This window comes from Melopsittacus undulatus, chromosome 1, assembly GCF_012275295.1.
Source record: "Melopsittacus undulatus isolate bMelUnd1 chromosome 1, bMelUnd1.mat.Z, whole genome shotgun sequence".
Classification (NCBI taxonomy): domain Eukaryota; kingdom Metazoa; phylum Chordata; class Aves; order Psittaciformes; family Psittaculidae; genus Melopsittacus; species Melopsittacus undulatus.
Genome location: NC_047527.1, coordinates 102,258,850 through 102,379,513, shown reverse-complemented (window position 1 = coordinate 102,379,513; position 120,664 = coordinate 102,258,850). Strand labels below are relative to the sequence as shown.

The 120,664-nt window shown below is 43.6% G+C and overlaps 3 protein-coding genes across 3 annotated transcripts; 1 reads left to right on the top strand and 2 right to left on the bottom strand.

Annotated features, from left to right (window-relative positions):
- Positions 1-9,942: 9,942 nt before the first annotated feature.
- LOC101878748 (solute carrier family 22 member 13-like) lies at positions 9,943-15,364 on the top strand. The gene is made up of 8 exons (XM_034066013.1): positions 9,943-10,314; positions 11,473-11,576; positions 12,321-12,475; positions 12,590-12,758; positions 13,116-13,236; positions 13,711-13,805; positions 14,292-14,506; positions 15,252-15,364. The coding sequence occupies exons 1-8, from the start codon at positions 9,943-9,945 to the stop codon at positions 15,362-15,364; spliced, it is 1,344 nt and encodes a 447-aa protein (XP_033921904.1).
- Positions 15,365-21,856: 6,492 nt separating this feature from the next.
- On the bottom strand, positions 21,857-27,608 carry LOC101878578 (solute carrier family 22 member 13). Its single transcript, XM_005150136.2, has 10 exons — positions 27,237-27,608; positions 26,075-26,178; positions 25,578-25,732; positions 24,872-25,040; positions 24,421-24,541; positions 23,852-23,946; positions 23,322-23,536; positions 22,752-22,860; positions 22,455-22,665; positions 21,857-21,952 (listed from the first exon to the last, which is right to left on the bottom strand). The coding sequence occupies exons 1-10, from the start codon at positions 27,606-27,608 to the stop codon at positions 21,857-21,859; spliced, it is 1,647 nt and encodes a 548-aa protein (XP_005150193.2).
- Positions 27,609-29,599: 1,991 nt separating this feature from the next.
- On the bottom strand, positions 29,600-119,887 carry OXSR1 (oxidative stress responsive kinase 1). The gene is made up of 18 exons (XM_034064300.1): positions 119,713-119,887; positions 100,173-100,285; positions 89,787-89,895; positions 78,405-78,546; positions 63,659-63,714; positions 53,931-54,040; positions 50,775-50,876; positions 48,329-48,462; positions 46,221-46,269; positions 43,884-43,949; positions 43,518-43,640; positions 39,443-39,478; positions 37,307-37,465; positions 35,187-35,260; positions 34,398-34,450; positions 33,931-33,999; positions 32,990-33,054; positions 29,600-32,244 (listed from the first exon to the last, which is right to left on the bottom strand). The coding sequence occupies exons 1-18, from the start codon at positions 119,780-119,782 to the stop codon at positions 32,170-32,172; spliced, it is 1,605 nt and encodes a 534-aa protein (XP_033920191.1). The 5' UTR covers positions 119,783-119,887; the 3' UTR covers positions 29,600-32,169.
- Positions 119,888-120,664: the final 777 nt, after the last annotated feature.

Sequence of the window (120,664 nt, the reverse complement as noted above, 5' to 3'; positions counted from 1 at the left end):
GGATCCCAGAGAAGTTCTTAGTGGAAACATTCACATTTCTGAGCAACCAGACAAGACTTCAGACTCTTACAAACTGAATATAACCTTGGACAAATCCAAAGGTCATTCAGTGGGTGAAGAGAAAGTGGATCTGAAATTCCTAGGGGAAAGAGCTGTGGATGTGTCAAGGCCTGGTACTCAAAGCAAAGAGTCTAGAAACAGTCAAGCCTTTAGAGAGGTGCTGGGTAAAGGTTTCAAGCTTCAGAAAACCCCCTTCACTATGCTTTTCGGTCCTGAAAACAAAGGCAGCACTCCCCAGAAACAAACAACAACCCAAAGGAAACACACTAAGCCGCAGTCAGCCCTTGTCACTCTGTTTGGTTACTCCTCAGATAAGAAGCAAACCCAACAAGAAAAACCTGCAAGATCCTCAGAACAAACAGGTACTGATGAGAGGCCAGAAAAGCCCCAGAGCCTCCACAGCCCCTCCAGCCAAGCAAAACAAAAGGCCTCCAAGAATGGTCAGCTGCCACAGCCAGGAAAGATGGAGTTCTTCCATAAACATATCCAGGAGAGCTGTGGAGGCTTCTCAGACTCTACTGAGAGCAAGGAGAGTGACGTTCTACTTTCAGCTCCTGGCACAAGCATTTCATGTAATGGTAAAGGTGAGAGAACTGAACTTGACATTCATGACCAACTGTCTTTAAACAGTCAAGCTCAGCAGGAATGGGACAGCTGTTGGCCTTCTCTCATGCCAGCACAGGAGAATCAGAACGAAGCTGCAGTAACCTCAGAAGGTGGAACAAACCCCCTGCATCCTCCTGCAGAGCTTATGGCTACAGCTGGTAACAACAAAAATCTCATCAGGGAAGAGAATTATCATGATGCTGATGTACTAGAAATTGAGCACCCTTTGACTTTGGATGTCCAGGACACAGTGATAGAGGATGGGATCTTTTTTCCACCAGCCAATTCAGAAAAGTTACACAAGGAAGCTGAGTTTCAATTGCACAGTGATGTTTTCCTGGAGGACAAGAATTTATTCTTTCCTAAAAGACAAGATTTTCCCTGCATAGCAAGTGAAATCCAAAATTCAGCCTTGCAAAATTCAGGGGCAGAAACTCCACCTTGCTTTGATCCAAATCCTTCAGAATTATGCCAGGAAATCTCAGCAGAAACAAATGCCCCACTGATGCTGTGGGACACCTCCAGTCCCCTGCTTCTGGCTGGGCAGAGTGAGATTAATATTAGAGACCCGGAAGGGATCCAGAGCTGCTCACTACTGCAGCAGCTGGATCCACAGTGCCAGGCTTCAAAGGCTGCAGAAGATACATTTGGATGGGGTCTCAGTGCTGAAGGCTCAACAAATAAGCATCTGTCTACGCAGGAAGATAATTTCCCCCTAACGCTCATGTTGACCAATCATTCTGAAACCTGTACTCAGGGTATCCTTGACCCTTTTGGTGCTGATTTAACCAAAAGGGTCCAGGAGGCTCCTAAAAACACAAACAGGAGCAAAAAAACATCAGGATTTGAAGAAGATTATGAAAGTCTCCCTTCTGAAGACCTGAATGTGTTAAATGATGGCCTTTTAGACCAGGAGTTCTTTATATAGTTGGAAAAAAAGACTAAAAGAAACACCCACCCTATGCAACACAAGTTAGCTGATATAGGACAAAAATTGGTTCATGAAACCAGTTTAGAAATCCCCCACTCCTCTGGCACAACACAAATTCAGTTGGGCACAGGCTGATCTATTAATGACTTAAGGAGCTAAACTTAAGATCTCCCTCTTGGTCATACTGGGTCAGTGCTCATTTCCCAAAACAGAACATTACAAGAAATGGCTTTACTGTGAGGAACCTCCAAGGAGAAACTAATCGGCACTCCATTCCCTGCACCCAGAGATCTTCTGCAGAAGGGATCTTCCATACAGTCTACTGCCAAGGTGCCTCAGAGGATGTCTGCATGGCCACAGTCTACATGGCAGAGGGGAGGCAGACCCCTGAAGAGGTCCAACCAGCAAGCCATGAGCCTTGAGCAACAAGCTAATCAAGAATTAGAAACTCAAACGAGAAGAGAATGTTATTATCAGGAGGGAACCAAATCCTTGGCCACAAGTGCATAAGTAAAATGCAACCTCAAAAAGGCTGAGGCTGTAGGATGAAGATTTGTCTCCAAATCAGGTTTAGGTGTCTACAGTATTAGAGTTTAGGTGTTTGCTATAGAGATATCAGATGCTTAAGCCCACATTAGAGTCAACAGAGAATTAATAAGTACAGTCTGGGGAACAATTCAGCCCACCCTAGAACAGACAACTATATTCAAATAGCTAGCAGCTCTCTAGACTGTGTCAATCCATCTCCACTAACTACAGTGCAACCTTAGGTATCTATTTCACATATAGACAACTACATTTGTACATCCAGAGATAAATCCAATCCACGATGAATCAGGCACTTTTTTAGTGGGTGGTTTGCCTACCCTTAATAATAGTGACAGCTCACTCCCTTCATTATATTTTGACTTCAATAGACTACAAAACTGCTTCACATAGAAGGGTGCCATCATTAGCCTCATTTTACAATGATGAGCAAAGATAAGTGAAATTACTCTGCCAAAGTCACACAGTCAGAAAGGCAGAGGAGGAAAGGGATCCCAGGTTTCCCAAAGTCTTGGGGTGTGGAGACATTTCTACATACTCTCCCTGTATGGTTGCACTCTGAGCATTCCTGATTGTCCTTTGCTGCCAAAACGAAATTGTTATAGGAGTCAACTGTTATACTAATGATAAATAATAAAGAAGCTCACCAGAAGCCTCAGAGGGTCAAAGCAGGAACACATGTACTATGAAAAGGATCATGGAGCATATAATTTCCTCTGTTTTAATCAGCTGTCTGTTAAAAAAAAAAGATGAAAAAGTTACTATAATTATTTTTTTTAATGAAAAACAAATTAAAAACAACCTTCCTGCATCACCAGTTCCAAAACAAACCTGGCTCTGTCTGATCTGCTGGAGGAAGTAAGCTGCTTAATGACTGCATCTGTGCAGGAAGACTGCTCAGTCAACACAAATCAGGGAAAAGAGAAGTGTCATGAAACTTCTAAGTTTCATGATTCCTTAGGTGCTGAAGTTGGTCTCACCTTGGAATGGGGCATGAGACTTGTGACAAAGGTGCTGCCAACTCACAGCCCTGCCTGAAACATGGTCAAGCTGAACTTTCAGACGGAGAATGAGACCTTGTCATGGTTTAAGCCCAGCCGGCTACACAGTACCACGCATCCGCTCATTCACTCCCTCCCAGGTTCCTCTCCCTGCTTCCTCCCCCCACTCCCAGAAGGGTGGGGAGGAGACTCAAAAGAATGTGACTCCCACGGGATGAGATAAGAAAGTCCAGTAACTAAGGTACAATACAAACCACTGCTGCTACCACCAATAATAATAATAATGATAAGGGAAATGACAAGGGAAAATAATACAACCACTCACCACTCACCAACCAATACCTAAACCGACTTGAGCAGTGATCTAACCCTTCTGTGTAACTGCCCCCAGTTTATATAGTGGGCATGATGTGCTGTGGTATGGAATACCTCTTTGGTTAGTTTGGGTCAGGTGTCTTGTTTCTGCTTCCTCCCAGCTTCCCCTCCTCCCTGGCAGAGCATGAGACTCAGAAAGTCCTTGGTCAGAGTGAATATGATTGAGCAACAACTGAAAACATTGGTGTTATCAGCTCTGTTCACAGGCTGAAATTCAAAAACACAGCACTGCACCAGCTACTAAGGAGAAAAATGACTGCTACTGCTGAACCCAGGACAGCATCCACCCATCGTGCTCAGATACCACAGTTTTCAATACACTATCACTCTTGTCTCATATATATATATATATATATACACATCCACACACACACAAGAGAGATATCATTCCTTAGTGCATGAACCAATCCCTATAAAGCTGCTGAGTTCATCCAGTCCATGATGTTGAGCTCCATCTCTTGTAAGAGTCTTTTAGAGCGGGAGAGAGAGTGTGATATAATCAACCTCCCAGGCCTCCCCATATTTGTACTTCAGCCATCGTCCTCCATACCAAAGAGGCTTTAACTGCTTGGCTTGCTTAATTGCAGCACATTTCACACTCATGAATAACCTGGGCAACAGTGTCCATTGCTAAGTCCACCCCTCAATCATGAGTCCATCTCTAGGTTGCATCTCTGCTCTGATGGCCTGAAGTGTCATAGGCCCACCAGGCTCAAAATAATTCACCCTCTCCTTCAGCAGTTTATTCAGCTTGTTGTTGGGGACTCCATACAGTTGCCTTCCATCTCTGATGCTTCCATAGCAGTGGAGGGGCCCAAGGGACTAGATACTTGCCCATACTGTTCCACACACCCTGCCACTCATGACTGTCCAGCCTTGGGGAAAATCTCTTTGTGGCCCTCCTATATTGTCGTTTAACCCTAGACAAGACCCAAACACGACCCCACTTAACTTTTGAGATCAGGTGAAATGATCATGGGTAAAACACTCTGTATGTGTGCAACATGCTGATCCCCATCACAATCAGCAAGCAGATCTCAAGGGTACCCAAACGCCATTCAAAACCTTCAAAACTCTCAAATGATGCTGCTGTACTTGTCACTGGGGCTGGTGTAGCTGCTGTGCTTGGAGCTGGAGTAGCTGCACTGTCTGCTGCAGTCTGAGTTTAAGTAGCTGCTGTAATCACTAGGGTGTGTGGGAATGTCTCCCTCATAGGCCGACCACCTGAGGAGGGGAAAAAAAGATGTGTAATTGCTAAACACTTCTATTACATACCTCCCAAAGTATAGAGGTGGTGACCACACTGGGAACGCAAGCCAGATCAGTTTCATGATCAATGAGTCTATTGTATTACAAGTCATTACCATTAACATACAGTGAAACAAGAACCTTAGCCCAAGCCCCCCAGCTGATGAACACTAAGACAGCAAATACCGGCTGTGAGGTATGACATACTGAAACACTGAGATCAAGAGCAACAACTTTGAGAGCCAATAAATCAGCTTTGAGATGAGTAACTATTAATCCAAAACAATGGATGCTTATCAGAAATACAATTAGACACACTCTGGTCAGATCTGCCTTTATCTCAACCCTTCGTACCCCACGTTGGGCGCCACAAAGAACTGTCATGGTTTAAGCCCAGCTGGCAGCACAGTACCATGCAGCTGCTTGTTCACTTCCCCCCAGCCTCCTACCCCCGCTTCCTCCCCCCACTCCCAGAGGGATGGGAAGGAGAATGGAAAGAATGTAACTCCCACAGGTTGAGATCAGAACAGTCCAGTAGCTAAGGTATAACACAAACCGCTACTGCTACCACCAATAATAATAATGAGAAGGGAAATAACAAGGGGAGAGAATACAACCACTCACCACCTGCCAACCAATATCCAGCCTGACTGAGCAGTGATCTAGCGCTTCTGGGTAACTGCCCCCAGTTTTACACCCTGGGCATGATGTGCTGTGGTATGGAATACCTCTTTGGTTAGTTTGGGTCAGGTGTCTTGTTTCTGCTTCCTCCTAGCTTCCCCTCCTCCCTGGCAGAGCATGAGACTCAGAAAGTCCTTGGTCAGAGCAAACTTTATTAAGCAACAATTAAAACCATTGATGTTATCAGTGTTGTTCCCAGGCTGAAAGTCAAAACCACAGCACTGCACCAGCTACTAAGGAGAAAAATTACTGATAATGCTGAACTCAGGACAGACCTCAAGACTTTCAGGGATCAAGCACCTTTCATTGAAGTGGTGGGAAAGGTTGGCAGATACTCTGAGTATCTGCCAGCACTCAGAAGAAGGAAGAAAATGCACGAGCACCACAGCTGGTGGATACAAATCTGTTCTACCTGCAATTACCCCAGCATACGGGTGTCCAAATGGGTCTCCAACCACAGTCACTCCTGATGTCCAGAACTACGTAAGATAAAAGCCAAGTCATTAATTAGGCATTGGTGCCTCCCTCCACAGGCAATGGTTTCTCTTTCTGAACTCTCTCTTGGATGGTCCCTCTCCTTTCCTCTTAGTCCTTGACATTTGTACATTGACGTACAGGCTTTCCAGCTGTCCATCCAGGTCTTTCCTGAGACCTGATGATTTCTCATGCCCTCTGATAGAGGCTTTTCAATTTTCAAGAGGTTTTTTAAGTGTTAATAATCCATCAGGGCAATACTGTTGAAAAAAGGGGAATACAAACAGAAACTCTAGCAGTGGGGCTCCGGGAAGCAGAATTTTGCAGGGCTGACCCAGCCTTTGTCCCTGAGATAAAATCATAGAATCATAGAATAGTTAGGGTTGGAAAGGACCTTAAGATCATCTAGTTCCAACCCCCCTGCAATGGACAGGGACACCTCACACTAAAGCATATCACCCAAGGCTTCATGCAACCTGGCCTTCAACACTGCCAGGGATAGAGCCTTCACAACCTCCCTGGGTAACCCATTCCAGTGCCTCACCACCCTAACAGTTAAGAATTTCTTCCCTAATGAAGAGTCTCTCCCCAGCATCCTTGTAGGCCCCCTTCAAATACTGGAAGGCTGCTATGAGGTCTCCATGCAGTCTTCTCCAGGCTGAACAGCCCCAACTTTCTCAGCCTGTCTTCATACAGGAGGTGCTCCAGTCCCCTGATCATCCTCGTGGCCCTCCTCTGGACTTGTTCCTGCAGTTCCATGTCCTTTTTATGTTGAGGACACCAGAACTGCACACAATACTCCAGGTGAGGTCTCACGAGAGCAGAGTAGAGGAGCAGGATCACCTCCTTTGACCTGCTGGTCACGCTCCTTTTGATGCAGCCCAGGATACGGTTGGCTTTCTGGGCTGCAAGCACACACTGAAGCTGGTTCATGTTCATTTTCTCATTGACCAACACCTGTGGGAATTCTTAAAGAGTCAAGGCCACGTAGTGAGCGATTCCAATACCCTGAGCCTTGTTACTGTAAAGTAAGAAGATTCTTGGCAGGCATAAGCAAGGTCAATTGTCTTGTTAGGCCTCTGTAATTTTCCACTGAAAACGTGCAGAGAATGATCTCTGCCAAGGTTGTAGTTTCCCACTGTATTTTTAGAGTAAGGTATTTAATCGCAATCATAACACGTCATAAACATTAGTTTTGTAAACGGTAGTAACCTCTAGACTAACCAATTAGAGCTCAGTGTCCAAGGCTGTTACATAAGAAACCTAAGGGTGTAAGGGTATAAAAGGAACACTGTATCTAAATAAACTTTGGCAATCGCTTGATCACATTGATCGTCTCCATGTTGTCTGTGACTCCTGCGTCAACAAACGCCCCCAAGTCCTTCTCCACAGGGCTGCTCTGAATCTCTTCTCTGCCCAACCTGTAGCTGTGCCTGGGATTGCTCCGACCCAGGTGTAGGACCTTGCACTTGTCATGGTTAAACTTCATGAGGTTGGCATCAGCCCACCTCACAAGTGTGTCTAGGTCCCTCTGAATGGCATTCCTTCCCTCCAGCATATCAACCGAACCACACAGCTTGGTGTCATCAGCAAACTTGCTGAGGGCACACTCAATCCCATTGTCCATGTCAGCAACAAAGATATTAAACAAGACCGGTCCCAACACCAATCCCTGAGGGACACCACTTGTTACTGATCTCCAGCCAGACATTGAGCCGTTGTGTGTGGGCATCCAGCCAGTTCTTTATCCACTGACTGGTCCACCTATCAAACTGATGTCACTCCAATTTAGAGACAAGGATGTTGTGCAGGACAGAATCAAACACTTTGCACAAATCCAGGTAGATGACTTCAACTGCTCCACTCCTGTCCATCAGTTCCATAGCCCCATCATAGAAGGCCACCAAATTAGTCAGGCAGGATTTCCCCCTAGTAAAGCCATGCTGGCTGTCACCAAGCACCTTGTTGTATTTCATGTGCCCTAGCATGCCTTCCAGGAGAATCTGCTCCCAGATTTTGCCAGGCACAGAGGTGAGACTGACTGGTCTGTAATTCCCCGGGTCATCCATTTTCCCCTTCTTGAAAATGGGGGTTATATTTCCCTTTTTCCAGTCATCGGGAACTTTACCTGACTGCCGTGATTTCTCAAATATGATGGAGAGTGGCTTAGCAACTTCAAAGTCTGCTCTCTAAATAGATAGCTCCACCATGCAGGATTGACCCACTCAGCCCCAGACGATGAAGACAGTGCTAAGAACAATGTCTTTCTAGGAGAAATGTCATCTTAGGGTGACAGAGTTTACAAACAACTGAAGCTTTCCCAAGGCTTCAGAAGAGTCTGTCTGGTAGCATTAGGAAGAACACCATCAAGAAGTCACATCTGCATTATCACATGAGGCTGCAGTCATGTCTGGGTCACCACCAAGGAGTTTTTATAGTCAGAATCTGACCTCTTTTCCACAGGACATGATGGTGACTGAGGAGTGGGAGGGGAAAACCATGAGCCACACACAATGGGGTAAGCTGGAAGACTTCAGCTTTGTTGTATACTGATGGAAAAGGCACATACTCCCTGTTCATCAGGACAGGGCCAAAATGTTTCTGCCACAGTGGATCTCCTTGTCCAAGTCATCCCACAGCATGGCCAGAGGTGGTTTTAGGGTAAAAGGAACCTCTAGAGGTTGTTTAGTTCAACTTGTTATTCAAGGCATGCCTCTGAATAATAGCAAGTTCTCTCATCCAAGGATGTGGATTCAGAGCCCAGTGATATGTTTGGTAATGTGATGCAAGCACACAATATGTGCACATCACTGGTGTGAATTCTGCACAACTGCAAGTAAACTTTACTCCTTTCTTCCTTTACTCCCAATGGCATTAATCAGTATGACCTCTCTCTCCCACCCCAGATTAGAGAGTAATGTTTTAAGATCCTATCTTCTACCGCTCTCCCCACTTTGATGAGCACACCATTACCATACCCACTCATGAAACACCAACCCAGACTTGTGTGATCCTTCAGTAACCTTGCTGCAGGCTCAGACATCCTATTTGTGCTGAAACTGAAGGGCAAAATATTTAAGAGAGACATGAAGTGAGCAGGACAGTGTCCTTATAGCTCTGGTGAAAGCAGCCAGGACACCTTTGACAAATTACACACCAAATTTCATACAGTGAGAACAATCTGGCTTTCCAGTTTCCATGAATAAAGATACAAACCACTCTGGGAGGCTGTCCAGGCAGCAGCTCAGATGTGCAGCAGAAATCAGGTCAATCTGCTTTTCGAGTGACATCAGAACCTCAAGTAAATCCAAGCTGGTGTCATTTCCTATCCCCAAATCCTATGTGCTCTGTATGTGCATAACGTGCTCTGCTTTTCTTAAGGGTACTCTCTAAGCCAAATCTATTTTAGGATTCTCCTCAAAACACTGTAGTTTAGGTCCAGTTTTAAGACTAACCAATGTTTCTATATAGGGCAAATTAAAACTGACAGCCTGGGACACAGCTGTCAAAAGGAAGTCTGCTTGAATACCAGTGGTATTTCCTGCCCCAGAGAACTGCTTTTCTGCTTCATATTCCTACATTCTCCAGAATAGGCTATGTATCCATTAAGCCATTAATGAGAGCAGTAAATTTACTCTGTTTGCTTTACCACACTTAGGAAAATCAACCCTCGCTTGCAGAGTCACAACTCCACATCTCAGGAAAAAGCCTTGCACTGAATCACAGATGCCTTTAGGAGGCCTGGGAAGACAGTCTGGGCTGGGGTAAAACAAGCTGTCCCCATGCTGCCCACAAGAATGGCAATGCTCTGGCACCTTTGTTCTGAATAGGGAGGGAACGGCTGGTGACAAAGTACACCCAAGAAGACTGCAATGTACCATCTTAGCAGATAAATGTGCTGATAAAAGTGCTAAAATTATCACACCTGATTAGGGGTTTAGTGCTTACATAGTTTAAACATTAATATTTGCCTATTTAAGCAATGTGCCCTAGTGCATGCTGTCCACAGATGCAGTCACCATGACTGAGTTTGGAGAATTCATAAGTGCTCTGGGGGCATTTGGGCTGTACCAGAAATTGCTGGTAGTGTTAATTTCCATCTCCCTATTTCTTAGCCCTTTCCAAACGATTGGCCAAGTGTTCATGGTTCTGGATGAGCCTCATCACTGCAACACCAGCTGGATCTGTGCCATTGCCCCCAACCTGACGGAGGAAGAGCAGCTGAACCTCACCCTGCCCCGGGATGCGGATGGGGGGTACGAGCAGTGCTCCATGTACTCACCGGTGGACTGGGACCTCGACTCCATTGTGGCTTATGGCCTGAACACCACGGAGAAGTGCAGCAATGGCTGGGTGTACCCCTCAGCACAAGCACCATCCCTGCTGACCGAGGTCTGTAATCACCTTTTGATGTGCCGGGGATATGGAAGGGAAAGGATGGGCATATCGTCTCCTGTAGCTTGGTAAGCCAATGCCAGCTATGGTGCAGTCAGACTGAGATTTACACCAGGCACTGGGGGACCTTGGCTCCATCACACAGGCTGCAGCTCTAATAATTGGGAGGCCGTTGCAGGAGGACCATGAGGTAGATGCACAGGGTGGCCTTAGGCAGAGGTTGTGGGGGTGTGAGTTCAGCATATGCTCTGCCCACCATCTCTCCCCTTTCCAGTAACCAGGCCCTTGAACCAACAATGTATCTTGTCTGGAGTGACACTCTGAGTCTCCCTGCCACAATTTCCCTTATTTCGTAGCCTGGTTCTCCTTACATCACCTTTTCCATGAAAGATATTTACCTTCCAAGGGCTTGCCATTGATATTTCTGGGGCTTTCAGAGACACTCAGGGCTGTAACATGACATTCCATGGACCAGACAGTTGACCAAAGGCTCTGTCTGTCAGCATCCCCAGTGCCATCCTCTCTGGGCCTCTGTTCCCATCTCACCTTCCCCCAGTTCTCCCTCCTTCCCTCTTTTCCTCACACCCAGCTCCAGGACTTCCTCACGAGTTTCTTCCTCTGAGCTGAAACCAGAGGAGAGAGGACAGCCTCTGGCATTTACAAAGTCTCCTTGGGTCCCTGGAGCACTGTGGCCATTTCACATCCAGCTTCTCTAGAGGCTTCTCAGCAGCTGTTGCATCCCTTCCCACTCCTGCACCAGTCCTCCTGTATGAGAGAAAACAACACCCTTCCCTCCTCCTCCTTCCACCCTGCCCTGCCCTGCCTTTGCAGCCAGACAGAAAGCTACAAGGTCATACTTTAAGCAAAACTTGCCAACCAGGAGGATCCCTGGAGGATTCCCAGGCTGGAGGGAGGCACACAAGAGATGTGCACCATGATGAAGAGGCAGTTTAAGCACCTCATACGCCTGTCCCACCGCTGGTCTGTGTTCTATGTAAACACCATAAAGGTTTATGTTTTTGCCTGTGTGTTCTCTGCTCCCAAGGGCTGGAGCAAGAGCTCAGGCACCCACCTCCTGGACCAGAAGGACTGCCAACACTCAGAAAGCAGCTGGAGTTTGTTAAGAGCAAAAGCATCTGTGTTTCCTTCCTACAGTTTGACCTGGTGTGTGACAGGAAGGACCTGAATGACATCTCCCAGTCCATCTACATGCTGGGGATGTTCCTAGGATCCATCATCTTTGGGCCACTGAGTGACAGGTGAGGAAACACAGACACCTTCCCAGAGTTATTGCCGAGCACCCAGGGACAGGCCAGTTCAGGATGTCCATGCACTTGAACATGACCTACTCCCGCCTTGCCTGAGCAAGGGCATCTGGGGCCACCTGATATGTCTGTAGATGTCTCATGGCTTACAAGAGGAGGAAGCAGATACAGCTTTATGAAGGAATCCCTCAGGAATCACAGTTCTAGCCCCAGCAGGTGCCTTACCTACCCAAGAGTGTCTCCAGGAACCCCAGAAACCTGAATTTGGGCACAGAGTTGTACCCACTTTCAGCTATGTTAACCAGACTGTTTCTCTCTTTCCTGTTGCTATGCTCAGCTTATGGTGACCTGCACCAAAGTCCTCAGCTCCTTAGAGGGAATGGCCACACAGGGAACATGGAAGGGAGAAAGGTGCAGCATATGTGCAGGGTGCCTCACAGGGGAACCAACAACACAGTCTGTTTCAGTTCTCAAGAGAGAGGACTTGGGCATCCTTCAAGGTTCCTTTCACAGCATCTCCTTTGCCTTTGCTAGCACTACAGTGGTTCTGAAGTAGAGATGTCCCTTTTTTTTTTTTGCCAGTTATGTCTAGGAGCATATAAAGGAATTTCGCTCACATGGATGTCAAATGTCCTCTGGTGCGAATGGTTCTTAAATAACTTTGCATTCCACCTAGGCTCTTCCCAACCTCATGGGATCTCTCCAGATGCCAACTCTGTCTTCCCTCTTCTTCCACAGAATAGGCCGTCGGCCTGTATTTCTGATCTGCCTGCTCATCCATGGCTTGATTGGCGTAGGAATCGCCTTTGTGCCCCATTTCTATGTGTACATGGCCTTCAGATGTGTCGTGGGGGCTGCAGAGGCAGGAATTCTGATTATTGCCTTGGCGCTGGGTGAGTAGGATGCTCTTGCCCTGAGGCAGAAAGACGTGGCCTCGCAAGATGCAGTAACAACAGATAGCACTTCATGTTTTCAAAAGGGTGAACCTGAACTTTTGTTCTTCTCAGTTACAGAATGGGTCGGTGTCTCCTATCGGTCAAAGGCAGTGCTTATTACTCACTGCTGCTTCGCCATCGGTCAGATGATTCTGGCTGGCCTGGCTTATGGTATTCGCAACTGGAGGCTGCTGCAGATTGCAGGAACTGCTCCTGTGTTTGCTCTTTTCTTCTACATCTGGTAAGCAAGAGCAGGGCAGAGCTTCCTGAAGACATGAGAGCAATGGGTGTGAGGGGTGGCAGTGAGGAGGTATCAGCTCAGGAGCAGGCTGGGTCTTCACCATTAGAGTATAGGTGATGAAGGGACTTCTGCAGACCTCAGCACATCTGCTTGGAACATCTGCTTTGCTTTAGGTCTTTAAATATGGCATTTGCGGCCTAAATGTAAGTAGGCCTGGAAAACCTGAAACAAGAAGGTGTTTAGACCCTACACATCACATGTGATGCCCATTACTTGCTGGATGTGGTAGCAGGGAGATGGGCTGTGGGGAAACCCAGCAGGTCGCGGCAGCATCTCTGCATTTCATCCCCTTGGCAGGGTGCTCCCAGAGTCCGCTCGGTGGCTGGTGATAAAAGGCAGGATAGAAGAAGCTAAGAAGCTCCTTCAGAAGGCAGCAGCCATCAACAAGCGCACCCTCCCACCGGAGCTCCTGGAGCAGGTACCTGCAGGGGCTGTGTTTGTAGCAGCCCTGGAGCTGAGCTTTATCCCATGGATGCCCTTCCATGGCCACTGGGGATGATTTGAGGATGGATGTGGGTGACACCAGCTTCAGCTGCGCTGCACCAAGACAAGGTCAGGGCAGAGGCTCAGCTGCTGCTGGTGACGAGCACCAGGTCTCTGTTCAGTCTGTGGTTTCCCATGCACAAATGCCCAAAGGGGTCACCTCCTTGCTCACCCCAAAGCCCTGCACTTCAGAGATGTTCATGCCCAGGAGCCTCTTGCTCACCAAAGCAGTGCCCTGGGCACCCAGAGCACAGGCACGAGAGCCCAGCCCCAGTGAGCCTCCTGCCCTCCCAGAGCAGCTCAGGCTCACAGGCCTGTCCTGCTGGGGCTTTCCTTTGGCTGCAGATGGGAAGGAGCCCTCCAGGGGTTTCCTTTGCCTGCTCTGACTCTGCCTTTCTGCATCTGGCAGCTGAAGCCCGAGACTCAGCCCAAGCCTGGAAGCACCCTGGATCTCTTTCGGAAGAAGCACCTGCGGAAGGTGACTTTAATCATGACCTGCACCTGGTAAGACATGTCCTGGTCCCCTCTTCCGAAGCTTCTAGGGGAAGAAGAGATTAGGGGTTGACAAGAACTGTAAATTCACTTCATTTGATTTTTGGGGTCACATTTATGGCTTTGTGGTCATCTGCCATCTTTCTGTCTCCCCATACTGAACCAGATCTACCTCATCTGGGCATGGGGAGGAGCTGATTGTTCACAATTCTGTGGGTTTTGTGAGAAAGGCTGGAAGTTTTGGCTACCCCTAGGACTTGGGGTATTTTTCTGTCCCCATAGAAGTTGTGGGTGCAGTGTAAAAGTTACTGACCATGGGGGGTCTGTATTGTTTTATCTCATGCAATTATGTCTCACAGAATTGTCACAGATGGTGACTAGAAGGCAAGGATTTCTGGGAGTTTGAACACATTATGTATGGTCTGACCACCCTTTGTTTTGGGGATAAACCCCTAGGAAATACAGCTGGCTACATGTTCTATTCCACTTCAATTTCAGGTTTGCAGACAGCCTTGTCTACTATGGGCTGAGCCTTAACGTGTCAGGTTTTGGTCTGAACGTCTACCTGACCCAGCTTGCCTTTGGAGGGGTAGAGTTACCAGCTCGAATTTCCTGCATTTTCCTGCTGCAGTGGTTTGGGAGGAAGAAAACCCAGGCTGCTGTCCTGCTGCTGTCTGGCCTGATGTGTCTTGTCATCACTGGCATCCCTGAAGGTGAACAACTTCTTCACAATCCAAGAGCACAGCTGGACAGAGCCCCAGCCAGCTCTGTCCTGGTTCAGATCCATCTTCCCAGCCCGGCTGGCCACAGACACACACTCACTAACATGGGCTGAGCCCAAGGGGCTGCGCTCTCAATGTGCTGGCTTCCTCTCTGCATGGCTTTCTCTTCCTTCAGAGCTATGCCTAGTCCTTCCACAGCTCCCGGCCCTTGGCAGGAGTCCATTATACACCACCACCTCCTCTCAGGAGGGTGTAGCCGAGCAGGAGTTTCAAAAGCCACCATCTCTCCATTCTTTAGACAAAGAGGAAAAGCAAATGCACCCCTCACCCTTACCTGTTTCTGCCTACACACTGCAACAGTCTATACCCTCACCCCTGTTGCTGTGCTAGTGCTGTGAATAATGCTGAAGGAAAGTAAGGGGCTGTACTATGCTTTAAAGCCCATGAACGTGATATTTGCAGCTGAGCGCTCCCTGAAGACCTGTAGTCTCTCAGTGCCTTAATCCAGTTGCAGATTTAGGAAATTCCCATTGTCAGGCTTCTCTTTGCCAATTGCGCAGGTGGTATTTTCCAGATAAGGGTGTGCTAGGAATGATTTCCGATGGGTTAGGTGGTAGATATGCTTGGTAAGCCCGTTAGAAATGACTGCCCTAATAAATCCCACTGCAGAGAATTTTCTTCCCAACTGAACCTTATCCATGGAAATCACTATGTAGGTCTCTCCTCCTCCCTTCAGACCAGCCCGTGGTGACCACCGTCCTGGCCATCATCGGCAAGTTTACATCCACAGCCTCCTTCTCCACCTCTTATGTCTACTCTGCAGAGCTCTTCCCCACGGTCGTCAGGTGAGGTCTCCCCATGCACCAGAGCTCCCCCCTGCCATGGCTGGTGGCAGTGCCCACTTGTCCCCATGGCTGCCCCTCGCTCCCCAGGCAGACCGGCTTGGGGCTGTGCTCGATGTTGGCGCGGCTGGCGGGGATCATGGCACCCCTGCTGCTGCTGCTGGAGCAGTACCACCGGGCCATCCCCATGGCCGTCTTCGGCAGCGTCACCGTGGTGGTGGGGCTGCTCTGCTTCCTGCTGCCCGAGACCCGTGGCACTGACCTGGCGGATGACACGAAGCTGGGGGACATCAAAGGGGCAACCCCCCGGAGGAGGTGGGTACTTGGAGCTCGGACTAAAAATAGTCCAGAGGTACACATTTAAGGCAAAGGAAATAGGTCAGAAACCAGGATGGAAACCATATCATCTCTTCCTCTCTTCTTCTTGTCTTCAGCAACAGGAGTCCGGAAACTTTGTTCAAGACAGGCACCACCGAGACTGGAGCAGACTTGGAGAAGGACAACTACAAATTCTCGGAGAGCAAGTGATGAATAGACAGGCACATACTAAAGGTCTTGTCTAATCCAATCTTTCTTGAAGCAGACCCATGAGGCATTGCTGTCCAGAAACTGGTCTTTCAGATGATCAACAAAATGTTTGTGATCAGAGGGAGAGGAGGTGTGTTGTTACTCTGCGTTTGGAAACAATGCACTTCAACCTGTTCCTGAAGCCCAGTCTCTTATGCCTGGCTGCATGAGTCCTCCCGATGTGTCTCCCAGTCCTTAGCAAACTGGTACCCATGGAACCATCCCTGTCGTGTTTTACAGCAATAAAGAATTGCCAGTAGAGTGGTAGTACTGGGCAAGCGAGCGCCGGGCTGTGTCCCTCCTGCACTAGCGGCTCGGGTCGTCGGCCCGAGCCTCCACATTTGATCAGGATGTCACTGCAACCCTGTCACACTCGTATTTAGCTTTTCTTTCTATGTGGTGTTGAAGTTGAATTTCTACATGAATAGTATAAATTATACTCCGAGTTTGATAAGAGACACTTGTAATGCAATATGTGAATAATAAATGGTGTTGACTTCTTTTTTTCCTACTGTTTCACAGTTGGCCTTTGTAACTGCTATTGGCTCTGGAGTGTTTTCTACACAGAAACTGCAAGTCTGTAATTTAGCACGCAGATGGAAACGTGTTTTGTTTCCATCAGCCACAAACAATGCAGAAACAGAGCAGAATGACTGAGTTCAATTAGGACTTTTTTATTTCCAAGTCTTCAGATGGATGATTTATATTTCTTTTCTCTATCAGCAGCTGTGGAAGCTTCCTAAATTGTGTGGTGTATGCTGCAATTCTTAGTTGCCAGCTGGGTTTAAACCACGACACAGTTAAACTGGGTGGACATCTGGACTTCTCTCCCCAGTCATGGTCAGCCTTTAACAGTGACCCTGGTTGGCTGCTGCCCGTTCACCCACAGTAGTTTACACCACAGTGTCATCCAGTGTCACACAAAAGAAAGAGAAGGGTGGATCCCTCTCCTTCCCTGCTTGTCTGCAAGCAGAGAATTATCTCTTCAAACCACAGCACTACCCTTGGTCAAAGAAGAAGGCTGGTCACTCAGGTTTGTAGCACCTTTTTGTTTCTGACTGCTTTGTGCTGAAATAAATGGTGGTTTGAAGGCTGGAGAGTCCCAAGTGTGGGACTAGCATGCTTGGAGGTGATACTCATTTTGTGTTTTGTCTTTGGTGCACAACATCTCCCCAGTGTTACATAGGACCTGGCCATGGCTGTAGGTAGGGCAGGGCATCTGCAGGATCTGGGCTTTGGCACTGAAGGGCAAAGAAGCTGGTGAAAGGTCTGGAGCACAAGTCTTAAGAGGGGAGCTAGGGAACTGGGGTTGTTTAGCCAGGAGAAAAGGAGTCTCAGGGGAGACTTTATCACTCTCTACAACTGCCTGAAAGGAGGTCCTAGCAAGGTGGGTGTCAGTAACAAGTGATAGGATAAGAGCAAACAGCCCCTGCTTGCCCCAGGGAAAGTTTAGATTGGATGTAAGGAAAAATTCCTTTCACCAGAAGTGTTGTCAAGCACTGCAACAGGCAGTCACCATCCATGAAGGTATTTAAAAGTCGTGTAGCTAGGGCACTTAGGGACAGGGTTTAATGCTGGACTTGGCCGTGTTAGATTAATGGTTGGACTCAATGATCTTAAAGGTCTTTTCCAACCTGAATGATTCCATGGCTCTACAGTTCCATGTTTCATCGCAGAGTCAAGAAATAAGCACTAATGCTGTTTCCCCTCACCTCCCCAGCCATTCGCTGCTGGATCCCTTCCTGCAAGCTTTGCTCTTGTCATGGACCTGGGGACTTTCCAGCATGAGGAAGAAGAGGACAATGTCCTCCAGTCAAAATGCAAGGTCCACAACATCATCTGACATCCAAGAAGTCAGGGTTGCAGTATGGTTTTTTGATGTCACTGTCACCAAGGATGCGCTGATTGTCTCAGGAGTCTCTATGGGGTTCCTCTGGCAACAGGAAGAGCTGTTTCACTCCATAGGTCCTCACCTCAGGGAACAGGGCCAGGCCAGGCTCTGCTGCCCCTCCATGTCTTAAATACCTCTGGCCCCGCCTGACCAGCTTCTTCAGCAGTGGGGGATGTTGTGATACATAGAATCATAGAACCTGGGTCTCCCCCAAGGAGATTGAGAAGTTATGACCTGAACACAGACAAATATAAGTGAGGGTGTAAGTGCAGGAGCAGGGCCTCACTCCTATGTATGATATAGGAGGGCCTGAAGAAGACTTGGATATTTACTGATATGCCTTAGCAAACCCTTCACAGTGCCCCTGGCATTTGCTCACCACTTCAGCACCTTCCCACAACTGGCCCTCTAGTCATGGCTTGGTAAGCCACTGTAGTAAGGTCTTGCGTCTGCATTTCCCAGTTAAATCTACATTCTTCTGGCTTCTCCTCCTCCCTGGCAGAGCATGAGACTCAGAAAGTCCTTGGTCAGACTACACATTACTAAGCAGCAACTAAAACCATCGGTGTTATCAGTGCTGTTCCCAGGCTGAAAGTCAGAAACACAGCACTGCAGCAGCTAATGAGAAGGAGAAAAAGGACTCCTACAGCTGATCCCATGACATCTTCCCTCAGACTTTACCCTGAATGTCTTATTTTCTATAAAAGCCAGAAGCAAGCAGCCCACAGCCTTCTCCAAGGAAAGAGTGCCCTTGGGCAAAGGATCGAGCTCCTTTATGCTCATGGCCAATGAACAGGAGAACCTCAGCAAATCCTTTGGAAAGCAGGAAGCCTTCTCCTGGTGGGGTATTGTGATGTGCCACTAATTTTATCCAAAACTGTCTTCAGCAAAGTGCATATCTGTGGGATACTCTGATCCATGGAAAGCATGCAGGCATGATAGCAAGGGTAAGAATTTAAAAGCTGTTTTACACTCCCTTTGAGCTGTATACAGGCAATGCTGGAACATCACCACTGTGTAACTTCTGGGCTTCATCTGTACCAAGCCAGTGGTAAAAGAAAGTCATCTCAAGGGACAGGAGATAAGAAGGAGCACAGGAACAGCACACGCTGTTTCTTTATAGTACAAGGCAAAAGTGGTCCTAAATCATTCAAAGACAGAAATAGATATAGCAAGAAAAAATGGACTAGAACAGGGTGGAATAGAGTTGATAGTTCCCAGAAAGATTTGCTCATCATTCTAAGAGACCAGCTGCTACAATTTGTCTCAGTTTCCTGGAATCAACGTAGTCCTACACCACAGCCCGACAGTACCATTTTCCATGCACAAAGCATCATGACACTCTAATTCAAAGCCACCAGCACTAAGAGCAGAAATCCTGCTGCCTGTTAGGCATCCTTGCTCACTGCTTGCTGTTTCTCCTGTTGCATCTTCTTTTCTCAGCTGTGTGTCTCCAATGTAAAAGATAGATAAATAAATATAAATGAGTGTTTTTAAGAGAGGGTGAGGAAATCATGCCAGACACTGAAAAGAAATCACTCCCTCTTGCAAGTGTGAGATTGTTTTAGTGTTGCATCTGCTCTGGTTTTCTCCTTAGTGAGCACAGTACCCTGCTGCAAGTCTTTTCAGTCCCCTAGCAGGTGTCTCACTTGGACAAGGTTCAGAGCCTCACATTCCTGGAGACAGGAAAAACAAAGAGACAATGATGCTTCCACCCCATTTGCTTTCTTTTTCCCCTTTGTCACGGTTTGACCCCAGCTGGCAGCTCAGCCCCACACAGCTGCTTGCTCACTCTCCTCTGGTGGGATGGGGGAAAGAATCAGAATAATGGAAGTGAGAAACTCATGGGTTAAAACAAAGATGGTTTAATAGTAAAGCAAAAGCTGTGCAGACAAGAAAAGGAAAACAGGGAATTCATTCACCATTTCCCATCATCAGGTGGGTGTTCAGCCATTCCCAGGACACCAGGGCTCCATCACACCTAATGGTTACTTGGGAAGACACATGCCTGATGGTGACCACTCCTGTAAAATGTCCAGAAATGTCCACAAAACGTCCATTGAGTTCATGCAGCCCATGACTTTGGGCTCCATCTGTTATGGTGGTCACTCATAAGGACAGGAGAGGTGGTGTGTTGAATGGAGTTATTAGGCACCGAAGCCAGCTCAGGTCAGGTCACTGCCACACTTGCACTGCTTCATGGAAGGCTTGTCCTCTATGGGTTCAGGTGGCTTCTGCTACAGTAATTCCTATAACACACATCTCAAATATGGGGCTACAACAGTTTAGAGGTAATCACATTACAAACTCCATCCCTGGACCCTTTGCACCACACCATAATATTGCAATGAATACCTTTCCTCACCCCTGATGCAGCTCTGACTTATCCATAGACTGCAGTCCCTTAGGGGTGTACCTGCTCCAAGTGAAGATTTATCAATGAGGCACAGTCTCTCCAGGGGTATTCATGCTGTGGCATAGCCTTATCCACAGCTACAGTCATTTTGAGGTTCACCTGCTCCAGCATGGCTTTATCCATGAGCTACAGTGCTTTCAGGAATACACTTGCTACAGCATGGCCTTACCCATGGCTACAGTCCCTCTCTGCCATTGGCTTATCCATGGCCCATACTTTGATGTGCTCCAACATGACCTCATGCACAGCCATGGATGCTTAAAGGTGTGCCTGCTGCAGCACAGACTTATCCACAGCCACAGATGCTTCAAGGTGTACCTTCTCCAGCATGGACCTATCCTTGGGCGACATTCCCTTCAGACATGTACCTGCTGTGGCATTGACATAACCATGGCCACAGATGCTTTGAGATGTACTTTCTCTGGTGTGGACTTGTCCATAGCCAGACTTCAGGGTGCCCTGCTCTCACATGGACTCATCCACAGGTCACAGTCTCTTTGACTCCAGTTCCACCCTCTCCAGTACAGCAGCACAGAAACAGCAGTGATGCCCCAGCCACCTGCCGGCTCAGGCACATCGCCATTGCTGTTATCAGAATGTTCCCAAGCACAGCAGAGTCAGATAATAATCAGTACAACACTGCAGCAAGCACCAAAAGCAAAATTCAGTCACTAATGAGCACTAGACTCTAATGTACAGTAAGGCAAGAACAGAAGCCTGTCAATTAATAGCTAAGCAGTAATAACAGCTGTAAATTTGATCTGACACACTCTATCTCAAATCCTTCGAGCCCTACAATGGGCACCAAAAAGACTGTAGTGGTTTAACCCCAGCTGGCAGCTCAGCCCCACAGTGCTGCTCACTTCACTCCCCCTAGTGGGATCAGGGGGAGGATCAGAAGGGTAGCATTGAGAAAACTCATGGCTTGGGATAAAAACAGTTGAATAAGTAGAGCAAAAGCTGCAGGCACGGGCACAGAAAACCAAGGAATTCATTCACCACTTCCAATTGTCAGGAGGTGTTCAGCCATCTCCAGGAGAGCAGGGCTCCATCACAACTAATGATGACTTGGGAACACCATCACTCCAGATGTCTCCCTTCTTTCCCAGCTTTATATGCTGAACATGACGCCATATAACATGGAATATCCCTTGGGTCAGCTGGGGTCAACTGTCCTGGCTGTGTCCCCTCCCAACCCCTTGTGCACCCCCAGCCTGCTCACTGGTCGGGTAAGGAGCAGAAAAGGCCTTGACTCTGCGTAAGCACTGCTCAGCAGTAACTAAAACATCCCTGTGTTATCAACTCTGTTTCCAGCACAGATCCAAATCACAGCCCCATACAGGCTACTATGAAGAAAATAAACTCTATCCCAGGAAAAAAACCCACACTCCCTTACATGAAAAGCATCAGATTTTCTCCAGCAACAGCACGGTTGAACACCAGGGAGCACTCAGTGCCTGAGATCAAGCCATAGGGGGAGAGGCAAGAAAGCAAAAAGGAAAGGAAAGACAAGAATTGGCAGTGATCACTTGAGAGGTGGTGGTCTCCTGCAAATGGAGATCCTGCTTGTCCCCGGTGCTGGCACAGCACTTGTTGCCTTTAGCCAGGGCCACTTGCAGGCCCAGCTAGAACTGAGTGCTCTTTGTGTACTCATTGTCTTGGCCACCACCTTTTCCTTTCACATGTCCATTTTCAGAGCTGCTGTTGGCATTTTCACAGACCTAATGAAAGGGGAGAGAGTTTAAAAGCAAAGAAAGACCCATTCTGAGCTGATGGCAGCCTTCTCTGAGACATGCAGCCCTTAGCAACCTGGCTTCCCACTGACCACAGGCTCTGTGCCCCTGTTGGCACCCTTCTCACAGCAGGACAACAAAAGTATCAGGATGCAATTCCACTCAGTCCCATGGGGAAGGGAGGCTGGGAGATATGGGAGTACAAAAGCCAGAGAACATGGCTATAAGGCACCAACCCTTCCCTGGAGAGGGCAGAGGGAGGCAAGCAAAGAACCAGCCATTCCTGGAGTCCTTCCACCCCATTGACAGGGATGACCATCATGGACAGGGTTATGGGGCCCCCATCCCTCTCTCCACAGTGGGGCAGCCCCACTCCCTGCCCTCCCACCACTGTAAGCACCCAAGAAGCCCCCAGCCCATGCAATGTTGACAGCCTCCCACAGCACTGGTGCCCCACATCCTTGCCCAAGAGACAGCACCGGCTCCTCACCTGGGCTGGGGAGCAGCCATCCCTCGTGTCATCCGCCAGGTCAGTGCCACGGGTCTCAGGCAGCAGGAAGCAGAGCAGCCCCACCACCACGGTGACGCTGCCGAAGACTGCCATGGGGATGGCCCGGTGGTACTGCTCCAGCAGCAGCAGCAGGGGTGCCATGATCCCCGCCAGCCGCGCCAACATCGAGCACAGCCCCAAGCCGGTCTGCCTGGGGAGTGAGGGGCGGCCATGGGGACAAGTGGGCACTGCCACCAGCCATGGCAGGGGGAGCTCTGGTGCATGGGGAGACCTCACCTGATGACCGTGGGGAAGAGCTCTGCGGAGTAGACATAAGAGGTGGAGAAGGAGGCTGTGGCTGTAAACTTGCCGATGGTGGCCAGGATGGTGGTCACCACTGGCTGGTCTGAAGGGAGGAGGAGAGAACACTGCTGTGGGATGATGGAGGGCCCAGCACCACTCAGGGATGCAGATTTGGGGATGTATGGCAGCAACTGCATCACTTGTAGAGAGCCATCACCTCTGACAAAACCTGAGCATGGTCTGAGGACCAGCTCTGGCCTGGCTGCCACCTTCAGCTCACTTTGCATCCATCAGCTCACCTCCCCACATACTCATTTTCCCAGAGGACAACTGTACTAATAAAGGGCCCCCTGGCCCCAGCTCTGCCTTCTGTCACAATTGTCAGTAAAAGTTTGCTGACCACAATGGGCTCTGGGGAGTGAACCAAGTCACTTGTGGCATGGCACCAGAGACAGCTCAAGCCCCAAGAGAGGTGAGTCAGTCTGGTTGGGAGGACAGGACCTGCACCAGCAAGGGAAGGACTCTGTCCCACCCTGTCCTCTCAGGTGGAAAGAGGTCATTCACCTTCAGGGATGCCAATGATGATCAGACAGATGAGGCCACTCAGTATCAGGAGAACAGCCTGGGTGTTCTTCCTCCCGAACCACTGCAGCATGAAGATACAACCGATACGGGCAGGGATTTCCACTGCTCCAAAGGCAAGTTGTGTCAGGTAGATGTCCAGACCAAAGTTTGACACGTTCAGACTCAGCCCGTAGTAGACAAGGCTGTTCACAAACCTGAAAGCCAGGCAGGGTAGCACTGAGCGTATCTATTAGCCATGAGGAGATACAATAGTGATCTCCAGTGATGACATTTTGATTAAACCATGGCATTTGCAAGGGGATATAAAACTAAAATACCACAGGATTGCCAAAGCTAGAATAGCTCTAACCTGTCACACAAATCACACAGCACTTTGAATAGCCAGAAACAGAAACAACCATGAACAACACCTCAAAATACACAAGGTGAAACTGCAATTGTGAGTAACCTTCAATCACTGCTCTCCTTCCCCTAGAAGCTTGGGAAGAGGGGACCAGGACACATCTTACCAGGTGCAGGTCATGATTAAAGTCACCTTCCGCAGGTGCTTCTTCCGAAAGAGATCCAGGGTGCTTCCAGGCTTGGGCTGAGTCTCAGGCTTCAGCTGCCAGATGCAGAAAGGCAGAGTCAGAGCAGGCAAAGGAAACCCCTGGAGGGCTCCTTCCCATCTGCAGCCAAAGGAAAGTCCCAGCAGGACAGGCCTGTGAGCCTGAAGTGCTCTGGGAGGGCAGGAGGCTCACTGGGGCTGGAGTCCCGTGCCTGTGCTCTGGGTGCCCAGGGCACTGCTTTGGTGAGCAAGAGGCTCCTGGGCACGAACATCTCCAAAGTGCAGGGCTTTGGGGTGAGCAAGGAGGTGACCCCTTTGGGCATTTGTGCATGGGAAACCACAGACTGAACAGAGACCTGGTGCTCGTCACCAGCAGCAGCTGAGCCTCTGCCCTGACCTTGTCTTGGTGCAGCGCAGCTGAAGCTGGTGTCACCCACATCCATCCTCCAATCATCCCCAGTGGCCATGGAAGGGCATCCATGGGATAAAGCTCAGCTCCAGGGCTGCTACAAACACAGCCCCTGCAGGTACCTGCTCCAGGAGCTCCGGTGGGAGGGTGCGCTTGTTGATGGCTGCTGCCTTCTGAAGGAGCTTCTTAGCTTCTTCTATCCTGCCTTTTATCACCAGCCACCGAGCGGACTCTGGGAGCACCCTGCCAAGGGGATGAAATGCAGAGATGCTGCCGCGACCGGCTGGGTTTCCCCACAGCCCATCTCCCTGTTACCACGTCCAGCAAGCAATGAGCATTACATACTCTACCTTTACGCTTCAAAGGCTGTATTTGAGGGCCTGCAGCAAAGCAGCTGCTGCTCTCAGAGGTCCAGTGTTCCAAGGAGATGTGCTGAGGTCTGCAGAAGTCCCTTCATCACCTATACTCTAATGGGGAAGACCCAGCCTGCTCCTGAGCTGATACCTCCTCACTGCCCCCCCTCAAACCCGTTGCCCTCATGTCTTCAGGAAGCTCTGCCCTGCTCTTGCTTACCAGATGTAGAAGAAAAGAGCAAACACAGGAGCAGATCCTGCAATTTGCAGCAGCCTCCAGTTGTGAATACCATAAGCCAGGCCAGCCAAAATCATCTGACCGATGGCGAAGCAGCAGTGAGAAGTAACCACTGCCTTTGGCCGGTGGGAGACACCGATCCATTCTGTAGCTGAGAAGAAGAACAAAAGTTCAGGGTCATCCATGCAAATTACTTCCTTCGTGTAAACTCCTCCCTTGGAGAACAGCTCCCATGAAGGTGAGGACAGGAGACCAGCAGTCAGAGCTCTGGCATCAGTCACACATGCAAGTCATCAGTGCTTCACCACCTCTCCTTATCATGAGGGTGTTCTGGTCCTCTGCAGGAGAACATGAAGTGCAGGTGTGTCCCCTCTTTGCTCTTAGTATCCACAGAGCTGGGGCCCAAACCCATCCTGTCCCATAGCCACTGTGCTCTCTTGCTGCACTGATCTCCTGAACTGGGAGGCTGTCCCCTTGCCCCCTTCTGAGCATTGGCATGGGAGAGATGCTCCCTGTGGCTCTCAGGGTTAAGGAGATGCCAAAGTGCCAAAGGATAGTGCAGAGAAAGAGCTGCCCTCACAGCAGTGTTTTTCGAGTCATACATGATGGTATTTATTTATTTACAGAGCTTTCCTATCATGTCTTGAGGACACATCTGTCCGCCTCAGCCCATGAGCATCCTACTCACCCAAGGACAGTATCGCCATGGTGATCCCTGCCACTGAAGCCCCCACAACACATCTGAAGGCCATGTACACATCAAAATTTGGTACAAAGGCGATTGCTACCCCAAACAAGCCCTGGAGGAAGATGGAGACCAGAATGACTGGCCGGCGGCCCATCCTGGAGAGGAAGAGGGAAGACACAGTTGGTATCTGGAGAGGCCCCATGGAGATGAAGAGCCCAATGGGTTATGCAGTGACTGTATCACCCTCTCTTAAGGGTGATAGGGCTCACTTAGACTAGACTCTGGGTTGGCATGTGAAGCACCCTGCACACACACTGTGCCTTTCTCCCTTCTACCCCTGTGCAGCCATGCCCTCACAGGACCTCAGGACTTTGGTCAGGGTCCCTGTGAGTGAGGAGCAGTGACAAAACACACAGGGTGCAGTGCCCAGAAAGGCTCAGAGCAGCATGCTGGCTCTACACAGGCCCTGGACCTTTGCTGTGGCTGTGTTTCCTCACCTGTCACTCAGTGGCCCAAAGATCATGGATCCTAGGAACATCCCCAGCATATAGATGGACTGGGAGATGTCATTCAAGTCCTTCCTGTCACACACCAGGTCAAACTGTAGGAAGGAAACACAGATGCTTTGTTCTCAACAGGCTCCAAGTGCTTTCTGATCCTCCCTCCAAGGATGTGAGTGCTCACTGTATGTGCATAGCCACAGGTCAGTGGTTGGACAAGCCCATGGGGCTCTCAGTGGTGCCCCTCTCCCAAGAACCAGGACTTGCAGGACTCCTCTCCAGCCTAGGCACCCCCAGGGGAGCCAACTAGTTGGCAAATATTGCTTAAGTGGGACCTGGGACAGAAGTCCCGGCAGCTTCCTTTTCTCCTGGAGTGCCTGCTCTCCCAGAGGAGAAGGGATGAGTACAGTGCTGACTCCTGGGCCAGTTTCTGTCAGGGATGCTCTGCAACCACCAGAGGGCATCTATAGAGTCACATAGGAGAGATCATGTATAGGAAGTACAAGAGAGGTCAGACAGCACAGGAAGAAGCTCAGCTCTGCTCACTGGAGCACTGTTGGTGTTACTGAAGCTCCTATTGCATATTAGATGTGTGGCTTCACAAGCTTTCCTGTCCTTGTCGAACCTGGTATCTCCACACTAGGAGTGGTGAGGAACTCGTGCTGTTTGCAACAGCCTGAGCTGGAATCATGATGCAGAGGTCCTGAGGCAGACACCCCAGCACTGCTCACCATCACAGCTCCCCAGCCTGTGCATGAGCAGAAACTAAGTGCTGAGCCCTGCCTCCTTCCCCCAGCCAGTGTCTGAAGCACAAAGCTGTGCACAGGGACAAGTTGGCAGGTTACCCCCTTTCTGCAGAGTGGCATGTGGGGCAAGGAGACACAGAAGTTCCACCCAGAATGACTATTCTCTCCACCCTGTGATGAGCTACAGGTACAGAATGATTACTCTCTGCCTGTGGTTCTGCTGATACCTATATTGCAGCCTGCATGCATGCAGCTACTCCAGGACCACAACAGGGGGCTGGGTGGTGGAGCCAAGGTCCCCAAAATACACCCAATGTTCATCTCAGCCCAGCACCAGCTTTGACTGAACTGCAGGACAGGGCAACTGTCCCATCCCTTCCATATCCCTGGCAGATCAAAAGGTGATTACAGACCTCAGTCAGCAGGGATGGTGCTTGTGCTGAGGGGTACACCCAGCCATTGCTGCACTTCTCCGTGGTGTTCAGGCCATAAGCCACAATGGAGTCGAGGTCCCAGTCCACCGGTGAGTACATGGAGCACTGCTCGTACCCCCCATCCGCATCCCGGGGCAGGGTGAGGTTCAGCTGCTCTTCCTCCGTCAGGTTGGGGGCAATGGCACAGATCCAGCTGGTGTTGCAGTGATGAGGCTCATCCAGAACCATAAAAAGCTGGCAAAACTGGTGGAAAGACAGAGTAAAGCATGGAAGTAACGTGAGCAGCACCAGCCATTTCTGAAATGGCCCAAAATCCCCAACTGCTTTCAAAATCTCCCCGACGCCCGACATTGGAAGCTTTATCTGGAACAGGACAGTGCTGAGACAGACTTTCCAGAGGGCTGGAATTAATGTTTAAACCTAAGATAAGCCCTGCAGTCATAGGCAGCCACCACAAATATGTGAAGTTAGGATAGAGTTAATGCCTGATGTTTTACCTGTCCTAAGTACACCATGTAATACATTAATCATCTCTGTGCCATCCACAAGCATAGGGTGCTGGCTGGAGCAGAAGGACCCTTGTTTCATGGAACCTGGCCACCTTCCAGGGCCAGGTGTCATTGACAAGGGAAAAAGCCTGTTCGCCAAAGCAGCTGTGAGTACTGCATTTGCTGAATCACTGAGACAGTCCCCAGCAGTTCCACTTGGGAAAGGTTCATAGAGACTGAAACAGCCCAGCATGATGAAAAGCTGGGAAACTTCCAAGGGAATAAAGGGAGTGATACTAACGGATGAGCAGAGCTTGAGATGAGGAAAAGCAACCAGTTGGCTGTGGTTCCAGGTGACAGGAGTCTCCATCTCCTGCAGCTTCTGCAGGTTCCCTGTACAACCACAGGCAAGCCATGCATGGGATGCCACCAACTCAGTATCTCCCCGGTGCCCAACCCTGGCAGCCATATCTGCAGACAAGCTACCCTGGGGCTGAATCCAGTACTTAAACCCAAGGTAAGTCGTGCAGCAATAGGCATTCATGGATATGCAAATATGAAGAGAAAGCAATGCTCTGGGTTGGGATTTATACTCACACTCCATTCCCATAAATTGAAACAGAAATTTCGAGAGGCACACACCATCCAGGGGAGGTTCCTCTCCAGCTGGGAACTCAGCAGCTGGGAGGAGATACAATCATAGAATGGTTTGGGTTGGAAGGGATCTCAAGGCTCACCTCGTTCCATGGGCAGGGACACCTTCCACTAGACCAGGTTGCTTCAAGTCTCATCAGCCCTGGCCTTGAACACTGCCAGGGATGGGGCAGCCACAGCTTCTCTGGGCAACCTGTGCCAGGGCCTCATCACCATCACAGGGAAGAACTTCTTCCTTATGTCTAACCTAAATCTTCCCTCTGTCAGTTTAAAGCCATTCCCACTTGTCCTATCACTACCTGCCCTTGTCAAAATTCCCTCTCCAGCTTTCCTGTTAGCCCCTTCAGGCACTGGAAGATGCTCTAAGGTCTCACCAGAGCCTTCTCTTCTCCAGGCTGAACAAGCACAGCTCTCTCAGCTTGTCTCCAGAGCAGAGGCGCTCCAGCCCTCAGGGCATCTTTGTGGTCTCCATCTTCTAGTAGAAGGCAGTGCCAAGTCACAGAAGTATTTCCAATCTCATGGCAAGAGGTTTGCTGACAGCTTGCCACCAGTCTCACCACACTTGGGCAAGACCTTTCACTTCAGGCACCTCTTCACTGTCACAACCCAAGGCACAACCACTGGCACACAAGTAAGCTGCAGCAGGGTATGCTGGTGCTTAGAAAGGAATGGCTGAGCTACAGCTAAAGAGCTGTTAGGATGCCAAGAGCTGGGGACATGCCTGGGCTCTACCTCTCACATCAGTGAGTCTTCTGGAAGTCCATTACAAATGTAATGAGAGACCTCAGGGGGGTCTCTGGATCAGATCTGCTCCAAAACCTCAAATTCAGGAAGAACAAGCATTGTGGAGGTGGAAAGGAGGAAGTGCAGTTCACACTCCAAATGCTTCCTAGAGTATAAATCATCCCACTTTAATACCAGGCATTCCTGGACAGGGAAAGCTCATTTCCAGCTGCACAGGGCACAAAGAACTTCCAGCAAATGAAGACAAGTCCTCAGGGTACAACCTCAGGTGCCATCCTGGCTCCATTTTTGCACACAGCTCCTATCGAACATGCCCACCCTGTCTTTCCATGGGCTCTCAAACCCTCCACCAGCCAAAACAGAAATGATCCAGGGTGAGCAGACACCACTGAGACAAACCCCTTTCTCAACATGCACCATCTGACCCAATGACACATAAGCCACACACCAAACACATGGCAATGGACAATTTGTTCTTTATTGATTAAAAATTAGAGACATGCAGTAAAATACAAAGTCCAAAAAAAGGAAAAAAGCCTGAATATTTTACATCTTCCATTATAATCTACAATACACCAAAGTTGTGAAGAGGATCCATTTTCATTAACAGAGCATTGTCCTTAAAAGTAGGAACTAACTTAAAATTACCACCTGATTTCAGGTTCAGATCAGAAATTTGCACAAAAACCAAATTCTTAATGACACTGGAAAACAATTATGAACAGCATTGGCACTTACTGGAACAACATCAGAAAAGACAGTTGTCTAGCACTGTAATAGTCCAAGTAAATATTTGGGATCCCTACCCCAAAACATCTGGACATCTATATAGCAAAAACCATGTTTCTTCCTTATCTTCTCCATTGAAGAATCAAGGAGCCTTAGGTTAGGGTGACCTCAAGCTCTTAAAAGTCCTGGCTTTGGGAAGGTGGGGAATAACTTAATAAATAGACACTGCATTGTTCCATTTGACCAGTTTGAACTCTACCTTTCTCAGCACCAGTACACGAATGAAGGAGGTCCCCATGGCATGCAGAGAGAAGGGAAAATAATACTGTACCAAGACTACCTCATCCCCGTATCCTAAGGGTTTCCAATACACCTGTATTGAGCACAGGGTGACAAGAGGCCAGCCGGCTCTTCCCCAGCCAAGAAGTTTCATGGGGGACACCATAGGGAGTGTTTTGTGTCAGACACCAGGAGGAAGCACCAGAGGTGACACATGCATGTGCAAGCACACACTTGGACAAACTCAGCTACCACCAACTCCCTGGTATGAGGCACCCACTTCCTGTGCTCTGGAGAACATCTGCTCAGCAACCTGACATGCTCTCAGCTCCTAAACCCTCTTTCTCCTCTCCCTCCCCTTCACACTCACAAGCCACAGGGCTGCAAATAGTCCATGGGGACATACCCAATATTCACCTAGAGGCTAAAAGCATCAAGGGCAGTATAAAAAGAACATGCATAATTCAGGAAGCTTCCACAGCTGCTCATAAAGAACAATATATAAATACAGATTGTTCATCTGAAGACTTGGAAATAAAAAAGTCCTAATTGAACTCAGTCATTCTGCTCTGTTTCTGCATTGTTTGTGGCTGACGGAAACAAAACACGTTTCCATCTGCGTGCTAAATTACAGACTTGCAGTTTCTGTGTAGAAAACACTCCAGAGCCAATAGCAGTTACAAAGGCCAACTGTGAAACAGTAGGAAAAAAAGAAGTCAACACCATTTATTATTCACATATTGCATTACAAGTGTCTCTTATCAAACTCGGAGTATAATTTATACTATTCATGTAGAAACTCAACTTCAACACCACATAGAAAGAAAAGCTAAATACGAGTGTGACAGGGTTGCAGTGACATCCTGATCAAATGTGGAGGCTCGGGCCGACGACCCGAGCCGCTAGTGCAGGAGGGACACAGCCCGGCGCTCGCTTGCCCAGTACTACCACTCTACTGGCGATTCTTTATTGCTGTAAAACATGACAGGGATGGTTCCACGGGTACCAGTTTGCAAAGGACTGGGAGACACATCGGGAGGACTCACGCAGCCAGGCATAAGAGACTGGGCTTCAGGAACAGGTTGAAGTGCATTGTTTCCAAACGCAGAGTGACAACACACCTCCTCTCCCTCTGATCACAAACATTTTGTTGATCATCTGAAAGACCAGTTTCCGGACAGCAATGCCTCATGGGTCTGCTTCAAGAACAGACTACATCTAAGATGCAGAATGAAAGATATTTTGTTGAAAGACTGCTTTAACACAAATTGAAAGGTTCAGCCCTCATGCCATGCCTGGCACTCATGTGGGGAGAACCAAAATGGTACAAAATAAAATGAAATAAAATTAAGGCAGTTTACAAAGGGAAGCTGACTTCTAACACCTCAAAATCAAGGAACTTCTCAAAAACACAAACACAAGGGAAGGCAGCTCTCCCTCCCGTGGGTTAAGACTTGGCTGGCTTTCTCAGATGCAAGCATTCAAACCAGCAGTTTTAAAAACACACAGCCAAAGAGAAGCAGATTTCTCAGCACTCCAGGTGACCCAAACAACATGTACATTGGTGTTTCAGATAGTAGGAGCAGGTAAAGGACAAAAAAAATATCCATTCAGTATTAAAACTTGTGCAAAAATAGCAAGTGAAAAAAATGAAACCACATGTAAGCAAACATTTAGGCAAGATCATCAGAGCAGTGGAACCCCCTGCTTCGTACTCAGTAGTATTTTTCTTTAAAGTAAGGCAATAATAAAATGAACATGCAGGCAAGGATGTGTTGGATCTGCATGTTTGAGATGACAGATACAAAAACATGAGAGTTGTTTACAAAAGGTGTAAACGCCATCGGTAATTTCAGGAAGGTTTGTGATCCTATTAAGGAAAATGTTAAAGCTTCTAGGAAGGGGGCTGTAGTTCAATTCTTTGGCAGTAGTGGTTTTTTTTTCTTTTAGGCTAACAGAAGCATTACGAATATGCACATGTGGGTTCTCGGTTGGGAAACATCTCCTGGGACCATTGTTTAGCTGATGCTGAGCTGTGCAAATCCTATGAGTTTGCCATCATCAGGAATATCTGAGCCTTCAACACCAGATGCCTGAAACACAAGGAACAGAGATACAAATAGCGACACACGTTCTACCTGACGATCTTTACCACCCTACGTAACACAACGTATCAGGTATCTCCTCCCTGGGGAGGAAGCAGCCACAGCAATGTCTTTTTTATTTGAAGACAGGAAGGGCTGGGACTGAAGTTTTGCCAGTATCTGCTCTGACCAGTGCTACATGCACTAACTGGGGCAAAACAAGTGAAAACTTACAAAAAGAGTACAAAATAATGGCACTTACTGCTTCACTACCAATAAACTGGTTACACCATTTTTCCTGCCCATTCCACACTCCCCTGTCCCCTTCCTGCTTTATTTCTTCATTTCCTTCTCAGAGGCAATGTGTCTGGGCCATCTTCATTCTCCTCCTCCAAAAAAGGAGTTTGTGGCATTTCTCAGCCCACTTGCCTGCCCAGAAGTATTTCTGCCCTTTCTGGGCAACTGTAGGCTCAGAAATACTCGTTTGTAACATTCTGATATGCTTATCAGCCAGGATAAGGGAATGCTTGTATTAGCACATCATCTCACAGTTACTTAGCCCAGGTGCTGCCAAGAGGACACAAGTGGGAACCTGCATTGCCTACTGTCAGACAACCAGTAGGAAGCTTTGGGAAAGAAGGGAGGATTTAGGGTGCATACATTAGATGTCTACAGTAGACATCACAGACACTTAAACGCAATGCCTTCTTTTTGCAAGTGACAGCTTGTTCAATTAGGGAACAGGAATAAATACCAGTTTGAAAGTGACGGATCTGTTGGCTTGGGGCTCTTCCACAATTTTCTGCAAATTAGCTGCAACTGAAATCACACACAGAGAAAATGGGCAAATATTAGGACAGGCTAGAGAAATACATCCCACTCACTAGGTCTTTTTCTATTACTCAAACTTAGACCTTTCTAAAATTAAAAAAAAAAATGTTTAGGTCTCAATTAGACTCTCTCTACTTATATCTATTGCTTTAAACTGAAAATGCTGTCATTGCTTACTATGCTTCTTTTTCAAATGTATTTTTTCCTGGATGTGGTGGGATTAGTAGTAATAAACTGCCCAGCTGCACCTGGAAATCAAGTTAATTTCACACTAGCAGCCCTTCCAAATGTTGTAGCCCATGTATCAGGATCAGTTTTGCTTGCTGTAGGTGAAATATATAGGCAGTGGTGACAATTTAAAAGTCCCACCTGCTGCACATAAGGACATATTTACTTAGCAAACTGTTACTTAGAAGTAGCTGCTCATACCCACACAGGTGCTGCTGCCCTAGTGCATGTGCATGTCATGCTTCCTTCCCCAGCCCTACTTAAAAAAGCCTGGCTGATTCCAGTCCCAGACCTCTCTTGTGCAGGACTTGTGAGAAGTACAGGCTTGTGGGGACATTTGGCAATGCATGTATGCCAGGTGACAATGATTCAGCTAATGCATTGATTAGCCTTTATTCTGCATTACAAGGAACATTTGCTTCACAATGTTTCCAACTACGTCTTTTTCTTGTGGACTGGGGAATGCCTACATGTACTGGCACAGAACTGTCACCACAATTAAGAGCAGTTTTGTAGAGCCACTGGGGTAGAGAACCAAGGCCTCAGCAAACTCCCAAAGTACCCATTAATCAGGTCATTTTAAACATGCAGAAAATTGCCAAAATGGTTCGAGTGGAAAAAACAATACATAATTACCTATTACAAGATCTCTGCCATCAACAAGACCTGCTGAAATGAGTTCTTGAGACACACCATCAGCAGTATCTGTTGGGCAGAAACCCAAGAGTCAGTCACCACATAACAGAAACTGTCCAGCTGATAAAGGCATCACACAGAAACCTAATCGAGCTTACACAAACCAAACAGCAAAAGTGCTGCTGACACAAGACAGACAATAGGGTGTACACCAGGTGCAGTCAAACCATTCTGAAATATACTGTCAAACTCTGAAATGGAATTCTCTGAAGGGCTTATGGTGATATTCATGAACAGTTTTACTAGAAGGATCTTCTCAACAGCAGTGCTCCAAGTCCAACTATAGGGTAAGACCTTTAAGAAGGCACAGGCACTCATACAGGGTTTCCGTACACACAACTGCACACTGAACATAGGACCATGCCTTTCCCAAGCCACTTTCACACACTGATTTCCCACCAGCTCACCTCTCCCTGGGGTAAATTCAAAACGAATATCGTTGAGCTCTTTTTTTGAATTCCTGTGGGAAGAAGAGAATTTTATACAGAAGAGACCATCTAATTGCTCTTATAGGTGCCCAAAACAAAGTGCTGTCATTGAACAATCAGTCTGTGAAAAGCGAGTTCATTGCCGCATTCCCCCTTCAAGGCACAACTAATCATTTGGGTGTGCATCTGGAAGCAGGGTTCCTGGCATAGTCTGCCTCAGCCTGATTGAGCCCAACTGTGTTGATGCCCAGGATGTGTGCCAGCTCTCTGGTACAAAGCCACGTTGTTCCAGTGTCTCAGCAACTCATACCTGTCAGCAGATATATCCTTAAAGAACATCCTTCAGAGGAAGGAAGCACTTGGGGACTGCAGATGCACACACATCATGCAACTGTCCAAGAATGACTGGGAGGTGATGCTCAGAAGTCCCAGTCCAATGCCTATCAATAACTAAGATGTCTACAGAAACAAGAGGCAGGCTTCTTAAATGAGAAACATCAATATGTGTAATAATAGAATGCACTTACAATCCTTTTGCTGCCTGTTTCAAGGGACACAGACCAGAATCCATGCCTTGAATCAGGTAAAAGCTCTTCACTCTCAGAACTGGCTGAAGTTGTGCCTGAACAGTAAAGTGGTCCAGCCAAGGGTGAAGATCCCTGATCCCCATTAGGGAACCCAGCTAATTCCTCCTTTCTAACCCTGTTAAGTCTTCTACCATGTGTCTCTACAAAGGCTCACTTTGACAGGTCAGTTTTGTGTCCTTACCTTAACCTTAATACAAGGCTGATGGGGACTTTCGTATCTTCCTGTACCGGAGGTGCAGCAGGGGGAGGTGGGGCCTGCAACAGGATTACATCGTTTTAAAGTAGATTAACACTTCCTTTTTCTGGTTTTAAAACTAAAGGTAACCTTGATTGACTAGAAACACAAATAAAAGTTAAACTCATCACTGGAATCATGACCCTGCAGTGAAAACAACAGACTAATGAAACAGGAGAACTTCACACTTAAATAGTAGCCCAGGAGGTGCTCTCTGCAGTTGTCTCGAAACTACACTGCTCTGAGATATGCCAAAATGGCAGGAGACTTCAGGATAAGTGCTAAATGTAAAAAGATTTATTGCTCTGCATCAAAATTTAAGATTATGGGGCACTGATGACAGCTTCAATATCTCCTTTATTCTAATCCCTGCCCCAAACATCTGATTTAAAAACCCGGTACAGCTGTGAAGAGTACCTAGGAAATAATTTAACTGGCAGATCAGCATACACTTTTAGTTACTTTTACTCCAGCTGTTGGTGCTTTTGTGCCAGCAGCAGAGCTCAGGGCTTCTGATAGCAATCTTGGTTCTGTTGAAGCTGAAAGCTTTATCAGGTCAGTGAAAACAAACAAGGGTTCATAGACAAGCCCAGAGGTCTGCAAAACAGTAACCAACCCGCTACAAGAACCAGGAGAGCTACAGAGAGTAACACACTGATACAAAGAGCTGTAAAGAAGAACATATTAACAAAAAAGAGCTACAAAGAACACAGTTTCAAAGAGCTACAAAGAACACACACTACCATAAAGGCATGAAGTTTACCTTAGGACAAGGTACCAACAAGTAAGCTATTGCCACTAGTGGCAGGGAGCAAGATGCTCTACTAGTGCAAATCAAAACACTTTCACTGAGACCAACACTGCTACTTCCTTTTACTGGACTGAAAGTCCTGGCCTTCACCGCTGCATGAAATTCAGGGATTAAACACTGGCGCTTTTCCAGGAGATTTGGAGAAGTTTGATTTAAGTATTAAAGTATTAGTGTAGCCAAGAATATGTCAGACCCAACTCCACTATTTTTGTTTAATGACTAAGGCACTACCTTTAACAGTTTCATAAACAGGAACATGAGCTGCCTGTAGTGAAGAGATGCACCTTTCATGTTCTTAAAAATAAAGAAACACTTCTAGGAAGGCGTAAGAGCTCTTTTTCTAGCCAATACTGTCAAGTCTCTTCCTCTTGGATCTGCCAAAGGGTGATGGTAGCTTGGCCCCCCCTCCAACTGTGACAGCCTCTCCCCATCAATAAATATGAACACTAATGTCTTCTCTTATGAAAGAAAGGAGCCAGGAGTCTGGCAAACTCTGCACTGCTTCAAATCAACAAACAAGAAGACATGTTCCAAGTGTCTCAGTAATGATGTGGGTTGGCCCTTTTTCTCTTTTTAACACAAGTCAGAGCTCTTTTCTGACTGTGCAATGCCTATCTGACCTACATTCTACACATTAGGGCAATGTAGCTAAGGATTAAACGCAAACTTGTCAAGCTTTCATATTGCTGTAGCTCCCCATAAAGGTCCATTTTCCCCTCTCTGCTTGAAATTGAAGTGTTTGAAAGCACCATGAGGTTCAAAGCTTCCAAAGATGGAGCTTCTCCACAATTTTTGTCTGCTACAATGGCAATTTTAACTTAGGCCTTCTGCCTTTCTTCTGAAGTCTGGAGAACTCATATGTTCTGGTTTTTTCCCCTCTCACTTTTCTCTCCACTCTTACTTTATAGATGTCACTGATGCTGAGACACACCTTAAATACCAGGAAGAAGCAGCTACCACTTAAATGAGACTCTCCTTTTTTCCTTACCTTTAACCTTGCCTCAAGCCAGAGTCCACTCCCTAAACAGCATAAAAAGTCACTGCTCACCCACAGAATAAGCATGAAAAACTGCCACACCCATGTTGGCTATATTCCTTTTGCAAGCCACCAGGCCAGCTGTCATTTCTGCATAAGCAGCAGCATTAAATCAACTTCAGACAAGCACCCTCCACACCTTTTGATCATTTTAGCTGTTCTGCTCCAGATGTGACAAGCGCGAAGCTGAAAGCTGGTACAAAGGGATTCTGATGTTACCTGGGCTGCTGCTGGGGCTGCTGGAGGAGCCTGTCTAGGTGGAGGAGGTACAGCAGTTTGAGGTTGTGCAGGTACTTGTCCTGCAGCCTGAGGTAGTTGAGTAGGTGCCTGTGCTGGAGCATTGAGTGAAGGACCTGGAGGCTCAGCTGATGGGAATAGCTGCAAGCAAAAAGGCGTTTTAATGAGAAAAGGAACTTTGAGAGTTCTGACTCAAGCACCACCTTTCCAAGAAGTGCTTGTTTGCCGCATATATCACTCAGAGATGCAAGGGCATTCCCAGGCCTTTAGGACACTAACACTGATCCCAAGTTAGTGTTCCAGGGGTTTAATGCGTCCTTATGCCCAGGGACCTCAACCCCCCTCCCCGGCCCTGACATTTGCAAGCTTTATTCCCCAGTACAGAAGGATAAGAAATCAAGGTATCAGCATGACCATGAATCTTGGACAAAAATTACACTCTGCAGCTAGCAAGGCTGGATGGACACAAATCATATCTTAGCTTGGATGAGTAAACCCTATCCTTTAGTTTACCCCCTTCTCAGTTTCCAAGTCCTACTTTTATTTTTGAGTAGCCATGCAGTCACAGCAGAGCAACTCTGCTTTGATATGCAGTTCCTGTCAGAGAACACAGCCTAGCAAAGCATGAAGATAACTATCAACATCTCCGTTCAAATGTCAGAGGCAGAGTAATACAGATATTCTACTGAAAACTGAATTCAGAGTTCTTTGAAACACACAGACAAAACTCTTAGATTTGGACTTATTAAAGATAAAAAGATTTATATGCAATTAATTTTGGGGGGAAGAGCTAAATGACAGCTTGAACTTTTTTACCTCTTATTCAGAACAGCGAACCTGATTTTGGCATGGTAACCAGAGGACTAAGTTGGACAGTATTTCTTGATTGTGTCCTCCAACTTACAGTAAGTTGTAGAAAATAAAAATCACCCTGAATACTGAAAACCTGGACAGCAGACCTCCACATCACTGTATGTATGTTAAGTCATGTATCACAATCAGGAAATTAGTCCCAAAGGGATTCTGGCTTACAGCTTTTTCTTTGAATTTAGAGTTTATGTCAAATTATGGTGCCAGAACTGTGGACTTTCGTAAGATCTCCCTTATAATCAATCCCTGTAAACAGATGAAGGAAGAACAGGACTAACTCAAGACTAATTTCTAAGAGACAGCTCTGTTTATCTTTTCACACGGGTAGAGAAAAGACAGACATTGCATAGCCTCTAGATGATAAGCACTCTCTATCACTGAAAGATAAGATATACTAATATACCTAATATAAGAAACACCAGACAGAACTGAAGGCAGGTTATAAATTGCAACTTAAGTTTTCTGTCATCAAACACTACCACAGATTTATTTCACAGCTCTGAGTAGATTCCAAAGCAGTGAACTAAGACTATGCAAAACAGACATTTTAAAGATGTGTTTTGTTGGTCATTTGTTGGAGTTTTTTAAAAGATGAAACAATAGAATCACAAAATTGTTTGGGTTGGAAGGGACCTTAAAGATCATCTATTTCCAAGCCCCCAGGGATACCTACCACTAGACCAGGTTGCTCAAAGCCCCATCCAACCTGGCCTTGAACACTGCCAAGGATTGGGCAGCCACAGCCTCTCTGGGCAACCTGTGCCAGGGCCTCACCACCCTCACAGGGGAGAACTTCTTCCCAATATGTAACTTAAATCTCCCCTCTGTCAATTTAAAGTCATTACCTCTTGTCCTATCGCTACCCGCCCCTGTCAAAAGTCCCTCTCCAGCTTTCTTGTTGGCTGCTTTAGGCACTGGAAGCTGCTCTAAGGTCTCCCCGAAGCCTTCTCTTCTCCAGGCTGAACAAGCCCAGGTCTCTCAGCTGTCTCCACTGTTTCGAGATCTTACAACATACAGGCTTTTGCAATAGCAAGTAAAGTTGAACAGATCTACACCAAACTTATCTCTGGAAGACCTCTCAGCATTATATAGCCAATGATTCCTTTTAAAAGGTTTTCAAGCAGAGCTCAGCTAGATACTAGCTTTTACTTCAGACAATACTGTTTTAAGAGGCTAATAAAAAACATGCCTTCAAACAAAATAACTAGGTATCATAATTTCAGAAAGCCATCTGCAATTTTAGCTTACCTCAGAATTCTGTACAGGTTCTTTCACTCTGGGAGACTGAAAAACAGAGAAAAAGCTATCATTGCCTAGAAAAAAGTGAAACTTATTGATTAGAAGAACTTGTCAGAACCATACTGAACATATGAAATCTACACAATTGCTTTCAAGTTACATATATGTATTAAGATGAATAATAAAAGGGACACCACAATTTGTTGGCAACCTAATCATATCACGCCACCCAGAAACAGCCATGTTTCAAAAGCTGCAGTTGATATCTACACAGTGGCATACAATATCCTAAGCTGCTACAGCTGTTCACTGTAGCAAAATCCAGTACTTCTGAAGATCACTCAGATTGGATCAAATTACTTGTGCACCAAGATGGCAAAATCCATTTTAAGCTACCCAAGTCTTGCAGAAAAAGATAAGCCACACAAATCTGCCTCACAGAACTCTGCTGGGAAGCAAATTCGTTTTGTATACTTAGGGAACTAGTTTGCAAACCTATTTATTTAAACCTGAGGAGGGGGAAATCAACCTTACTTGTGCTGCTTTATAGAACGAACACTCTTGCCTGCTCTTCTTGCCCTTGGACTCTGCATTACACCATGCACTCCATGAGAAAAAGCAGTGAAACAAAGAGATCAGTGGATTGGAAAGTGCAGCCAAAGCAATGTGAACAACCTCTGCTTATCAGTAAAGCGAAGATAACATTCATTAGCTATTCCGCATGAGCAGAAGAAACAGCCAAGTACTCCTGCAGTTAAGAGAGCCTACAGCTTTGACTTCTAACTAGTCCAATTACCATGTGGAGATAGGTGGGACGACTTGATCCATGCTGATATTAATAAAACAGATGTTCCTTCTCCACATAATGGTCTAAAAGACAGGTTCAGATTAGGACAGTACAAGTCTGACAGAAGAATGTAAGTCTCATGCCACTCTTCTGAGCCAGTTTATGCAGTAACCGATTTCACTACCATAACAAATACAGTTCTGAGCAACTTGTAACATGTCATAGAATAGCAGGTTGGAAAGGACCTCAAGGATCATCTGGTCCAGCCAATCATATGACCCAGAGGCTTCTCATGAGAGAAAAAGTGTCTTATTCTCAGAATTGCAAGTTGCAAAAAGCCCTCTGGACATGAGAAGGAACTGTTCATTCATGATGACTATGTGCAGGCAGTGTCAGGAAAAAAGTGAGGCAGCTGGAAAGATAAAGCCTGAAATCCATCTAAATATTCTGAGCCTTCACTTGACAGTTTCCAGGCAAGGTGAAAAACATGGCATTGCTTCCAGAGATAAACAGCCATGATCCACCTCTGCAGGGCTGCTCTTTCCGGCACAAAGCTCATATCCAAGAGTACCCTCTTACAAATACCCTCAAGGAATGACTCAAAAGGAGCTTGTCTGAAAGATCACAGTGTGTTAGACACTGTACATACAAGTATGGAAACACTGGCCCTGCCTCAGAGCTAACAACTAACCCAGATAAACGGCAAACAGAAGTAAACTAAGGGAAAGCATGGACAGAAAAGAAACAGGATAAACATTAGAAGATGTTTACCTAATTAAGGCACAAATAGGATGACTTAAGGGGTGTGCCAAAAAAACATTAACTCTAACTTATTTTTTCTTGGGCAACCAGAGATGATGTGAGTAACCAGTGAAATGTGACCACACAGCATCCACTACACAGATTTACTCAGTAATGAAAGGCGAATGACTTAGGGGATAACATAGCACAATTGGTTTACTTTGAATTCAAGGTTTTAAATGCAGAGAGGAAAGAAGTTCACCAAGTCTTTATGTCCAAAAGGTTAACAGTGAGCCAGCAAGTCACCGTATGGAATGAGCTGAATAGATATTTCTGGCTCTGTTTATAATAAACGTTTCTCTGCTTTCAGCTGCATCCCAGTAAGACTTTTAAGATACACATTATAGAAAAAAAATGGTGAATTTAAAAGTGAAGACAAGCAAAAAATACAAATCCTTTTCATGTATGTAGATGCTTATATGCAGGTTAATTATTAACTATTTTAGCACATTAAGTCAATCTGCAAAGCATGACTTTACTTTAAGGCTGACAGCAATAAAACACAGGTACAGATGGTATCACATAATGGTTTGGTTTGGAAATGACCTTTAAAGATCATCTACTCCAGCCCACTGCAATGGGCAGGAATAGAAGGTGACACCTAGTTAATGCAAGTTATTCTATTCTACAACGGAGGGATTACAGACAGGTGGAATTTACGCCCTGTGTTGGAAATATGGCCAGAAACCACAGGATAAACACCAATCCTCAATATACCATCATATTTGCGGCAAATGCTGGCAGTTTGCATACAAGTCTTATCACTTGAAAAAGGATCAAATGCATGAGGTGTACAGGCATTCCTGTCCTTTCACATTCAGGTATAAGAAAATTACTCAAAAGCTGTGAGAAAGACACCCATGGCAGGATTCAAGTACCTAGGCAGACATGTAGTGAGGTCTAAGATGCCATAGTGACCTTCCTAACCTTCAGAAAGATGCAGGTCTCCCACAGTTCTGTTATATCTACATCGGGTGCCTCCAAAAGGGCAATATACTACTAGATTTACGTAACTGAATTGAGACCTACTGCTCCAACACCTATTCTCCTAAAGGTTCCTTGAACAGGAGACCTAGAAGTAAAAGCTAAATTAGACAAGTATGCCCAAATTAGAGCAATCAGAACAGACGGCAGTACAAGGAAATATGCCAAAGCTTCAAGGAAAACAAATGGCTTGAAAAGGAGCCTGTAAACATGCATGTCAATCTGCTTTTTAATGTGTAAGAGGAATGAAACAAGTAAGTACTGTTCAAAACACAGTAAACAGCATTAAGTCATAGTACCCTGAACTTAGAGACAAGATAGAACAAGTTCTACGTAATCTCTGAAATAGTTAGGATCTTTCACAACACTGTCTCCTAATTTGATCATATTTTAACCTACTAAAGGAATTTTGAAGATTTCAGCTCATAAAGCATCAAGAATTTCAGTAGCCACCTTGTGCCAAGATACCTTTCTTGACCACGTAATATGAAGCTGGATATAGTAAGCCTTTCAAAAAGTCACAATAGGTGTTGTAGCAAAATATGGAATTACTCTATCAATAGTGGCCTTTTATAATCCAAACATTTCAAGTGATGCTAAAAAGATGCAAAAATCCTGCATTTAATATTTAAAGGTCTATACAGAACACCAGTAGAAGGAAGACGAATTAAAGAGAAATGAGAAAAGTTACAAGCTGTGAAGGGATAAATTCTCCAAGCCAATACTGCCTTTCTTTCCCCTTTCCTCAAACTCCTTCACTGCCTAATTCAATTACAGAATGATTTAAAGGCCCAATCCACTTCAAGCTACCTGCTGTAGTGAAAAGAGAACATGCAAAATCAACACTGCTGACTGCTAGGGGAAGACCATCTGGAAACTTAGTCTTTTCATTGATCATTATGCATTACTCTTCTGTGTTTCTGTGAGTTAGTCTGGGTTTGGGTGGCTTTGTGTATGTGTTGGGAGAGGTGGTACTTTTTAGAGGATTTTCAAGTGCTAGACTGATCACTCCTTATGACTTTAGGGATGCCATAACATTGTCTATCAGGACTAATCGATTTCACTGTATAACTGAAGGGACAGAACCAGGCCCTTTGTATTTTCGAGTATCAGCCATAAGCACAGGTCCTATTGATTTCATCTCCATCCTAGAGAGGGCAGTAGAACAAAAGCTCTCCAGACACTTCCAGTAGGAAGCATTTCAAAGAGTCAACAGACTTAAAAACAAAGAGAATATCCTAGTTCAAGTCAATGAGTATGCTGAGCTGACAGTAGACTGAATTCATGTTCCCAATTACACTCAACATTCCTGAATGAGACCAGCTGTGCCCTAGAATGATGACAGGGGAGAGATCAATACAAGTTTTTTCTTTAGCCTTCAGTCTGTTTCCTCTCATTTGGTTACATACTCAAAGAGAGGGATCATAACTTATTGTGTATTATACTTAAAACAAGGCCACATGCTTCCCAGGAAAGTTAAAACAGTGGAGCTATTGGAGTTTGAGGACCCACCCTGAGCTGTGAAATTGCTGCTCTGCCTTCCTCACTTTCTTCATCTAGTTCATCATCACTCCATTCCCAGCCACCATCTTCAGTCTTATGAAGACGTCCACTGGAACCTGGGACTCTCCGGACCTGCTCAGCACAAAGACAGAGAACTGATATGTCAAGCAGACAGTTTCTACAGTTAATCTTTTTCAGGAGACATAGAACAAAAGCATCTCGAGGTTGCATCATCTGCCAGGGCGCTTCAGTATTTTATTGAAATATCTAGTTCTCTATGCAGAAAATGCCCTACTACAGTAATTGCCATTAAAATGTGAACACAAGATAAAACACTAGTAGAACTAAAGCAAAACCCCAAGAGGTTTTCAGTACCTTTTTGGATCTTTCAGTGATTGTTGGTGCTCTCTGCAACATCTTCTCTTGTAAAAATTCTTTATTCTGCAAAACAAAAAATATAAACAACTTGTATTGAAGGAATCAAAGGGTGTTTTCAGCAACGTCTCTGACAAAGAAACCATTATTTCCCGCAGAAAGTGTTTTACATGTCTCATCCCAATTCACCCAAAGTTAAACATCTCCTTCCTTTGGACAACACTGTATGATGTCTCATCCCAAATGCCTTTTCAGTTACACGTGGCCCTTTCCCTATGCAAACTAACACAGAATTATCAATCGAAATAAATACTATTCTGTCTGATTTACTGGCATATGTATTCATTATATTGCAGCATCTGACACCCTGCTAAGAGTTTTGGCATTCTTCCATTTGCAAATACTATTCCACCTGGACCCGGTGTCTTTGCTTTATCTTATCCCTAAATTTATGCCTGTCCAACTTTCAAAGGCAAGCCTCAGATGTCAGGCAGGCCAGGATGCAGGAAGCCTCTACACTGGAGTAGTAAAACTGAGGAACTGAGGCAGCAGGATTTAAAGTGGCTGAAAAAACGTACAGCACATATGAAGTTTAGAGAGAAAGTAAATGCAATGATCTCAACAGATTAAATATTAATAAACTGCTGTGATGTTTTACTGTATTAAATTTCCTCTTCAGCAAGCTACTCCAGACTGGCTAATGTGGGCTCCTGAGTGTATAGTTTTCCAACTGCTTGACTGCTGAGCCAAACTGCCTACAGGAGAAACAAGCCAGGCAAACACCCTGGCACCAGCACTGGATTTGGCTGGGTATTTCACTCCACATGAGTGAGGCTGGATAGCCCTGCAATCTCTGCCATGAGGTGCTCCCAGAACCTCTTCATGATGGTTTGTTGCACGCAGGATGGAGAGTTTCAAGATACACACTGTCACTTCCTGAGAAGTGGCTCTCAGCTTTATCAAAACATATTGCCACATAACATAGACTGTACTTAAATATATGATTCAATATAGTCAGAGAAGTTGGACTCTTCTGTCCTCACGTTACAGCTGTCAGCTTGGCGGTGACTGATGCATGAATATAATTTAACACTGAGTGTTAACTGGCATGCGTTTTCCCTTCAAGTGCTGGTTTAAGTATTGCCTCATTTACAATAATGTTAATTTTCTATCACCACATATGCTAATATGCTACTCTGCAGCAGCTTAATGAAAGCATGAAGGAAGTTTTACACATAGTGAAATATAACATGAACCAGAATTCACATCACCAATTGGAGAACGGTCAGCAATGTGTAAACCATCATATCACTTTGGACACGAAGCATGTGGCCAGTATACAGATGCAGACTACTCAGTTGCCTAAAATCCCATCACAAACAACGAAAAAAACCTAGCGAGTACTGAAAAGAGCTCAGACATCAATTAAACTTGCCCTAGAGCAAGCAACCTCTTACATTTCATAAACTGGATCACTCTCCAGACTTCCTTGGTTGCACTTGTTATTCATGTCAACTTTAGCAGGACACCTGTACAAGTACCTAGATGTGCCCCCTTCCATTTAAGCATCTTAATCTGGGAACTAAAACCTACTTTGATTAATTGGTAATACTGCTGTGCAATCCCAGGTATCAGATACTTTTTTCGGCAGCTCAATCTGCGTTCTGCTATAAAACCCATGTATTTTGATCACAAACATGCCACAGAAAAAATAAGCAAACAGCAAACATTTTCTCATTCCCATGGAAATACAAATTGTCCCTTGTACTATTTCTGTTTCCCTCAATTAGACCTTGCATGCTACATATGCACGAATCTCCAGGCAGTAATTCCATGAATGCTCACTGACAGTTCAAGGCTAAAAAAATGGGAGTTTCCTGTTATTTTGTATCACAGGAGCTTCACTTTCCATAGGGCAACAAAGGGTGAAGTTTTATATATCCTCTGCACAGTGGGCCTCATTCACCACTTTGCATACAGACTAATTACAGAGTTTACTAAAATGTTACATTTACTGCCACAGAGACCTTTATGGCTGGAGAGGCAGCCAGAATGGCACCACTAAAAGAGAAGAAAAAACCCCAAAAGCCACTGAAACACATTTAAATGTTTGAGAATTTCTAGATAATTTCTCTTAATAGCAGCATACACAAGGAGGTACAGAAGAGGGGTTTCATTCTGTTTGTTCACAATGAACCATTCAATACACTCAGCTATGCTGGCCCTAAGTGAAACAGCCCACACTCATGCCAATAAAGCTGTCACCATATCTATCATACTTCTGAAAAGTCCTCTCCACAGCCTCTGCACAGATCAATTTAGGAAGTGTTTTCTTACCTTTGCTTTCGTGAAAAATTTGTGTCTTAAGAGTTCTGCTGCTGTCGGTCTGTCAATAAAAACAGATGTACAAAAGACAATTATAAATGCTCCCTTTCAACACAACAGTCTTCCAGGTTGCTGCAGCTTGTTGTAACATGGCATCCTTGTAACAGCATCAGCTTCTCCTGCAAAATTGCCCTAAAAATCAGTCACTCTATTCCAAATAAATTTTACACCAGCAGCCTTAAATACTCACTGCATATTTTGTTAAAATCAGTAAATAACTTCTGGCCAGGGGGGGAAAGTTGCTCCCATTTTGATGCTGAACTTGAGTCTCAGAGCCAGTTTGATGAGATCAGAGAAACAACTTGTTAAAAATTGAAAGATCATCACCTACAGCAGAAGGGCAGCAGTACTCACCATGTAACAGTTATCTCAGTGATACTTGATTACCTGTGTAATTAGGCCTATCAAACACAGGCAGGACAATCAACTTTTGTCTAATAAAAAAGGAACTATTTCCCCCTTTAAGGTAGATTTTAAGACTAATACTGGAAAGTAAAAGACATCACTCAGTCAGTTTAGAGCTTAGAAGGAGCTTTCTAAAGACACAGACCTACGTGAGAAAGTACCAGGTTACAACATTTCCCATGCTGCAAACTGTGCTTAAACACTAAAAGAGTTTAATTAGTGACTTACAAAGGCCATTTGTTACAGGGTTTATTTCACCTCAGACTAACAAAAATCATCCGCTTTATAGCAAGGGAGCCCCAAAAAGAATTAAAAACTGCACTAAGTTCTCCTCTTTGAGAATCCATACAATGCGCATATTTGATTCTGCTCTTTATGGGCCAACCTCCTGCTCCCAAAGTCAGGATGATGACAGCAGCTGTTACTGGGGCTTGAAAAGGGAGGCATGCCATGATGCAAACTGATTATGGTTAATTCCGATCAGCATATATTCTAACCTGCAGGGATAGGATATGCTTTAAAAAGCAGAGAAAAAAACATCATTCTGGGGGAAAAAAAAAAACAAAACCCTGCTATCAGTCTGTATAAAGTACTCTACTGATTCATTAAACATTTCAAGTGTAAAGCTTGTTAAAAGAGAGATCCCATCTCACAATGCGTGAGAAGCCTTTGTTCCTGAATCTTTCATAAGAGGGAACCAAAAAATGTCTTTATTATTATTTTACAAAGGGCTTTTTTCCTTTCCAGAATTAGTTTGCTTACTGAGGGGAAGAAAACCAAACCAAAACAAAACCAAGAGATATAAAAAGTGATCTGTGAGAATGATTGTTTCTTTACTTTTGCATTTTAATTCATATTTTTAAATGCAGAGCAAACACACTTTTAAACAGCTTCACAGGCTGGCAAATGCTATGAACTGTCCTTCACAGAAATAGCTCTGAGCTATCCTATGTGACAGGCTGTGGGTTTTAAACAGTGCTGTAGACAGCAGATCCGTGTGCAGCTTTGAACAAGGCCATAACAGCATGATACAATGCTATCCTGTGGTAGTATTTCTAACATCACAAAGTAGCCAAACTACTGTTACGTGGAAGACGAAAAGTGTGTTCAGGTCACTTAAGCAACCTGTATTAATGAAAACATGTTGGCAATATTTGCCAATGTTTTCCCTGATTTCCACCCCCAAACCAAATATTACTTATAATTAAGCAAGCCAAAACTACACTGAAAGCCTTCTTTGCACTGACAAATTTTAAAAAGCTTGTTTCTGAAGCTTCACAAATAAAACATATTGCCCAATGGGTAAAACACAGAGCAGTTCTGCCTAGGAACAAAACATGAAGTGCAGTCACCCGCTGGAGGCAGCAAGGGGGAAAAATGGCACTACACACGCAGTGGACTGGGATGCACTCTCATTAACCCAAATGGAAGATGTGGACCAAGGACAGGCATGATGCCAGACATTTATCCATAAAAATAAGGACAGCCAAAGAAGTTGCAGCCACACAGCAAGATTGCTGTGTTCATTGCAGCTGAAAGGCTAGAGAGGCAGAGAGCGTACTGGCTTAAAAAAAATAAGGAATTACAATGAGTTTTGTGGGCTTGTTTTAGGATGTTTTGGGGTGGCTTTGATTTTGGTGTTACCTGTTTCTTACCTTTTTTCAGGGTCTTTTTGTAGGCACGATGAAATCATCTTCCTAAATGATTTCCCATACTTCTTCAGCATCTCCTTATCTTGCACACCAGTTTCCAAGGATGGAGGATCATTCTGTAGCGTCAGCATTAAAACCTGAAAGAATTATGTCTATTGGCAATGAGATTTTTCTTGGCATTCATGAGACACAGATTTGGGAAACACTATATGGTAGACAAGCATTTCTGTCAAGCATATAAGTCAACAAGTACTGTTTCATTACAATGGCTCTCAAGGGCAGCCTGAGCTCAAAGTGAAGGTTCTTACAACTTAGACTGTGTCTCACATTCATTAGACAGTAGAAACTCACCTACACTTCCCTCAAGGCAATTACAGAGTCTCTCCTTTTCCCTCCACTTCCCACATTCACTAGCTTTGTAGAAACCGTTGTTTTCAAAACCTCTACACCTCTGCAAATTCCGACTGTCAGCTGAGAGGTTCAAGACTTGTACACCAGGATCTAGAGAGAGTTACCTCCACCCCCGCCCCTTTGGAAGCTTGGCTAATTTATACTCAACAATTTATGCTATTGTTTTCCATCACATCTCCTCGCCCACAGTGTAATCTGCAAGCCAAACACAAGGCTGGGATGTGCTTTCAGAACTGCTTGGTGTGATTAAAGAGTAAGCATAGCAGAACTCCTACCAGCTTTTTTACTTGAGATAAGCACTTCTGTGTAAGGGATTTGATTCAAAGGCTCTCTTTAGATCTCCCTGCAGGTATTTCTTAGCTAGAAGGCAAATTAATGAAAAAGCAGAAAGGCAACATAAAAAAAAACAAAACAGAGGGTTCACTTCCATGTACCAATGCAACATCAGGTGAAGACATTTCTCACACAAGCACCCATCAAGCCAAACTGATTATTTCCTTCAAATCACTCATATATTCTGAAGGAAAGGAAGAAAATTACTCATTTACATTTTCACTTGTCACCTACACACAGATGAATACCTATTTTTAGAAAAGGAAGCAGCACACAGCACATTGAAATAGCTTTCAACAGCTACATTGCTTAGGGCAGTAAAAGCCCATCAATCTAGCTGAAATTATACAGTCTGTGACAGAATTCCCTGCTTTCCCCCCTCCCCTCCATTCCCCCTTGGAGGGTCATTTAATGCACAGGTCATTTTGCTGCATAACAAAATTAGTCTACAGCGAAATACAATTACATTCAATAAATAAAACACAGAAGTCCTCTTGCAGGCTGTATGACTGGAACCCGTAGCTAACAGAGCTGGAGATTAATAATTCTAGCTACTATGTGACAACACACAATACCAAATAGACGATCTTTGTATTTAGAACTACAACCCATGCATTCAAAACACAATAAACAGAAGTAGAGCTTGCAGAAGCTACTGCAAAAGGCTAACAACAATCACAGCACAGAAGGATGTATCAATGCAAACAGCAACAGCTAAATTGGCAACACATTTCCATGAACTCCTCACCACTACGCCACAATCGCTGATGTTACAAACTTCAATGGCATTTCTAAACCACCCAGTTACTCAACAGTCCCTGCACAGAGATGACATAAATCTTAAAATTAACTGTGTTCTACAAGAGTTAAGCCAGTGCAAAACCCTGTCATTTAAAGCAACATATGGATATATATGTCCTAATGAGTTAGGAGCTCCTGGATTCCCAAATGCTACTGTAATTACAGGGTGCAGGGGATGCACCCAGGTCCTAGCAAGGTAATACCCAACTTGCATAGCACCCCTGCAGTCAAAAGACTCAGGAAAGAAAAGCTTGCCCATGATATACCTAAAGTTGAAGGACTTAGCACTCATAGGCTTCATATCCCAGGTAACTAGCCTAACCATAAGCAATGAGTTTACTGTATGGGCTCTCCACACCCTCCTGTTTGATCCTCCACCTCAAGTTCAATAAATTGTTAATGTTGCCAATACTACACCATTTTATATTGATGTGGTACTTTCCACTGGTTCAGTGACTGACAGGACTGTGTGGGCATAAAACAAACAACATTCTTTGGGATAACTGGTGACAAGACTTCTGAGAGATACCAGGAAAGATTATCAGCACAGACGACGGAATAGTTCACCATACCAGTGTCACTGGATGCCAGGTAACATGCTCTGAACCATTATTTATAGTCCTAAAAACATCTGCTACCTTCAGAGGCTCCAGGATTAAAACACACCTCAAGAATGGTGTCCCTGGCAAGACTCGGGATCTAAACAAGAATTCTGCAGTTTCAGACAATGCTGATTAAGTGACATTTTTAAAAGGTGACTTCAGATAAATCCAAGAACATCGTGATCCACAAGTGCAAGTTAAGAGGACAAACCCTTCAACAGAGCATGCTGGTCACATTCTTGGGAACACCCACAGAACACACTAATCCTTTATCTTGCACAATTATCTGGAGACCTGCTCACCTTCATCGGTGGATATTTATGGTAAGGAGCTGCCCCTGTAGCCAGTTCAATAGCAGTGATCCCAAAGCTCCAGATGTCTGCCTTGAAATCGTATCCTCTGACCTGAAAAATATTAGAGGATGTTAGCATGTGTCTCTCTTGCTATCCTACACTGTAATCCTTTTCCTTAGCGTATTACACATCCTTCCACCCTTTCCAGGAAAGGAAGCACCAGTGTTAAAGAGATGGAAATGTTTTCTCTCTCCTCTCTCCCCAGATCCTTATACCTTAAAGGAGGTGGTTTAGGAGTCATAGTTTGATAAAAATTATGGGTATAGACTGTACAATTATAAGTGCTTTGCCATAAACCTCTCCATGTGTAGAACACAAAGGGACACTGGTTTAACTCAGGCTCTGACTTCCACACAAAGGACAAAGAGAGTCATTAAACAGCATAATGAAACTCCCATGGTTAATAGATGGACTGTTATCCCCTTGGGACATACGCCTCACTACACTTTTAGTCAACTGCTTAATCAATCTGACTGCAAACATGCTCAATCCTGAAACTTCAGTACACACCAGCTCAGTAAAAAGCCCCTTATTCCTGTCTGTGGACTAATATTTCCCTCCACTAATTAATAGTAGCTTCTGCACTTGACATTAAACATGGACTTGTTCAGGAAAATTTATAGTGTTTACTTCCCCTCACGCACAGGAAAAAATATTTCATATGCCAAAGCGGTTACTTCCTCATTATCATTAGGTAATATTTTGGCACTTGCTTTGTCCACTGCAGGGGAGAGACATTATGTACTAACTTCAAGAGCAGCTATAAAAATCAAAGTGTTTTGGCTGCTTAGAATGGTTTATATTTCTTCTCACTAGACTATGGAAAAATATTGAATCAGAGCAAAGCTAATAGGGATATTGTGTTCAGCTAACCTAACAAGCCTTAGAAAAATGCTCATTGTGAGGAAGTCAAAAGTATTCCTGAAACTACCCTTAGTGTGATCTTGAATTTCTGAAAACAAACAAAAACCCCTCTTGCATTATTTTTCATATAATACTATAGTTGAACTGAAATTTGTTATAGCAATGGGAGTTTGTATCTTATATCATTTTCATGAGCCTTAAAAGTCTAAAAAGTTTCCTGAAGTCAGTTTATGGATGCCATGATTTACGGATGCCATGCCATGAGACTTCAAGTCACTTAACTAAACAATACAGTATAGTAAAATAGTACAGTTTAAAGGAACACAGTGCAGGAAGAAATATGCTGTAAGGGTGGGGATTTTCCCTACCCTCACACTACTTTTTATGTTCTGAAAATAACTTTGGGATATTTCTTAGCTTTATCTCTCAGTGTTGAAGCTCATCTATATGCTCTTCAACTCCTCATTCCCTATCAGGATTTTAAGCGTTTGATGGGGGGGGGGGTATTATACCGTATAATCCTGTTTGTAAGTGAAAGCTATTAAGTTCAAAGCTGTCTACAGCAGTTCTCCTTGACATCTGTCCAATTCATATTAGTCACCACCTTGCAGTTAGTTTTTATCAACAACATTTCTTTTTCTCATCAACTTTTTTTTGCCATAAATCTGCCAAGTGAACGTACACTAAAAGACAATGCCAGGCTATCATGTATTGAGATAGTAAAGGAACTTAATGATGCTGAAGTAAACCAGATGGAATTGAGTCGATAGTATCTACATATTGAAGGCTAACCTACAGCAACCCCTTTGTCCTTTATCCCGGGTTGGATATAGTGGTTCAGAGTGACACCTGCTGGAAAACAGCAAAATGATATAAACGGACAGTGAAAGATTTCACATCAGCATCCAAAAATACCACCTTATCACCATAATACTTGCAACGAGTTAGATGTGCATGGCCTGCATAGTAGTACTGGACTCCCTAGAAAATCTGCCTCCTTTAGAAACATACCTGCTGCATCAAGAACCCCCACTTTGCCACTGAAACCTTTATCTCCCCTCTTTAGTACGCTCCTTAAGAACTGTTTTTTCCCCTGTTTTGAAGATTGCAGCCACCCTAACTTTAATGAGCCTGGAGAAGCACAGTTAGGTTCTGGCCAGTCTGCCGTGCCCTCTGCACTAGGACAGGACGCAAAGGACAGATTAGCAAGGGACAACCATGATCTGATTTCAGGTACACTGAGTACTATATTTTCATTTATTTTTAAATCAACGTAAATCCAGAAGAATATGACAGCAAGGCAGTTCAGAAGCAAGTCTGCAAACACAGCTCTTGACTTGAGGAGCATGTCTTGTACTCTACAGGGTTAGACGTGTACTCTGAGGAGGTTGTAGGAATGCTGTAATGCACCAACCCCTCAATGCCACCATGGAGAGCTACTCAAGACACCAAATACTGAGAATGCCTTTCATCAACAGTATATTTAAGCTACCCCAAAATTATCTCAATCCCTCAAGAAGTTTTGGACATACAGAAAATGCACTGAAGTCCAGCCACTGTTTTAGCTGTATTTCATTTTAGATATATATGCATAGGAGGGGTCTTATCCAAGTTACTTCTAAGTTTCAAAATATTTTGTTGTGAACAGCAGGGTGAGAAGCAATAAGGCAGGTTTGATTTAATAGAAATGTGTTCCCTGAGTACTTTTGTAAGGAATTAGAGTGAACAAAAAGAGCCAAAAGCTAGGAGGAAGGGGAAAAGCATCCCTCAGCATTTACTGTATGGATACTCAGAAGCCAAGAGAAACTAAAAACCTGAATAAAGTCAAGTTGTTATTTTACAGTAATAACTCCCCACTCTGACACGTTGCAATTGGCAACCCAAATTCTAAAATGCAGAAGAGCACATTACCAAGCTGTATACATGCAGATTTACCACATGTGAAACTATTTATATTCTACTTCACGTTTATGGAGAGGGAGAGGCACATTAGTCTTCTTTATGCAACAGCAGAGTAGCCTCAATCTCAGCTTAGGTAAGAGCCTGAAGAGAAGCAACAGTTGGTAAAAATCTACTGAACACTTCATATTTCTGGCTGCAACAGGCAAATCAAAAATCCTGTGTTTTTAATAAAGCCTTACAGAATGCCAAATAACCATTTTAGTTTGAAGTAAATATGGCCATCGCTGACAACAGGGAGTTCCAGGATCAGGTAAGAGGATACTAGGAAAAACAATTCACCTGTTCCATAACTTCTGGTGCCATCCAGCAAGGTGTGCCCACAAAAGTTTTCCTGACTTTATTCCTGGTAATGTCACCACCAGTGGCCAGAAATGCGCTAACGCCGAAGTCTGAAAAGAAAACAACAGATTTTATTAGGAACACATCCCAAGAAAATTGAAGAGTTGTCCCCTCTTTCCCTCCATGTTCCCAGCCACCTATTAAGTACTAGACCATACAGTTATGCATGAGGAGCTTCCCAATAAACAAACAATGATCAAGAGTGGTACATGAATACTCTGTAGTTCCCCATTTTAATTACTGGGGACAGCAGAGCTCTTAGTGCTGACTGACAGAGAGGAAAATTCCACTTTCCATTACGGCCCACTGGTCGCATTATAGCACGCCCGAACTCCCCCAGCAGATCTGTTAATTGTACAAGCCTGCCCCTGACAGTTAGTGCTTCATTCACATTTGTATAAATACAGAACAGGTAATAACTGAACTTCAATTAGCATCCTGTTAGGAACTCACAGAATCCTCAAATGGATCGGGTTGGAATGGACTTTGCAGATTCCAACCCACTGCCATGGGCAGGGACACCTTCCACCAGACCAGGTTGCTCAAAGCCCCATCCAACCTGGCCTTGAACACTGCCAGGGATGGGGCAGCCGCAACTTCTCTGGGCAATGTGTACCACGGCCTCATCACCCTCACAGGGAAGAATTTCTTCCTAACATCTGATTTTAATCTTCCCTCTGTCAGTTTAAAGTCATTCCCCTCCCATGTCTTGTAGACAGAATCACAGAATCCCAAGGTTTGGAAGGGACCTCGAAATATCAGTACATGCACTTGTAAAAAGTCCCTCTCCTCATTGCAGCAATAAAATCGGGTACATAAAAAGTTACTAGACTTTATAACATTAACTGTCCTAACTTCATCTTGCAGACTGCAACCCCTTATTCTGGATGCTTTATCAGGAGAATATACTTTGTTTGGTGATCTTCAATTGCTGAAATGCTCAGTGCTGTACTAGAAACTTGGACTGGCTCCCAGTAATACAGCAGTTACTGAACCAAGCACCACATGCCACTAACCAGACTGACCATCCTAGGGGAAGCCTTGCAGACAGGTATTCACACCCTGTACAGTGTTACCCCATGTGAAGCATCTTTCACAAGCTGAAGGATGCCCCACACACTCCCTGATAATTCTATTGAAATGAATCATTCTTTCACATGAAAACTATGCTTTCAAAGATGACAGTGATGTTTCATACAATTAAGAATGTTATGGATAACAGGATCTGTGAACAACAGCAGTAGTGAGCAGTTATAGCAATGGCATACAGTATGTTTGTTCAGAGACAGTATTACAGAAGATTTGGCAACCAAGTCATTCAAGAGAGGATGACAGATTTTCCTTAGAGAAAAAGGAATAAATAATTCAGGTGAAAAGGAAACTGTAAACACAGTATTTCTTCCCAGTTTTCTCCAAACTACACTGCTTATGTATCGCCCACTTACAGACCTGCAACAGGCTGTTCTCCATTACTCAATTTTATTCACACACACATACTCTCTTTTTTAAACACAGCACAAGCAAAGCCCTGAATGCCATTTTTGAGATTTATGACAGGCTTGGAGGGTAAGTCTCTGAAATTCAAGGGCTATTTTACATAAAACCAGAACACCTGACTGCAACAGTTTGGAATTCTTGTTTGAAAATATTTGAAACTCAGCTGGCATTAGTTAACTGCAAATGCAAAAGTCTTACTCCAAAAAGCCATGGAATTACTCCATAGCTTAAGGATGTTATCCTAACTGTGGAATCAGCTGTAAAGTTGCTTGGGGCTTTGAACAACCTGGTCTAGTGGAAGGTGTCCCTGCCTGTGACAAGAAGGCTGGAACTAGATGATCTGTAAGGTCCCCTTTCAGTCCAAACTATTCTATGATTCTATGATCCCTCTTTACAATTTGCAAGCAATGGCATCCACGTGAGAACACTCCAAGCTCTCCTCTGCATCATGGCAGCAGTGCAATGAGCTTCCTTCTCACAGTCTTCCAATACCTGAGAAACTCCACTGAAATTATCACTCAGAAGAAGATGCTGAAAGCTTCCAGCTCACTTAGCTTAGAGGCTTCCAAGGACAGGAATTTTAATGCTCGCTAACATACTAGACATGGATAACTGAAAGTTGACATTAAAGAAAGCTGCACAGAAATCCCTGGGCTAAAACAAGCACTAGCAAATGTTTATCACTAGGATTTCAGCTTCTTCCAGATGTGCTGTCCTGGAGGCATCCTGTCTTCCTGTTAACCCTGAAGTTTTAGCACATCTAGATGGATCACTATCCCCATCAGCACTGCAACTGTATTCTTGTGGAAACCCACATTTTGCAACAGCGAGTTTGTTTTCCAAGAGATCTTCCAAGTGCATATCCACCATCTTTGCTTTTCCCAGAAAACTGAATGAGCTTCCTAAAAAGTTCAGAGTAAATTTACGTGCATTGTACTGCTCATTAGAGGGAGTCTCACAAGATCTATTGTTCTAAACACAAGAGCAATTAGAAGTTCTTTTATAAAAGACAATACTAACAGAAACTTGTCCAAATGCCATCAGCATATTATTGTGATGTGCTGTATTTGAACTTGTGTATATTATCTTACCTCAAGTTTCCATGTAGTCATTTTGAGGGTAAAGGAAATGCTATTCAAAGCAAAAGCATTCCAGCAGTAAAAACACAAGACCGTTACATGGAATGCAGATCATTCACCACATTTCACATCAAATGTGGGTTTATAATTCCAGTTGGAAATTGTGCCCCTAACATCTGCCATCTGAGGTTATATAAGCTTTATAAGAAAGCTTAAATGGAATTAAATGTTATTCTTTTACATGGTTAATTTATTCAATGTTTTCCCAAACAATTTCCGTCATTTCCAGTGGCCTAAAACAGGCACAACCAGCCTGCAACACTCTGCTGTGAGGAATGACTAAAACCATCTTCTCAAATGTCATCTTACTAACTTTATCCAAGTCCCACCTATTAAGAATATGCCTGCTCTCAATAAATATCTGTAAAGCAATAAAGTAAAATCCAAACCACAAGTTACGGTTCAATTGTTATTGCTAAGCAGTTTCTAAGATCTGCATCTCATTCTCTCTGCCACTGTTAACTACCATCAGAAAGGCTAGAACATAACTAAGTTACTACAAATGAATTTAACTCTAGAAGATGGCAAAAGTAATGAAATTCAAGAGGTCAGATAGTTCAGAAGTGTTTACTCTTCTTAGGCAGTTTGCATTTTATATTGGCTCACTACAGTGATAACTGTAAAGGATTGTATCACCAGAAACTGAGAGGAACTGGAAATGCTTGGACCTGGCTTGTAATACCAGAAACCACCACTGCCGGGAATCCAACAACTGTCAGATAGATCCCCAGCAGTCTGCTTGCAAATAAGTCTCCAGGATGTCTTGATGAAAGGCTCATTTCTTTTATCATTTTCTGAAGAAATGTAGAGAAGATTCATCTACTGGACTTGTTTCAGTGATATCTACCAAAGACTTCTTTAAAAAAAAATATATATATATTTCTCCAGACTCTCACATCACAGCACAACCCAGAATGGAAATGAAAGTTCTGCTGATGCAGGGTCTGCAAAAAATACGTCCAGTTTTCAGCAGAAAGATCATGTGTTGCAAACCACATATCCTACAGAGACAATGAAGTTGGAGGCTAGTGTCTGAAAAAGCATGGTATTAGGCAACAATTTTTGCTACTAACATATCCAAGCTGTCAAACTTGAAAACTGTTCTGGCCACTCAGGAAATGCAAAAGCTGAAAAGAAAATCTCCTATTATTCTGCATTACAGAAATAAAGAGCCAGCCTAAACTTGCCAATGCAAGAATGCTGTGGCAGGACGACATCACTACAGGCACCATTGCTGCATTCCTCAGGAAGATACATTTCTACAGTACCATATGCTAGATTGTTTTATGCAGATCTAGAAGTCAGCCCTTAAAAAACACTCCTCCTTGGCCATCTTGTATAACATTACCATAACCCTAAAAAGCCTAAGTACCTGTTATAAGGTAGGCACAAGGGAAAGAACGTGCGCTAACTAGAAGCCAGGACCAAAGCCTGCTGACATCAGAAAGGATGCTACAGAATTTGGTGGGTTTGGATCAGACCCCAAAGCAGTTCCCAACTTCAATGGGGGCAGAACTTCAAAGTGATTCAATCTTGACTTTGAACCACTTGGAGTTGATTTTGAACTTGGTATTCCCCCTCAAGCGAAAATAAGTCTATTTCGACAGCACTAAGTGTAATTTTCACTGGTCACCTTCCTTTTTGTTCAGTTGTACATCATCAGAAAATATCTGCAGTTCTACTTAGGGTTTTTCTGCAAACCTTGGAGCTTTTAGAGCACTGAAGATGAATAAACCCTGACAGGAAGAACATGGTGGCAGTGGTAAATAGTAATTTTGTGCTGAGAAGGCAGCAGGTGGTAAGACACCAGAGAAAAGGAAGATTAGTGAAGAACAAGTATCAGAAACCTCTTTCATTTTAAAGACTACAGTGGTACTGGATCTATAAATACATATTTGTTATCCTAAATTCGCATTTGGAAAAGTAGGTCTCTACAGTCATATGCATTTCTCATTAATTCACATGCAGAATGGCAGCTTTATTACAACTTTAGCCTTTCTGCAATAATGTCAATGTACATAATTTAGGAAATCCCTCTGGTGAATAAACACAATGATTACATCTGAAACTGAGCCCAACAGCATGTTAATAAAGATACACTAAGGCACAAAGTAACTTGAAGATGACAAAGCCCAGGCTGGGTGAAGTCACCTTCCTTGGAGAAGTTCACAAGTGATTTCAACAAACAAATAGTGCAACATCTCTTCAGGAAATGGAGATGTTTCAAGTGGCACAAAGAAAAAGTTACTTCACATCACATTGCTGCAAAGGAGACACCAAAACCTTCTAAAACCACAAAGGGAAAACAGTTTTGTCCCTTTTTCGAAAGAGAGAAGCAGCTCAGATGTGTTCATGACACTGGCTGTTCAAGTCAGCTCTGCAATCAGCTCTCCCCTCCCCAAGTTACATTTGTGCCTTGCCCCTTGTTAAAGCAATTTAATCTGCCAAATCTAGTGTTTCCTGAGGGAAACTGGGGGAATAACACTGCTGCATCATAGCTCGATGTTTATGTGGCACACTATTTTAGTACAAGGAATTAAGAGCAGTCAGGAACACAGCGAACCAGTGACAAGCTGGCATGGATTTGTGGAAAGTTACACAAATTCAGTTACACAAGTTTTGCCTGGCCTTAACTATCCCCATTTTATAAATAGATAAAGTGAGAGGGGTTAGGCAATTTGCCCAGTATCAATTAGCAAGTCCTGAGTGACTTTGTCAAGTCTCAATCTACTTCAACTGCTTGGCAGCACAGCCTGCCCAGGGCATGGCAGGCACACCAAGCACCTCAGAGTACACGTTCATCATCCTGACCAGTTTGAAACCTGAAGGTACCATGCTATTGTCCCTACAACAGCAAAATCCCACACACAGAGGGACATGCACCTTTCAGCCTTCAGTAGGCACTTGTGCTTCTTCATGTTTAACCACAAAGAGCTGAGTGACAGCATTAATTTCAGTGGACAGAAACAGGGAAAATAAACAAAACACATTTAGTTTGTCTCATTAGGATGCTAATACCAGAGCATGATTTGTATCAAGCCATTCTTGTGCACCCTGATAGTTTCCCCCCAACCTCTCCCATCTCTTCCCAGTTTGTCAAGACTCTGACTTCATTTCACAGTATTTTATATGGCCATCAGTCAGTTGAATAAACCAAATAATACTAAGCCTCGCTTACTGCGAGACATCTAGTTTATGCAGCAACACTGCTGCTGATGCAGTTTATGTTGACAAAGAGTGCTTTTACCTGTGCAGCTCTTAGACTCCAGGGAACTTATAAATGCCAGGGCAAAGAGGTTTTATGCTCTGATTAAAACAAAAAAAAGCCCAAAACAAACCAAAATAAAATAATAAAATAATAATTGCCACGGAAAGGCTGGAACACTAAAGCACATTGCTATCTCAATTTACATTGTTACCACCGTCAGCAGGCCCTGAACAATGGTATCTGGGAAAGAGCCCTGCTCTCTCCAAAAGATAGATTAATTCAATGTGCAGGAAAAGACTTCAAGCTGAGAAAGCGATACTCTCCGAATTTTAACAGGCTCCAACAACTCGATGCCAAGCCACAGGCTCAATCCAGTGCCCTTGGAGGGGGGGGGTAAGAAAAAATGTCAAGCTAAAAGCAAACAGCCTGAGTTTAGGTCTTGTTGGTCAGCTGGATCTGCTAAAAGCAATTTTATGCCTTGGTTCAGTGGATGCACATTTTGAAAACAAAAGGAGCTACACAGTTAAAAATAAACAGAGCCATAAGTAAAAATAGCAAGTCCTAAGACTTCAGGAGGAGTTTAAAGCTAGGCTTTGTGCAGGCCATTAGAGGAATTTCTAGAATTCCTACTTCTAGCAAATGCCTCCAAAACTCACAGATTTCTCCTCCACTGCTTCACCTGCATCCACCTCTGCTAACAGTGCTCCCACAGCAGCTTTGACATCTGACACACAGCAACCAACTCAGAGTCAACAGACACAACCTCAGAAACACCAGACACAGCTCCATTAGGTTGCTTTTTTCTGTTCAGCCTTACCTTAAGTGCACAGCCCAAATTAACAAACGAGACTTTAGTTTTCTTTGATTAGAATGGTATAATCCTGCAGCAAAATTGCTGCCATGAATACTACACACAGTTTCCCAAGTACTTAAATTCGCTGATACATCATGGATTCACAGAATAGCTTGGGTTGGAAAGGAGTTTCAAAGCTCATGTAGTCCAGCCCCCCTGCAATGACCAGAGACATTTCCAACTAGATCAGGTTGCCCAGAACCACATCCAGCCTGGCCCTGAATGCCTTCAGGGATGGTGCATCCACCACCTCTCTGGACAACCCCTGCCAGTTAATACCCTCATTGTAAAGAATTTCTTCCTCACATCCAGCCTGAATCTCCCCTCTTCTAGCTTAAAACCATCACCCCTCATCCTATCACAACAGTCCCTGCTATAAAGTTTCTCTCCATCATTCTATAAGCCACTTTTAAGGACTGAAAGGGTACTGTGGAGGTACAGGTACAGGCCAGCAGCGGGGTTTCCTCCAGCACAGGGTTGAGTATTTTTTTCTAAATCTTTTAAGAAGCTTTGGAGGTTTTCTTCTCCTTCAAAGGTCTTTCAGTTTGAGATTTACATTCCTTACATTTGCATTCAAGATTTACATTTCTTCTGAGACAAGAAGCATTGTGCCCAGCAATGTTCCACATAGGAACACAAGGTTGCAAAGGCCAAACACTGAATAAGACCTTCCTAACAACTGTTCACAAGCAGTTTTTGATAGAGGGATGGCAAAAGGGAAAAGAGTCATTATAGAAGCATTGAAGTCATTCTTTCCTGCTACATTACCTGCATATTTTTAAGTACACCAAACCAGCTATTTCAAAGGAGATAGCCTTATCCACTCTAAACCTGGGCTTTATTACACAACTGGTCAATCTTTTTTCTCCCCGTGGTGCAACATTCCAACTGAACTTAAACACAATTGTTCCATGGGAATGCAGTAATATCAACCAGCTGGTAATTGAAGCACTCAACAATCAACAGAATTATTCATAATATGCATTAATGTTATCGTCAAAGGCAAGTGCTTTGATCTCACTGAAACAAAAAACTTGCTTTATTGGGACTGGCTTGCTTGCAGCATTTTTTTCTTCTCAAGAAATTCACAGGAAATTTTGTTATCCTGGGTCAGGAAAAAAGGAAGCTTAAGTGTCAGAAATTCCCACAGAAACAAAATCTCATGGTATGACCAGGTCAGGTTCTTCTCTAGTATTCAGTCATCCATTTATTTTTGTTTCTTCCAAGTCACCAGCTGCCTTCGCAGAAATTAAAGCACTTCCTGCCACTGTGGTAAGCTTGCTGACCTTGGTTGAGTTGAGCTGCTCTGCTATGTGTCACGGACAGTGTTAGGCCTTCTGCATGCTCAAAGAAAGTATTTGTACAGAAGAGGGAACTCTGCACATCTCACGATGTTGCTTTTGCAGGATATACAGAGAGATGATTTCATTATTTAAACATTGCATATATAAACCACTACCAGGCAGTTCAGTTCAGGGGAACATGTACAAATCCCAGACAACATAAATCCTCTGAAATTTGTACAAGTTAAGACAAGTCAACCTTAAAACTACTTATCAACCAAGAATTCAGCAGAAATACATGAACAGGTACCTAATACCAGTGAGCCTTAATAAGAAAAAACCAAAGCCCTGGCATCTTTGTGGAACAGGAACACAGGCAGCTTTCTGCTAGGCTGGCAGAAACACATGGAATGACAGTGCATCGCTCTAATGCAACAGCTTTTTGCAGCCTATTCCAGAACATCAGCTAAACCTCCGTACAATTACAAATCCAAACCGTAACTTAGCCCCATTTTGGAAAAAAAAAAAGAAGTAGGATTTCACTGTATAAAGTTTGCTCCTTGGAGCATCTTAGAAGCCATTCCCTACCTTCCATCAGCTGCAAGATGAACTATTTACACCTCATCAAAAATGTAACAGTAGGCATTAAGAGCACTGGGAGACTTAAAAGGGAAAACAAAGCAACTTTCGGTTTTAAACAGAAATCCTGTATGTTAGGTGTTATGTCCTGTAAAAAGGCTTACTGCCTTCTTCAGAGGGAGAAAAGCTACCTATAAAAAACTGTGCACTGCAATGTGTTCTGCCTCCTGGTAGAAAATCTACACCTTTGATTCCAAAATGCAAATCCAGGCATAGATACACCAAAGGAGTCTGTACCTCACAGCACTACACAGTGCAACATGCACTTCTGCCAGACAGTACAGTCACTGCCACACACCTGCGAAGCCCAGTCCACCAGCCTGACCCACAGCTTGTGACAGCAGTGACTTACAGCTGACATCTCCAGGCATAACTGTATCAGCTAAAGCAACTGTCTTTTAACAGTCTTTCCTACCCTGTCCTTCAATTAGCACAACTGTTTTCCCCAGACCTTCAGTTCACCCCAGTTTGGGCTGGGTTAGTGCAGATAATTAAACACATACTGTGTCACTTGCTTCAACTGCAGAGGACCAGGAAGCATTCACATAAGCAGTTTGACCAGCAAACCTTTTGTTAAGGCAAAGTTGCAAGTGACTTTTACCATAAGACATGCCAATTTTCTTCTGATTAATCTATCCACTGCTTAGCACAGTGCCTTTGAAAACCATGTTAAAAATCAGTCTAATCCCTGCAGTCCATTTCCCAGCCTATGAACTTGCCATTTTAAAAATCTGACCAGCTTATGCCAAAAATTTTATCTAATCTATTGATTCTGAGGACTTAACAGTCAAAGGATTTATTCATGCTGATTATTTCAAAGAACAGTGTTTTAAGATAAGAAAATATAATAAACTCTGGGTTGTTTTCTGTCTGGTTGGTTTGTGGTTTATTGTTGGGAGTTTTTGGTGGTGTCAGTTTTGTTTTGGGTCTAAGAACCATGGAGCTTACTGAAGCTAACATTTTTATGTAGGTATCTTCTTGATCATTAAACCATCTATTTGGACACACATTTATGCCTAAAATTTATCCAAAGCTACGAGGAAAATTACCTGCAATTTGCACCGAGCCATCTTCTCCAAGAAGAATATTTCCTGCTTTCACATCCCTGCAGAAAGATAAAGCAACAATAAGGGGAAGTCATTAAATCTTTCCTTCAACAAACAAAAATACTTTAAAAGGTTATTATTTCTTATACTTTGTTTCTTGTATTAGCACCTCCTGCTTCCAAGCATGAAGAAACAGCAGTGACTTCATACCAACAGTAACTTCAGTAGACATCAACTGGCATTGAATGATTTATAGCTAGTGACATTTTAAGAAATATGCCCAGGAAAAATACATTTAAAAAAATTATCAGAATGTACACTCAAAAAAAACCCAAGGAAAAGTGGTTTGCCCCTGGTTCTTAAGTTAGCTAATTACATGAAAAGAGAACCTAACACTGGTCTGATACACACGTTCCTATGATTCTGCCCTTGAAATTTTGACATATTTCAAGAGACAGTGAGTTGATCTAATCTCACCTACCTCTGAACTCATCCTATCCTTCTCCAAGTTTTGTTGCTCTCCAGCTGTGGAGAAGCTCACACACTTCCTCAACTAATCCGTTCAGTTCAATACACCAGTGGAAAAAAAAAAAACAAACCAAAACCACTGGTTGTTCACGGCTTAATGAACTGAACCACACTACCAAGGGTCAAGCAAGCAGAGCTGGTACAACAGAGATGAGAATGGGAAAGTGAGGCCATTCCTGTGAAGTCTGAACTTTAGTGAAAAGGTCTCTTTTACTTTTTTATTTTGACCAAAGACAATGAACACACATGAACATTCAGCAAATGCTATGAATGTTGCTGTATTATCCTCTTTCTACTGAAAAAAACCGTCTGGTTTGTTAGGTTAACAGTAGCACTTCTCCATCCTTGAAGAGAATGTTACTTTCACTCCAAATACTCTTTGAAGTTTTACAGCTTATTTTCATAGGCTGCTTCCCCCAGCAAAGCCAAGAGAAATACCTTTATAGCTGACACCCACATTCATCAAAACAGCTGCTAAGATCGCACTGGCTAGGAAACCATGCAGGGCCATAGCAGATGTAGGAGGCATCTTGAGAAAGGCTGCAAGCAAAGCAGCTGCCTGGGGAACAGATGCCTGTACATAGATAGCAGTTCACAACACACCTCACCTTAATGGCAACCACCTGCATGGAAGAGGGGGAGGAACCAAATCAAACAGATTCTCCCTCCACTACCTTTGGCAGATATTCCAAATCCTTTCACACAAAGTCAAAAAAGCTGTTTGGGAGTTTCCTCCCTTGTGCATCATGAGAACAGAACTGGCATCATGGCCTGGCCAAAGAGCCCCAGTCAGGCCCTGGAAATCTTCTTCCTGGCTTTGCTGTTCTGAAGAAGAGCCTGGGCCACTGCCAGTTCCAGGCCAGGGTAATTTTAAACACATCCTCTCCAGCATTGGCATTTGCTAGATTCTTCCCAACACCCAGCGTAGGACACTGGCATGGCAAGGCTTTCTCCAGCATAAAACAGAACAAAAAGTGAACAAAGACTGTAAGACAGTCCTACTAAAGATCATTTTAACAGCAAACTACAGCTCACGGCTGCCTGCAGACTCCAAACAAGTGGCCATCTTGGCACCTAATCCCTATTTGAAGCCCAAGTTTCAGAGTACACAAAAATATTACTTTGCTTTAATGATCAAGAACACTTAGATCTATACGGAAACACTAAAGCATAAAGATTCTATATGGAAGCATACAATAGCCTTGAGAAGCTGACTGAACAGCAGAATGGGATTCAGAGCAGTAAGAAAGAAGCTGACAGTGATGCAGCAGTAAAGACAAACTTAAACCAACTACCACCAGTCTTTTCCTATCCTGTTCATTCTACATAGCCATATACATTAAAGCGTGTTTAGAAGTGAGTGAGCTTTCCCTCTGAGCTCCATTATTTTGTCTTCCTGCAATTAACAACTGCAGTCTCTGAACAGGAAAGCATCAGCACTGCAGTAGATGGTGATTCTTAAGTAAATGGAGGGACCTAAACAGATTCAATACAGCATTTAAGCATATAGTTACACTGCTCCTCCCCATTAGCATCCATTGGCTAAATGCAACACAGCTGAAGATGTAGAGAGTTAAACATCATTAGAAATAAACCTGACTAACCCCTGCACTCCCACAAAGCATTCATGATCCCTAGCAGTAAGGAAATGGAAAAGCTTCCTACCAGTATTTTTAGGCAAAAGACGCCTTTGGGATTCAGCCCCATGGGCACTGTGTTCTCAGGGCTTCATGTGCTTAAGCCTGCTGCTGCTTAGGTAAGGAGCTGGCTCACATGGTGTGAAATGTGCTTGGCACAGATGCAGCCACCTCCAGGAATCCCCCCTTACATCAGTACTACTTCAGAGGGAACAGAGGGTGGTCAGGAAACTCCCCAGTCCTCCTGGAAATCTTTATCCAGGGAGTCAGTCCTCCTGTCACAGCCAGGACACACAAGGCCCTTTCAAAGCTGCTTGCCAGTTCCAGGTTACAGGAAAGGAATAGCATGCACCGAGGTTATTGTTCCTTTTACTGAAGATGAACGCAAGTAGCAGTAATTTCCTCTTCCATCTTTACTCCAAGGAGCCCAGGATGCTGGAGTGTTTCCCCATTAAGCTGGGCCACGCAATATGGTACATAGCCTTTCCAAACTTTCTCTGCCAGCATGAGAATGTGTGCAGCTCATCAACCCCTCCTCACAAAGCAAACCACAATCAGCAATGAAGGAAGTGCCAAGGAGGTTTTTAAGCAGAACTAAGGATAAGGTCTCAATCACCCTGTGCTTCAGAGTTCACAAAAACTCAGGCAGGTTTCACTGATGTAGCACGAGAAAGCCAAATAGCAGCACACATTCAGTACCACAACAGAGCAAGCTGTGACAGCTTGGAGAGCAAGAAGTAGTGAAACAAGCACTCAGATTGAGTCCCATAGGAAAAAAGAGTCAGAGGACTGCAAGCCCTTAACCTCCTTTAATGCAGAGCCTTTTCTTTTTAACTTCAGCTTGGATTAATTACAATTTACATATATTTACATTGGAAACAAAAGCCAGTAAATATGGTGCTTCAAGCTGGTTCAAAACATGGAAACAAGTTTTTGCTGCAATAAGAAGTTCAGGAGGCCAACACCACCCACTGCCAAATATCCAAGTCAAGTTACAAAATTAAATCACCGCTTGATGTGGTGTTTCCTCCTGGTGACCAACCCTCTGTAAGGGCCATTACTCACCCCAGTGTGGTATACTCCACCCCAGAGCAGCCAAAATGATAGGCAGCAAACTGCTTGGGTACACCGACTCTGTTCTGGAGTCACTGTACTACAGAGACAACTTCCAGCTTTCCCATTCTTCATCCCAGTGTATTTGCATTGTGTCACCCACTGCAATAACACCAGGCAAATAACAAACAGCAGGAACACTGGGTGAACACAGATCATAGAACTGTTAGAATAGTTTGGAGGGGACCTTAAAACTCGTCTAGTTCCAAACCCCCGCCACAAGCAGGGACACTTTTCCACTAGACCAGGTGTTCAAAGCCCTATCCAACCTAGCCTTGAACAGAGATCCCCTTCTTTAGCACATATTGGTGTCATCAGCAGTAACTTCAAACTAGATCCTCCTTTAAAATCATCTTTCAGATTAATTAATTGCATTTAAAGCAATGATTTGGGGGGAGCAAGGAATGGTGCTTTCCTGTTTATTCACATCAGGAGATGCTTATAAACTCACAAGCTGAATGGGGAGAAATTTGTTACTCCAGGATACAAGTATTGCCAAGTATAACAATTTGAAGGTGCTTCCTATTAATGTGGTAATGGTCATATCCTGAGCTGATACACTGAATAAATGGTGTGCCTCTGGCATAATTACTATACTGGAAACAGGAAGCAGCTTTAGGCTGTAGCATAAACAGTAATTATATAACATTTTAAATGAAGTTACAGAAGGCTGGAATAAACTTTTTCTTGCCAGTAGCTTAACAAATGCCATTGTCGTTCCGGATATTCCTACTCCATAGCTGTCATCTTCCTCTCTTCTAAAAGCTCCAAGAGCTCTTCTGAAAAATAACAATTATGTTTTTATTTACCTTGTACTTCATAACGAGAGTGGAAGAGAGGGGTTTGGACTCACTCCAGTGCAAAGCTGGATTCTCCACATCAGGCTTGAGAGGTTTCACAGCAGGGCAGAAACCCCACTTCATCTGCATTCCAAACTGGTTTAGCTTCCCCGTGAGACCAAATGCTAACTTACTAGTTACATCACACTAATGCCTCCAGGTCAGGGATGGGCCATAGGCATTAGATGATATATAACCAAAACTGACATCTGATCCAACAAATTGCAACAAAGCATCCAGCTACAGGAGATTTAGGAGCACAGGAAGTCAATGAGATGGTGCTCCCCAGTTCTGAGTGCAGCATTCCCACCTCCCCCAATTATTTTCTCGGTAGAGTGGGAACTACAGGAACTGGAATCTAGTGGCTTGTTCCCCCATACAAAGCTTACACAAGTCCTTCAAATCCTGCTAAATTATCAGATCCGCCCTCACCCATAGCCCTCGATCCTTGGCACTGCCATATAGTGACTGCCATTGCACTGCAGGAAAGAGCAAGACTTGCTGATCTATAATGGAGAGCAGTACTATCAATAGCCAGCTGCAATCCTGGCATACACCATGAAGCTTATTACAGACTTAAAAGAACTGATGTTTGCAAGAAAAGCAATGAAGCATGTTAAGTTATTGCTTAAGTAAACCTCTTAATATCGTTTGGAAATCAAAAAGGATTCACTTTGCTTGTGTTCAAAAGCCTTTGGGAATAATAGCTGGGACAATTTAAGGCCACTATAAGCACAATACAAGTGACCTGAGCAAACAATGGCATCCCAGGACTTGTGTAACCTAGCAGTGAGAAGAAAACTCACATGAAAGGGAAATTGGAGATAAGCCTTGTTTATTATGCTTTTGCTTCCAACCTGCTCTTATGTGCCTTTAGGATGTGATGCTGGCTGTCAGCACAAGCATGAGTCATCTGCCCATTAGATGCAATTTACATCAAGTGCAACAATAAATTTTCATGGACTGAACTACGTAGTGCATAATTTGGCAGGAAGAAGGAATGATTGGTCCTTCCAAGTTTCATTTAAAAACAGAGAAGGTGTAAGATACAAGAATTACTGGTTTATTCTAGTGGTAATAAATAACTCAAAATATTTACACTGAATGCCACCAATTACTGGAGTTGACATTGTTCCGAGTAATTTACAAAATACTTCTAGAACAATATCTATACACACAGTTAAATATCAAGCAATTTGTGACATCATACACCAAATGAGCATTATTCTCTCTCTACTACTAAAGGTTACTCTCCCTTCAATAGCATGTTGTTACCTATGTCACCTCTTCCCTCTCCCTTCTAAGCCAAGTTATAAAAAAAATGACCATACCACGAGCTTTACCATTTGAGACAGAGCGGCAAAGAAGAAACAAGGTTTGGAGCACACAAGCATAGTATTTTTATGCCGTCAAATTCAGCAAACTCAATACAACATAAAGAGAAGCCATTCAGAACAACTGTATTAGAAGTGCTACATTATTACCCTCCCTGTTCCTACTCAGAAAAACTTGTGTGTACCAATGTTTTATGCCACAGGGTTGAGCCTTAAGTCTCAAATTCTTGGGTGAGATGCAACTGCTGTCTGTTACAGTGCTGTATTTAAAAGCCGGAGCTAGGAACATCTCCCAAAGCTTGAAGGTCTTCCAACAGCAAAGAGCTGGCAAAGCCGTTTCCACACTCCTCTCTCCAGCCTCCCTGCTGAGGCAGGCATACGCAGGGAAAAAGAGGGCCAAGTCCACAGCTTGCTTTATCCTTGCTCATCCACAGCCATCTCAGCAGGTCCTTGCGGCCACTGGCTGCCAGGACCAGTGGCAACAGCCAGGCTGCTATAAATTACAGCTGGGGACCAGCCCAGTGACATGCTTTATTGCTCAGGATCAGGGAAGCACAGCAACTGCTGCTACCCTCTTCTCTGAGCTGCTCTGCCGGCTGCTGGGCCATGGTGAAAGCTCAGTGCAGGAGCCAAATGCCAGCAGTGCAAGGCAACTCCTGACTTACTCAGAGTCTCATAAACAGCAAAGGCATTTTTAAAGCCCCAGCCTTATGAGGGCTAGATAGGTAGGTAGTCTAGGGCTTTGTAACTGTCATTTTAATGCCTGGAGAAAGTTAGCTGAGCAATCCAGTGTTATTAGAAATTTTAAAAAGTTCCTTTTTGTTCTTTTAAGGAGCATAAAGCAGGGCTTTGAAAGGCAGAAGGACTGCCAGACTATGGCTTTGCAGAGGGGTAAACAGACTAAGCCTACTGGAAATGATTGTCAGCTTCCACCAAGATAAGCTATACATGTATATTGAGTACTTGTTTTCCTCATGCCCTACCCTTAACATTCAGGCAGATTACACTCAGCACAGTGAAGAGACCTCTTAGGACAGATAACCACATCCAGTCTTCTGTCATAAGCAAACAGAAACATCAGTAAGGGCTCATGAGAAATTAATCTCCCATTGTAATTTATTTTACCTAAACATAAACTATCTTTAAGAGAACCCTCAACGCACTTACTAGGTACAGCTCCTCCTGGTTGTATGCTGTTTCTCCAATGCTGCATAAGCAGACTGCTTTTTTAAGTAGAGGACTTGAGGTCCAGGAAACTCTGACTCAAATTTGTTTCAGTTTAAGTTAAGTCACTCTGTCAGCTCAGACAAGGGACAGGTCACCAAACCAACCTGCAGAACATCCTCCTGAAATTCAGCCTGTCATCTTAGTTACCTGAGTAGCTCCAGGGGCTAATAAGATGCTGAGGCAGTAAAAGAGTTGGAGACCTTGGGCTAACTCAGTGTGAGTCTTTGACAAGAAGCAATACAGCAAGCCCTGTGTCACATCACTTAGTGCATTTCTGTCTGTCACACAGTCACTTATCGCAGCACCTGCAACTTTCCTTTATCTCAGCAAATTATGTCCAGCTTACGCTTTTTGCTCCTGTGCCAACTTTGCCTTTGATGGTTTTGCACTCATTAATTCCTTCTCTTCCCATGAGTTTACGAGCCTAGCGATGCTTAAAAGGAAGTGTGGTTCAGTGACAGATCCTGTCTGCTGTGAATTTCACCTCCCATCCACCACCATGCCACTAGCCCAGCATCAGTGCTCAACTAACCTCAACTGCACACAAGCATAAGGAAAGTTGCTCCAGCTAAAAACAAAACCTTAAAAAACTGGTCTCAGACAGATCAGCTCCTTCAGACAGATAACAAAATGCTACAAACACTAGCTCTGTCTCCCATCATGGAGACAATCTAATCATACCAACACTCACAGCCCTACTTCTTCCTATGAAAGAAGCTGTTGCTTCACATATTCACCCCAATGCACACCACTGCTATAATACTAGGTTACAGCAAGGAGGGTTTGTCAGGCTCTGGCTTCTCACAGGATTCAGACCTTCGGCCCTTAATACAAGAGAATCTGCATCTCTAACCTCATACACCACTTGTTTTAATGTTTCCCCTGTTCAGTCAGAACTTCATTTTTTTCTTGTCTCCTCCTCAAGGAAAGGACCCTGCCCAGCAGGCTTTAAAATCAAGCTTTTGTATCACTGTACAGCCGCTAAATATGTACCACAATTTCTTCCACAAATTCATCTATCCAGCCCTTCCATTTCCTGAGCCTACTTCCTAAGAACTGCAGGGGGACAAGGCACAAAGCTTCTTTAACAGCTGCTGCATAAAGAGCAACATGTACAGCAAGCTGTGGAGTCAAAAGGTCTGCCTCCTACCCCCAGAGGCCAAGATATTTTTGGGAGGCCCTGCTTTAGTCACCGGTAACGGAGAGAAATAGTCAAGTTATAATGTGGCCTTACTTCACTGTTTCATGTCAAGTTATTTAACGTGCAAAGAGGTGGGCATGCTTCATGTGGCAACACCAGTAATGCATACCACCATGCTGTGGTATCTCCTGCATGCTAAACCACATTCCTAGCATGCACACAAATAGGAATTTTCCCAGAACTACCATGAGCACATCTGCCCAGTTTGAGTACAAGATGGACCAGGTAGCAGAAGAAACAGGAAAGCCAAGGATTCATGCATCTCCATGCCTTGCCCATGCCATGATGGACAGATGAAAATTCATTCCAGTAAACACACAATCAACTTGAATCAAACAGGGCCCAAAAATTTTTATATAGGGCAATTGAAAAGGTCTAAATTTCCAAAAGGGAGCAAGCACCACTGTTCTGGAGAACTGGTATGTGTATCTATGCACACACAAGGTCCAAGGCATTGCCCTACACAGCCAAAACCCGCCCCTATCTACAAAGCCACACACAGCTCTTGCCCAGCAATGTTTGCAGCATGACACAGAAGGAGAAATTCAAGACAACCAGAACCTTGACACTTGAATCTTGAGACAACCAGTGTCTTGAGCCTTGCCAGCTCAGCTTCCTTCTCCAAAATCTAGGAAATGACAGTTTTAAGCATGGCCAGCATATGAAGAGGAAAGACCTCCTTATTTCATTCAGCTATTCTTATAAAATGGAGAAAATGGTTATAAGATCAGGTATTTGTGCTATGGAAACAGTACTCTTGGCACTCCTAGGCTAACTTGGTGGTGCTTTCCAGGCTGCCATGAAATGATAGATTTCTCTGTGGCATTTCCCTGTGTGTTGTCCTGAATGCATGCAAGTTTTGCCTCACTTTCATTTTTGAAAGTATTAAGTTTTGCTTTTTAATGTTCAAATTTTATAAGAACTCTGCAAGACAGGATATTTGATTTAGAAAACATGCAAAAAGTAAATTCCTGATGCAGGCTTGCAACATTTTCAAGTGTGCTTAATACGTTACCACACAAACTTAGCAAGTGACCTTTTCTCATGCTTTAGGGTTAGACATGATTAAAAAGACTGCAGTGGTCTGAATAAGTGCTTAAGACATCTCCACACATGCAGCTTTTAGGATATATCAAGGCCAGAAAAGTCTGCAACAGGAAATAAAATTCAAAGCCATCTTTTTGAAGTTAATAATTCACTTGATGCACCACAGTAGAAAGGATGAACACCAATGTTTTAAACTACTGCTGGAGAGATGCTACGAAGAGAAAAAAACCTAAAAACTCATCTCCCTTTTAATGCCACTGCATAATACTTGTACAAGAAAGCTGGTTTTCCCTTTGACTAATTCAAAGTTTGAGTAACAGCAGACACTCAGTAACAAAGTTGAGACAGCACCTGGATCTGAGGAGAATGACATGGGGACAGACACCATTTAGGCTCCCAGCATCCCTGTGCTTTCTTCAGCAGTAATATTTACCATCAGTTCTAGCTGCCAGGCTTCTGGGCTTCAGAGCAGAGGCTGTCTTTAGCCACTTCAAGGAAAGCTATCTCCGCAGGAGCTATTGTTTCTGGCTATCTGCAGATCTGGGATTTACATCTGGTTCACATTTTCTATCTGCAACCACAGGGAAACTTGGCTTTTTTAAACAATGAATTTCTGGATGATGCAGTAGAAGAAGCAGCCACCAGGAAAATACACTGGTTCACTAAAACAGCACAATACACTCAGGTCCCACTGCTGTGGATGGAGAGTGGAGATTCAGTGGTTCTTGGGCCCTTGATACTGCGCAGCAAGGTGCTTATTTGCAGGAACAAATCTCCCAGTACAGTGCAGGGCAGCATCTTTTCTTCCTTCCCACGGAGATACCCAATAGTAACATTTCTATTGTTGTGACTACTGAATTGTTTCCAAATTAAAGCTTTAAAATTTATATTAATAACTACCTCAAAAGGTTGCTTCTGCCCATCCTGTACTATAAAGGAGACCAAAGTCCACTTCTCTGAATATAAAATTCTGCTTCCCACCGCTGAGCAACAGTTAGTTTTCAAATTACTAGTGTCCTTTACTGAGCTAAAAATCAAACTGGCAATTAGAGGTGAAAAGCTCCACCATCCCGTAATCCATTCCTCAATCCTCCTCTGCCAGACTTCAGTTCCAAAACACACTTCCCAAAACAAGATTATAGCACTGTGGAGAGGAGGGCTGCAAAGTTCTCCTACAGTATTGCTACAGAAACAAAATCCTACAGTTTTTCAGACATCTAACTGATCGGAGGCACACTGGAATCCAGTTTAACTGCAATACCTGCCAGCACGGCTATCAATGCATTACTCAGCTACATGAAAATTAAGCTTGAATCCTGCAGAAAGAGCCGAGTTCTGCCAAAATACATCCATCAGCTCCTTCATCTTAAATCTGAAACTTGCTACTGGAGGAGGGCTCCTGCAAAACCCCACAGGCAAGCCTTGGTGATGTGGATGTGCTCACATACAGACACCCTTTTTTCAGAAGTTACTTTCTCCTAATGTAGGTATAGAAGAGGCACGCAATTAAACTTTGATCCTATGTCAAAACCATCCTAAGATCAAAAAAAAAAAAAAAAAAAAAAGCTAATATACTTGGCATAAAACCACAGCAAGAATATTGTTTCCAGGGTTTCTCCTAAGCACATTCAAACAGCTGCCATGGCACCCTGCTGCCCCACATGCAGAAAACTGATTTTGAAAAGACACCATAAAAAACCCCAAAGCATTCTGTATGGGGGCACAAACTGACCTAACTCAGCATATCAAATGTGTTGTTGCACCTCTCACTCCCTTAGAAGTAGAGCAGCAAACAAATTAATAGCTGGCTCACTGGCATGCTAATACTTCAAGGCATGCAACTCTAAACCACTTTTCTAACCTTTTTTTGTTTTTACAAAAAAGCATGCAAGTATCACATTTATTATGCTGCAATAGGAGAATTTGATTATATTTGAACAGTGTATCATTTCACCTGGGCTGACTAAAATATTCAGTTACACAACAGCTAATCATGAACAGAAGATAAGCCCAGAGATAAAAATAGGAGAAAGACAGAGAGACCTTGTAACAGTTAATCAGCATGATTCATTTGTCAGACTGCCATAAGGAGCAGCACCTGAGAGCCCTGAACTTCCGTTCAACAAGTCTTTTTAAGCAATAAAACCTCTTGGTTGGCTTAGCTTTAGTCTTATTTCCAAGTCATTTATCTAACTCCTGCTAATCCCCAAATACACAGAGGAATCCAGAGCCTAAATGGGGAAAAGGTGCAACAAACACCCTGTGTGTCACCCAGACAAGATTAGCCCAGGAGTGACCCCTCACAGCACGTCAGTCTTGCTTGACATGCATTTAAAAGTGTGTCTGAGCAGATTCCTGCAGGACAGTTCATCCAAAGGTTCCTGAGCCTGTCCCCCCGTCCTCAGCACACTGGCTGACACCCAGGTACTCAACTCACCCTCAGCCAGATCACTGGGATTTCAAATTGTCACTGGGCTCACTGTGTTACACAGAAACCCACAACAGGGACAGTGGCAGATGGCACAGGAGAGGCAGCCATGGACAGGCACATGGCACTGAAGGCAGAGAGCTGCCAACTCCAAGCTACGTGAGACAGTGATGACTGTGAAGGGAGATGGGGATCATTTGTAATTGTTACCTTGGTATAGAGTGTTCCATGAAAACAAAAATGAACCTGCCTCCTCCTTTGTCTTTCCTGTAAGGTCTCAAGACACTGTTCCCAACGGCTTTTGCAAAATGAAAGCAAAAAAAACATCACTTTGAACAATGTGAGAGACTCAACCATTTGTTGCTGAATAAGAGCATCTATTCAAGTTTCAGCCTCACTCTGGGTGTTAATTAGAAAGAAAACAGAAAAATATAATGTAAGCCTTTACTAGATATTTGGCTTTCTACTCTGCTCTACAGAATACTGGCAAACTACTCTCCTGTCCAAAGTGTGGATTTACACTTCCATATGAAGCCAGCTCCCCAGACCTTAATTGGAAGTGGCATTAAGTTCAAGGCAGGCTTATGGAGAGTAGGATCCAGCAGCAGCAGAATTTCATTAAGTCAGTTTTCTACATGTTAATTTCATTCACCCATTTAAAATTATGAATAATTTAAAAGCATCGAGCAGCAACACTGTCAGACATTTGTCCTCTGATCTTACTGGCGATTTACACCAGTTAGAAGCTGTCCCCACTTCAGATTAACAGCACCCACAAAGTTAAATTGGGGTCCAGATATTCATCTTCTGGGCTTTGCCACCAGCCTCATTGTCTAACTTCAGATGTGCTGATTACATTCAGTCGCCCATACTGTGTGCTTAACTCTATGAAGTCATTTTCTCCTAACTGTAATACAGACTAGGGATAGTTAGTGTAAACACCTGAACACTGCTCTGCTGGATCACTGCTGCTTGTTCCACGTCTAACCAAAGCCCTTCAATTTTGACCCTTCACAGCTGACCTTGCTCTGGCCTGAAGCTCACCCCAACCCCAGCTGCCCCACATCACAGACATTATATTCAGCCTTTCAACCATCATCTGATGTATTTCTTTTCGAGCCAGATACTTTAAGCTGACCCAGAGGACCAAAGTTTAGTTATTTTAAACGCTTCCTCTTAGAGCATCTCTGGCACAACTGCAAGATTTCCAACTGCCTTTTCCATCAGGCACGAAGAATATTATGACCCCTAGCATTAAGCAAAATGGGAAAACCATACAGATCTTCCCATGTATGAGGAAAGGTCCCATCTGCACTACAACTTTAAAATTCTGTGTTTTTCTCAGCAGTGTACACACATCTGAGTAAATGTAAGACAGTACTATTAATTCTATTAAGGAAACGTGTTTCATCCCTCAAAGGCTTACATGTTGCCCGCTTTCTGCCAGCAGTTAAAAACTCTTCCTTGCATTACACATAGGAAACCACAACTTCTGTATCATGACTATTACCACTTCTCCAAATTTCCCAGACCACTATGCCCCAACATGGTGAGGAAATCCAAATGCTTTTTTTCTGATAAAACTTTACACAATTGTCAAAGCACCCCAAAATACAAGGATGGAACACATGCAAAATAGCTGACACACAACTGCAACCATAAGCTGCAGCAATGACACAGCTTTGATTTCTCTACTGAAGTTCCCTAAATATGGGCAAAATGCTTCAATGAGGAGGACAAGAACGGTCACAGCAGGTTTGGTTCAGCCTGCTTTGGACTGATTCAGTATGAATCACAGTTTCTTCAGACCAAGCGGTTTGAACTTGTGAACACTGGATTTTTGCTGAGTGCCATGTAAAAACAAAAAATAAACTCACAAAAGCCCACACATGAATATAGCCTCTATAATCATTACCACTACTTTTGCTGCCTCCTTACAGCAAGTCAGTGAAGAATCAACTCTTTCAATACATAAATCATAATATGACATCTTCAGAAAAAATAGATTTAACAGGTTACTGCTGCTTTAAAATATATATTTCTATTTGGTTAGACCATAAGATGATTTGCTTGGATGATTCAGTTCAACTGCAAGTCACAGATGAACATGATTTTATCAACTGGTTATGGCAAGGGTGAAAAATTGCCATGTACTCAGCAAGTAAGTTGGTCTATTACTTTAAATTCTCAGAGCTGCCTGAAGCCTTATCTCTAAAAACCAAAGTCAAGCAACCAGCTAAGAAATCAAAACTGTTTTCAATGAAGACAACTGTTCTTGTTAAGCCAGAATTTTAAGGGAGACTGGAAACCGAAATTTGAGATTCCTTTCAGGGAAAGAATTTCCACTAAGATTGTTTCTAACCATTCTTTTTTTTTTTTTTAACCCCAAACAACCCACAGAAGCCAGTCAGTTTGAATAAAAATACGAAATAAATACTTATTGCATTTTCAAATTATAATAAGATTTTGGCAAGAAAAGTCACCTCTCCTAGTGCAGCTATCGTAAGAGAACAGAAACATACTCCAACAGCAGCAATGCTTATTATGGCATTGTACCAGAAGATGGCCAAGCTCACAAAATTCCCAAGAAAGAAAAGACCGTTGTTCCCAGCAGCAGGCTGTGGCTGGGATGATGTATATTACCCGCAAGTGGTATATTCTATTTTCAGCACATACTTAGGATTGCAAGTCTCATTCTTTTTAACAGCAGAAAACACTGACTTAGTATCCTCTTTTCCTGAGCTACACCACACCTTGACAGCAGAGGAGAGGAAAACATGGCTTAAAAAAAAAATCTCACAAACAACACAGCAGCACAGAAACCCAAACATTTCAGTGATCCATCAAATCACAGGCTATTAGTTAACTGGGTTTTGCCTACAAAAGTTTTTTCCACTAATTCTGTTTCCTTTTTTTTTTAAATGAAATTACTCAAATTTAAATTTCATGATGCTGACCTTGCAGCTAGCCTTGAAATAGAGAAAATAAAGAACAGGGCTTGAAGGGTTCTGTATTAAATTGCTCAACACTTCTTATACAGAGCTCTTGCCAGTTTGCAGCTCTGCAAGAAACAAACCCAGCTGAAGTTATCCAGCTCCAACAACCATACTTTGCAGTGGGATGCTGACATTTGGAAAGAGCTTCTCTAGATCAGAACTATCAATACCTGAAAGTTTACCCAAACTTGGCCTAGCCATAGTATATCCTAAAGCAGTAGCAACTATATAGACATGTGAATTCTGAGTTTTGATTAAGCTCCCCACCTTTAGTTTCCTCATTCCATGTCCTCACAGTTGGTTATGGGATGAAACTGCATGTGCTCAACTACTAAGTGACACACATTTCAGGAAAAATATGAAGAAAAAGTAATAAAAATGAAATAAAAAGGAAAATACCTGTGGATTTGTCCATTTTTATGCAAGTAGTCCAGCCCCTCCAGCACCTCCTTAAGGATTGTGGCTATACAGGGTTCATCCAGGACACCAGTCTTATGCTCTCCTTTGGCCACAATGTGCTTTATAATATCCAAAACAGAGCCTAGAGGACAAGGGAAAGGGGGAGAAAAAAGGTTAAATACCTTAAAACTTCAAGAACCGATACACAGCTCTAAGTGTACATCATAATCACTTTATATACAAGTCAAATTCACTCAGAGGGGACACGATGATGGTCAGGATTAGGTCAGTAGCTGCAGGAAAGCAGAGGCAACAACGCATGCCTCATACTTGCAGGGTTGCACATCCTCAAGGTGGGCTGAAAAATCCTTGTGATCACAAGTAACTGAAGTTATTTCCACATGCCAAAATGTAAACTGTACATACACAGGACACTTGGAAGGTTTTTTTGACTGGATCCCAAAGCTATGGCTGTTTTAGTACTGAGTACTGAGAAGCAGGAGGAGAAAAATGGAAAAAGCAGGGGGCTGCCAGGACTCAAAAGCTGAAGGCAACAAGCTTGATAAAATTAGACTCTTTTTCAGCTCTTAAACTACATGCAGAGAAATACCAGGAAAAACATGGTAAGAGACGACACCGCCCTAAGAGAAAAAAGTGGAAATAATTAAATAGAGAACAAATGAGGCTGAATTTCAACAATAAATCACTTCTTCACTGACTACAAGACTGGAATAGCTTAGATCCTTCCCTAGAAACATCATGCTTAGTCTCTCTCCCAACCATGGTGTGAATTACACCATCTTGCATGACAAACCATGCTCTATAGAACAAGCCACCTCTTTGAACTGCACCCAGGAATAAACGGAATCAATGACTAGTAACATGCCTCTTGTGCAAGGTCCTGTTTTCATGATATATTGGGTACTGTATTCTTTGCATTTGCATCTGGGTTTAAGACAGTCTTCCCAGAACTGTAATTTTATTGCTCCAATACAGGACGCCTAAGACTGTTTTCCAGACCTGTGCTATTCACCCCTTTCTAACTTGTGTTTCTATGGTTTATGATGACTGGATAGTCAGCTAATTTTCACAGCTATAATTTTCACAGCTATGGGCACAAAGCAAGGTCAGTGGTACTGGGATGGTGTTACACAATGAGAAAAGCAGGCACAAATTCCAGCTTTGCCTTTGAACAGTAGGCTTAGAGAAAAAGAACTGCACTGATAACAGTACTAACTCAGCTAGTTTAGGAAAGCTGAGTTAAAAATTTTAGAAAGGTTTAGCAAAATTCATTCTTCTTAATTCGCAACTGAGAAGAAGCCAAAATTTATGTCTCTGAAGACAGTAAAAGCTGAGAAACTTACTCCCATGAATTTATCAATGGGAAAGTTACAAGTTCCACATCATAAAGTCTTGAAACAAGCAGAAAAAAAAAATACAATGAAGGATCTGGGGTTTGGAGCTTTTGTTGGTTTTGGTTTGCTGGGTTTGGTTTCTTTGTTGCCCCTTTTCATTCATCAGGTTGAGGTAAGCAAAAATCCTTCCCCTTTATTAGCTGTCATGTTTGAAATTCTAGGCCAAAACAATAGTGCAGATAGGTTTTCATTTCACAAATTATTCTCCTTTTAGACTCTCGCATGAAAGCAAAAAGGTGGCAAGGTTTGAATATGAACACCATATGGCAAGGCTTGTTTTGCACAATTCAAACCTCAAAGGAAACAATTACATGGGTGCATGGTTCTCTTAATCTGTGGGGAACTGTATGTGCTGAGTTCACCTAGCAGCTTGCTGCAATCAGGAGAGCCACTACATCCTGTTCCGCAGAGCCACACACTTTAGATCTTCTTTGGCCTACTGGAACCAGTCCTCACACTGTACACTGAGCTACCCACTAAAGCCACCAAAAATAAACTGAGAGGAAGAAAAGAAATCCAAACTATGTTTGGTTGGTAGAGAACATAACCTGTGAGCAGATAAGTTTCAGATCCAATGAAGAAGAAAAAGGAGGATAAGGAGGGAGAATACAGTTGTGAATGGGGGAAGAAACCCGTTTTGTCAGCACAGCAAGCAACTAGACCAGCTCCTTGGCTGCTCTGGATGGCACCTCCAGTTTCCTCTTCCCAAAAAGCCTTTTCTCAATTCCAAGTATTTGCAAAAGACACAATCTTCACACAGCTGGTGCTAACAAAATAGAAAAAAAAAAGGAAAAAAAAAGAATATAGAAAATAAGTTGCCCACCTTCTCAACATTTTATATCATTTTTTGCAGTATTCAGCCTTCCTTTACCCTGTCTGAGCACAGAAGCACTAATCTTTAGTGAGTTCTGATATGGGTCTTCATTAATTCAAAGGTTTCACCTAACTGTAACTCAGGTTGTTTTGACATACATTGGACTTCCCGTATGGCAATGAAATTAGCTGTACCAAAGGAAATTGTAAAACCCCAGATGGCAGAGTATGCTCCCCTTCACTGAAATCTCACCTTTAGGTTCCTGAAAAAAGGATCCTCTGTTGTATGTCATGATGGTTCACCTGGGATTCAGCCTGTTACATATTCATATTTTAAAAGTACGTGCTTACAAGCCTCAATGCTTCTTATTTTGGACAAGAATTTTTGTGACACCTAAGAAAAATCACCAAAAAACTCTCAACTTTGACTGTTCAGGTTTTTCCTTACAAATGTGCATTTATCTGGAAAACAAACTGTCACTTGTTTTGTAAGTCCAGTGAAAATATGTGGTTCTTCACATACGTTTTGTCCTCCTCCCACCCACAACTTTGTTAACAGACTTTGTTCACAAACATTTCTCTTCTCCTGCAAAGGGCTTAGGGAACATGAGGAGACAGATCATATGGTACTCAAATTTGGTAAAAAAACCCCTATATTTAGCCAAGTTTGAGGTTGTATTTAACCCAGAAAAGGGGGTGGGGGTTACAAAGACAAGAAGCCAGCCTTTGTTGCGAAAGGCCTGATTCACACCCATATTATATCTGCTCCCAGTCCAGCCTTCCATTTCTTGAGCATGCTTTTTTAAAAACTTTCACATTGAGATGTTCGAAAAAGGGAAGGTATTTGCCAGTTTTCTACAGAAAGGAGAACAGCAAAAAGCCTATCAGCAGAATGCTTAGTTCAGAAAACAGCAGAACCAAGAGCCACCTTCCTGTCAAAAAAAGTCTTATTTGGGTCATCCCCATCACCATTTTATTAGCACAAGGAAGGGAAAGTTTTGCTATTGGCACCACAACATAATTAAGTAGTGAATTTTCCACCCCACAGAGCAGAAAATTTGGGAGTTAGTACTGACTCAATTGCAACTTCATAAAGCGCAAGACAATGGAATACGAAGGACGCCAACCTGCATTCCTATGCACTGCTTTGTACCATAAGGGGTAATGATTTTAAAGTGTAAAGAAGGTAGATTTATAATCAGATGTTAGGAAGAAATTCTTCCTAACAAGGGCAGTGAGACACTGGCACAGGGTGCCCAGAGAAGCTGCGGCTGTCCCATCCCTGGCAGTGTTCAAGGCCAGGTTGGAATGGGCCTTGTCTAGTGGCAGGGGGCTAGAACCAGGTGATCTCCAAGGTCCCTTCCAACCTAAACCATTCTGTGATTCTATGATTTTATGATCTGAAATCTGCTGGGATTCTGGCTCAGGAAGCCAGACACGGAGCAACTGAACCCAGATCCCCAAACAGAAACCTACAGCTAAACATGAAGTTACTTTGAAAGCAGAAATCATGGGAATTTTGCTATTGAGGGAAGTGCTTTCTGCTAAAAGACAGACTGGATTTCAGCATCATCCTGATAAATTCAATGCAAAGCTGTTTGCAAGAATTTGTGTTAAGCATGTAACACACATACTAGGGGTAAGACCTCCACTGCCTTAGGAGGCAGACAAATTTTGTCACTTCTACCAACTATGTTATACCTGAACAGTTATATAGATCAGAGCCCAGTCCTTAGTTTAAGGGGGAAAACAACTGTTTTGCATAAAGTGGCCTGTTCACCTTCCAGCAATACATTAACTGCTAGAAATCAACCGGAAACTAATTCAACTGAGCTGGAACCAAGATCCAATCTACAGAAGAGTATGTGCTTTACAAACTGATTATACTGTTTCGAAACACCAACATAATCCCACATACTGTCAGCTTCTGAGCCAGCTTCCAAACTAGTTTAAAAATAACTGGGGAAAAAAGAGTACATCTGAACAGAGTTGGATCTCTGTTTAGATGCAGTTTTGGTATGGATTTGTGCTCCATGTGCAAACTTCAATCTCACTGGGTAAGACAGATGCCTCCCATTATCTAATGGCCAGAAGACAAGGTTCACGCTGGAAACAAGGCACCCAAGCACATGTTAGAGAACAATTACAAGTTTTTTCAAGAGAAAAAAAAATACTACAATCTCATTTTAAATACACTACAATGTCATTTTAGAAATAAATAATTTAAAAAAAGAAATATTTATTTCTGATTCCTCCTCAGAATAAAACTTCTATTTTAGATAACTCTGGTATGTATCATACATGGCACCAGGTTTGATTACAACAGTTCCCTCCTGACTTTTCTCATAAGAAACACACAAGTAGAAGCTACGGATTCACATAACAGGAGGGTCACCCTGAACTGCGAGAGAAAAAGAATTTAAGTTTGGCTAAGGCTGACTGAAAAGCTCTCCCAAGCCCAGAAGGGGAAGTATATCAGGAAAAAGACAAAACAAGACAGAAGAGCCAGAACTGGAGCTTAAATGTAAATATAAATAATGTTGTCATTAATAAGGATGTTTAAAGAAGACTGGTGATGAGCAACTGCTCACAACGCCAAACAGAAGACAAAGGAAAGGAGAGGACATTTAGAGATTGATGTGGAAAAAAATGCAGCTATAAACAAACTCTTGCCCATCAAACATACACTGTGCACACCAACAGGAAGCCTGCAAGATACTGTGCAATCTGATAGATTATTTAGCATTATTTATCATTCAGCATTAAAGTGTCCCAGTATATTCTGACACCAGTTGCAAACCGCACTACATCTACTAGGTAAAGCACAATCTCCCAGTGCTAATTGCACAGCAATTGAAAGTTGAGTGTTTTTTCTGCTTAAACTCCCAGACTTCCTAGTCTGCTCTGAAAGCTGCTAAAGCAATAGCTCCTAAGGGTAGCGGAAGTCACTGGGAACTAGCTGTACATAAACTTAACCTTACCTGATAAAACCTAACCTATAGCTGCTGCAGGACAAAAACGCAGTGAACAACTTTTTCTGAAGTCGTTTGTTCATACCAGTTCTGCAGCAGACAGACTAATGTTTGTCCAGATGCATAAGCAAAACAGACATCCTACTGCCCCCCAGAAGAGAAGAACAGGAAGTTCAGTTCACCTTCTCCATTTTATCATGGCTAGAGAATATCCAATTAAGCCTGACTTGATCTACAGAAGTCAGCTTCCAAAAAACAAGTGGTAGACTTGGCAGATCCTGGGGTAATGGTTGGACCTTATGATCTTAAAGGCCTTTTCCAACCCAGTTGATTCTATGATTCCCCCTACAACAGCAGTATCTGAGCAATGAAGACACAAGAAACCCCCAAGCAGACCAATATCCTGAATTTGTAAGAGAGGGATATTCAGTTTTTGTATACTGTCATTAGGCAGACCATTTCTAATGGTCTGTCCTGAAACCTAGTAAATGCAGTCCTGTCTTGCATCTCACACATGTACCCAGTAAAACTGTTTCCAACACTCTGTACCATATACTACTCTGGCATTTTCTTCCCCAGCAAAATGAGAGCGAAGACTTCCATGGTTCACCACCTCCGGGCTGCACCAAAGGATCTGCTTATGAAGCCATACTGTGAGATCACTGCAGTAATTGGTAATCCAGTTTTCCAGGCAGGGTGGAGACTGAGAAGCCAGGAACTTCTTAAACCTGCTTTGCTGCTGGAGAAAACTTTTGTGTAATCGCACCCTTGGGGCAAGAAGTCCTAATTGTTCCACTGATTCACTTTCAACAGCAAGCCACCACAAACATCAACACTTTCTGTTCCAAATCCAAAGCAGTTCTTTGATCTCACCCACACTAGCAGGCACACCTAATGGCATTTAGGAAACCCACTTCTGATGCTCCTCCTCAGGAGAAGAAGGAAGTATCCAGACAGCCACCAGTGACACTGTTAATGCTTCAGGGCAAGGGACTGCAGAGAAGACTATGAAAACCTGAGCAGAAAAAAAAAGCCTGTTTAGACAAGATTACAGATAAATGCAGGAGTACTACAGGTGGAATTTCACACGACCCCAGAGGCAAACCAAATGTACAGCAGGGCTAGTTGCTGTGGGAACCACATCTTGCACATTATCCTATAACCTAAGTGACAGGACAAAGATACAGGCCAAGTTATACATGAAGAAAACTTCTTTAAATTTGTCTGGCAAGCAGAATAAGAAAATTTAATACTCTAACTTCATTTGAAAAAAAAAATAGAAGCAGGTAACAGTACTTGCATTGATTTGTCATTTAGAGGCCTGGCACAAATAGCCTGGAAAACAGTGCTGGGGATCACTACACCATTTTGTGAGAATCAAGATCTGCCCCAAATCTTACGGACACTGATGCTTGACATGCTGCATGAGAACTGGGAGTTAACAGGATTCACTGCTCCTTCTTTTAAGACATCCCAGAAGCCAGCAGTTTCAGTGAGCCTGACTGTCAGCAGAGCCAAGAATTGAATCTGCATCTTGTCAGCCTCTGACAACCAGAGGAAGAAAATGTGAAAGAAGGAACAGCTGCTTGGCTTTCGTACTTCTGGGGCTGAAGAACACAGATACAGCAAAAGAGTACTCAAGTAAAGGAAAGAACAAGTTATACAAAACAAAGGAAAATATGTTTAAGCAGATTGCTGGGGTTCTAGTTCTTAAGTTTCTTCTTTACCCTAGTTAAACCACCTTGGCACAGAGGGAGACTTGAGGAAGCTTCCACTTCTTGCCTCCTTCCCTCCAGAGCACTTGCATGGATGAGTAAGAAATACAAGAAGATTAAGGCAGGAAGCAAGATAATACAATAAAGAGGGCAAAACAGCCTATTGCAGTTGAGGCTGCAACATTTATAGGAGAAAATCTGAAGACAAACTTTTTTTCATGCTTTTCCTATTATAGCTAGGAGTGGCAGCATATCAACACACTCTGCATTCTGCCATCATGTACAGTCCGTAACATCTGCTTCTGACTTACTCCATCCGTAATTGTTTGAAAACGTGCCTCTACAAATAAAATTTAATAACCCCTCCAGATGTACTCAAAATAGCATAGTTCTCTCCTAACAAAATAATTCAACATGAACATGAGGATTCCTAAGAACCTGTGGCTTTGGCTCTGCTCATAAATCACTGCTGGAATTGGGCATGGGGAGATGAGAGATCAACAGAGCAGAAGTAGAAAAAGATGCCCTATCTCCCTGGTGAAAGCCTACAACTTACCATGCCTTCCCTTTGGTCTGGTTTGCTCAGCTGCTGGCCAAGCACTTCAGCAGATAATCAAGATCAAGGCTGAAGGGAAAGTGATTAGATAATCTTAGAAACTTTTGGGAAATTAAAACATTTAACTATTTCAATGCAGCAATGTTCTTTGTAGATTTAATGAGAAGCCTTCAAGAAGGCAGAAGATCAGAGAGCCCTATCTGGAAATATTTCAATATTTAAAGGATCTTCACAGTTTAAAAATATTTTGGAGGACTCGTCTGCTGTAGGCTAAGACAGAATTGTTTTAGCATACAGCAAGCCACCATGGACAGCTGTTTCATATGAGCAACCATTCTGTAGAGATAGCCACAGCCTTGGGTCACCTGTGAAATAAGATCTCTTACTAAAAGCAGCAAGAATTTAGAGAAGCAAACAGAAAAGGCACAAGAACAGAAGGACAGCTGCTCTTCTTCCTACTAAAAAGCTACAGGACTTAGACAGCAGGACTGGGCTTCAGATGACTTTAAAAAGGCATGAGTAAAATTAATTACAGGGGAATGCCAACAAGGCAAAGAGCAGGTCAGCAGCTGTCTAGAAATAGCCATTGGAGTTTAATTTAGAGCAACACTGGACCAAAAAGGCTGGGACACTAAGCTGACATTGCTAAGCTTAGATCCCTATAAACAGTGCTGTCACTGGAGGAAAGGGTCTGAAATTTCTACTTAAGAGGAACAGCAGATACTTCACAAACCTGACTCAGGCACACATCACCAGATCTGAAAGAGGGTGTCACAGTAACTGGACACACCAGCACCCCTGTCACTACCAGCTGGGTATCATCACAGCCACATTTCTGCCATCAGCAACAGCTATGCTCTGCATCTGCTTCGTTATCAAATCTGCCAGTTCAAACTTTCAGCAGTAACTACAACCAGCTTGTTTGACTTGGCTCTGATGCACATCAGCAATTTTACATGTTGCTCCCCACCAGCTCACCAGCACCTTACCTCCTCACTGCTGATGACTTTCAAAGATGGAAAATGGTATCTTCCACCAATAATACTTGCAAAGCATAGACAAATAGTTCCATTTCAGTAGCAATGCCAGTCAGGCAATTAAGCTACCTTTGAGTGCACCACCTGCCTGCTCAAAGGAGCAAGGCACTGTTACCAGACAATAATGCCTCATGATCTTAGAGTATTTTCCCCCAGAGACATTTCTAAAATACTTGCATATATGACTAGATTAAGATTTCAACAGAATGACTGCAACCAGAAAATAAATTCTACTCACTACAACAACAAAACAAAAATCAAGGCTTGCATTAATTACAGACTGCTCTGTCTTGCAGACAGTTTACCTAAGTAATAAGATCAGTGTAAGAAGTGTGAAAATACATGTCAGCTTACACTGACACTGATGGAAGAAAAGCAAGAGGATTCTGAACTTCTACTCAGAAAGAAGTCTTAAGTACAAAAGCCACAGTCAAGATACAGGACACCAAAACATTTCATATCTGCTTACTGGGATGTACAAATCTCAGCCCATGCTCTCTGAATACTCAGATGGAATGAAAGAGTTCAGCTGCACCCTGGGTTACTTCCCCCTCCCCCCCCCCCCCCATCGTTTCTGGTTCATAAAAAAAGCTCAAAGGTTTTTCCTGTTGAGAAACTCAGGTCATTATTTTTCCCACTGGATGACAGATCACCACAAAACTAGCCACTTTATTACTGATAAGAAGTAAGCTGAAAGGAATGAGAGGCAGTTTTTAAAGTGTTTTATTACATAAATCACTCAGCCTAAAAACAACTGGAAATAGTCTCAGTAAAAGTGAATGAAAAAGCTTTTCTGTCAGAAAGTTCCAACACACAAGTTTCTCTCCTCCATCCTCAACACTATCCTGTAGAATTTGCTTGAGAGCTAAAATGAGACTTCTGAAGTACTGCCATGAGAAAAGTATAACATGAAGACAGCTGGAAAATACCTCTCAAGGTACCCTCCTGCATTAAGAGTAGCAACAGATCATTCCCAAAGATTTTCTGCCAGTTTAAGCCATTTCCCCAAGTCTCCAAATGATTCAAGTGAGAAAATAATGGTTCATGGAAATGTTAGAGGAGGGCTGATAACACTGCTACTAGTCTTTTATTGTATGACCATGGTCTTCAACATATGCAAGAGAGTAAGAAGCAGTGAGCTTTCATAGCCTTGCTCAAAGTGCCACATTTAATGCCAGAGTTACACAAGGGTCAGTTATCAGTGAGTACAACAAGGAAGCACATTTAAAGTGAGTATTACATGACACACAGGTCATCGTTCACACCACCAAGAGGCTGATTCTGAAGCAACGGTTATTTTTCTAGAGATTTTCCAGTGTGGCCTTTATAGAAACAACATTTGGAGGTTCAAGGCTGAGGCTAATCCTGACTTCGTTCTGACAGAACCCCACTGTGAAAATGCTAATGGAGACAGCTGTACATTTTCTTCAAAGAGGTTGTGAACTCTCCTGAAAAGGGCCAAGAACACTGCTGCAGCCTCTCCTGCACCCCTGAAATGCCATTTCCTCCCATGCTGAAAACCTTCCCACAGATACACTTCATACACACAGCTAAACTACTTATACTAAACTGGCAGGGGATTCTTTTCTACACACAAACAGCCATCATATCTTTAATGACCTGTTATGTATCCTTCCCAGAAAAAAGAGGGTATTACTTAATGACACATGAGCACATGAGACATTAAAGCCCTTTAAGACAGACATAAGTTGGCATGAAATTTGATTGCCCCCAAGAGAACTGCTAAAATTCTCTAAAGATGATCTTCAAAGACACATGTTTTATGGTCATTGTTGAGCTCTTGTGGAAAAAGCCAACAGGTTTAGCCAGATTTTTCCACATCATCTTCTGGCATTTCACAGTCCCTTCAGTATTAAGCCAAGAACAGAGAAGCCAAGAAGTCTTCTTTTGAAAAGCAAGAAAACAGGGTTTTTCTTTTCAGTTTTCAATTCCTTTTCACTAGGGTGCCAGGAAAATCAAGTCTTCCTAAAGACAGGCCTAAGGTCTAGCAACAATCCTCTGTGTGAGCACCCAGAACTTGATTCCATTTCTTGTCCTCACTAACTTAAACAGAGATCCTGGAAAATATTAGGACATCAAATAAAGCACTACTGACAATAAGTTTTCAAACCCTCTCCCTCAAACAAAAAAGGCTATTTCTCCCGTGTCTTGGAGAATAAATCCAGAAAGGGGAATTTTCCCTGGCTCTGTGTTAACTAGGCAGTCATTTGAAATTAATACAGGTATTTCCAGTTATTTTATCAACTAGAACAAGCAGGCAAAGTAATCCAGCTCTGAGGATTGATACTATACAAACCAAGCTACATCCAACAATGATGTTCTGCTCCCTTTTTAAGGCCATACACTGATACTACAAGAACAACTCTCCCCAAAACAGAGGTGATTTAAAGTTCCTCACAAGGGCAGCCAACACATAAATAAGTTAACATCAATGGAATGGCTGGTTACCAACAAGCTATCAGCACCATCGAGACCTCTAAACTGCAAGTGCAAAAAAGGTCAAGGAACCAGCCTTGCAAGAGGAGTTGCAATTCTCATAGTAAAGCAAGCAGAAACAGTTGGGCTCACTGTGATTAGTTGCACAGTTCTCCAGCTCAAAAGCTTGTCCTACACTTACAGGGCAAGATGAAGAAACTTTGTGGCAGTTAGGAACACGGTTTAGCGGTGGGCTTGTCAGTGCTAGGTTCACAGTTGGACTTAATGATTTTAAAGGTCTCTTCCAACATAAATTACTATGATTCTACGAAATGTCTTAATTCACAAAGAAGCTTAGGAGGCAAACAAGGGAAAGCGTGCTACAGGAAGACAGCTTTTCAACGTTGCCTTTTAGGGTAAAGAAATTAGACCACTCACCTCCACTAAGTAACTTCATCACCAGCCAAAGCTCATCTTTCACCACAAACGATGTGTAGTAAGATACAATGTTGGGGTGATGGCACTGACTCATGGCTTGAATTTCTTTCTGCAGAGAAAAATAAATCATTAGCACTTGGATCCTGTGATTATTCTTCTTAGGGCACAGAAGTTATCCTCCTCAAGACACAGTGTTCAAAGAGGGTGCAAAGAAAAAGGATACCTAGAAGATAAACATGGTAAATCCAGAAATACTCTTAACACTCAGCCTGCATCATGCTAGGGCCCAAAGGTATTTTAGGGCACTCTTCCTTGCCCGTTCAGGAGAAAGAAAAAGTTGACCAAAAACCCTTTGGCAAGGGCAACATAATGGTCAGAACTAGAACACCTGCATGCAGCTACAGCAGAGTATCCCCCAAAATTCACAGTTTGTTACACAGGAAGTTCATGCTGACTCCTCCTTTCAGTGAGACATGATACAACAGATGCTTAATCTGTTGAAGACTATCATTTGGATGAGAAAGGGAAATATTTGCCTCTGGGAAAAAAAAAGGCCTCTTAATGTTTCTTCCCAGCAGGAAAGCAGATGGCTGAACTCAATCAGGTTGAAGGCACAAAGGACAGCTATATCTTTTGTCATACTGGAAGAAGAGAAAATCAGTTTGATATTAGAAAGTCATTAGCCACTACAAATTGAGTACAATAGGAAATATGCTCAGATATTAAATTGTCTGAGTTTTGACCGTGTTTATTTTTCAATATGGTTATGGGTTAAGGGTTGAGGTTTTCCAGGTTATGGGGGAACACCACCACAGACAACACCCTTTTCTCATTATGCAAGCAGAGATCACTGGTTTAGACTGAAAACCTCATGGTTTCTTGACTGTCCATAGAAAAAAGCCACCCATTACTCCAAGCCTGGCACCCAGCACTTCACACAGCTGGGCCTTTGTGCTTCAGCCAAGCTAGTAGCTCCAGCCAAGCCCCCAACCTGTCAAGTTGTACCTTCCAGCATCACCCACGCTAGACACTGGTTCCCTGATATCCCAAACTTTCACTCTCAACTAAGACATTCCTGCACTGAACACATGGATACCACTTACTTTACAAAAGTTTAATCAATCTTACCATCAGCTCCCTCCTCATGACACAGATACAGCCAAGCACCATAATCTCAAACAAACAGACGGGGGGAACAGGACCCCTTCACATCCTGATCCTTTCCTCCCTCTGAGCACAAGATCTCCCTAGCACTAAAGTACAGAAGAAAGCTCTGAGAAGAATTCCCCCATGTCTAGGACACCCCACAGATGCAGCAAATTCTGCTGCTCATGTACAAAGCTCTACTTGTGCTTGAGTATAGGGTAAAGGCACATTGCTTCCCCCTTGGCAAGACTTGGGCTGACAATCACAGCTAAAAAGAAACATGCTAATGTTGATTTATCCACTTTAATACTGCTTTTCAGGGAGTAGGTGCATTTGAGGAATCAAACGCAATTAGTTCCTCTTTCTGCTTCCCCACAGAGGCACCAACTTTCCAGGAAACTCCAACAAAAAGATTAAAGAAGAATCCTTCAAAACAGGAAAGGATATTTGAAGAGTGGGGAGCAGACTATTCATCTTCATGTAGCATACTTGTTCGCTAAAAACCACTCTGTGAAAATAAATACAGCCTGAAACAATATCCTCTGCTTACTCTGACAACTCCAGCTTTCTTGCAAACACTCACTTGCATCAAGCTATTTTTCAAAAAGGAAATCAATCAGCACTTTTTGAGTCTCTTAATGTCTTCTAGTCTGATCCTTCACAACACAGAAGTTAAACTCCTAACAAAACTGGCAATAAATGTGTTCTTTTTACTTCCCCACTTCGAATTTCTACCAGACGATGGATGGAAATTGAGGCCCCAGATAACACAGGTCAGACTCAGTGACTGGTTTGCGCCCTGTTATATTCCTCGCACAAAACCCAGCTGGTTGGGAAGCTCTGGGCTGCTGTGTAGAAACACAAGTGTAACACCTTTGATTCACACAACCTTTCCAAATCTCATTGAGCTAAGAGTTCTGAACTCATTTACTTACCCTAGCATCATCTACAGGCTAAGAAAGTTGGACTTATTCAGCCTGGAGAAGAGAAGGCTCCTTAGGGCAGCTTCCAGTACCTAAAGAAGCTGACAGTAAAGCTGGAGAGGGGCTTTTGACAAAAACACACAAGGAAAGGAAAGGGGGAATGGCTTTAAACTGACAGAGGGTGGATTTAGATTAGATATAAGAAAAAAGTTCTTTCCTGTGAGGGTGATGAGGCCCTGGCACAGGCTGCTCAGACAGGCTGTGGCTGCCCCATCCCTGGCAGTGTTCAAGGCCAGGTTGGATGGGGCTTGGAACAACCTGGTCTAGTGGAAGGTGTCTCTGCCTTGTGGCAAGGACTTGGGACTGAATGCTCTTTAAAGTCCCTTCCAACCCAAACCGTTCTGTGATTTTACGACTCTGTGATTTTGGTCTTGCTCAGAGCATTGACTGACCACCTAGATAAGGGATCCACAAACCTGACATAATCTCAGTCCCAGACCCTGAAGTCAGCATTCAGACTAAAGTTTTTAATTTAAACATTATTCGCTCTACTCCCCTTTTTAAACATGAAAGCAAATCCAGGTCCTTAATTTCTCTCTCTGGCCATTAAAGACACATGCACAAGTACAGCACAGGTGGAAAGCAGCAAGCAAGACACTGACTGGTTAATTGTCCCATAGGCCAGACTTGCCATAAAGCCACCACAGTCAGAAATGATCCAGGGAAGCTGTTTTCGTATTTTCTTATCTAAACCACTCGAAATATTTTAAACCAGATCCTTGGGAGATTAAATGAGTAGCAAAAAAAACATACACAAATACTGTGTATTTTATATATATTAGTGTATCCCACTGGAATTCAGGAAACAGTGAGACAAAGTCTGGACCAAATTTAAGAACCTAGACCTGGATCACATCTTTGCCATTGGAGCAGCACTGAACTACAACATTTTTCTGGCATTCCGTGATGCTTAGTTACTATAATTTTCCAAGAGCTTCCTCTCTTGTTCATTACCTCAGGCTGCTCCCCAGGCTGGGAAGCATAGTTTATAAAGGGAAAAAAAAAAAAAAAGTTCAAATCTGTCATATGCTTTGGTGCACAAAGAGAGAATAAATAATCACAAACCTGACGTATGCAATTAAACACCTCTGTCAGCTAGTGGATGTGTAACATGGGCAGATTAAACCCTTTCTCACAGTGCAGCACAGCTCTGAATAATTAACTGCATCACAGCCCATGATTTCCAGTGGTTTTACATAAGTATCACTAAGAAAGAGCAGCAGTCAGACAGACTTTCCCTCTCACTGCGAGACCCCCACAGCATTTTCAGTAGCATTCTAGGCTAATCTCACACTGGCTGCAGCAAAGCTTTATTCCTCTTCAGCCCCACAGAGGGTACCAACATCCTGAAGGCTCAACACATACAACTGATTTTAAGTGATCATGGCAAATCACAGCGGGCTTTGCGGTTAAAACTCTTCCTCGCGTAGTTGAAACTGAGCCAATTCTGTTGTATGTAAAACAGCCTGTGCTACAGCAGTAAAAACACGGGGCTGAAGAGCTGTAGTTAAAACAGGAATACAAGCAAAGGATCACCATGGAGCTCTTCTCAAAAGCATACTTACAGAGGTAGCAGGAGGGGATAAAATGCAGCAACAGCCCTTCTGTGTAGTAAATGCAATTTCCTCCCCCTACCTCCTCCCTAACAGGACTACAAATTACACAAAGGATAAATAACTGAGTTACAACTGTGTTCCCCTAATTTTCACTAATATCAAAACTACATTGGAAGACTCCCAATAAGCATCTCAGAGATTCCAACACCTCTGTAATAGTGTCAGTGCTAAACATCAGAATTTATTTGGGCTGCTACATACAAGTCTTCAGCTGGAAATGTTACTATATTCCCACTCCACCAACAGCACTGGATCACTTGACATAGACCTCGGAGCTCACCTGCAGATCCAGGGGACAGCTCTTCTATCCACTGCTTACACACCAACATCCCCTCACACTAGATAGCTTCAGTGATGAGACACAGCCTTACTGACAATTCCCCTTTTTGAGATCCATAAATTACACTGCCTTCTGCTCAGCTCTAGAGAAATGAATTACCAATAAAAACATGTTTAGACCCAGGCAGTGTTTTGGAGATGGTTACATACTCACCCTGGGCTAGATATTAAAAATATCTGCACTGTCAAATACCAAAAGCAAATAGACTGACATTAGCTATAAAGGCCTCCATGTCTTCTATTAAGGCTTCTGACAAATGTTTTCAGTACTTCTGTCAGCAATAAAAGAAGCATTTCAAGACTTGCAAAACACTAATAAAGCTGCTGTGAAGTATAATTTAGAATTCTAAGAAACCTATTAGTCTGCTGTAAGTCAAACATGTTCCTGAGGACCTGCTATTTTGGAAGTGGGTTTATTTGCCCACTGACATACAACTGAAGTCTGAGTTAACAGGAGCAGAGATAAAAAGCAAGCAGGGCTGTGTTTAAGCTACTAGCTGAACCTTCTTCCTGGTATTTTCAGCTTATATCATCACCTCCTATTCTTTGTTTATCTGCCCTTGAGGCATGCTTCAAAGATGCTTGCTCTCAAATATAAAGATGAAAATCATGCTTTATTTAGTTTCACTTCCTACACATTGACACAAACTCAAGAAATACAATACAGCAGTAGTATGCTTTTATGTGATTACCTGCAATTTCAGAGGACTTCAGGAAGCTGTCAACCTGGCTGCCCTATTTGAAGGCAACCATGACCTTAAGAGATTTGGGAAAGGGAAGCATACCAGGGATGAAATCAAACAGGCCAGATGTGATCTCCCCCTTGAATACACCCTTCAACTATGGCTGGCAAGGAACTTATCTCTCAGCTGAAATCTCAAGGTATAAGGCATTAAAGCTCCTCTTCATCATTTTAAAGCAGAATTTAGAGCTCCATTCCTACAGGCAGCTGTAACTGTTCAAATTTTGCTTCAAGTGAAATTCTAATGATTTAGCTAAAAGACAGTAAAACTGAGGATATGAATTCATTCTCCTTTTCAAACATCAGCATAAAACCCTTAAGTTCTTCTATCACAATCAACTTAATAGACATTTTTTAATGAGATGAGGAAAGAGCACAAAGCTCAAAACCAGAGATGCTGATCCTATGCCCACCTCTGGATTATCCAGTTCAACTGCTTCCTTAAAATGTGGCTACAGGACGTAGACTGGCACAATTAAAGAGGGGTTAGATGAGCCCACCCAGAGCAACAGTGGAAAAGAAATAGTTCTCAAAAGCATAAAAAGTCTTCATTCATTAATTACTTTTAAGTGATGGAAACAAACAACTCCCCACAGTGAGGGATTCAGCAGTTGCCCATTTCAGGGGCTATTCTTTAGCATCATTCAGTTGTCCTTCCCTCTTTAAGGTCTGAAGTATTAGTGACAAAGTACTGAAAGAAGGAGATGTTTTAAACTGTTTTCGTGCAGCAACTTACAAGCACACAGTTTTTATTGGTTTCAGCCACATAGTGAATGGGCAGGCAACTGACTTCTGACAGATACAAGCAACACCAGCTTAACTAACACATTACTGACCCTCATAGTTGTTCAGATCAATACACAGTGTTTAAAACTCAACAATGCATTTATGATTAGTCCATGCAGTCAATTGTTCCTAAAGTTATTTACATGCACCACCTCATGCTCATCCAGTCCAAGTGAAAGAAGATAATCTGCATTCTGGATTTCACCCACCACTAATCCTGATGTTCATACTGAACTTTACCAAACAAACAAAAAAAAATACTTCAACCCACACAGTAATTAAGACTTCTGTTGCTGCTTTTGAGAAACACCACAACCAAGCTGTATTCAGCTTACGTTTAAGTCTCCTGTAAAGCTGCAATCCCATCATGCAAGGAACACATAACAGCATATTAAATATCCACAATGAAGCCACATATTATACGTTATACTCTCTGGCACTGACACTTGGGAACTTTTTCCCCTGGAGCAAGTGTAAAGGTCCTCAGGCCTGGAAATGGAATGAAAATGGCAATTCCCATAAGATGACAGGCATGGATGAAACATCTGTACTACTTCCACAGCAGTTTGCTGCTTTGTTCCCAACAACCTTATAGTCTAGTTAATCCACTTGTAGGAACTGGTCTGTCAGATCAAAGCCAGCTCAATATGCTGTCCAAGTCTTCAAAAGAAGGTGTGAAACCCTATAACAAGCAGTTACACAATTATCTGCCTAGAGGGAAGACTTCTGACTAAGCCTGGGCAGTTAACAGTTGGCTTATGCTTTAAACCATGGGAGTTCATAATCCTTTTTCTAAATCCTATCTAATTTAACCTTCTCAACCATAGGTTGATTTATTTAATCTCACGCAATGTTTGATCTCTGTATTATTGCAGCAAGCTCCCCCAGGTTAATTCTGTGAATTTCAAAAGGGAGTTTCTTTTTATTGAAGTTAAACTTGTTCCCTTGGCTTCCTTAACTACCCTCTGACCATAGCCGTGGACAAGTAGCACCTTCACTTCACTCCTCTTGTGTGTAGACCTGTGAGACCCCGTCCTATTAGTCTCTGGACTAGGAAGAGTTTGGAGTCTTTTTGTGTGAGCAGAAACACCACATCTCACACAGTCTTTCCTGAACCTGTCTTCTGTTGAGTCACTCTAGGCACTAAACAGGCAGCAGTCCCCCCATCTGGGAAAGACCAATGTGAATACCCAATAGCTTATGTTTCTCTTTGCCCATTCAACATTCCCACTAACAGATAAGCTGACAACCCACATCATCTGCTACTCAAAGCAGGGAGGAAAAAAATCCATCTGGATGAAAGAAAGCTATTTCAGCTTTAAGTGCATGAAAATGAAGCAGAGTTTTTTGGACAGAGGGAAGACACACAGCCCTTTAGATCAATAGTTCTTCAAAGCAAGAAAGCATTTAGACAAGTAAAAAGCTTGAGACAGATATTGTACCACTTTATTTCAAGGATCAGCAACAGCAGCAATGCAACCAGCATCAAGCCAAGGAAAGGAGATGAAAGAGCAAAACACAGCAGTGAAGTGTCCAGCTGTGACAGCACGCCATGAGCAGACTGTTTTCAAACACACACCAAATGCTGCCTAATCTAATTAATAACTGTGGGTTGCAAAACAAGAAGTGGAACTTCAATAACAAATCAGGAAGTCCAAGACCAATTGTAGACAACACTGTATTTGACCAACTCTCGTTACACTCCACTACCAGTGACACCAGTGAGCAAGAGTTGTTATTGTTACAAGCTATGTCATACCTCCCTTCCAGCTGAACCCCACCGTCAGTGTAGAAAAGATCTGGAAGCATTCACAAGCTGACAGCAAAAAGACTGAAATCAAGCACTGAAATAAACTCCTGACTAGCATCACCTAATTCAGTAGCTGAGCTACAAAGAGCCACATGTCTTTACTGCGCTTCTCCTACCTCTCTACATTCTTTACAGCAATTCTCTACTTTTGAAGAGCTAAACAGCCTTGACTTCATTTGCTCATGATACAACAAAATTGGTCCCTCCTACATTTCCAGCCCCTATAACAGCGATAAATTAATCCACTGCATTAAGCCAGAATGTCACACAGTGTTTGCGAAGTGTGAAGGTTATCCCTGACCACCCACATGGCTCAAGTGTATGTCGAGATAAAAGGATCAAGATCAATAACTTTAACAAGCCAAGTTGTACCACTTAATCACCTTCAACATAGCATCTCCATGAGCTGGGAGGTGGGCCCACATTCCCTGGCGTCTAGGCACCTGCTGCTACAGAAACTTAAAGGAAGCTCAAGGCCACTCATCTATTTAACTAGCCATAGACACTTACTGTGCATTTCCTAACCCCACTACAAACTAACCTTCCTCCTCTTCTTCATCTCAAGAAATAGTTTCACCAGCTACTGAGTAGCACAGATACTGAAGGAGTTACAGAAACAAGTCATCCTTATCAATGACAGAACTGTTTGTTGCTCTCCCTTTACCTTCTGCCAGGGAACACAACACTGGTTTACCCTCTTTGCTAAGCAGATTGCGGGAATAAACAAACTTGCACCAATAAAGAAGTCTATAGATCCAACGCACTATAAAGAAAAAAAATACACAAGAATTTAGGCACAGTTTTCCCTTTTCTATCACACTGCCTGAGGACTGGGCGAAGCTGTAACATAAGAGCACTGTCCTGACCCCAGGCATTGCATCAAAGTTTACCATAAACTGACTTGTGCTCAGTCAGACACCTTCAGCACAATAGAAGGATAACTGATCTAATAGAAGCTCAGGGTTGTGTTTAACAGCACTGGGTGAGGAAATAGGAAGGAGGAGGCATAACCTCAGTATGAGTTCATACCCCAGTGTGAACTCATCATAGCTCTCTTTGCACTTGCTTCTTAAAACCACCGTAATCTGCAAGGATTTACATTTACAGTTCTTGGAAGAAAAAAAGTCTTCCTCAAAAACAAGTATTTAAACTGATCAGGGAAGCTGCCACTTGAGACTATGAGAGTGAAAAGCTTGAGAATATTTACTTTGGGGAAGAAGCAAATATGGAGATAAAAAGCAGGGAAGGTAAGCACACAGAGCAGGGAAATGGGTTCTCACACTGAGAAAGGACATACACCAACAAATTCAGAATAAACCCAGGGAAAACACTTCTTCACACAACATGCCCGCCTTGGCAACTACTGCCCCAGGAAGCTGCTACAGCTCAGAACCATTCTTCCCCCTCCACCTCTCGATTAATTTAAGTTCAGGAGTATCCCTACTTGCATACAGAAGCCTATAGAAGGACCCACAGTAAATCTGGTCTCAAAATTGGAAGCTTAAGAGAGCTGACAACAGCAATTTGTTGCAGACCTATCCGTAACAAGAAACATCATTGTGAGGAACAGGTCAGCCAGAGATTTAAAATATGCAATTAGAAGTACTTATCTAAAATTACATGCCAAGTCTCCACAGTATCTCTTTCTGAACCTAACCCTTTTAGCTGGAATTGGCAATTTCTCAAAGACTAACAATCTCAATTACTACATTATAAAAATACAGCTTGGAATACAACTGAGGCAGGGTAGTACAGACAAGCTACATAAAAGACTTGAAAAGAGCACCAACAGTTGGTATCAGGACAAAAAGACCAACTGTGAAAAGAGAAGAGATCTCTAACTCCTACACTAGCATGAGCTGTAAGAGGATTTGAATGAAGATCATCTTAAGAGTCCTACATGCAGCCCTTCACTGGCACACTAAAACGTAATAGCTTGGATGGACCCTTTTCTCTTTACACGAGCAGATTTACAGATACCTGTAATTGTTAAAACAGAATTAGTCACTAAATGGCAACTGCAACCATGGTTCAAGTGACTTACAGAAGATCATACAAATGTAGAGCTAGCCAGGACTCCTGACTTCTATCTCTGTTCTACTTCCAAATTGCAATCACCAAACCAAGCACCTGAGGTAGTGCTACAGAAGCTGTCAAGATGCAAGTAGAAAGATGGACAGGTAGGATAAAAAAAAAGAAAATCCTAGGGAGTTGCTTTAAAAGGAAAGGTGGGACAAAGCCTCACTTCCTCACCTGTCCTCACTCCCTGCCTGCCAGTATCTACTATGGAACGTTTAATCCAAGAGGACTTTCTCATCCTCAGTGGAGACACCTCAATGCCAGAAACAGTTTTCCACTGTGAAAATTCTGATGAGGCATGCAGCAGAAGAAATTTATTCAGCTACAGCTCCAAAGGACTCTACCTTCTATCCACAACTCAGAATTAGTTTTGAGTTACATATGGCAGCCTGCAATATGTCAGTGATCCTTTAGCTGGCATCAGTACCAGAAAGAGACTAGGAAAAACAGCTAAATCGTTTAGGTTTTCTTGCTACAGGTAAAGAGGGGAAAAAAAAAACAAACTATGAAGAACTGTAGGAAATTAAAAGAAAGCAACATGATTTCCTTAAATTTTAAAAATTCTAGAAACTTACAGCTCCAGATCGTCCTCAAACTGCAGGGCTCTTGTGGGTAACAGATGAGCTTCGCACTTACACATTAGCTCTGTACAATCCCTTTGTTTTGAACAAAGGACTTAGCTCTAAACAGTCTCAAGTTCTCCAGGAGTAGATCTTTGTAACATTTTAAGTATGTGTCCACAATCAGACAACTGAACTGTCTCTAGTGAAATCAGCCAAGTCCCCTCACTCTTCACACCATCATATGAAAGGTTGTTCAGAGCATTTAGCAAACAGACATTATGCTAACCAAAATACAACTCCCCAGACAATTTTGATTGCATACCAGGAGTTCATCCATGCTCGTCTGACACTTCTCAAGATTGATCCGTTTAATTGCCACCTTCTCCTTCTTTGGAGCACAGAAGGCTGCCTGCACCACTGCAGTCGCTCCACTCCCTGTGGGTGAAAAAGAGAGTTAGGAACATCTTATGGGACTTCAGCAGAAGGGAAGGTAGATCAGGCACCAAAATCACAAGTGCCAGTCACTAAAGACAGCAGAGCCAAATGAAAACCCAGTGAAGGCAACCCAAGAAGCACTCCTTCCTCCAGGTCTGTGCAACTTGGAGGGTCAGCTCAGCTGCAACATCGAAGCATTGGGCTAAGCAAATGGAAACAAGTGGATCTTTATGATCCCTTGGTGGGATCATTATAGCTCTGCAAGTAAAAAACCAACCCTCCAGACTCCAGCTTACTTATAACAGAGGACTGATTCTTCTTGTGTGCTTTTAAAAGAAAGGCCACCAAGGTCACACAGATTTTTAACCTGATGCTTTCACCCAGAGCACTGAAACAAGCCCCCGTCTCTGCTACCAACACTAATGAGATTTTTCAGATGTTTCTATGTCCTAATAGCTGTTCTACTCTCTCCTCATTTTATGCAAAGACACGAGGCAGGCTCCATTCAAGCCTGTTCAGCTCCAGTTCTCACATAGGAGCACACCTCCTTGGTGTCTGGGTTGAAAACCACAGCCAGAGAATGTTTAAATTCCAGTAGGGAAAAAAATATTGCATTTGAATATACAGTTGTTCAAATTAGGGAAAAAAATATTGCATTTGAATACACAGTTGTTCAAATTGCTCAGAGATAAGAGCTATGTATTTAAAATTGCTAGTCAATATCGCACCCTTTGATATTAAAAGGAATTTGCAACAGTGAGACTTAAATTCTAGTTGGTGTAAAGCATCTGTTTGCTGGCCTTCATGAATAGTTGCAACATTAACCTCATCAACAGGACACCTTGTTGCTTTACTTTCCCCATCACCTTGGTTCTCTGCATTTACACACTTCACTAGAAGGGAATAAATTCAAATTAATTAAAAAAAAAAAGGTAGGATAGGTAGAAAATAGTTCAAGTGCTGCCTATTGCCAATACTTAAAAAAATACTATTAAAAATAAATCCACAGGTATTTTGCTCATTACACCAGGCATAACTCCTGAGCCCATTTGGGCTGATGAGGCAGATAAGAACAGCATTCTGCATTTTGCAGTAACTTGCCTATTTTACCAGAATCTCCTATTCTTAACACAGATTTCTGCAATCCCGGTCAGGGGCATTTCTGCAAACTGGGTTTTTTTCCCAGTAGAAAAAGGTTTAGAGAACTGAGGACAAAAAGCTTTCAATCTCATCTTCAAACAAAGGCTACTGAAGGTCCCTACAACCATTAATAGTCTTCTAGCAGCAAGTTGCATCAAGTCATGGTCAAACACAAAGTGCCAGGCGAGGGAAACAGCTTGAAATCCAGCCCTGAAACAGAAAGGAAAAACCCTGCCATCCAAAGTTACACTGAAATTAATTACACAGCCCTGAACTGTGGGGTTTTGCTCCTCTAGTCTTCAAGCAGTACCTGCAACAGTAGAACTACAGGAGTCTTATTTCACTTAATACAGCACTGCAAGTGCACCCTGGGCAATAGCATCAGCTTGACAGTTCATTCCCTGCACTTAAAGAATTTACATTTTGAAGGCAGCAATGTGCAGAACATTCATATGTTCCCTTCAGCAAGGTTGCTGAAGCTGTACTATTTCATGAAGCAAATGGGCTTTTAAGAAGTTCAAGACTGAGGCCATTTATTGCTAGCACGCATATTATTGTTCACAGACTACTCATAGTGCAGAGCAAAACAAAGCTACCAGGAGGAACTTTGGTGGAAAAAAGGGATAGCTATAGGAGCAAGAATATTTACAAGGGACTTTGAAAACCAAGTCTGAGTGCCATAAGCAGGGTCTTGAGCACTGGATGGAGACAATGTAAGCATTAGGCACACATTCAGAAAGCACTCAAAAAAGCAAGGGGAGAAGGTCTGACAGCTGAGTTTGACTAGACTGCCAGGAGCAGGACTGAAATACCCAGCATTAATCATGGTACGAACATCCCAAAAGCAAACCTTCACATACACTCCCTGTGGTTGCTTTGCCCTGCAGGTAGTACGTGCAGGACTCTCAACATGAAAGCAGCAGCCCTAGCACAGATATATTCCCACTTACAGTGGGAATACTGGGTGGTACTGACCCATTCCTCCCCACTCAGTACCTGCTTCTTTGGGAGAGAGGAGTGAAAATATACAAAGTAACTCAAAATAAAGACAGCAGAACATACAGGAGCAGTGACAAAAGGCAGGAGAAGTAGGTTTGCATTTTCTAGCACTAGCCTTTTGGAAGTCAGAACAAAGAAAACCAAAACACTTGTGCCTGTATCATTCCTTTGGAAATAATTAGATTCCAGAAGAAACGTTGCTGCCGACACATTCAAAGCACCCATATTATGATTTCTTTGGATGTCTTTGTGCATAGTAATAGACAGAGGCTGAAAACACAAGCCAGATGCTGTAAGAACATGCAACTATGCACCCCAGAGAACTGTCATGTCACACAGGCCTTTTCAACTCTTCTCTTAGTTTTACAATGCATATTTTCATCTCTAAAGCTACTTGCATGGTTCTTATCCACATAAGAGCCTCTGTACCCAAAGCCTCTTCCTGGATCTCTCACTCAGTATACATCTCCCCACAACATGACGTATCAGGATTTGTCCCAGTTAAATCCAGCTGCGTAAGCATGGCTGGCAGAAATGCTTTTTACAATGCAGACATGATACCACTACTATAGATCATAAGATGACAGTGAAGTCCAGGGTTTTTACAGAAGTGACTACACAAAAAATGGCTTTGTGTTTTAGTTTAGGGTTGCTGTGTTTTGTTTGTTTTTTTTAAGATGCTACTACCAGAAACAATAGATTCAGACTAATTAAAAGCAGGACCATGCATGCTACAGCTCCTTCCTACTCCTCAAGCCCGCCTGATCGATGTTGACTAGGACTTCAGGGCAAAAACTGCTCTTCACTAAGTGTTTGGACAATGCTCCAGTCTACAGGGACCTGATCTGTTATTAGTGTATGGCATTATTTGAACAGCAATGAAATCCCAAACTAAATCCTTCTGGGCACATAGCACAGAACCATCTGAACTCCAGACTCCTCCCATTTAATTCCCTGCTGCTCCTACTTTTCTGGCAGCTCTCTTCAGTTCGATTACCACCTGCTCTCCCCACTCCCCCCCTCTCCCACTAATTCGTCATTTCTTTCAGCTCCTCTGTAGCACTAATGATAGAGAAACAATGAAATCTCAAAAGCATATCAAGCAAGGATTAAGCCAAGCTGCAGCATGATGTGCCACAAGCAAGCTGCTCTTTGGTAGCAGCAGCAGCGTACCATGCTTCTGGGACCAAACAAAGGCAGGTTTCCATGCTTCTTTGAAGAGCACAGGAAACATAGCAACATGGCCACTTGAGGCTTTGCAGCCTGCAATCTATTTATGAAATTCCAGAGTGGCAAGAGAAGAAAAAGGGAGAAGCTGCAGCAAGGATGCTGACCACATTGGCAACTGAAAGCAAGCATAGATAGATAGAGGTGACACCAACAGGGAGTAGAAAATGCCTGGCAAGCAAGTTTTTTAAACTTTAAGAGCAGGTAACAAATATATGGGGAAAGGAAGAATCACAGAACGGTTTAGGTTGGAAGGGAACTTAAAGAGCATATTTCCAAACCCCCTGCTACGGACACCTTTTCCTTAAGACCAGGTTGCTCAAAGCCCTGTCCAGCCTGGCCTTGAACACTGCCAGTGATAAGGCAGCCACAACTAAGGGAAGGGGAAAGCAGAGATTTCCCTGCCTGATATAAGCCACCTTTAATTAGAAAAAACAGCAGAAGGGCTTTTTGTTCACAACTTACACAAACCAATCCTCCCAGCAGATGCAGATTTGCTGCAATCAGAGCCAACCTCAGCCCCATGTGCTGCTCAGCTGCAGCAATATGGGCAGCACTGAGTTAACATTCCTGTGCTCAGTCCATGCTTGCTCCCCACCTCAAGACACTCTGATCAAGGTCAGTGCTGCAGCTCTTTGCCTCCCTCAAGATCAGCTTTCGGAGAAAATTCATTCCCTGGTTAATCTTTCCCAGCATAACAGCTTAGCAAAACAAAGAAAAGTGGGCATGGCCAGATGCTTGCTGTTTTATTCCTGAAAAGCAGGACATAATTTTATTGAGGGATAGGGGCTTGGGGGTGGGGACTAGGGAATAGACCCCAGGTGGGTATTAGGATCTGTTTAACACCCCCTGCTTTCACCTCTGGAGGCCCTGAGATACAGTTCCAACCCTTAGGATAGCAGCTGCAAAATTCCTGCATAAGAGGGTCACGACCTACTTTAGGAAACACTGCCTAAGGAGGAAAACATAACCTTTCTAACCCTGTCTTCTTTCATGTTGCTATGATTAAATGGTTCTTTCTGAAATAAAAGCAACCTCAAAAGGGATGAAAACAACCCAAACAGAAAACTCCCCAAGCACTCAGTTACTGAAACCTCATTTTCCAGGTTATCTCCCCTGGTCCCCTGGATCTATGCTGGGCTTTCAGCATCCAAAGCTCCATCCTGAACTTCTCCTTGAGAAGCTGAGACAAACTCCCCACCAAACATCCACTGCCAGACTTCAAGGGAAGCTGGACACCATCTCTTCTGCAGTCACTGTCATGTAACTTACACAAAGCTTGCTTTTTGGGTTTTGGGGGTGCTTGTTGGGGAGCTGTTTGTTTTCGGGGTTGGGTTTTTTTTTAAAAGCAAACCCTCTGATATTTATGTTAAAGTTAATAGAAACCAGTAATTTCAAAGCTATTTGGAGGAGTGGAAAGACAGGGGACTGACCTGAGGACACAGCATGTTCATATACACTCTGGCTCCAAAGGTAACTGGATCTTTGCTGCCACATAAGGACACTGCAGTTCTCGCAGTAAGACTGGGATGAATTGCACTGATGCCTCCTCCCAGGCAAATGCAATCGAAGCCAGAGGTCCTCTTGGCAGAAATATCTGCTTCAGCAACAGGAAGAGTTGTGCCAAATGGTCACAAGACAAACATCAAATTCTGGCTCTAGAACAGTATTCCTGATCAAGTGCAAGGGTGAACTAGCTGTATAGAAAGAGTGCTCATAAAACAGTGCTCCCTGAGCTTTAAATCCATCCCACTACTGGAACTGAGTTTCAAGTACCCTGGGAGATGTGAAAATTTACTTTTAAAGGTAAGTCAGCTGCTCACAAAGCTGTCATAACCACCGGGGACATCTTCCATAGGAGTCCTAGAGCATTAGTGTATCAATGTGGTATTAAATTCCCTCTGTAGAGAAAATATAATCTTCCAGGGTCAAATGAATGTTACAAGCAATTTTAGTTGGAAGAAACCCTGAAGGCCTTTAGCCCACTCCGCTGCTGAAAGGTAGATCCCCAGTTAGATCAGGTTTTTCAGCATCAAATTCAGTCTAATTTTGAATATCTTTAACAATACATATTTCTACAACCTTTTTGGCTATTCCTGTGTTTGATCACCCATACAGGTTTTTTTCACCTCCCCATCTTATCAGATTTCCCAACACTATTCACAACTGTGGCCTTTCACTGTGCATCTCTAGAGTCCGGCTTCATCTCTTCTATAAATTCACACCAGATAAACAGAGACAGCAACAACATCCCCCCCTTAGCTAGCTCTTCTAGGGCTGAAGAAATACAGCTCTCCCAGCCTAGCCCTGTAAGTCATATTCCCAAGTCTTCTTCAGCATGAGACCATGCTCAGCTGAACACCCCTGCACAACCCTGCCCTCTGCTTTCACCATTCCCCAGCACACACACAAGCTCTCTATTTTTAAATGAGATCTGGAATCTATCCGCCACTATCTGGAGTGCGGTGCCAGAAAGCCGCTCATGACGCAGGCTCTGTTTATAATTGTGCCCCCGGGTTTTCCTCTTATGAACAATGCACACAAAACACTTCCCTGCAAGGCTGCTCTGCACCAAGCAATGGATTTTAGGTTCCAGGTATCCAGTTTTGGGTACAAAAAGATTAAAATTCAGAACCATGTTCTGTGGGCTCTGGCATGATGTCTCAAAGGGTTTGGCTTACACCCTGTTAGCTATACCAGCCACCCTGGTTAGTTAAACCACCCTGTTGCAATTAGCTGCAGAAGCATCAAGAATTAGACGGTCTGCTTCACTCCAGATCTTTTCATGGGATTACACATCTATAAAAACAATGAACAGAAGGTCCAGCCATGGAATCACATGCACACACAAACTAAGTCTCTTGGTCAAGTATGTGACATTAATGGTCCTCGCTCCAGATCACAGAGACAGAACACCCAAAGCCCAGGAAACCTTTAATGCTTTTTAATACAGACTCAGTATTTATGCCTGACACTGGAGGCACAGGAACAGCAACCTCTATCTATGGGTACTTCAGCTCTTTGACAGCCTCATGCCAAGTTGCTGTGGGAGCCCTGCTCTGTGGTTACTTGTTCCAAGGACAATACAGTAATAAAACAAGAAGCTACAAGACTGTGAATAGAATTTAAGTGCTGTTACAGAACACAGTGCAGATACAGATCTAATTAAATCAGAAATTAAACTCCAGATCGCAAACTCAGACTGATCTGGCATTGTTTGGTCCATTTGCTTAGAAAGCAAAGTTTTGCCTCTACTTTCTCCACCTTGCTTAAGGTTTATAGTGAGAAAAGAGTCCTTTTGCAAAGAATAAGCTTCCTCTAAAAGCAAGCTAGCAAAAAGCCTCTCTTCAGTTCATAGTCAGCTCAGTACAGGGTAGAAATACTAAGTCCTGCTTGTGGAAAGAAGTAAGAGGAGACCACTGGATGTCAAAAGTCTTCCTGGCACGAGCCCCATGATTCAGGAAGAGTGAAGTAATGCAATGTTAACAGTCCTTGAATAAAAATACGGTCATAGTTCTTCAAGAAATCTCCCCAATATGTGTCAAATTCCTACTACAAAATAGAAGCTGCAATCCACATTCACAGTTACAGATAGCATCAATAAAACCAAAGAGAATTTGTAATGGTGCTCAGATGTATTCCTACTACTGCCACAGACAGGACAAAAAAAGTCTACTGACAGTAAGGAGAAAGTCTTCACAGGAAAGTGTCATCTACTCAGCCCAGTACCGCAGGAAGTGTGTTGCAGACTTTAATGATGCAAGAATTGAAGTTATGGTCCTGAATCAGCAGAAGGATCGCTTGGGTGCTTCTAGCACTACTCAGAGTGAACCCAAGCAACAAGCCAACTCTTAAGCACTGCTGTTAGAAACACTGCAAGCAACAGCAAACTAATAGGGGGAACTCAGCCAATTTTATTCTGTCCCTGGTGGGAAAACCTGGGGAAAACTAAAGCAGCAGCAGAGCAACACAAGGCCAAGATGACAAAAGAGCTACAAAATGACAAGAGCAAATGGAGCTCCCCTCCCGTACTGACACAGGGAGTGCAGATATGCACCTACCCCCAGAAGCTCCCAGAGCTGCACCTATGCAGCCACATTCACTCCCAGACACCTTTCCACCCCTCATTCTTGATACAGATTTACTATGAATAGCATTTCCTGTAGAGAGAAGAACCAGGGCTTTATGTTTATTTCTCCACAAGCTGAAGGATGACACAAGCACAGTGCAAGAGGGCAACACCCTATTTAAAATGCTTGTTGGGGTAGTAAGAGGCCAGGTTTAACCTGATGCACCCTCTCTCAACTCCAGTCATGCAGTATTTGATCTACAATGGAGGTGAAAAAATATTGAGTAGAGAAGAGGGAAATACTTGCTAATATAGCACAGGGAAGACATAAATCTTCTATTATAACAAAGAAGCCTGCACAAAGCCAGAAAGCAAAAGCAGATTTAAATGAACAGTTGTGAGGAAGCCAATTTGAAAGCCTATGGGGAGGAGGGAGGGGTTAGAAGAAAACAAACCATCCCCACTCACTGCATGTCACAGTGTAAGTACACACATGAGGACACTGCACTATGTGTGAGCAGCAGTCCTACAGGCAGGCACAATAGCTAAACTCCACATTTACATGAGTAGCTCTTCTCGTATTTCTGAGAAAAAAGGCTTTAACAGGAATAGCTCAACCCCATTTTAAAGAAATTATACTAAAACTTTGCATTTCCATGTGGTCAATGTCAAAATGGCCCCCTGCCCTTCAACGTGGCATAAATCACATCACTAAAGTAGCATGTTCATTCCTCTTTCAGGCTCACCTTGAGCACAGCCAAGTGCTGCGAACATTAAGTTGGGTTCTAGCCAAAGGTGACTGCAAGTACATTAAGACATGGAGCATGTGCTGGACAACACACTGAGAAAAGGCAATAACTGGGAGGTAGTATGTCCAGGCACAAAATTAAGAATTCAGTGCAAATGACTTCTATTTCACACCAGCATGTCTGATGACTACAGTCTAGACCTTTTAATGGGAGAGTTGGAAGAACAGAAAAAGCACTTGTGAAATTCTGTTTGTTTCATTTAAATTGCAGGTGTATCTCTTTGTAATGACCTCTGATCATTTATTTCAGTACAGCAAGAGCTTGAGTAGTTTACAATGCTAGGCAAGTTAAGGCCATTTATTTCAAACAGTACTCACACACAAGGATTTTTTGTTGCTAAGACTTGATTAAATGTCTTTCCCAAAGCCTGAGAATCTTTGCTCCGTCATTTCATGTCAGAACCTGCAATGTCCCACAGACAACTAATATTCCAGCATTAATCCTGCATGTTCTAAGAATTTCAGAAAATAAGCAGCACATTTCTGAAACTCAGCTATCCAATTAGAAATACAGCCAAACTTTGAGCTGCACACAAACTGGCTGACAGTGAATTATTTACCATCTTGATGAGAGCTCTCCCTGTTGAAAATATCACTGAAAGCCACGCATTGTGTTCGGAGCTCAGAGGTTCCTGCCCATGTAAGACAATGTCCCACACAGCGCTGCCGTGACTTATTTAAATATATTTCCCCTACAGTGGTCCAGCAACACAGAAAACACTTGATGCTGAAGACAACTGCCCACATCTTCAGTTGTCAGACTCATATCCAGTTCAGTTATAAGAAGTCCAGTACTTTCAGAGGCATCAGAACTGACATGCAGTAGCTGCTGCAGGGCACATCTCTCCATGGCCCCATGAAACCCAGCATCATAAATAAATGATGCTCTATAGAGAGATCTACAGCTACCATAAACTGAACAACTCAATGCCAAGGTTTCTGCAGAAAGGAAGGGAAGTCTTACGGAAATTTTCACCCCACCCCACACCGCATTGTTCTCCCAAAACCCTTTCACTATTTTTTAGGCTCTGAACACAGAAAAACGTCATCTCTTTTCCCACCTTCAGCAAGCATTCAGGTTGTGAATCATTACAGGCTAAGCATAGAAGTGACACTTCTGGAGACAAAATGGTCATACTGTCAATATAAGGACTGGAACAGAGAGTGAGGAATAGGATTGGCCATGTAAAGGCTGTCAGTGAGGTATCTGACAAAATTATCACCAGGTCACTTTGCTGTTTGATTTCACCAATGAGCTGCTTCACCTGAAGTCACCAGTTTATAGTATATGCCACACAGCCGAGCTTTCAGCTGCCTCCCTACTGCTAAGTGGTGCTAAACACAGCCAAGAGCTACAGCCACTGGACTCTACACTAGAACAAGAGATGCAAGGCGAAAAAATAAATGCAAGTGAAAGCCACTGGCCACAGATGGTAGCATCAGAGAGAAGGATTAACAGGGACTAGCATCAGCCTATCTGATATCCTCCCCAACCTTTCCACTGCAAACACCAAAGCATAGAAGAGACGGTGCTGTTGTTGACTGTATGCCTGACCTCTTACAACCCCTAGAATAGAATCACAGAATAAATACCCCAAATTAGCTCAAACTAGCACAGATGCCCATCATACCATCATAAATCAAACAGGTATGATTTAACCTGAAGCCCACCTCAATAAAAGGACAGAAACACTACTTACACACTGGTGGTCCACAGGAAAGACACGAGAACCTCACCAGAAAATACAACCAACCTCCAGTTGCACAAGGCCCCCAGGTGATTTGGGGAACACCTCTGAAACCATTTTCCCCACAGCACTAACTACACTAAACTCCAGAGGGCCAGTTACACAAGTCCTGTGCGACCCACCACATTTACTTAAGATGCTATTAGCATGCCTAAATTAGATTTTCAGTTTGAAACCAATTATAATTTATTTGATTTCATGCCAACATCTGTGGCTAATTTAAAGGGCACTGCAGCTATGCAGTGTTAATGCTGCATGATGGAAAGCAGGCTCAAACATCTCATTTCCTAACACAGTAATATTACTGGAGAAGGGTTATCCTTCCCTTTTAATCACTGTCAGTTGTCTTTATGGTATATACAGCAATGTAAATGTCATGCTAGCTGTCATCAGGTATTACCAGGGCTCAAAATGCAGCCCTGGTACAACAGTCTCCTTTTCCTCCCAACCTTTATCTATGAACTCTGCCTCAAATATAATTGTCAACTGTAGAGGATATTTTATTTGGCCAGGTTTCCACTAAACAGAACAATCTGTCTGCATACAGTGCAGATGTTTGATAGTACAGTGGCTATTTTAGGTAAATAAGCTTTTAAGTACCCATTATGTCCTCTCTTGAAGGCTATTATTATCCTTTCTTTTCAGGGAATAGCTTGATCTAATAAGTCTTTTCTGTGTCTGCTAATGTGTTCAGCACACAAGATCAGCTTACTGGTTAAAAATTTCATTTTTCAATCACAAGTAGTAAGAACCATCCCAAGCCTTAGAATCTGGACAAATAACCGTGCTTAGGCTGCTAACTCACCAGCCTCTCAGCTGTTCAAATACAGATTTGCACCAGCAAGTTGTTCAACAGGAAGAGAGTTCATGCTCAGGACGCTTTTTCCAGTGAAGTACAGTTTGCTGGAAGTCAATACCAAGGTATTTCTTAACTGTTAATAGCAAGTTATTTAATAGACAGCACTTGGCATCTTCAGCTACCATTTTTACTTTAGTGAAGGGATGGAAGTTACAACCTCAGCTTTCAATGTGCTTGGTGCACTACCTCACAAGGTCAGAGATAGAAAGAGATTCACAAAGAACTGGCATAAGGGGTAAAATTCTTACAGGTGAGGACATAACATGTCAAGCTTCCAAAGGACTCAATTTTCACTGGCAGATGCTATGGAATCATAAATCAGAGATGTTTGTAGTCAACACATTTAAGGTTTAGAGACAGCATAAATTTCAAGCTGCAGCTCTCCCAAGCCTTCACTGAAAGTGTCTCCTTGCAGATACCACCTGAATGTAAAGCAGGCAGTGTAAAGAAAACACCTATAGAGCTACAGAGACATACTATAAAAGAGAAGTCATTGTTACTTCCCACTGTCATAGGAAATCCATTAAGCAGCTGTTTCATACAGCTATGACAGGGTCACGTGGAGCTTTGAGTGTTTAATAGAACGTGTGCCTGTAATTCTCCCATGTGCCATTTCAAACACAAGCATTCATTAATTTGGTATAGGGATTATACAATTTGGCATCGGCTACAGCATGGAACTAGACTCCACATCCCTGGGAGTCTTTTCTAGCTCTGCCTCCCAGCAAAATAAGTGAGAGTAGATTTCCAGTTTTGTTCTGAAAACTGACAATGACATCCACCCCAGTGATTTTGCAGGAAAAGTGTTTACCCAATGACAAGGAGCATCATCTTTAATTTATGAGTTTTTAAGCCATCAGATAACCTACAATTGTGTTGCCTGCCTGAAGTAGAAGATAGCCCCAAATGCCTGACTACTGTTTCAGCTGCCCCCCCTTACCTCAAGTATCAGTATTGAAGCCAGAGAGCTAATTTCCTTAAGAAAAATATTCTCTAAGAGCTCTCATCCCCCAGCCATAAATTGGTGCTCTCACTTTCCAAATGCCATCATTTTCCACTACTCTCCACACTGTGTTCAAAGCTTCCTTTTCAGAATAGCTGGAACAAGCCCTGCAACCTAAGAAAACAGACTTGCAATCTCCTAAAAACCAAAAATGAGCAAAAGCCTAACTTGGACCAAATAAAAAATGAAAATGCACAACTTGTCCAACAGTAACTATTGTTAAATTAATGTTTAGGAAAACTTCAGTTTTATAAAACATAAGATCTAACAATCTCAGGCATCAACCACAAGCATGTCAATACAATTCCATGTTCATAACTAGTTCTGGAGAACTTTTTCTTACTTCCAACACCCTCCCCTCTAACAAACTGTAAAACTTATCCATTACCTCTGTTCTAAGAATAAAGGCAACTCAAACCCTTCCACACAACAGTGAGCAGGGGGTACTACAGGCCAAGCCATGTGCTCAGTCAAATGTCACCAGAAGTGAGGTGGGGTACTCAAGATCAAAATTTTACTCCCCAGTTTTAACTTAATCAACAATTCAGTGGATGGACAAAAAGGAAACATCATCCTCCCACATGGCTTTATTATTAAAAATTGCCATCAGTAAAAAAGAGTAAAGTTTATGCTTATATTACCATTCATGACTACAAAGCAGTGACATTTTAGCAAAACCCAAGGAGAACTTGCTGCAGTAAGGGACAATCACTGAAGTATTTCAACTCGCACTGTTCTTTAACAGCTGCTCGTACCTCTTCTCTCCAGGATGAATTTACATAGGCTCATTTCCTGCCTGAAGGAAATACCCATTAGGGGTATATACCAATACCCATGCTATAAAGTCACTTTAGCATGAAACAGTGAGATGAAACAAAACAAGATTTTTTTTCTCTCTCCCACCCCGAACTCAGTAGCTCTTTAGACAAAACGGATGGAGCAGAAAATTGAAATTTGGCAAGAAATTAAAACCTCATTCAGAAAAGCTCTTCTGTATTCCCTCAAAAAATGCATTTTGATTTGACTGAGTTAGAAGTTTGCAAGTGTTTTTTCACAAGCATGCAGTATGAGCTGTACAAAATTTTAAGGGGTGGGAGGTGGAAGAAAGATTTAGCTAATTTGGTGAGAAAACAAACCAGTGCTCTGAGTTTACTCTGTACTTCGTTCATGGATGGCATTCATGAAGCTTTTAAGTCCTGAAGACAACTATCCCCTGCAGTATACAGAACCAAAGAGATGCAAGAAATCCTTGCACAATGTGTTAGACTAGTTTTGTGGAAGTTGATACAAAACCAAATGTTTTTCCTCCCAGGGTGGAATTTCTCTTAATTGCAACAAAATCTGTATTAAGCAAAAATCCTGTGTGCAGTAACACATATGAAGAAACAGCAATCTTTAAGAACCTTGGGGAGTGGTGAAAGAAGGGATGTGGGAAAAGATAAAAGTTGGTGTATGTCTCAGTTATTGAGTAGGGGTGAAACGAAATACTGGATTTTTCCTTTTTGCACTCAGATCACTGTAAAATCCTACCTGCATATATTATGTGACAGGACCACATAATCTGGTTAAACACAAGGAATACATGGGTTCTGATTATTAACTTGAGAACTCCAAAACATGAGCAGTCTTTTGAGGCAAACCCCACACTCAAGCAACTTAAGGGATCAAGCTTAATTCCACACTGTCAGTCTCTTTGTATTAGTACACAAGAAGAACATGAGAAATATTGAGGCAGCATCATGCCCTAGTGAGGTACCTGTATCTCTGCTGTCACTTAGCTGTACTGCCACTATTTGCTAGAGTGACCTTGTCTTACTCAAGTCAGACAAGTTTGATTTTCTTAGTACAGCTCCCTACATTATCTTATGCATTATTTTGCACATCAGAGGTACCACATCTCCTCTCACACACCCATGAGCGATGACCTTCTGGTCAAGAGCCTGGACTGCCTGTCAGCCAGAGACTTAACCCTGCTGCAGACTTTCCTGCACGGCTGCCAGAAAAACAGACAGAGCTTCATGGTTTTTTAGAAATATCAAGGCTGAACTCCCTTAGGTGAAGTCACAGGAAACTGCATCAGCTTTGAGAGCCAAGTTCTTCGTATATGCATCTCAGTTGTTTGATTCTAAACAGAGTACAGAATAATAGGCTAAACTCATCTGGAAAGTCCCAGGATCCTGAGATTTCAAGGATTTTGCAATGCCAAATTTCACTGCTCCAACAGCTATTCTTCTACACCCACAAAGCTCTCAAGTCTGTCTCTCCCTATTAAGAAAGTTTAATAACACCAAATTTACAAGCATTCCATTAGCATGTCCACAGCTAAATTTACTGCCACAGAGATTTATAACTGATATAGTGCATTTTAAGGGAAACCTTCCAAGAAAATTTGACCAAAATGCAGATTTTCATCATTTACTAACACAAATAGCAAAAAGGACTCTGTTATTGCCCATCATTTTAAATAGCTCCAACTTTCATTAAAAGATTACATCTCTAGACACTGACTTGGTGGGCAAGCTGCTAACACTCAGAAATTAAGGAGATGCTGCCAAGTTTAAATAGACAAATGTTCTGGGGAAGAGTTGATTCTCTCCAAGACTTTTTCAGCTGCAGAAGGAAGAAGCCTCCCAGGCATGCATTTGTCAGCCAGCACATACACCCCTCAGGTGTGCTCAGGAGCACAGCACATTCACATTTCCCAGCACCAGCCAAGGTATTTGCATTAAATTTAAACTATTTAAATAGTATTCTTAAGAAATTAAAATGTTACACCTTAATAAGTCCAGGAACTTAGAAGTACTGGAAGCACCTGACACAGGAAATTGTGAACTACTTCTACATGAAACACCCTGTGTAGTTTTTTTTCTTACTACCCCCAAATAGCCAAAAGCAGCAGAAACTGTCTATGCCCTCTCCTCAAATGAGCTGCAAGACAGCCGCACCACTTCACTAACAGCCATGTATTCTTCCCCGTCAGCCTCTTTCACCACTGCTTGTCTTTGTATGTCCTCAGTTTGCTTCCTTGTGCATTTTATCCTCCTTCCTATCAAAGAGCAAACAGAACACCAAACAAAGGCACACACACAACCAAACACCTTTTGCTGAAGACCAACTCTTATTTAGTCCTGTTCTAGTAGGGTGATAGTATCAAAGGTCTTAAAGAAAGGAGATGTGCCAGGTATTCAAAGGAAGTGTAGACTGGATGCAGGAGTAACCTGGCTATTCAGTCTCACTCAGGAATACACAGGAAGATATATTAGTCTGCATCCAACCAGCTGAGAACCTGTGGTACTAAGAATCACCCACAAATGCCCAAGCAGACCAGAGTACTACCTCTAGCATTTTTTTTATAGATCTACTTTTGCCCAAAGTTGATTTTATACAAGCTTTGACATAATGCAAAACAACAAAAAGGCTTTTCTACTAACTTTAAGTGGAAGTTTACAAATGAGTACACAAAACAGATCTTCCAATGAACTAACAAGCCTGAATACTGGGAATATAGTGTAGGCATTAAATTTGTTTAGCTAGGCTAGGGAGGAGGAGTGGGAATCCGAGATGAAATGCTAAAACAAAACATATGGCACCAAGACTGAAGTCTAAACACTCCATTTAATCCTTCAGCAGTTATATACAGTGTAATATTTTTCCTGAATGGGTTTTAAATAGTTAGGCATATGAAACTGGCTGCAGCTAGCACATAAGACTCACAGGTCACAATCAACACCACACTTCAAAAAAAAAAATCCAAACACAAAAGTTGCCACTGAACTTCCATGCTTCCCATTCCAGTTTTCACATCCAAAAACTCCGATCATACCTGGCAAGTGCTTACAGGTTGCTCTGTTTCAATGGCAGTGGTTTTTCAGAACAGAAGATAACTACACCAGCACAAGATGGGCAAATAAATTTGGGGAAGCAGAAATCTTAAGCATAAGAAGTTCCTCTATACCTGCAAAAGACAATTTTCTCCTGCACAGGCATACATGTGTAGAGCTTGCAATGAACATGGCTAGAAATCTAAATATTCAACTCCAAAAGATCCATGCATTTGAAAGCAAAGCCCAACTCAAAAGCTACATGAACCACAGTCATTAAAAAACCTAATCATTCAGGAAACAGTGACTTCAAAATTCAATTTAAGCTTGATTTCTGAGGGGATAAGAAACTCCCACCACATCTGTTCATGCAGCCTGCGCTGTCCTCATTGCTACGAAGGAATCTGTGAGGGGAGAAAGGGCACAGGAACAGAGCAAGGGAGTACTCCCACCACTAATTTATCTTCTGTTTCTGGCACAGACTGCTCACAGCAGAGAGGATGCTCCTAAATCAAACAGCCACAGCCAGAACTGCTCTCATCTTTCCAAAAAAGTAGCAAAATGAGAATGACCCAGTTCCAACCAACTTCACTACTGCTACCAGCATTTCCAAGAGGAATTGCTGAATCTGAGGGAACCTGTGTGCGCAAGGAGCCGATCAGCACAAGCAGCATGAGGTAGAATTCTTTTTCTCAGGCTTCAAAAAGGAGACTGCAGTGATTTATATGCAATCCACACTTAGAAGACCACTTTCCCAACCACCAGCACAGACTACATTTTTCTTTTTACATGAAAATTTACATGTCTCAGAGGCAGTATTCACCTGCAAAGACTATCCCTACTCTAGAGGCACATTTCATAGAAATGCTTTAGAAATTGCTTCCTTGACTCCACCTCCATTTTATCTTTTTTGACAAGTCAGGTTCTGATCCTGAGCAAGGTTCCTTTATTCAGTGTACTAGAAGTTATTGAAGCCTAAGGAGGCTACTCAGCCATTACTAACACTAACCAAGCATAATCATGGGCATTAATCTATACCTTTATAATTGCCTGAGTCATTCCCAGTGCTGAGTAATCCTTTAGCCAGAATGAAAAGGGCAGTTTTACAGAAGTTCTCTTCACAGGTAGAAAACTTGCTCTTTTGGTTCCTGCACCAAAATGGTACAGAGCCATCCACATCAAATAAAAGCCACATATGGCTATTTTCAGACAAAACCAGTACAAATTAAGGAATTAAACTACATGCGGATTTCTTTTATCCTGATGTAGAAAAAATAGCTGAGCTGGTAACCTATTAAATGGTGGACTCTAACTTTAAAGAGCAACATTTCTCATCAGGAAACACATTAAATCTTTTGAAAGCACCAGTGCAAGGTTCACCTTTCCACACCAGGATGTCTCTTTGTTCCCTGCTGAAAGACTTTTACAGCTCCACAGAAGAGAGCTCAAGAAAAAAAAAAAAAACACAACCCATATCAACCCTTGAGGTTTACAGGAGACATGAAGCAGGAGGCAAGGCAGTCCAGCTCAGTTAACACAGTAACACTGCATCCCACAAATCATATACATGCTAGGAAGCTTGCATCACATCTCCATCCAGGACGCTGGCAGACACACCAATGTTTGAAATGAGTAAGGGGGAAGGGAAAGTTAAAGAGGAACCATATGTTTGCAATATACACATTTGAGTGTACACTCCATTACACCAAAGAATGCCAACACAATCCTTCAGCAAGCAGGCAACATCCAGAAACTCAGTTTACAGAGGGACAGGGGAAAAGACACGGAAGAAATTAAATACTTCTCTCTTGATTTCTCCCAAAGTTCTGTCGGTTAACATGAGATGACAGAACATCTCTGCTCCTCCTAATACTTTGAGGCTGCAGGATGCGCCTCCCCAGCAGCAAGTTCTAAGTGCAGAAGTGCATTTATATTCCCTTTTGTTCCCATCCCACCCTGCTCCCCAGCTACAAAGAGGCAGATTGTCCATTTGCTCCAGCTCAAATCCTTGCTTTGTGCTACCAGAACATCCATTTGCAGGCTCCCAAAAAGTATTTTCTACACACATAGCCCAATGCTCTTTCCCAGAAAAAAAATGGGTGGTAGGTTCACCCCCTTTCTCCCAGCAGGTTTATCTCCTGCTCCTCAAAGAGCTTAAACATCATCCTCACCAGGGTTCATTTTCCAAAGGAGGTTTAAAGGGTTTATCTGCAAGATTAAGTCTTACGGGGAGTTTGTCTGCTTCCGAAAGCACTGCTGCTCCCACTGAGCAAAGGGAGAGGACAAAGCCTGATCCTACAGAGTAACAGGGATCTCCCGAAGGATTTCCCCCCCCTCCACAGCTTTAGTTCCTTCCTACTTTTAAACAATGCCAAGAATCTAATCTCTTAAAACAGTATTCTCACAAACTCTCCCACCCTCCTTAACAGAGAACAAGCCTCCCCATGAGGCAGAGATGGAAGGCCTGGGCATGATAGCGCTATGTCATTTATAAACTTCAAATAAAAGCACTTCACAGAGATTACTCTAAAAATTAACCTTCTTCCTTCAGGAGCCTTTGGCCAGGAGCCTGCCCTGCCACCTCCTGCTTTATTTCATGCCTGCGGAGGGCAGAGCAAGACAGGAGGCACTGACCTTAAGAGTCACTTGTGGCACCACCTCAGATGTGTCACACACTAGCCCTAGAGCAACATATCCCTCAAATACACACCCCGGCAAAATGGTTGACAGAGCCAATAAATCAGTACAGCGGGAGGCCTTTGGTAACTGTGCAGTTTGAAGTCAAGAGAGAGTGAGGAAGGGGGAAAAAAATCATTTAATGGAGAAAACAAGGGCTGGGGCCTCAAGCTGCAAGGACAATGAATGAAAATGCACAGCAGCAGCAAAAACCCAGGATAAAAGGCTCGTTCAGCAGCACTACAAAACCCCGGAGCCCCCCGCACAGACCAAAGCAATGCTGGGTTCCAAAACTGCTAATAGAGAGGTGGCTACCCTTCCAAAACGAGTGTAGGTGCCCTAGAAGGAGAGCAACCCTGTAAGCTGTGGAGTTTGCTCCTGCATACCAGGGTGACAGTCAGACAGAAGAGCCCCAACAAAGTGGACGATCCCTTTCCTGCTCACCCTGGGGTGAGCGTACCCTCATAAAGGCGTGGGGAACAGCGTCTTGAGGTGATCCCCTGCCTGAGGTGTCCACCCTAAGCTTCTGCTACTGATGGGGCAGAAACATGCCGCACTCTGTGGGTCCCGTACACCCATGAGGGTTTGCAGACCCCAACACACGCAGATGGTGGCTGCAGAAGTGGAGCCCCAGGCCCGTACCCAACCCGTGTCGTGAGTATGTGGGTCCCCGAATACGCACATCCCAATGTGGGGGGACCGGGACCCACAGACTCCCCCAGCGGAGGGGGGACAGACTCCCACACCACATATCGCGGTCGCAAATAAGGGGAGACGGGAGAGACCCCTCCTCAGTAAGAGGTCTCCCAGACCCTCACACCTCACAGCGGGGCGCAGACCCCCCTCACATCCTCCACATACACACATCGCCGGGGAGAGGGGGACACGGACACATACACCCCATTCCTTAACGGGGCTGCGTGACAGGACCCCCTCTCAGCTGAGGGAGGTCAGACCCACACACACACTACCCTCAGCGGAGAGATCCCTCAGCCCCACACACCCCTCACCCCTCCACCGTGAGCACAGACGCCGTGTGACGGCCGAGGGCCCCCGTCCCGCCCTGCCGCCGCTCACCGATGACCTCCTGCAGTTCGTAGTCATCCTTGTTGATGGACCAGGGCAACGCGCTGGGGTCCTCGGCCATGGCCGCGCCGCGCCCGCCGCCAGCCCGCCCTCCGCGTCGCGAGGAGGAGCGCCGCGCAGGAGCGAGAGAGCGGAGAGGCGCTGCGCTACCCCGCGCCGCCCGACCCCCAGCCGAGCCCGCACCGGCACCGACTCCCGCAGCCCCGCCGCCGCCTCCGCCGCCTGCCGCTACCGCCGGCCAAACTTTGCCTGCTCCCTCCACCTGCCCATGCCCAGAGCGACCTGACGTCACCCGCGCACGCCGGTGACACCGCCGAGTGCACGCCCCGCCCGCCACAGCGGGGCTCCGCCCGGCGCCATCTTGAGCGTGGCGCCCCTCCGCCGCCGCCACACGGAGCTACCCACGGTTTGCTCGGCTGCCGCCACCGGGCTCCGGAGATGGGCCGGTACGGCGGGCTGGTGAGAGCGGGCGGCGGGGCGGGGAAAGTCGTTAAGGACGAGAAAGGGAAGGGCGGGGATGCCACACACAAGATGGCGGCTGCACGCATCTTCCGCTCCCTCAGGCAGGAGGCGGGAGGGGCTGCTGGTTTAAGACCCACTCCGGGCTACGATTGGCTGCCAACGGCCGAATCCATAGCTCCCATTGGCGGAGAGGCTGTCAGTCGCAGCTTGTCCTTCTCCAGGGTCCCTGCGCCTGTGGGCCTCCGGCTGGGGCTGGGAGAGAAGGCCAGGCTGGGGCGGGCAGCGCTGGCCAACGCTGGGGCCTGCCGTGAGTGGAAACCGGAGCAGGGAGGGTGGCAGGTGGCCCCGGGCGCAGCCTGCCAGCAGCCCTTCTCCCAGACGTGGTGACAGCAGCCCTGCGGTGTCTCGCTGGTGTGCTGGACACATTATAACCCACCATAAAGAAGCGTGGAAAGCGATGGTGTGCCCTTCCCCGGGTTTG

Coding starts and splice junctions, on each gene's coding strand:
- LOC101878748 (XM_034066013.1), top strand. CDS start 9,943: ATGACTGAGTTTGGAGAATTCATAAGTGCTCTGGGGGCATTTGGGCTG. Junction 10,315..11,472: donor CACCATCCCTGCTGACCGAG/GTCTGTAATCAC, acceptor TCCTTCCTACAG/TTTGACCTGGTGTGTGACAG. Junction 11,577..12,320: donor TTTGGGCCACTGAGTGACAG/GTGAGGAAACAC, acceptor CTTCTTCCACAG/AATAGGCCGTCGGCCTGTAT.
- LOC101878578 (XM_005150136.2), bottom strand. CDS start 27,608: ATGTCGGGCGTCGGGGAGATTTTGAAAGCAGTTGGGGATTTTGGGCCA. Junction 23,537..23,851: donor TTAATCATGACCTGCACCTG/GTAAGATGTGTC, acceptor CCTGGCTTTCAG/GTTTGTGAACAGCCTTGTCT. Junction 21,953..22,454: donor ATGGCTGCTCCCCAGCCCAG/GTGAGGAGCCGG, acceptor CCCTTTCATTAG/GTCTGTGAAAATGCCAACAG.
- OXSR1 (XM_034064300.1), bottom strand. CDS start 119,782: ATGGCCGAGGACCCCAGCGCGTTGCCCTGGTCCATCAACAAGGATGAC. Junction 63,715..78,404: donor AAAAATGGACAAATCCACAG/GTATTTTCCTTT, acceptor ATCTTTCTGCAG/GGATGTGAAAGCAGGAAATA. Junction 37,466..39,442: donor AACCTGTACAGAATTCTGAG/GTAAGCTAAAAT, acceptor TTTTGCTTGCAG/CTATTCCCATCAGCTGAGCC.